This window comes from Rhizophagus irregularis, chromosome 27 (assembly GCF_026210795.1).
Source record: "Rhizophagus irregularis chromosome 27, complete sequence".
Classification (NCBI taxonomy): domain Eukaryota; kingdom Fungi; phylum Glomeromycota; class Glomeromycetes; order Glomerales; family Glomeraceae; genus Rhizophagus; species Rhizophagus irregularis.
Genome location: NC_089455.1, coordinates 1,235,390 through 1,377,982, shown reverse-complemented (window position 1 = coordinate 1,377,982; position 142,593 = coordinate 1,235,390). Strand labels below are relative to the sequence as shown.

The 142,593-nt window shown below is 29.9% G+C and overlaps 27 protein-coding genes across 28 annotated transcripts in view; 13 read left to right on the top strand and 14 right to left on the bottom strand.

Moving 5' to 3' along the window:
- OCT59_018210 (uncharacterized protein) overlaps positions 1-1,935 on the bottom strand; it is a gene marked incomplete at its 5' end in the record, with an annotated part of 4,884 nt that extends 2,949 nt beyond the window's left edge. The window contains 8 exons of the mRNA XM_025322766.2: positions 1-128; positions 194-507; positions 578-726; positions 817-913; positions 986-1,199; positions 1,266-1,347; positions 1,429-1,531; positions 1,831-1,935. The exon at positions 1-128 is cut by the window's left edge and continues 282 nt beyond it. Of these exons, the coding sequence (XP_025165492.1) occupies positions 1-128; positions 194-507; positions 578-726; positions 817-913; positions 986-1,199; positions 1,266-1,347; positions 1,429-1,531; positions 1,831-1,935 (1,192 nt within the window). The remainder of the gene's footprint in view (positions 129-193; positions 508-577; positions 727-816; positions 914-985; positions 1,200-1,265; positions 1,348-1,428; positions 1,532-1,830) is intronic.
- A 20,966-nt stretch (positions 1,936-22,901) lies between these two features.
- On the bottom strand, positions 22,902-24,196 carry OCT59_018209 (uncharacterized protein; the record flags this gene model as incomplete). The annotated part of the gene is made up of 3 exons (XM_066148608.1): positions 22,902-23,476; positions 23,553-23,778; positions 23,999-24,196. The coding sequence occupies 3 exons, from the start codon at positions 24,194-24,196 to the stop codon at positions 22,902-22,904; spliced, it is 999 nt and encodes a 332-aa protein (XP_066004520.1).
- A 110-nt stretch (positions 24,197-24,306) lies between these two features.
- Positions 24,307-25,193, bottom strand: OCT59_018208 (uncharacterized protein; the record flags this gene model as incomplete). Its single annotated transcript, XM_066148607.1, has 3 exons — positions 24,307-24,558; positions 24,631-24,905; positions 25,004-25,193. The coding sequence occupies 3 exons, from the start codon at positions 25,191-25,193 to the stop codon at positions 24,307-24,309; spliced, it is 717 nt and encodes a 238-aa protein (XP_066004519.1).
- An 812-nt stretch (positions 25,194-26,005) lies between these two features.
- Positions 26,006-26,632, top strand: OCT59_018207 (uncharacterized protein; the record flags this gene model as incomplete). Its single annotated transcript, XM_066148606.1, has 1 exon — positions 26,006-26,632. One exon carries the CDS (start codon positions 26,006-26,008, stop codon positions 26,630-26,632), a length of 627 nt encoding a protein of 208 aa, XP_066004518.1.
- A 1,029-nt stretch (positions 26,633-27,661) lies between these two features.
- On the top strand, positions 27,662-30,165 carry OCT59_018206 (uncharacterized protein; the record flags this gene model as incomplete). Its single annotated transcript, XM_066148604.1, has 2 exons — positions 27,662-27,674; positions 29,939-30,165. 2 exons carry the CDS (start codon positions 27,662-27,664, stop codon positions 30,163-30,165), a joined length of 240 nt encoding a protein of 79 aa, XP_066004517.1.
- Positions 30,166-30,526: 361 nt separating this feature from the next.
- Positions 30,527-32,508, bottom strand: OCT59_018205 (uncharacterized protein; the record flags this gene model as incomplete). Its single annotated transcript, XM_066148603.1, has 5 exons — positions 30,527-30,745; positions 30,827-31,099; positions 31,233-31,519; positions 31,598-31,732; positions 31,944-32,508. 5 exons carry the CDS (start codon positions 32,506-32,508, stop codon positions 30,527-30,529), a joined length of 1,479 nt encoding a protein of 492 aa, XP_066004516.1.
- Positions 32,509-51,242: 18,734 nt separating this feature from the next.
- Positions 51,243-53,955, bottom strand: OCT59_018204 (uncharacterized protein; the record flags this gene model as incomplete). Its single annotated transcript, XM_066148602.1, has 11 exons — positions 51,243-51,260; positions 51,352-51,425; positions 51,499-51,800; positions 51,888-52,204; positions 52,271-52,362; positions 52,440-52,595; positions 52,659-52,768; positions 52,838-53,333; positions 53,404-53,528; positions 53,600-53,657; positions 53,766-53,955. The coding sequence occupies 11 exons, from the start codon at positions 53,953-53,955 to the stop codon at positions 51,243-51,245; spliced, it is 1,938 nt and encodes a 645-aa protein (XP_066004515.1).
- Positions 53,956-54,182: 227 nt separating this feature from the next.
- On the top strand, positions 54,183-57,804 carry OCT59_018203 (uncharacterized protein; the record flags this gene model as incomplete). The annotated part of the gene is made up of 16 exons (XM_066148601.1): positions 54,183-54,202; positions 54,345-54,479; positions 54,547-54,695; positions 54,755-54,864; positions 54,927-54,980; positions 55,057-55,168; positions 55,234-55,323; positions 55,399-55,537; positions 55,602-55,674; positions 55,743-55,863; positions 55,953-56,091; positions 56,168-56,257; positions 56,339-56,442; positions 56,539-56,665; positions 56,737-56,815; positions 56,903-57,804. The coding sequence occupies 16 exons, from the start codon at positions 54,183-54,185 to the stop codon at positions 57,107-57,109; spliced, it is 1,749 nt and encodes a 582-aa protein (XP_066004514.1). The 3' UTR covers positions 57,110-57,804.
- A 3,968-nt stretch (positions 57,805-61,772) lies between these two features.
- On the top strand, positions 61,773-66,675 carry OCT59_018202 (uncharacterized protein; the record flags this gene model as incomplete). Its single annotated transcript, XM_025309519.2, has 17 exons — positions 61,773-62,034; positions 62,267-62,559; positions 62,649-63,138; positions 63,216-63,343; positions 63,421-63,559; positions 63,638-63,741; positions 63,821-64,021; positions 64,098-64,195; positions 64,264-64,369; positions 64,461-64,689; positions 64,789-64,938; positions 65,014-65,298; positions 65,402-65,596; positions 65,666-65,787; positions 65,852-65,945; positions 66,012-66,115; positions 66,207-66,675. The coding sequence occupies 17 exons, from the start codon at positions 61,773-61,775 to the stop codon at positions 66,447-66,449; spliced, it is 3,243 nt and encodes a 1,080-aa protein (XP_025170492.2). The 3' UTR covers positions 66,450-66,675.
- A 4,823-nt stretch (positions 66,676-71,498) lies between these two features.
- Positions 71,499-71,738, bottom strand: OCT59_018201 (uncharacterized protein; the record flags this gene model as incomplete). The annotated part of the gene is made up of 1 exon (XM_025309521.1): positions 71,499-71,738. The coding sequence occupies one exon, from the start codon at positions 71,736-71,738 to the stop codon at positions 71,499-71,501; it is 240 nt and encodes a 79-aa protein (XP_025170493.1).
- Positions 71,739-72,871: 1,133 nt separating this feature from the next.
- Positions 72,872-78,830, bottom strand: OCT59_018200 (uncharacterized protein). The gene is made up of 22 exons (XM_066148600.1): positions 77,992-78,830; positions 77,698-77,916; positions 77,377-77,634; positions 76,836-77,300; positions 76,602-76,769; positions 76,389-76,500; positions 76,199-76,305; positions 76,018-76,117; positions 75,676-75,950; positions 75,539-75,614; positions 75,442-75,478; positions 75,185-75,377; positions 74,941-75,093; positions 74,481-74,866; positions 74,355-74,416; positions 74,194-74,295; positions 74,084-74,109; positions 73,955-74,007; positions 73,442-73,887; positions 73,311-73,372; positions 73,167-73,242; positions 72,872-73,094 (listed from the first exon to the last, which is right to left on the bottom strand). The coding sequence occupies exons 1-22, from the start codon at positions 78,802-78,804 to the stop codon at positions 73,090-73,092; spliced, it is 4,194 nt and encodes a 1,397-aa protein (XP_066004513.1). The 5' UTR covers positions 78,805-78,830; the 3' UTR covers positions 72,872-73,089.
- Positions 78,831-79,000: 170 nt separating this feature from the next.
- On the top strand, positions 79,001-80,906 carry OCT59_018199 (uncharacterized protein). Its single transcript, XM_025320792.2, has 5 exons — positions 79,001-79,101; positions 79,164-79,273; positions 79,348-79,405; positions 79,524-79,637; positions 79,707-80,906. The coding sequence occupies exons 1-5, from the start codon at positions 79,045-79,047 to the stop codon at positions 80,649-80,651; spliced, it is 1,284 nt and encodes a 427-aa protein (XP_025170495.1). The 5' UTR covers positions 79,001-79,044; the 3' UTR covers positions 80,652-80,906.
- A 115-nt stretch (positions 80,907-81,021) lies between these two features.
- Positions 81,022-82,154, top strand: OCT59_018198 (uncharacterized protein). Its single transcript, XM_025320793.2, has 2 exons — positions 81,022-81,165; positions 81,249-82,154. The coding sequence occupies exons 1-2, from the start codon at positions 81,032-81,034 to the stop codon at positions 81,667-81,669; spliced, it is 555 nt and encodes a 184-aa protein (XP_025170496.1). The 5' UTR covers positions 81,022-81,031; the 3' UTR covers positions 81,670-82,154.
- OCT59_018197 (uncharacterized protein) lies at positions 81,682-82,732 on the bottom strand (the record flags this gene model as incomplete). Its single annotated transcript, XM_025327597.2, has 5 exons — positions 82,701-82,732; positions 82,429-82,636; positions 81,961-82,363; positions 81,821-81,898; positions 81,682-81,755 (listed from the first exon to the last, which is right to left on the bottom strand). The coding sequence occupies exons 1-5, from the start codon at positions 82,727-82,729 to the stop codon at positions 81,682-81,684; spliced, it is 792 nt and encodes a 263-aa protein (XP_025170497.2). The 5' UTR covers positions 82,730-82,732.
- A 142-nt stretch (positions 82,733-82,874) lies between these two features.
- Positions 82,875-83,810, top strand: OCT59_018196 (uncharacterized protein). The gene has a single exon (XM_025327598.2). It carries the CDS (start codon positions 82,887-82,889, stop codon positions 83,580-83,582), a length of 696 nt encoding a protein of 231 aa, XP_025170498.1. The 5' UTR covers positions 82,875-82,886; the 3' UTR covers positions 83,583-83,810.
- Positions 83,563-84,718, bottom strand: OCT59_018195. 2 transcript variants are annotated; one of them, XM_066148598.1, is made up of 3 exons: positions 84,191-84,712; positions 83,939-84,130; positions 83,566-83,861 (listed from the first exon to the last, which is right to left on the bottom strand). In XM_066148598.1, exons 1-3 carry the CDS (start codon positions 84,612-84,614, stop codon positions 83,818-83,820), a joined length of 660 nt encoding a protein of 219 aa, XP_066004511.1. In that variant the 5' UTR covers positions 84,615-84,712; the 3' UTR covers positions 83,566-83,817. The 2 variants fall into 2 exon arrangements, with proteins under 2 accessions (XP_066004512.1, XP_066004511.1); XM_066148599.1 differs by having other exon boundaries at positions 83,563-84,130; positions 84,191-84,718.
- Positions 84,719-93,927: 9,209 nt separating this feature from the next.
- On the top strand, positions 93,928-96,230 carry OCT59_018194 (uncharacterized protein; the record flags this gene model as incomplete). Its single annotated transcript, XM_066148597.1, has 3 exons — positions 93,928-94,278; positions 94,342-95,227; positions 95,299-96,230. The coding sequence occupies 3 exons, from the start codon at positions 93,928-93,930 to the stop codon at positions 96,228-96,230; spliced, it is 2,169 nt and encodes a 722-aa protein (XP_066004510.1).
- An 8,340-nt stretch (positions 96,231-104,570) lies between these two features.
- On the bottom strand, positions 104,571-105,848 carry OCT59_018193 (uncharacterized protein). Its single transcript, XM_025320795.2, has one exon. The coding sequence runs from the start codon at positions 105,761-105,763 to the stop codon at positions 104,885-104,887; it is 879 nt and encodes a 292-aa protein (XP_025170502.1). The 5' UTR covers positions 105,764-105,848; the 3' UTR covers positions 104,571-104,884.
- A 326-nt stretch (positions 105,849-106,174) lies between these two features.
- OCT59_018192 (uncharacterized protein) lies at positions 106,175-109,423 on the top strand (the record flags this gene model as incomplete). Its single annotated transcript, XM_066148596.1, has 16 exons — positions 106,175-106,316; positions 106,481-106,567; positions 106,639-106,710; positions 106,817-106,900; positions 106,980-107,096; positions 107,169-107,264; positions 107,344-107,354; positions 107,432-107,542; positions 107,610-107,714; positions 107,786-107,851; positions 107,939-107,977; positions 108,043-108,091; positions 108,161-108,353; positions 108,429-108,704; positions 108,781-109,075; positions 109,207-109,423. 15 exons carry the CDS (start codon positions 106,175-106,177, stop codon positions 108,992-108,994), a joined length of 1,662 nt encoding a protein of 553 aa, XP_066004509.1. The 3' UTR covers positions 108,995-109,075; positions 109,207-109,423.
- Positions 109,261-109,950, bottom strand: OCT59_018191 (uncharacterized protein). The gene is made up of 4 exons (XM_025323319.2): positions 109,878-109,950; positions 109,690-109,811; positions 109,520-109,621; positions 109,261-109,455 (listed from the first exon to the last, which is right to left on the bottom strand). Exons 1-4 carry the CDS (start codon positions 109,895-109,897, stop codon positions 109,442-109,444), a joined length of 258 nt encoding a protein of 85 aa, XP_025170504.2. The 5' UTR covers positions 109,898-109,950; the 3' UTR covers positions 109,261-109,441.
- Positions 109,951-110,034: 84 nt separating this feature from the next.
- On the top strand, positions 110,035-111,837 carry OCT59_018190 (uncharacterized protein). The gene has a single exon (XM_066148595.1). It carries the CDS (start codon positions 110,046-110,048, stop codon positions 111,651-111,653), a length of 1,608 nt encoding a protein of 535 aa, XP_066004508.1. The 5' UTR covers positions 110,035-110,045; the 3' UTR covers positions 111,654-111,837.
- Positions 111,838-112,145: 308 nt separating this feature from the next.
- On the top strand, positions 112,146-115,937 carry OCT59_018189 (uncharacterized protein; the record flags this gene model as incomplete). The annotated part of the gene is made up of 2 exons (XM_066148594.1): positions 112,146-113,408; positions 113,481-115,937. The coding sequence occupies 2 exons, from the start codon at positions 112,146-112,148 to the stop codon at positions 115,935-115,937; spliced, it is 3,720 nt and encodes a 1,239-aa protein (XP_066004507.1).
- A 1-nt stretch (position 115,938) lies between these two features.
- On the bottom strand, positions 115,939-116,739 carry OCT59_018188 (uncharacterized protein). Its single transcript, XM_025333659.2, has 2 exons — positions 116,509-116,739; positions 115,939-116,437 (listed from the first exon to the last, which is right to left on the bottom strand). Exons 1-2 carry the CDS (start codon positions 116,696-116,698, stop codon positions 116,085-116,087), a joined length of 543 nt encoding a protein of 180 aa, XP_025170508.1. The 5' UTR covers positions 116,699-116,739; the 3' UTR covers positions 115,939-116,084.
- A 39-nt stretch (positions 116,740-116,778) lies between these two features.
- On the top strand, positions 116,779-118,769 carry OCT59_018187 (uncharacterized protein). Its single transcript, XM_025320798.2, has 7 exons — positions 116,779-116,973; positions 117,043-117,113; positions 117,179-117,235; positions 117,299-118,165; positions 118,226-118,307; positions 118,381-118,488; positions 118,562-118,769. The coding sequence occupies exons 1-7, from the start codon at positions 116,857-116,859 to the stop codon at positions 118,721-118,723; spliced, it is 1,464 nt and encodes a 487-aa protein (XP_025170509.1). The 5' UTR covers positions 116,779-116,856; the 3' UTR covers positions 118,724-118,769.
- Positions 118,770-118,958: 189 nt separating this feature from the next.
- Positions 118,959-121,830, bottom strand: OCT59_018186 (uncharacterized protein; the record flags this gene model as incomplete). Its single annotated transcript, XM_025320799.2, has 4 exons — positions 118,959-119,524; positions 119,720-120,764; positions 120,877-121,018; positions 121,106-121,830. The coding sequence occupies 4 exons, from the start codon at positions 121,828-121,830 to the stop codon at positions 119,076-119,078; spliced, it is 2,361 nt and encodes a 786-aa protein (XP_025170510.2). The 3' UTR covers positions 118,959-119,075.
- A 225-nt stretch (positions 121,831-122,055) lies between these two features.
- OCT59_018185 (uncharacterized protein) lies at positions 122,056-124,546 on the top strand. Its single transcript, XM_066148592.1, has 4 exons — positions 122,056-122,823; positions 122,915-123,240; positions 123,310-123,875; positions 123,955-124,546. Exons 1-4 carry the CDS (start codon positions 122,129-122,131, stop codon positions 124,159-124,161), a joined length of 1,794 nt encoding a protein of 597 aa, XP_066004506.1. The 5' UTR covers positions 122,056-122,128; the 3' UTR covers positions 124,162-124,546.
- Positions 124,547-124,724: 178 nt separating this feature from the next.
- Positions 124,725-127,648, bottom strand: OCT59_018184 (uncharacterized protein). Its single transcript, XM_025320801.2, has 5 exons — positions 127,318-127,648; positions 125,732-127,144; positions 125,333-125,639; positions 125,143-125,258; positions 124,725-125,056 (listed from the first exon to the last, which is right to left on the bottom strand). The coding sequence occupies exons 1-5, from the start codon at positions 127,570-127,572 to the stop codon at positions 124,913-124,915; spliced, it is 2,235 nt and encodes a 744-aa protein (XP_025170513.1). The 5' UTR covers positions 127,573-127,648; the 3' UTR covers positions 124,725-124,912.
- Between the last annotated feature and the right edge of the window lie 14,945 nt (positions 127,649-142,593).

Here is a 142,593-nt window from a genome sequence, read left to right as displayed (position 1 = left end):
TTCTAACAAGACTTGCGTCGGTCTCAAGAATATTTGCCAATATATCTCCACCAGCCGCTTTAATGGTTGCATGGTTATTACTCAATGAAAAGTCGAAAACACGTAATGCTCCATTACGAACCAGTGCTCTATAATTGAATTGTGGTTATAATATGCGATACTAATTTAAGAGCTAACAAATACTTATACTTGCTTATGCAAATCTCTTCTATGTGGTAAATGTATGTTCTTTGCTATAATGCAAAGTTGTGACGTGAATAATACGACGTCACGTTTTCGTTCCGACGATTCCTCTTCGCGTTCTAAAATTTGGAAAAGTTCATCTAGGAACTTCTCATCTTGTGTAAAGTGCTTGCAGATTTCAACATGATTAATGAAAATTAACGATGCAAGCACCGAATTCGTGGGATCGTCCATCATTCTGGCAAATACAGCGTCCTTGAGGTATTGTAGGCGAAATGTTTCGTGAATTTTTGCCTTGATTGTCTTGTTAGATATCTTTACGATCTATTAGTTAAAAATTAAGTCAATATCAAAATTAATTTTTTAAAAATGGCTAAATCATAAACTATACTACTTCTTTGAACTTTGAATTTTTGGTCAAAAACTCCCGATGATTAGCCTTATGTTTTGGGAAGTCTGGGTCATATTCTAGACATCCTACAACATCAAGAATGACATCGTCACGAAGTACGTATCGGATGATATCATTATCTTGCAACATTACTAATAATTAAGAAAAAACAAGAATAAGATAAAATATGTATTGATGATATTATTGATATTATTCAAACAATAAATGTAAATACTACTTACTGAAACCTTTCATGATATTACATAATCTGTAAAGATCTTGCACCTGCTCAAGATCTTCACAAGTTTTAAGCAATGGCAGAAGCCTAGCTATGTACTCCTATGATAAATTATATAAGAAAAATCTTCGATTACGCCAAAAATAAACTCAAATAAAAGATTAAATATATACCTGCGAGACATGTGATGCAAGTTTTTCTCGTTCGTAAATTGAGCGGGTGGCCTTTTTGACTACTCGTTCAATCTCTGGTAAATTTGCTAGAGTTGGTTCCGGGAGTACAACAGCCATGCCTCGTGGCTCTCTCTCTGGAAGAGGGGAGGAAGCTCTTCGCTTTCCCTTCGCTTTTTCTGACGTCATATTGGATTGTATATCATTCACAAAGGTGCTAAAAATAATTTAGACAAGTATTGTTAAGAAAGAATTATTAAAATGAGATAACATTTATAATTACCATATCTCCGTGCAACCTTCCGCTTCCTGAAAGCTCAAGGCTAAATCTGAGCCATTCGGTTCAGTCCAGACAATCAATGTGTCTATTATATATTATATATTATTAAAGATCAATAAAAACTTACGAACAAAACAAGCCAAAAAAAAAAAATTCTTATTCATACCCTGTTGTTTTTGATAGTCTATATCTCGTAAAACACGAGATTCTAACAAAATAGATGATGAGTCTTCTTCCGATCGGACAATTATAAGAGCATCGTCCTTTGCCTATGTTATTAAAACGAAATTAACAAAGCTCTTATTTCACGTATAAATCCTCGTATAAGCTATATGAAGTTTATAATGTAATTTCTTCGATACAAAATTGATTAATATTTTTACGTTTATGCTTATTCAATGACATTTTATTAGGTTATTTGCTTTGATCAAGCAGGAGGAATGTCCCAACTCTTAAGATGAGCTCAAATAACAAAATCTTAAAAGCAGTAATGACAATTTATTTATATATTGCTTTTTGTTAACATTGGTAGTTGAAATCGTTCGTTGAAAGATAAAATAAAACTTACTCTGTTGCGCAAACATGAGCAAATCCCGGTCCCTTTGTCCACCCATTCGCTATCCTTGTTAAGTTGGTAAACCTTTACACGACGTGATTTAAATGCTGTTTCCATGTTGGTAGATAGTATAAGTTTTTGAAATGATATTGGTTATAGATAAGATTATAAGCGTAAAGTTTGCAACGCGTTGCTGATATTGAAAGGAAAAAAAAGTTATTTAAACGTTAGGAAAACTCAAAACGGTGAGAAGTTCCTTATAAGTAATATTTTACATGGGTTTCTTTTTTTTTTTCAAAAAATTACCTCTGGAGCGAAAATTCGAGAGTCAAGGAATGACATGAATTTGTACGTCTGTTTATTTCGAGTCAAAACTTTTCCCCGGTTTTATGCATTCGCTGTACCGATAAAAAATCCGCCCTTTTTTGATATAGGTTTCTTGTCAAAATTGCTATAATTGACGACATAATTAATACATTATAATAGTAGAAAGATATTTGCCATGCCATGCCGTAACGTTCTAACATTTTTTGCTCAAAATATACAATAACTTTATCAGATAAAATATTCAAATATACACTTTCCAGTTTATTATTGCCTATTTATTTATCAATCATGGAGCGTTTTGTAGTACTATATAAATCTGTTAACTATGTATTTTTCTAAAAAAATTTCTAATTCTTTTTTATATATAATCAATATTACTTTTAGTAAATATATTATAAAAATTTTAATAAATTTACCAATTTTTCAGTTATCTTTTAATTTATTTTTACCATTATTTAATTTATTTAAATAAAACTTAAAAAACAAATATACTGTATTAATATATTATTAAAATGCCTTTAATTCTAAAAAAATATATTATTAGAAAAAAAGTAAAATTATCTGTTATATATATGAATTTGAAATTAAAATAATTAATATAGTAGTAATTTAAATTATTCCAAAGTTAAATAATTAAAATACATTATATTTACATGTGTTCAAATCTCACAAAATTTGTAAAAAAGAAATTTTTAATATACAAATTTTTTTAACATATATATTTTTACCTGCTTTGCAAGTTTATTTAGAGTAATAAAAATAGATTTAAATATTATTTGGATTTATTTGACAATTTTTTTTTCAGATTTTTTTTATTAAATTATATGGAAATAATAATTTTACACAGGAATATTGCAATATATTATTAAATAAATGCAATGCAAACTTTATGTACCTATTATAAAATCTTTACTTATAAAATTAAAAAGAGTTTAGAATACTAATTACATATAATATCAATAATATAGAAGGTAAATTTTAAATCCTTAAATGATTACTATAAAATAAAGTATAGCTGGACCAACTTGTTTGGAAATTTTATTTTGTAATAGTTTGATAACTTTTTTTAAAAAAAATAAAAAAAAATAATTACTATATAAAAAAAAAAAGTAAGATTTAAATATTATATATAAAAGTGAAATTGAAATTTATTTTTTTTATTTAATACAGTTAATACAGTCAACTCCCTCTATAGTCACTTCCGTTATAGTCACATTTTACTATATAGTCACACCAGTTGAATGTTCAAAACACTTTATTATTAAAATCTATCCTATATAGTCGCAATCTATCTATAGTCACTATCACACCTATCCTCAAAAATCTTATATTAAAAAGAACCGTTTATAATCACAGTTATATAAAAAATATATTAAATAACTTGGCATCTAATAATCGTACAAAGATGTACCATAGCTTGTTAGAATCGTCTCACTGAAATGAATCGAATGGTGGTAGTTTTATCCTTTTACGATCACTGGCTGATGAGTTATTCAACAAAATGTTAAGCATTGGCATTATTATATTCCTTGATTTACATTTACTGCGCCATTTAACATTTTGCTAAATATCTCGGTACCTAGTGATTGTAAAAAGACGATTAATAGCTCGTTGGAATCGCCTCATCAAGACGAATCGAATGGTGGTAAGCTCATCTCTCTGTGATCAATATTGACGGAGTTATTACTTAAAAACCATTTAATATTTTTTAATTTCAGAAATTGATCTAGTGATTGGATTTCGATGTACTTTATACCATTAGATTCGTCACATCAAGACGAATCGAATGGTAGTAAGATCGTCTCTCTAGGATCAATATTGGCAGAGTTATTATACAAAAGCCATTAATGTTTTTTTAATTTTGGAAATTAATCTAGTGATTGGATTTCGATGTACAGTCAACTCCCTCTATAGTCACTCCCGTTATAGTCACATTCTACTATATAGTCACACCAGTTGAATGTTCAAAACACATTATTATTAAAATCTATCCTATATAGTCACAATCTATCTATAGTCACTATCACACCTATCCTCAAAAATCTTATATTAAAAAAAACCGTTTATAATCACAGTTATATAAAGAATATATTAAATAACTTGGCATCTAATGATCGTACAAAGATGTATCATAGCTTGTTAGAATCCTCTCACTGAGACAAATCGAATGGTGGTAGTTTTATTCTTTTCCGATCACTGGCTGACGAGTTATTCAACAAAATGTTAAATATCGGCATTATAATATTTCTTGATTTACGTTTACTGCGCCATTTAACATTTTGCTAGATTTCTCGGTACCTAGTGATTGTAAAAAGACGATTTATAGCTCGTTGGAATCGCCTCATCGAGACGAATCGAATGGTGGTAAGCTCATCTCTCTGTGATCAATATTAACGGAGTTATTACTTAAAAACCATTTAATATTTTTTAATTTCGGAAATTGATCTAGTGATTGGATTTCGATGTATCTTATACCATTAGATTCGTCTCATCAAGACGAATCGAATGGTAGTAAGATCGTCTTTCTAGGATCAATATTGGCAGAGGTATTAAACAAAAACCATTAATATTTTTTTAATTTCGGAAATTAATCTAGTGATTGGATTTCGACGTATTTTATACCATTAGAACCGTCTCATCAAGACGAATCGAATGGCGGTAAGATCATCTTTCTACGATTAATATTGACGAAGTTACGATACAATAAAGTTTTAAGTATAATTCTGGCTAAAATTATGTTAATTTTTGGCCGGAATTATGATATACAAATATAAGAAATTTTTTATATAGTCACATCTCTTTATAATCACCAAATACGAGGATCATCGCAACTCTTTCCTGAAATTTTGAAAATACTAATAAAATTTATTTTTTGAAATTTTCGTTCGAAAATTTCTAAGTGCTCGTTCACAATACTAATTTTTCCACAGTTGCTTTCCTCTTTACTGAGCTTTAAACTATGACTACACCTCCAGCTCCTTCTGTTATTAACCCGGATATTCCACCGCCACCGCGTCCTATTACTTCTACTCCCTCTGGAGACCGACCTTTGTCTCCCACGACTACCGCTGGCGCGCCTAACAAACGTTCACGCGTTGTCTCTAATGACGCCTACGAATGTTGATATAACTTCACCTTCTGCTTCGCTCCCAACCTTATTTCTACCGCTCCCTCAGGTCTTCCTATCAACAAAATCCAAGTGCTTACATCTCCTCAAAATACTACCACTCCTGTTGAAACTGTTGACGCTTCTATCCATGCTCCCTCTAACACCAGTGGTAAAGGCAAAGCTGTCGCCTTTGATGTCCCGAACGGCGACCATCTCCCGATGGTAATGCTGCCGCTATTAAATCTGCTCCTTCTCATTATTATGCTGCGGCATATTTACGCGACGCGCCCTGACGCGTTCACAACTAAATTCACCACCAATCGCTCCACGCGTGACGGCGTGGATTGTCACTCTCCCGCTATTCCTCTTATGGCGCCCGTGCACGCTGCGATGGATCAGGCGATAATAAAAAAATCCTTGTCTTCTTTAATGATCAACACGATTATACTGATTGTGTCAGTTCACCACGTGTTGATCTTCTCAATTTAGCCTTTATTCATTATTCCCCTGCAGATGCCAAACTCAATGACGAAGCGAAGTCTTTGTTGTATCGATATCCCACTTTTCCTTACCGAGACTCAAGTCCGTCAGGTCTTTTCCCGATATGGCACTGTAATCAAGTGCAAACTTACTCCTCGTAAGCATTACTACAACGGACATATCCAGTTTTCCTCCGCGGACGCAATTACCCAATTTCATGATATTTGGGCGATCATTTGCCTTGGTAATTCTTTACGCGTCTGCCCGGCATCTTATTCGAAATCCCAACGCGATAGCCGCAGAGAACATGTTGCTATCCTTGCCGGCATCCCCAAAAATATTAAAGAAGCTGATCTGATAGAAATTGCTACGCAAGTTAACGCTAAGGCTCTTAACGTTCCTTCGTCTATCAGCTCATACAAGCCTTAAACCCTATGCGTATTTCGAATTTCTCCTCGTTCGAATCTCTTGAAGCTGCCAAAGAAATGACTGTGGCTTTCCGCGGCAAAGGATTAACATGGCATCCTCCCAATGAAGCACAAACTTTATGCCATGTTTGTGGGCGTCCTGGATGTTCTCCCTCTGTATGCAATCCTCGTCCCGCACTGAAAGTGGACGATCGCCTCAACAAGCTTTATTCTCGTTTCAATGCTGGACCTAAACGTGGTCGTCGATTCGCGCCAATCACGCGACAATTCCAATTCCCGTTCAAGATCGCGTTCCAACTCTAGATCCGCAATAATAATTCCTCTTCATTCCGTTCGACAACAACGACAATATTAATAACACTTCGTCCCACCACTTCACGAAGTAATAACGAGAACCAAACAATAATAATAATAATTCCAAGGACAATGATAATTCTTCTGGTTCTGCCCAACCTCCACACAGACCTCATCCTATCAGTTCTATACACCCTACTTCTTCATCCGACAATCCTGCCCCTACGCTTCCTCAACATGTCATTGATGAATTAAAGGCGCAAATCGAAAGAGATCGCTACCACCCTCCACACTCTAGAGGAAACAGTCTCTTGGATGAATGACACTATTACGGCTCATGAATATAGACTATCTGAGCTGGAATCAATGATGAATTATGACGCCCCTGGCGACTCTGAATTGCATTCGCCTCAGGATAATCATGAAAATTATACTCATTCTTATAATAATGGATGGGATGATGCTCCAACCCGAGTCATGAATTCTGGATTCAATCTTCCTCCCAATACCTCTTCTTCTCTTATGGACGTTTCCCCTGATGCTTCCTTCTCAGCTCTGGATCCTAACTCTGTTCTATCAAGAAGACACGTCCCTTTACCTATCTCCCGACCTACTAATGTTGCCCCCGGTGCCTGACATACTTCGTTTGCAATCGGAAATTTTTAATGTCACCAATACACAAAAGAATCTTTCTGCCCAACTTGGTTCGATTATGGAAAAATTGGACACCTTCTCTCCCTCAAAACCCTCCCCTTCCAATGATTGAACACCAATCTATATCGGGTGTATTACAGGGATTTCACCCCCCTAATAGTGCGATACTTAATAATAATAGTTCTAATAAATTTTCTTCTCCTTCTTTTTCTTCTCCTCTTATTAATTTTGGACAAATCAATGTTAATGGTTTGTGTTCCCCCGTCCGAAAATTGCATTTGTTAAATTATTTTTTGCATTCTTCCTTTGGCGTTTTATCTTTAAACGATACTCGCCTTACTTCTTCTGGTGCTAAATTTATTAATCAAAATGAACATTCCTTATATAATTTTAAGTCCTATTGGGCTCCTTCCCCTTCTAATTCCCGACCACATGATGGTGTTGGTCTCTTACTTCGTCATCCTTTACATAAACATGTTCAGAAGATTGATCCCTGGAAAGGTCGTCTTTTAAAATTAGATCTTTTCTTTCATCAGACAAAAATTTCTATTATCTCTATTTATATTCCTCCTTATCATTCTATTCATTATAAAGAACGAGATGCTATTTTTGCACAACTTAATTTATGGCTTGATAAAGCCCGTTCTAATAACTATCGCGTAGTCATCCTTGGTGATTTTAATGCAGATGAAATTTCACATTCACATCTTCCTCAACATCATTTAAAAATTTTACGATCACTTTCTTCTCGATATTTCACGGATCATCAATCCCATATTTCATCAACTTCAGGTCCTAGTCCTACCTTTTATCACCAGAATGGTTCTTCAAGACTTGATTATATCTGGTCATCCCCTGGATTCCCCTGCTCCTGGTCTTTTTTCTCAAGTTGAAACTTGTCCTAAGCTGAATGATAATCAATTTACTGATCACCGTGCACTTATAACGGCCTTTGATTTTAGCTCATGTTTCGCTATTTTATCTAAAGTTCGATTAAAGCAGAAAAGCGAACAACGCACCATCTTTCTTTACAAAAATTTGAAAGATGACACTTGGGATAAATTTTCCAATGAAGTTAACTCACGTCTTGAGTTATATTTGACCACACACCACCCTTCAGTATCTTCACTTTCAGCTCTTTCATTGGACAAACTTTGGCACGCTCTTAAACGTTCTATTCTTGGTGGTGCCATTGATTCTTTACCATTCCAACATGTATCCAACACTCATCACCATAAATATCCTCCCGAGCTTACCATGCTTATTGCTATCAACAAATTCTTGGATAGATTATTGTTTAAATTCGCCACCACATCTAGGCCTGGTCGTCTTGCTCAAATTTTACAAATGATTAATTCTTTACCAACCCAATTAATCCTCCTTAAGTCTCTTTTAACAGATTATACTATACCTTCTTATAGTACAACACCGCTTCCAACTTTTGTCAAATTTTTACGTTCGCAAAAAGCTTTGGCTACAGATCTTTCCAACAATTTCATGCATCGTGTAGATTCCATTGAATATTATACTGCTCTTAGAGACGAACATTTCTCTACATCCCCGGGCTCTTTTATTTCTTCAGCCCTATCAGTAGAACATCGTTCTATTGTCCTTGATAGAGTTTTGGTTGTCATTGATTCCAAACCCACATTACTTACTGATCCTTCAGATATCAAACAAGCTGCTATTAAACACTTTCAATCGGTTGTCACTCCTCCTTTGGTCCAGTATTCTTCTACGGATTCATTTCCTCCACGATGGCAACGAGCTTATACTCCTCTTCCAGATATTGATTCGTCCTTATATAACTTGGTTATGTCTCCTATTCTGGCCGATGAATGGAAAACACTCTTAATTCATCCTTTAATAATAAAGCCTCTGGTCCTTCCAAGTCTCTTATGAGATGCTCAAACATTTAACTGGAGAAACTTTCAATTTGTCCTTGTATTAGCCAATGCTTGTCTCATTCAATGGAGATATTCCTGCCGATTGGCGTGAAGCGCTTGTTTATCCCATTCCAAAGCCTCATGAATTTGACGCCCAATTGAAGAATACGCGACCTATCACTCTATTGGAAACAGTACGAAAATGTGTGGTTAAGGTCGTTACAACTCGACTATCAAAAATCCTGGCTGACAATCAAGTGCTTTCCAAGGTGGTAATTTTGCTGGATTACCAGGCGGCTCCACCGACATTCCTATTAAGATGTTTGATGCTATTATTCATCAACGACGCTTTGATAAAAGCGATGACCAAGAACTATGGGTTGTTTCTCAGGACATTTCTAAGGCCTTTGACTCAATTGATTTGAATACGGCTTAGACTGGCTTTAATCCGTCTGCATATTCCGTCTTTATTGATCAAATTTATCATTAACCTTTTTACAAGGCGTAATAATAAAATTATTACACATTATGGTGATACTTCTGGATATAGAGTTAGAATTGGTATTGACCAAGGTGAAATCATCTCTTCACTATTATGGGTTATATACTTGGATCCATTACTTACCACACTTAATCGAGAACTTGTGATCCTTTATTTTGAAATCTTAAATGCATTATTGGATTATTTTCCAATTGAATATGAACAACATAATCTTCCTGTTTCGCATATTACATTTATGGATGACTCTACTTTGATTGCTTCATCTAAACAAGGAATTGAGGATCGCCTTTCCATTACTGCTGAATTTTACACCTTAAATAATACTCAAGCAAATTCAGCAAAATATATCCTTCTTTCTTCTGAACAATTTTCTCAAACTATTGTATTTGATCTATTTCCATCTTCTTTAAATACGATTCATACCCTTACTTTAAAAGCGTTAGCCTTATCTACATCTTTTCGGTTTTTAGGTGTTTGGTTTAATCTTTCGGCTTCTTCGTTTTGTTCGTAACCAAACTGTTTCCGTGGTCAAAGGCATGGCCAGCCTACTCAGTCCTAAAAAGCTTTTAGCGCAACATATAGCTTATCTTTATAATGTTGTCCTACTTCCGAGCTTGAATTTCGCCTACAAACCACATTATTTGCAGAATCCACCATTAATCGCATAGTTTCTCCAATGCTTTCTCTTATTCGTCAGAAGGCTGGTTTGGCCTCAGTCAACCCCTCTTTCCACACTCTTCACACTGTTGCCTTTTTCTATTCAACAAGCGTTTGGTCGATTTCTATCATCTCATGTAGCTTCATGGCAGAAAATTTTTTCTCACCCTTCATATAAGCTCTTTGCTAATTATATGATTACTTATCTCCAAGGTTTTTTGACTGTGATGTCTGCCCCTCTACTATTGACCTGGAACCATGGTCCCACACCTTTTCTTTGCGAACACATTCTTTATTTAATTCTTTATTGTTCTCTTCTCGTTTAAATATCACGTGGTCTTTACTGTTCCGACCTCCGAGGAAAGATTTACGTCCGGCGATTCCACTTCTACTATTTTACCAAAAGATTTATTTACTTCCATGAAAAATGTTCGGATAAATTTCTGCACTCAATTTCTTGCTCAATTGATTACACCGTGTGGCTCTCGACTTCTCTCATGGAAAGATTTACGCTTTCTTAAACGAGTATCAAACAAAGGATCTGTGCCTGCTTGGTTTAATTATTTGTTTAATCTTATTGTTATTACTAATTCACCTTCCTTTTTTATTTTACAACAATTTAGAATTCCTAGTTCTCATACCGTAGCTTCTATTTCTTTTATAGATATTAGTCGAAATTATTGGTTTAACCCTCAATGGGCTATTTCTTTTAATCGCAATACTAACTCTTTCCTCGTTGGCCGTGTGATTACTACCTACCTCCTTCCACGTAATGAAGCTTCTTATTTCACATTGGATTGCGTCGTCGGTTGATGATTTACTTTCTGAATTTACTGCATGCCAAGGCTGCTGCCTCTGCTATTCCGCGATCCTCTACCTCTAAGACTTTGATTAAACGATGTCCCTCTCCGAAGGATGTTTCTCTTATGTTCCGTTATCGAAGTTTGATCCGTTATCCTACGAAACCTTGTACTTATATACATGCGGATACTCGTTCAGTTTCACTTTCTGCCTCGTTAGGCTATGCCAAATCTCTTTTACTATTTCATCTTTTTGCTCCGGTTCGCTTACCTCCTACGAATGAACTAGTGCTTAGGATTTCTGATATCCTACTTCCTTCTTCGGTGTTTACCCTTTATATTGATGGTTCCTTCCTTTCTCCTCCTAGTCATCCGGTATCCTCGATGGCTTATGCATGGACTGCTATAGATCCTGATGGATTTATTTTGGAATCCCATTATAATATCATCTTTTCCATTTTTCCTTCTGCTTTACGTTCAGAAGTTTTTGCTTTATTGCACGGATTGGACTCCACCTCCGGAATTCAAAGATTACTGTTGCCACTGATTGTGCTCAATTACTTTCTTTATGGTCTTTATATGTGGATGCTCCTTTTATTCCCAGAATGCTTAAAGAATCCAACCACCTTTTGTGGTCCTCCATACGCACTATTATGTTGCAAAAGAATCTGGATGTTACCTCGATCAAGGTTCCTGCTCATGCTGACGACCTCTTGAATAATCGTGTGGATGCATTAGCCAAAGCCGCTCATACTGACTCACATCTTTCTTCTTGCCCACCATTGGATTTGATGGCTCCTTGCATTTTACAATTTAATTCCTTACCTGTGGATATGAATATCCGGAAATTTATTAGAAATATTTTTGACGCCAAAAGTCTTTTAACTCTTGCTGTCTTACCAAGATTTAATTCCTATTCTTCAACTTCTGATATTGACTGGGCATTGCACCAAATTTTGTCTCAATAACAATAAGCATTTTGTCTCTCATCGGAATGGCCGTTCTGAGTTTTGTGGTTTCCGTATCAAGTCTACTTTTAGACGTTGCCCAACGCTTACAACTCTTCAGAGACGAAAGCCTCATCTTTATAATCCAAGTTGGCTTTGTCCTCAATGTAATTCCTTTCCTGAGACTTTAGACCACTTGTGGACTTGTCCTTATATTTTACCGGAATTTAGCTCTTTACAAACTTTTAAAACATTACTATTGGCTCTTCGGACTACTTATCTTGATAATTTCCTTTCCGCGTCATCTTTAATCCCTTTACCGGACTCTTTTGCTGCTGAATTTATGGCTCTTAATTGTTGGGATTGTGACCCTCCTTCAATTTCCTGCCTGCGACTCACAAGAGGACTTATACCGAAATCTTTGACAGAATTTCTTGGAACTTATTTTTCTTCACCTACCATATGGTCTATCTTGGATACACCTTTGCACGACTTTCATTTTGACCTTTATGTTCAAATCTGGTTGTGCCGATCCATTTTTTTTCATCATTGGGAATTAGCTCAAGGCATTACAAAAAAAATGAAATCGTCAGCTCTTGGGCCTTCTTCTATTCTTCGACTTTCCTCTAACATTCCTCTTGACTCTCCGACACCTTCCTTGGCGACAGCTTCCTTGGATTCCTGGGTTTCTTGGGTTTCCTCTTCTATAATCCGTGGGGGATCTTGGATTTCGCATTTGGATTTTTGGCGCCGCTTAACAGTTCAGCCTCTACTTAGGATTTCTTTTTGGTAACTGATTGGATCTTAGGACATGCTGGATAGTTGACTCACACTGGCCTTCGGGTAAAGATGGGGTATGCGTTTCTGTAATAGTTTAGTTTTTCTTTACTTAATTTTATTTTGTTTAGATTTCTTTACTTGTATGAATCGTGAAGCTAGTTCTTTTTATTTTTTATGTTTATTTTCTATATTTGATATTTATAATATTGTTCGATCTGTTTATTGTACTTTTCGTTTAAATTTAATAATAAAAGATAAAGTCATAAGACTGTTTGCTCATAATCACCAAATACGAGAATCATCGCAACTCTTTCCTGAATTTTTGAAAATACTAATAAAATTTATTTTTGAAATTTTCGTTCGAAAATTTCTTAGTGCTCGTTCTAAATACTAATATTTTCCCAGTTGCTTTCCTCTTTACTGAGCTCTAAACTATGACTACACCTCCAGCTCCTTCTGTTATTAACCCGGATATTCTGCCGCCACCGCGTCCTGCTGTTTCTACTCCCTCTGGCTGACCGACCCTTGTCTCCTACCAATACCGCTGGCGCTCCTAATAAACGTACACGTACTGTCTCTGATGACGCGATGAATGTTGATATAACTTCGCCCTCAGCTCCTGCTTCCACCTTTACTTCTACCGTTCCTTCTGGTCTTCCTGTCAACAAAGTCCACGTGATTACTTCTCCTCAAAATACTACCACTTCTGTTGAAACTATTGACGCTTCTATCCATGCTCCCTCTAACACCAGTGGTAAAGGCAAAGCTGTCGTCTTTGATGTCCCAGAATGACGACCATCACCCGATGGTAATGCTGCTGCTATCAGATCTGCACCCTCTCGTTATCATGCTGCGGCCTATCTACGTGATGCGCCTGACGCGTTCAAAGCTAAATTCACCACCAATCGTTCTATGTGTGACGAGGTGGATTGTTCACTCTCCCGTTATTCCTCTTATGGTGCTCGCGCACGATGCGATGGATCAGGCGATAACAAGAAAATCCTTGTCTTCTTTAATAATCATGATGATTATACCGATTGTATCACCTCTCCACGTGCCGATCTCCTCGATTTGGCCTTCAGTCATTACTCCCCTGCAGACGCCAAGCTCAGTGACGAGATGAAGTCCTTATTCGTCACTGATATCCCACTTTTCCTAACTGAGACTCAAGTCCGTCAGGCATTTTCCCGATACGGTACTGTAATCAAGTGCAAACTTACTCATAGGAAACATTACTATAATGGACATATCCAGTTTTCCTCCGCGGATGCAGTTACCCAATTTAATGATATCTGGGCGATCATTTGCCTTGGTAATTCTTTACGTGTCTGCCCGGCATCTTTCTCGAAAACCCAACGCGACAGCCGTAGAGAACATGTCGCCATCCTTGCTGGCATCCCAAAGAATATTAAAGAAGCTGATCTGTTGGAAATTGCTACTCAAGTTAACGCTAAAGCCCTTAACGTTCCTCTATCTATCAGCTCCTACAAGTCTAAACCCTATGTATATTTGAACTTCTCCTCATTTGAATCTCTTGAAGCTGCAAAGAATGACCGCGGCTTTCCGCGGCAAAGGTTTAACTTGGCACCCTCCTAATGAAGCTCACACTTTATGTCATGTCTGTGGACGTTCGGGTTGCTCTCCTTCTGTATGTAGCCCTCGCCCCACACGAAAAGTGAACGATCGCCTTAACAAACTTTACTCTCGCTTCAATGCTGGCCCTAGACGTGGCCGTCAGGATTCACGACAATCACGTGACAATTCTAATTCCCGTTCTAGATCACGTTCCAATTCTCGATCTCGCAATAATAATTCCTCTTCATCCCGCTCTAATAACAGCAATAATAAGTCTAACACTTCTCGTCCCAATACTCCTCGAAGTAGTAACCGGACTAACAATAATAATATTAATCCCAGGAACAATGGAAATTTTTCCGGACTTACTCAACCTCGCTCCGCACAGACCTCATCCTATTATTTCTACAACACCTACTTCTTCATCTGACAATCCCTGCCCCTACGCTTCCTCAACATATTATTGATTAACTAAAGGCGCAGATTAAAGAGATCGAGGGTCGTTTGCCGAAACCTAGGGGTGTTTAGGCAAGATGGCGTTTCGCCGAAAAGCGAAATTCTGCCGAAACTATATTAAAGTTATATTAAAAAACTGGCGAAACTTTGGAGAAAGGCGAAACTGCCAAAACTTATTATAAATGCCGAAACTGCCGAAACTCTGCCAAAACTATAATAAATCTATAGTAAAATTTTGACGAAACTAATCGTAGGATTTTGAAGAGGTTTAGACAAGCAACCTTAAAGAGATCGCTAACACCCTCCATACTCTCGAGGAAACTGTCTCTTGGATGAATGATACTATCACGTCCCATGAATATAGGCTATTTGAGCTTGAATCAATGATGAATTATGATAACCCTGGGACTCCGATTTGTATCCGCCTCTTGATAATCAGCGAAAATCAAAATTATTCTTATGATAATGGTGGATGGGATGATGCTCCAACCCATGACACGAATTCTGGTTTCAATCTTCCTCCCCATACTTCCTCTTCTCTTATGGACGTTTCTCCTGATGCTTCCTTCTCAGCTTTGGATCCTAGCTCCATCCTATCAAAACGACATGTCCCCTTACCTATTTCCCGACCTACTAATATCACCCCCGACGCTAACACTTCCTGTTTGCAATCAGAAATTTTTAATGTTACTACTACACAAAAGAATCTTTCTGCCCAACTTGGTTCGATTATGGAAAAATTGGACTCCTTCTCTCCTTCAAAACCCTCCCCTTCTAATGATTGAACACCAACTTGTATCGGGTGTCTCACAGGGATTTCACCCCCCGATAGTGCGATACCTAATTTTAATAGTCCTAATAATCCCTCTTCTCCTCCCTTTTCTTCCCCTCTTATTAACTTTGGACAAATCAATGTTAATGGATTATGTTCCCCTGTACGACAATTGCATTTGTTAAATTATTTCCTTCATTCTTCTTTTGGCGTTTTATCTTTAAATGATACTCGTCTTACTTCTTCCAGTGCTAAATTTATTTATCAAAATGAACACTCCCAATATAATTTTAAATCTTATTGGGCTCCTTCCCCCTCTAATTCGTGACCACATGATGGTGTTGGTCTTTTACTTCGCCATCCTTTACACAAACATGTTCAGAAGATTGATCCCTGGAAAGGTCGTCTTTTAAAATTAGATCTTTTTTTTCATCAGACAAAAATTTCTATTATTTCTGTTTATATTCCTCCTTATCATTCTATTCATTATAAAGAACGTGATGCTATTCTTGTTCAACTTAATTTATGGCTTGATAAAGCCCGTTCCAATAACTATCACGTAGTTATCCTTGGTGATTTTAATGCTGATGAAATTTCACATTCACATCTTCCTCAACATCATTTGAAAATTTTACGATCGCTCTCTTCTCGATATTTTACGGATCACCAATCCCATATTTCCTCAATTTCAGGTCCTAGTCCTACCTTTTATCATCAAAATGGTTCTTCAAGACTTGATTATATCTGGTCATCCCCTGGATTTCCTGCTCCCGGTCTTTTCTCTCAAGTTGCAACTTGTCCTAAGCTGAATGATAATCAATTTACTGATCATCGTGTATTTATAACGGCCTTTGATTTTAGCTCATGTTTCGCTATTTTATCCAAAGCTCGATTAAAGCAGAAAAGCGAACAACGCACCATCTTTCTTTACAAAAATTTGAAAGATGACACTTGGGACAAATTTTCCAATGAAGTAAACTCACGTCTTGAGTTATACTTGACCACACACCACCCTTCAGTATCTTCACTTTCAGCTCTTTCATTGGACAAACTTTGGCACGCTCTTAAACGTTCTATTCTTGGTGGTGCCATTGATTCTCTACCATTCCAACATGTATCCAATACTCATCACCATAAATATCCTCCTAACTTACCATGCTTATTGCGTCAACAAATTCTTGGATAGATTATTGTTTAAATTGACCACATCTAGGCCTGGTCGTCCTGCTAAATTTTACAAATGATTAATTCTTTACCAACCCAATTAATCCTCCTTAAGTCTCTTTTAACAGATTATACTATACCTTCTTATAGTACAACACCGCTTCCTACTTTTGTCAAATTTTTACGTTCACAAAAAGCTTTGGTCTCAGCTTATCTTTCCACACAATTTCATCAGCATCGTGTAGATTCCATTGAATATTATACTGCTCTTAGAGATGAACATTTCTCTACATCCCCGGGCTCTTTTATTTCTTCAGCCCTATCAGTGGAACATCGTTCTATTGTCCTTGATAGAGTTTTGGTTGTTATTGACTCCAAACCCACATTACTTACTGATCCTTCAGATATCAAACAAGCTGCTATTAAACACTTCCAATCGGTTGTCACTCCTCCTTTGGTCCAGTATTCTTCTACGGATTCATTTCCTTCACGATGGCAACGAGCTTATACTCCTCTTCCAGATATTGATTCGTCCTTATATAACTCGGTTATGTCTCCTATTCTGGCCGATGAATGGAAAAACACTCTCAATTCTATGCCTAATAATAAAGCCTCTGGTCCTTCCAAGATCTCTTATGAGATGCTCAAACATTTAACTGGAGAAACTTTCAATTTGTCCCTTGTATTAGCCAATGCTTGTCTCATTCATGGAGATATCCCTGCCGATTGGCGTGAAGCGCTTGTTTATCCCATTCCAAAGCCTCATGAATTTGACGCCCAATTGAAGAATACGCGACCTATCACTCTATTGGAAACAGTACGAAAATGTGTGGTTAAGGTCGTTACAACTCGACTATCAAAAATCCTAGCCGACAATCAAGTGCTCCAAGGTGGTAATTTTGCCGGATTACCAGGCGGCTCCACCGACATTCCTATTAAGATGCTTGATGCTATTATTCATCAACGACGCTTTGATAAAAGCGATGACCAAGAGTTATGGATTGTTTCTCAGGACATTTCTAAGGCCTTTGACTCAATTGATTTGAACATGCTTAGACTGGCTTTAATCCGTCTACATATTCCGTCTTTATTGATCAAATTTATCATTAACCTTTTTACAAGGCGTAATAACAAAATTATTACACATCATGGTGATACTTCTGGATATAGAGTTAGAATTGGTATTGACTAAGGTGAAATCATCTCTCCACTATTATGGGTTATATACTTGGATCCATTACTTACTACACTTAATCGAGAAGCTTGTGATCCCTTTATTTTGAAATCTTCTGCATTATTGGATTATTCTCCAATTGAATATGAACAACATAATCTTCCTGTTTCACATATTACATTCATGGATGACTCTACTTTGATAGCTTCATCTAAACAAGGAATTGAAGATCGCCTTTCCATCACTGCTGAATTTTATACTTTAAATAATACTCAAGCAAATTCAGCAAAATATATTCTTCTTTCTTCTGAACAATTTTCTCAAATTATTGTATTTGATCTATTCCCATCTTCTTTAAATACGATTCATACCCTTACTTTAAAGGCGTTAGCCTTATCTACATCTTTTCGGTTTTTAGGTGTTTGGTTTAACCTTTCGGCTTCTTCTCGTTTCGTTCATAACCAAATTGTTTCCATGGTCAAAGACATGGCCGCTCTACTCAGTCCTAAAAAACTTTTAGCACTTATCTTTATAACGTTGTCCTACTTCCGAGGCTAGAATTTCGCCTACAAACCACATTATTTGCAGAATCCACCATTAATCGCATGGTTTCTTCAATGCTTTCTCTTATTCGTCAGAAGGCTGGTTTGGCCTCAGTCACTCCTCTTTCCACACTCTTCACACTGTTGCCTTTCTCTATTCAACAAGCGTTTGGTCGATTTCTATCATCTCATGTGGCTTCATGGCAGAAAATTTTTTCTCACCCTTCATATAAGCTCTTTGCTAATTATATGATTACTTATCTCCAAGGTTTTTTGGACTGTGATGTCTGCCCTTCTACTATTGACCTGGAACCATGGTCCCACACCTTTTCTTTGCGAACACATTCTTTATTTAATTCTTTATTGTTCTCTTCTCGTTTAAATATCACGTGGTCTTTACTGTTCCGACCTCTGAGGAAAGATTTACGTCCGGCGATTCCACTCCGGTCTATTTTACCAAAAGATTTATTTACTTCCATGAAAAATGTTCGGAAAAATTTCTGCACTCATTTTCTTGCTCAATTGATTACACCGTGTGGCTCTCGACTTCTCTCATAGAAAGATTTACGTTTTCTTAAACGAGTATCGAACAAAGGATCTGTGCCTGCTTGGTTTAATTATTTGTTCAATCTTATTGTTATTCCTAATTCACCTTCTTTTTTTATTTTACAACAATTTAGAATTCCTAGTTCTCATACCGTAGCTTCTATTTCTTTTATAGATATTAGTCGAAATTATTGGTTTAACCCTCAATGGGCTATTTCTTTTAATCGCAATACTAACTCTTTCCTCGTTGGCCGTGTGATTACTACCTATCCTGCTCCACGTAATGAAGCTCTTATTTCACATTGGATTGCGTCATCGGTTGATGATTTACTTTCTGAATTTACTGCATGCCAAGGTTGTGCCTCTGCTATTCCGCGATCTTCTACCTCTAAGACTTTGATTAAACGATGTCCCTCTGAAGGATATTTCTCCTATGTTCCGTTATCAAGTTTGATCCGTTATCGTACGAAACCTCGTACTTATATACATGCGGATACTCGTTCGGTTTCACTTTCTGCCTCGTTAGGCTATGCTAAATCTCTTTTACTATTTCATCTTTTTGCTCCGGTTCACCTACCTCCTACGAATGAACTAGTGCTTAGGATTTCTGATATTCAACTTCCTTCTTCGGTGTTTACCCTTTATATTGATGGTTCCTTCCTTTCTCCTCCTAGTCATCCGGCATCCTCGATGGCTTATGCATGGACTGCTATAGATCCTGATGGATTTATTTTGGAATCCCATTATAATATCATTACTTCCATTTTTCCTTCTGCTTTACGTTCAGAAGTTTTTGCTTTATTGCACGGATTGGACTCCCTTCCTCAGAATTCAAAGATTACTGTCGCCACTGATTGTGCTCAATTACTTTCTTTATGGTCTTTATATGTGGATGCTCCTTTTATTCCCAGAATGCTTAAAGAATCCAACCACCTTTTGTGGTCCTCCATACGCACTATTATGTTGCAAAAGAATCTGGATGTTACCTTCGATCAAGGTTCCTGCTCATGCTGACGACCCTTTGAACAATCATGTGGATGCATTAGCCAAAGCCGCTCATACTGACTCACATCTTTCTTCTTGTCCACCATCGGAATTGATGGCTCCTTGCATTTTACAATTTAATTCCTTACCTGTGGATATGAATATCCGGAAATTTATTAGAGATATTTTTGACGCCAAAAGTCTTTTAACTCTTGCTGTATTACCAAGATTTAATTCCTATTCTTCAACTTCTGATATTGATTGGGCTTGCACCAAATTTTGTCTCAATAACAATAAGCATTTTGTCTCTCATCGGAATGGCCGTTCCGAATTTTGTGGTTTCCGTATCAAGCTACTTTTAGATATGCTTCCAACGCTTACAACTCTTCAGAGATGAAAGCCTCATCTTTATAATCCAAGTTGGCTTTGTCCTCAATGTAATTCCTTTCCTGAGACTTTAGACCACTTGTGGACTTGTCCTTATATTTTACCGGAATTTAGCTCTTTACAAACTTTTAAAACATTACTATTGGCTCTTCGGACTACTTATCTTGATAATTTCCTTTCCGCGTCATCTTTAATCCCTTTACCGGACTCTTTTGCTGCTGAATTTATGGCTCTTAATTGTTGGGATTGTGACCCTCCTTCAATTTCCTGCCTGCGACTCACAAGAGGACTTATACCGATATCTTTGACAGAATTTCTTGGAATTTATTTTTCTTCACCTACCATATGGTCTATCTTAGATACACCTTTGCACGACTTTCATTTTGACCTTTATGTTCAAATCTGGTTGTGCCGATCCATTTTCTTTCATCATTGGGAATTAGCTCAAGGCATTACAAAAAAAATGAAATCGTCAGCTCTTGGGCCTTCTTCTATTCTTCGACCTTCCTCTAACATTCCTCTTGACTCTTCGACACCTTCCTTGGCGACAGCTTCCTTGGATTCCTGGGTTTCTTGGGTTTCCTCTTCTATAATCCGTGGGGATCTTGGATTTCGTATTTGGATTTTTGGCGCCGCTTAACAGTTCAGCCTCTACTTAGGATTTCTTTTTTGGTAACGGATTGGATCTTAGGACATGCTGGATAGTTGACTCACACTGGCCTTCGGGTAAAGATGGGGTATGCGTTTCTGTAATAGTTTAGTTTTTCTTTACTTAAATTTATTTTGTTTAGATTTCTTTACTTGTATGAATCGTGAAGCTTGTTCTTTTTATTTTTTATGTTTATTTTCTATATTTGATATTTGTAATATTGTTCGATCTATTTATTGTACTTTTCATTTAAATTTAATAATAAAAGATAAAGTCATAAGACTGTTTGCTCATAATCACCAAATACATATGGGTTGGTCACCCTATCTCAGTGGTTAGTCACTGAGACCCTCATTAAGCCTGAGTATGGTGAGGTCGCAGGTTCGATTCCCATGACTACAGAAATAAAAAGAATTTTACTGCGGACGCTACAACCAATAGCGTGAAGGTACAGGAATTAGTGTAGTTGGACTGCATCATGGTGAATTAGTGTGTACGGTTAGGCCGCACATTTCAACTAAGGGTCGTAATGTCCTTCTAACGTTCCCAAGAGGTCATTGGTGATGTTCGGATTCCCTGTCTTTGAGGTCACTGCATAGTATACCTTAGAGGTGGTGTCCTGTCCTGGTGGTCACTCTACGATACCACTGGGGGTACGGTTCACTGTGCTAGATGGTCCCATAGATGGTAAAATCATGGGTGCAATGTCTTAATGGTAGTTGACCTTCTAATAGGTCTTAGACCAACCGTGATGTTACCTGAACAGAACAGATAGCTTGGTGATTGGGTTCGATTCCCTTCTCTGATGGGCCCTAGTTGGTGATTCCTGGTGGTTGATACCCACCATAAGGGAGGATCCTGGGTAACACCTACAAGCTTACTGTCCATGTGGTCACTACAAAGTATACCACTTGGGGATTACAACTGTACTATCAGTGGTGGGTAATCGCGGGCTGTAGTGACCTTTGAGTGAGACCTAGTACCTAATATGGTGGTATGGAAGGGGTCTAGATATTTGAAGGTTATCTGACGAAAGTCCTCTGTGACAGTAGTAGTGGTGAGGGGTTTATAATAGTAGCCATTACAGTATCATGCAACGGATTAAAGGACGAGTAGGGTGGTGTTCTTCCGATCCAAAGGCCTTCGGGTCCCTGGGGTCACAGGTCGAACAGATGTCATTGTCGCAAAATTTGCCTGGAATTTTTCTGGCAAATTGAGAATTATCCCGGTGAATTGGGGTAAATTGTGTTACAATTTTGGGATAATGGAGGTCTTACAATTTGGCAAATTTTGTCAAAATGGCGGAATTCCTACAGAATTCCTAATTCAAATGTTGAGAAATTTTTCAGTAAATTATCATTAAATTGTGGGAAATTTTAGGCAAATTTTTAGTAATTTTATGCAAACGAAGTGTAAATTGTGGTGAATTTAGTCAAATTTTTAGTAAATTTATGCAAACGTAATGTAAATTGTGGTGAATTTTAGGCAAATTTTTAGTAATTTTATGCAAACGTAATGCAAATTGTGGTGAATTTAGTTAAATTTTTAGTAATTTTATGCAAACGTAATGCAAATTGTGGTGAATTTAGTTAAATTTTTAGTAATTTTATGTAAACGTAATGCAAATTGTGGTGAATTTAGTTAAATTTTTAGTAATGTTATGTAAACGAAGTGCAAATTGTGGTGAATTTAGTCAAATTTTTAGTAATGTTATGTAAACGTAATGCAAATTGTGGTGAATTTAGTCAAATTTTTAGTAATGTTATGTAAACGAAGTGCAAATTGTGGTGAATTTAGTCAAATTTTTAGTAATGTTATGTAAACGAAGTGCAAATTGTGGTGAATTTAGTCAAATTTTTAGTAATGTTATGTAAACGTAATGAAAATTGATGTGAATTTAGTCAAATTTTTAGTAATTTTATGCAAACGTAATGCAAATTGTGGTGAATTTAGTCAAATTTTTAGTAATTTTATGCAAACGAAGTGTAAATTGTGGTGAATTTAGGTAAATTTTTAGTAATGACGCCAAATTTACCAAATTTGAAATAAAAATTGTCAAAAATATTACATATATTTTGATATTTATTATATAATCCATTAATATCCCTACATATTCTTCCTACACCCTTACTGTTCTTTTTTCTTTTTCTTTTGAGGTTCTTCTTAGGAACATTATCATGAATATGTTCCTGTTCTTGGGACGATGGTTTGGATGATGATTTTTTATTTGTTTTTTTCGATTGATCACGTATGTTGTCAATAACTTCCTGCAATTCATCAAGTGCTTCGTTGTTTTTGTTTGTGGATTTTTTATTTTTTGAAATTCTTTTTGATGATCGTGTTTGTTGAGAAGTTTTCCGTGATGATGGGGGTTTTTGCAGTGGTAATGGTGGGGTTTTGGAGGATTGTTTAGATCGTTTGTTTGATCGTCGTCCCGATGTCTGTGATAATGACGTTTCCTCTTGCTCCAGCTCGTTTACCTCATCCTCACCCTCTTCTTCTTCATCAGATTCAGCATTTATATCTAATTTATTGACGTTGAGACCTTAAAAGAAAAATTTAAAAAATTTTCTAAAAATTCCGTTCCATAAAAAAAAAAGAGAACGGTAATACTCAATTACCATAACTTTGTTGACTTTGTTGACTTTGTTCCTCCTCTTCGCTCTCCGATTCCGACTCATCATCTGATTCTTCGTCAATAGATTTATGGACTGAGGGAGATTCTCGCTTTCCGTCTTTAAGTGTCCACCAAATTAAATTTGGTGGCGCTTTCTTATTTTTCCAAAATTCATCTTTAAGGATACGAGGACGTACTCTCTTATTTTCTGGAAAATATTTTTCCACGTACTTTCGTCAATTGAATGTAGAAGGTTCGTTAACTAAAAATAAACGTGTATTAGAAATAGATAAACTTCTGTTGTTTTTGAGGTTTGGCATTTTTCCAAAATTCGAAAGCATGCAAGGAAATTGATATGTCGAGATTTGGCGAAACCAGAAGCACCAATCACGTATTGATAAAGACATTTTAGTGTCACTGCGCATAAACAAAATGAATTGTCTGACTTACTTCATCAGATCTCCATGATAATTTGTAAACAAAAAGGTTTTTGCGGTCTGTGGATATATTTGGATCATTCTCCGGATCACTCTCTTCAGGAGAGTGGTATTCGTTCTTGTTTAATATTTCATTAATATCCTTGATCCCGCGTTTTTTAAAAGATTTTCGATAATCGGGGTGATTCTTCATGGCTAATGCGCCCTTCATCCTTCGTTCCCGTTTCTGAAATTAAAATAACTATTAGTAATTTTCAATATTACCTAAAAATTTGGAACTTGATTAACTTACTTCTGATAAACGGTTGATTATATGGCTCATTATTTTTTTTGTTTTATTTCTGCCTCGTTAAGCTGGCTTTCTTTCCATTTACGTCGGCCATTTTTATGCAAATCTGAGAACACATCCCGAACTATACTTAATGTTGCACGAATACCACATTGTTCAAGAAGTGATTGGATACGGGGGATCAGATCCTTTTCCAATTGTGGTGCAATCTCGCCGAACTTCTTCGTATAATCGATGGGAATTTCATCGATTTTTGCGCTACGAATTAGAATTTTAATTTCGTTCTATAAAATGAAAATTGATAAAATTAATGAGTTTAAACGTCACATAAATAATAAAAATATACCAAAACAAACTTTTATTTCTTTTCGATGCTTCTTATTATATTGTTTTTGTGCTGTCTCTTGCAACGAATGTAGATCTTTTTCAGGGATATATTCCTCATTGTCTTGTTTATCAAGTTCATCTTCATCATCGTCATCATCAACCTGAATATATTCTATTTGTCGATTTTGTCGTGAACGTTCTTGTGAGTTCAGAGAACGCTCCAGCATTCTCGTTATTTGCCCGAACATAGTGGACATTTGTTCTTGAATTGACGACATTCCCCGTTCAAGTCGTGAAATACGTTCTTAATGTACAAAAAAATAGTAATTTTTAAATTAAGTTTGCTATTTAATCAAAATTTCGAATGATCTGCCAAATTATCCGCCAAAACGTAAATTATACCTTCAGTATCCAGACTTGATGACCTATTTAATCGATTACGATTGTGTATTTGGTCGATGGATTCGGCTGAATTTAAGTGTGATAAAGAGCGAACTGTCCGAATGCCCTGTCCATCATGAGAAGCGTCGATGGATAAAGGAGAATGTAGTGTACGAGTACGACGCGTTAACAAACTTCTTTTTTTGGTCATTATCAGAAAAGAAATGAAGTAAAAGCTAGAAATGTGGAAGGAACGAACGTAAAATTGAAGAAACGTAAAGTAAAAAAAGAGTTGAGTAAAAAAAAAATTAGAAAGGAACAAAAATAAAATAATTTGAAAATTGTAAAGACAATTTTAATGTAAAGGAACAAAAATTGCAAAATCGACGTTTGTATTGTAAAAAAAAAAATCACTCTTTATATATTTATTCCAATTAAATGTTTTCTTCGCGTAATTGTTTGAAATAATTAAATAATTTTTGAATTGTTCTATTTTGGTCATCGCTGATTTTGGAAAATAGTTAAATAGTTAAATGATTTGAATTGTTCTATTTTGGTCATCGCTAATTTTGGAATTAGTTAGCCAATCGCTAAGTATATTAAGAATATAATTAAGAATAATTTGGAATTTAATATATAAATTTAGTCAAACAAGGTTACGAGGAGTATACTGAAAGTTAAATTTATTGTTATCGCTGATATATTTAAGTATATAATTAAGAATAATTTGGCTATAAAAAGTTAAACAAGGAGTATACTGAAAGTTAAATTTTATTGTAGATCTGTTAAAATGTAACATATTCACTTTCGATTATGTATTGATCTACAATTGATGTATTGATGTTCAAAAAAAATATACAATTGATGTATTGAAGCTCGAAAAAAAATAAAAATGTATATACAATTGATGTATTGATGTTCAAAAAAAATAAAAATGTATCGTCTGATTATTTATTACAGCGAAATGCTGGTATTTTGGTTAAATTCACATTTTGTAAAATTAAATCAAAATTTGAAAAAATGATGAATGTTAATGAAAGACGCGTTAAAACAAGAACTAAAGAAAAATGTTATTGTAATAAATGCAACGGAAAGTATGTTGATCCAAGAACCAAACAAAAACATTCAATGAGTCTAAGTCTTGATGATGCAACTACTTCAAATGACCCAATGAGTATTGGATCGTCATTCGTTAATGAAGAAATCTCTATCGACCCTCAAGAAAGCACATCATCATCAGAAAATTTGTCAACATTTTCTTCGAAAAGGAGAAAACGAAGCAGGTATAATACTTATTTGGAGCGTGACACTCAAATGCAAAATATAAATGACAGTGATGATAACAATGACAGTAACGAAGAAACTGATAATTATGGCGATAGCGATGATGGGGATGATAGCGATGATAACGATGATGGGGATGATGGGGATGATAACGATGATGGGGATGATAGCGATGATGGGGATGATAACGATGATGGGGATGATAGCGATAATGGGGATGATGGGGATGATGATGGCGAAGAAACCAACATTTTTAAAGATTACTCTCCACCGAATTATGATTTTCCAAACAATATTAATGAAAATCTGCAAAATATTGAAGATTGGATAATTATTTGCAGTAAATTTTATTCTGAATTGCGGTAAATTTGCAGTAAATTTATTTCGAATTGTAATTAATTTTTTTCTGAATTAAGACAAATTTATTTTGAATTATGGAAAATTCTAATACTAATAATTTGGAATATTAATTATATATATATATAGATTTTTGACGAAAAAAAGAAAGTTTTCTACCAAATTAATTCAGATTCGTTCATTGCGCGTCATCCATATGTAAATCAGAATCTGAATTATTATGATTGTCGCCGACCGTTGATTTTGATGGTTTTTCTTCTCCTTCCTTGTTATGGTCTTCATCATTTTCGGTGGTGTTGCCAGTTGCTGGTGTTGTCCCTCTACTAACTTCTTCTTCTTCTTCATCATATTCAGTGATTAAACCCTGATCGATATCAGTATCGAATATTAAATCTTGTTGTTATACGATATAAGACCATTCGGGAGCATTCGACGGATGTGGTCAGTCGTATTTTTGTACCTCGTCGTCGTATCCAGTATTTGAAATTCAATGTGCGGAGTGTACGCGCGCACAAATTTCCTAAAACTCCGCACATGATCAAAAGTTTTTGTGTGCGCGAAGCGCACACAAAAATTTTGTATGCACCTCCGCACATTTCTGCACATCCCGCACATTTTTGCACATTTCCGCATAATTCCGCACATCGTTGCTTATTTTCCGCACATTTCCGCACATCCCGCACAGTTTTGCACATTTCCGCACATTTCTGCACATCATTGCTTATTTTCCGCACATTTGCGCACATCTGCGCACATCGCGCACATACCATTTATTTTTATATTTTACATTACTTAAATATAATATGAAAAAAGTTTCTATATTTTTGTAAATGGGATTGGTAATTTTATTTAAAAATTTCATTAAAATTTATCCGTCCCTATAAAAAAAGAAAATTCGGAATTTGTCCTGAAAAGTATGGAAAATGTCCAGAAATTTTCCGTGCATCCGAAAAACATTCGAAAACGGTCATGTTTAGGAACATTTTCCGGACGCTCGATTCTGGACAAATTCTGGACAAATTCTGGAGTGTCAAGAAAATGTCTGGAATTTGTGCGTCCAGAAAGTGTTCCAAAACATGACTGTTTTCGAATGTTTTCTGGACGCACGGAAAATTTCCAGACATTTTCCATACTTTTCAGGACAAATTCCGAATTTTCTTTTTTTATAGGGCGTGTAAGGTTTTTTACCTATTAGATATGATTAACATATGAATTAAAATAAGGTTTACAAATAAAATTTATGTACGTGGGGATTTTAAAATAACGTATTTTGTGTGAATATTTTCTTTTCATTATTTACTAATAGAAAACTATTTTTTACCCGCAAATACTAAAGAAAAACAAACACATGATCAAGTTAATAACGCAAATAAAAGGAAAAATAAATCAAATCAAGATGATAATTTAGCAGGAAAAAAGCAAAAACCCGCTAGTGCTTCAAAGCCAAGTTGGCTATTAATGTATGAGTGGCTAGAATATCGAACAATTGAAGATACAACTTTTATGATTTGTGCTTGGTGTGAAAAAGCAAAATTTATTAACCAAATGGCTAAAGGAATCACAATTTACAAAAAAGATTTACTTGATCGTCACTTAAAAGTAAAGGATCATTCAATAGCAGAAAAAAATTAAAAAGAAAGTCAGAATAAGATTGCAGTTGGGTTTGCGAAGCAATATGATAAAGAAAAAGGTATTATTGTTCGCCAAATGCAGTGTGTATATTTTACTGCAAAAAACCATATCTCATTAGAAATATATCCAAAATTATGTGAATTAATAATGCCATCACAAAATTAAAATATTATTGCTCCAAAGGTGGTTGCTTTACCAAGACAGCTTGTTGATAATACAAACTCAACTCGTTCAAGTTATGGTACATATCAAAATCATAATTCAGGAAAAGAAATGGAAAAGTCAATAACAAGTATAATCAAACAAGAATTATATCAAGAAATCAATGATTCTCCGTTTTGGAGTATTATGATTGATGAAACTACTTCTATTTTTGATAAAAAGCATTTAGCTATGGTTTCTAAACATTTTTCACATAATGTTCCTGTATTGAGGTATATCGGGCTAATTGAACTTGAAGATTGCACCGCAGATAATATTCTAACTCAAATTTTGGAGTTTATTCAAAATAATGGACTTAATTTGGATAATTTAATCCATTTTGGCAGTGATGGTGCATCTACAATGGTTGGTAAGTTATTAGCAAATTTTTTAATATTAAACCTATCGTAAAAAAAAAAAATTTAATTAAATATAATATTTATTGATCAATTATAAATTATTTATAAAATAGGACGTAAAAATGGTGTAGCAGCAAAATTAAAGGAATTAAATCCATTTCTCACCTCAGTGCATTGCATATCTCATAGGCTTTATCTGGTTGGAAAGGATGCAGCGAATGAAGTTCAGTATTTTAAAAAATATGAAGCCACATGCAAGAAATTATATTCATATTTTAGCAGATCTTATAAGAGAATGTTAAACTTAAAAATGATCCAAGAATCAAATGATGATCCACAGTTAGCAATATTAAATATTATCAATACACGTTGGTTATCTTTATCTAATGTAGTCAAAAATTTATATTAAATTTTAGATTCAATAATTGATGCTTTAAATTTTGACAGTCTTCATGCTGGTGATCAAATAGATAGGGATCGAGCTAAAAAATTATTAGAATTGGTAGATTCTAAATTTAAAATCTCAACTATGTATATGGCGGATTTAACATACCTTCTTACTATTTTATGTAAAACATTTCAACGAGATATTATTTCTTTGTCAGAGGTTAAATCTTCATTGGATGCTACTATAGCAACGATAAAAACTCAATTCATCGGTTTTGATGATCAACCGCCTATATATGGAACAAATTTACAGCAATTTTTACAAAATAACCCATTTTATAATAATCATATACCAGATGATTTTGTTCATTTTGCAAAGGCCCTAGTTCATAGCTTACAAGCTCGTTTTCCATGTAATGATTTATATGATTCTATGAAAATTTTAGATCCAAAAGAATTACCATTACAAGAAAGCGCATTATCTTCATATGGAATAGAAGAACTTAAATTAATATGCGAATACTTTGGAAATCAAAAACATAAATCAAATGGTATACCAGTTCAGCCGTTAATTAATAGTTCAGAGTGTAAAAAGGAATGGCAGATGGTTAAACATATCATAAAATCGATTAGAAATTATGATATAATCGAGGGTGGCATCATATTTGGAGTACTCGTTCTCAATTTAAAAATCAATTTCCTAATGTTAATATTTTGGTTAATATTGTTCTATTAGTGCCACTTTTGAATGCGAATGTAGAAAGAGTGTTTTCTCAATATAAGTTGACGAAAACTAGATTATGTAATAGGTTAAATGTTAAGACATTAGATATGCATTTAACGATACTTTTAAATGCACCCGATAATATTGAAGAATTTAATTGGGATAAAGCATTTAATCAATGGAAAAATGAACATGTACGACGAGTAAACACTAATAATATTTTAATTTTTATATTATAATGTAAGAATAATAGTGTTTATTGGTGTTTTTATAAACTTATAATAAAAGTTTTTACAATTTCAAGTATTTTTTTTTTTTATAAAAAATTTTAAATTTTAAGTATTGTCCGTTGGAAAAATGAATTATACATAAAAAAACGCTTTCCGCACATCATTTAAAAATTGCGCACACAAAAATTTCAAATAATGTGCGCATTCCGCACATGATTTAAAATTTGAATTTCAGACACTGGTCGTATCTACGTTCGCGTATTAATTTCGACTTATTTGACGAGTGTACATCGAGTACATTTCGTAGCAAATTTTTAAGCTGAAGAAACAATAAAATATAAAAATTAAATCCAGCGATTCGTCTGAAAAATCAATATTCAGAAGTTCTAACCTCATCAGATCTCCACGAATAGTCGTAAATAGCGATTATTGACTTTGTTGGGTCTTCTTCGTCTGTCTCGCTTATTTCTGGAGAATGAAATAAGCGATTGGATAACATCTTTAGTAATCTACGCTTATCATATTTTGTTATCCGTTCATCGTCAAAACTATATAATCTCTTTGCCGCCTTCATTCGGCAGATTTTCTTCTAAAATACGTTATAATTTGAATAAAATTCAATACATAATCGGAATAAAATTTAGCATAATAATTATAAATCATTACTAACATCGTGTACTCGATTGTTTGAGTGCAACCGGTGTTTATTTTCATTGGCTTTTCCCCTATCCATTAATCTTTGATGAGAATGACGAGACTTGTGGAGACAACCCAACCATTTTGTAAGTTGCTTATTCGAAGCGGGAAAACACAGAGCAAGGGCTGAACGCAATTCAGGGACTAGCTTACGACGAATCTTGAGATTTTTCACGCTATTGAACGTTTCATTGTAATCTAGTTCTCGAGTTTCATCGATGGTTTTCAAAATAGACTTCATTTCAGCCTAAATATAACAATCAAATAATGATAACCAGTACTTAATTACTCAATACTGCAATTTTAAATAACTGAATCAGACAAATAAAATTAATATACCCTAGCTTCTTTTTCGTCGTACTCATCATTATTGTTAGAACCAGACCGTTCTTCCTCCGATTCTTTCTCGTATCACTCAGACTTTTTGTCTTAATTCTTTTTTGACGTTTTGCCGGCTGTTCGAGATCCGTCTGACTATGAATGGCTTTAGGCAGACGGATTCTCGAATACCTGTTTAAGCTTTCGCGTAAATCGTCATTCTCGTCTGCAAAGGCCTCGTTTATTCGAGTCAAAAAATGATTTTCGTCGAATAATCGGTTATTTTCGCGTTGAAGCTTTGCATTCTCTACTTGTACTTCTTCAATTTGTTTCTTTAATTTTAGATTTTCTAAATAAAGAATTTTATTAATAGTAATATTTTTTTACGAATAATTCTGAATTTATACGAATGAAGTCAAAATCGTACCTGCTTCTAAATCAGTATCGTCGTCATCGATCATCCTTTCATTACCTTGATCGTCTTTAACCACTAATACGAATTTTTGTGGAATTCGAATATTCCCATATCGTTTTTTCATTTCCGATAACATCTCTTGTTGATCTATAAAAATTATTAATTATCGTACATATCAATAAGCAATTTTCCAAAATTCAATTACCTTTAGGAATATTTGGCGGTTCAATTTCTATAACCTCATCGTCAGACTCTTCTTGAGTCGGCTTAATCGACTTTGCAGATTTGAAGATCGACTTGATGGGTGACGATTTGCTAGTCGACTTATTGGTTTAGTCAATCGTCTCATTCAGATTACTTTCTTCTTCTGTTCTTCCCCGTTGACAATTAGATCCTTCGCTCGGTATTTCTTCTTGAAACCTTTGCTGCTTTTGTTTGTTTGACTTGGTGGGTGACGATTTGCTAGTCGACTTATTGGTTTTGTCAATTGTCTCATTCGGATCATTTTCTTCTTCCGCTCTTTTCTGTTGACAATTAGATCCTTCGCTCAGTGTTTCTTCTTGAAACCTTTGCTGCTTTTGTTTGTTTGACTTGGTGGGTGACGAGTTGCTAGTCGACTTATTGGTTTTGTCACTCGTCTCATTCGGATTACTTTCTTCTTCCGTTCTTCCCCGTTGACGATTAGATCCTTCGTCAGGTGTTTCTTCTTGAAACCTTTGCTGCTTTTGTTTGTTTGACTTGGTGGGTGACGATTTGCTAGTCGACTTATTGGTCTTGTCACTCGTCTCATTCGGATTACTTTCTTCTTTCGTTCTTCCCCGTTGACGATTAGATCCTTCGTCAGGTGTTTCTTCTTGAAACCTCTGTTGCTTTTGTTTGTTATTTTTTTTATTGTTTTTTTTATTATTGCTATTATTTGACATTTTATATTCACTCAATATTCGTTTAAAAAATCGAAGCGGGTTCAATATCGTCATATCGTTCTATTTATAAATTTAAAAATCATCAATTAATTAATAAGAAAATCGTTAGCGTCCTATTGCGTTGATTTCTCGATTGAAAAATCAACTATAAATCATAATTAAAAAAGACAAATAAATTAAAATTACGAAAATTATTAGCATTCTACTGCGTTGATTTCTCGAGAAAAATCAACTATAAATCATAATTAGAAAAGGCAAATCAATTAATTAATAAGAAAATCGTTAGCGTTCTACTGCGTTGATTTCTCGATTGAAAAATCAACTATAAATCATAATTAAAAAAGACAAATCAATTAATTAATAAGAAAATCGTTAGCGTTCTACTGCGTTGATTTCTCGAGGAAAATCAACTATAAATCATAATTAAAAAATCAAATCAATTAATTAATAAGAAAATCGTTAGCGTCCTATTGCGTTGATTTCTCAAGGAAAATCAACTATAAATCATAATTAAAAAAGACAAATAAATTAAAATTATGAAAATCGTTAGCGTTCTACTGCGTTGATTTCTTGATTGAAAAATCAACTATAAATCATAATTAAAAAAGACAAATCAATTAATTAATAAGAAAATCGTTAGCGTTCTACTGCGTTGATTTCTCGAGGAAAATCAACTATAAATCATAATTAAAAGGACAAATAAATTAAAATTACGAAAATTGTTAGCGTTCTACTGCGTTAAAATTTGATATACTTTAATGCGGCAAGTTATACTTTGTCGAAATTTGCAGTAAAATCAAAAATATATTGTTATTATAGCAATACCACTTCGATTAATACAAAATTGTTACTTTTCAACTTTCGCTAAAATTTACAGTTTCTTTTGATAAGGTTTGTTTGGCATCCGAAAATGATAAAGGGATGATAAAGTGATTATCTTGTAAATAAAAGTTATTTTAAAATAAAATAAGCTTTTTATTTTAAAAATAAGCTTTTTATTGTAAAATAAGCTTAAATTATATTGCAATTTTTAAAAGTATATTAATTAGAAAATTCGCAAATTTATTATATTAAATTGCCAAATTTGCGAAAAAAAAATATTAAATCCTAAAAAATTATTGAAATAATCATAGAAGCCAGGATTACATTAATTATACATACAAATTATACAAATTTTGTGTTATTCCAAATTTTATAAAAATCGGCCTTTTAACAAATTTGGATTTTGCCAAACTTATTAAACTTATTCAAACACTAAACAAATGAGCAGAAAAAGGTCAGTCTCTAGTATACTTGAAGATCTTGATGATGAAGAATCACCTTCAAATCAGCCATCTTCTACTCGTAGAAATAGATCAATTTCTGGTATAATAAACGAAGAAATAGTATCTTCTGCTAGACCAACAAGTAATAAAAGAAAACTAGTAGTTTGTAATTGTCCTGATTGTGATGGCAACTTGGTGGATTCTCGCACAAAAGAAATTCACGATTCTAGACATCAAGAATACCAAGATTCGCAAGGTACAATTTCATCTCAAGTTCGTCAACTTGAAATAGGTGAAACATCAATATCCGCTTCAGCTGGACGAATGATTGACGAATCTATTAGAAAAGAATCGGAAGAATCAGATAACAGTAATCAAGATGATGTTGATGATGAACATCAAGATGTCAAATTTAACTTCTTACCTCGACAACGTGCAAGAAAGTATACAAATCGTCCGGAAATTTCAGAAGATCCAGAAGATTCATCATCATCCGAATATACTACAGAGGAAGATATCTACAGTGATACATTGTCTATATGCAGTGAATCAGATAATGATCCAATTTCTGGAATTTCTGGAATTTTTGAAGACTATTCACCACCTAGTTATGAACCATTTCAAAACCCATCATATTTAGAATCGAATTATGATCGATTTTTATGGATTTTACTTTGTATAATGAACTTTCGAACAAGATTCAATATCGCAGAGACAGCTACTGAGACTCTAATAAAATTTATGAAATTGGCCCTGTGCAAATTCAGTAGTGACGATTTTAATGATTTCCCAGATTCGCTTTACTTAACAAGAAAGAAGCTTGGATTAAACGACCAATTTCATAGTTTTGTACCTTGTCCGAAATGTCACAAATTGTATAAAAAAGAGGAAGTGGTAGATTTCAAACAAGAGGACAATCCTGCTATAATGAAATGTCAACACATAGAATTTCCCAATTCTTTAGTTCGCAGATCACATCTTTGCAATACGGCATTGTCTGAAAAAATTAGCGCATTGACAAATCAAACAATAATACGACCTAATTTAATGTATCCGTTTGCTGGAATCAATCAACAACTTGCCACTATGTTTTGTCGGCCTGGGTTTGAAAATTTTCTCCGACATTGGGCTAATCGGTCAAATTTTGATAATATTTTGACCGATATATATGATGGGCAAGTGTGGAAGAATTTTAAAGAATCGGACAATGAAGATTCGCCAAATTTTTTTAGAAGCGAAGTGGCCGATTCTCATCTTGGCTTGATGCTGAATCTTGATTAGTTTCAGCCATATAATAGTACCATTTATAGTATTGGTATCATATACGCTGCTATATGCAATTTGCCATGCGATATCCGATTTAGACGCGAAAATTTATTGACTCTCGGCATTTTACCTGGGCCAAAGGAGGTCAGCCTACATAAAGTGAACCACTATTTAGCACCAATAGTTAACGAATTGGAAACACTCTGGGCTGGATTAACACTAAATCGTACTTATGAATGCGAAAATGGAAAGAGAGTTCGTGGCGCTTTAATCTTAGTATCATATGACATTCCCGCTGCAAGAAAAATTTGCGGTCGTGTTTCTGCGCCTTAGTTTCATGTCACAGGTGTGAGAAAAAAGCAAATTATGAAAATGGGCAGCATAATTTTGCTGGAATGGATGATGTAGAGTATTCTGCTCGAGATTCGAATGAGCACTGGCAAAACGCATTAGGTTGGCGAAGATGCAACTCAGACGCTGCTAGAAAGCGCTTCGTCAAAGAAACTGGCGTTAGATAGTCCGAATTGTTGCGTCTATCATATTTTGACCCTATTAGATTTATTACAATCGATCCAATGCATTGCTTATTTCTGGGCATTGCGAAGTGGATAGTAAAACGAATTTGGATCAATGGGGTATTTTGGCACCAAATTCTTTGAACAAAATTCAGAAAAAGATGGACGAGTTTCAGATACCATCCGATTTAAGTTGAATTCCAGGAAAAATTCATAGTGGAGAGGGATTCACCAATTTTACGGCCGATCAGTGGCGAATATTCTTTACAATTTATTCAACTGTATCACTTTGGGAACATTTTTCAGATGTAGATAGAAGAATCCTGAATCATTTTGTCAGGGTTTGTTCGATTTTGGTAAATCGGATTCTAGAATCTAATTTGGTGGATGAAGCCCATAGAAGTCTTATCGAAATAGTCAAGCTTATTGAGAATCACCACGGCAGAGATAAGATCACACTAAATTTTCATCTTTCTCTGCATTTGCGTGATTGCTCATCTGATTATGGACCATTATATGCGTTCTGGTGTTTCTCTTTCGAACATATGAACAGTATTTTAGGTAAATATCCGTTAATGATTTTTTAACGATTTTAACGATTTCAATATTAGCTTATAATTTATTGATTTCGCACTTTTAGGTTCGTTACCAAACAGCAACAGGAAAATTGAGTCTGAACTTATGCGTCGATTAATGTTTGATAAACAAATCAAAAATATCATAAGTTCAGGTATCGAAGTAAAAGGTCTTGAATTGCTAAACAGTCAGCGTACTATCGGGTCCCTTTCAGTTACTGATGAATTTTCGTCAGATGAGATGTATCGATTTTGGCTGAATTCACAAAATATTAAAGATTCACAGATTTCTGGCAAAGAAGGCTTCCCAGGTGAATTTCTTAAGCCGGTATCTCATAATATACTACTTTCAAGTGAAATGTTAAATTTAATGGTCGAATATTACAATGCGACTTACGAATCATTTGGATTTCAGAGGCCTCTTGTAGAAGGTTTAGATAATGATATAATAATTAGGGTCAAAATTAACCAATTCAGAAGGTGTCGGATTAGTTCAGAAGTCTTTGGATCATCATTATCGTTAAGACATGTAAAAAGTTCGTACGTCTTAGCGAAATTTATTACGGATGATGAAGATGTCGACACCTATTCAGGTCAAATTCAGTATTATTTTACTCACGTAGTAGACTTTCCGAATGGTCCCGTCGAACATTTTCTAGCATACGTTCGTTGGTATAAACACGCAAATTCAACCAATATTCGATACTATTTTAGCAGTGATGAAATTTGTAATGTTGAGTTGTGGAATACCGAATTTTATCCAATAAGTCGTGATTGTATAATACCTGTGCATCATATTTTAGGTAGATTTGTACCAGTAAGTTACCAAATCTCAAACCGGCAAAATGCAAGAGAGTATTTAGCCGTAAATCCAATTAGTAGAAAATACCAATTATAAACTTATAAGTTTTAGACATAAATTTATAATAAATTGAGTAATTGACTATAAATTTGGTGTTGATTTTTTCCGAATTTCTGAATTTTAATGACAAATCATGTTTTTCAAAAGTTAATTTTGATGACTTTTTTTGTATCAATCAGCCGTCAATCAAATATAATAATTTTTTGCCAAATTTTTATTGAATTTTTATTGAATTATCAATTTTCCATAAATCGGAAGTACATATTTGAATATTGGGTAAATTTTAGGTTGATTTGTCATTTTGTCAGATTTTTTTTTTGATTTCAGAGCATCAATCGGCCGTCAATCAAATATAATGATTTTTTGCCAAATTTTTATTGAATTTTTATTGAATTATCGATTTTGTAAATCGGAAGTACGTATTTGAATATTGGGTAAATTTTAGGTTGATTTGTCGTTTTGTCAGATTTTTTTTTGATTTCAACCAGCATCAATCGGCCATCAATCAAATATAATGATTTTTTGCCAAATTTTTATTGAATTTTTATTGAATTATCGATTTTCCATAAATTGGAAGTACATATTTGAATATTGGGTAAATTTTAGGTTGATTTGTCATTTTGTCAGATTTTTTTTTTGATTTCAACAGCATCAATCGGCCGTCAATCAAATATAATGATTTTTTGCCAAATTTTTATTGAATTTTTATTGAATTTTTATTGAATTGTCAATTTTATAAATTGGAAGTACATATTTGAATATTGGGCAAATTTTAGGTTGATTTGCCATTTGTCTGATTTTTTTTTGATTTCAATAGGCATCAATCAGCCGTCAATCAAATATGATGATTTTTTTCTGGATTTTCATTAAATTGTCCGATTGGCATCAATCAGATGTGCCGATTTGTAATGTCAGTCGATTTTGGTCTGATTTTTAGCTGATTTTCCATATGTCCAATTTTTTTGATTTCGACCAGTGAAAGTGATGGGAGTGATGGGGAAAAAAAAGTGGTTATTACCGTTATTTTTGAATATTGATTAAAAAAATTTTTTTTATTTTTTATTAAATCTGAGTTACATAAATATGTAACACATATTTAATTTAGATTTGTGTAATGTTAATCTTACTAAAATATTAAATTTTTATAAAAATCTTAATTTAGACTAATTCCAAAAATTGGCACATATGATAAAACTTAAAACTGTCCACATCTTGTCGTTATCACTAGCTTGCTTATTCTGGACGATACGCCTCTCCAGACCATCTTGAGTTTAAAAACACCATAAAGAGAGGAAAAACGCGTAAGAAATAAAAGTGTAAAAAAATAAAAGAAACTTTCTAATATTAAAGTAAACTACCTCAGGTTTTTTTCTGTTAAGGCTTTGCTTGAAGTATATGAAATAAGAAAAAGGTTTATAAATTATAAGCGAAAAATAAAAAAAAATAAAAAAATATTATTATCGAAAAAATATGGTCCAGACGGTTAGCAGAAAGAGTTCCTCTATCTTTATAAAGTATATTTTATTTGATTTAAATTTTTTATATAATAAGTAATATTTTAATTTATCTGCATATAGTTTATCCAAAGACTTTTATGCTGAGGATGATATAGATCAAGGAGAGACAATATCACTTTAGGACCCTAGACATCACATATATAACTCACATATGAGTTTTAGCAAATTCAATCAAAATTAGGTTAAACTCATAATTTTAGATAGAGCAAATTAATTGAAAATTAATTAATAGTCATAATTATGAGTTTTAGCAAATTGTGTTGATTTTACAAAGTTATATTTTATATTTGAGCAAATTGGTACTTTTTTTTAAATTTAACTTATCCTTTTTTTTTAACTTTTATAGATAATATTTTTAAAAATATTAGTTTTGGGTCCGGGTTATATTTTGGCCAAAATTAAGTATAATTCCGGCCAAAATTAAGCATAATGCAGGCCAAAAACCGTCTAATTAGTTTCGCAACATTTTATTTTTTTAATAATTATTTATATTTAATTTATTATTTTTATTAATTATTATTTTATCTATAATCTACATATTTTTAATTATAAATTATAAAAATTGACAGTTTAATTTATATAGGACCCCAGACATTACAAGTCACTGGAAATGTCATATGCAGATCATTTTCATATTAAAATTATTTTGTGTAACATTGAGCAAATTATGTTATTTTATAGTTAAATGCTAAATTCCAATATACTATATTTATACAAGTTAAAAAATTAATAGATTATCATATGTTCTATCAATTTCTATCCTTATTTTCCGATCTTTAATAACAATTTTTTTTTTTATAATTCACAAAAAACTCCCCTTAAAAATGCACTTTTTTCAAGATTGAAGTTGAAGTATAAAAAAAATATGCAGTTTTAAAAGCAAAAATATATGTAATTTTATGAGTAGAAAAAGATTTTCTAAGCTTGTAATGGAGGTTATTTGGGTAGGTTTTACATAAAATACAAAAAATAGAAAAATTACATTATTTCTTAATATTATTAAACTTTTGGAGCGTAATTTCTCCATTTTGGTTCTAAGTAAATCGCCTTTGTAAATTAAGTGAATATTATTCAGAAAGATCAAAACTACCTAAATCTCAAATTTTGTAAGTTTATTAATAATACTGGCGTAACTACTTTAATTTTTATAATTAAACTAACTTTAAATTTCGTTCAGCAACTTCAGAGCGTAATTTCGGTACTTTGGACCTAAGTAAATCGACTTTGTAAATTAAGTGAAAAATCTTCGGTAAGGTCGAAAATACTTGTATTTTAATTTTCGTGAATTTTTAGTTAATACCCATGACGTAACTGTCATTATTCGTAACAGTACTAATTTTCGATCTTTAAATTTTTTTACACCTGATCAACAGCTTCAGAGCGTATTTTTGGCACTTTTGATCTAAGTAAATCGTCTTATTAAATTAAGTGAAAATTGTTCAGCATTGTCGAATCTACTCACATCTTAATTATCATGAATTTTTGATTGATGCTTATGGCGTAATTAGTGTTTATATTTTATACACCTGATCTGAAACATCAGAGCGTAATTTTGGCACTTTGGCTCTAAGTAAATTGACTTTATAAATTAAGTATAAAATGTTCAGCAATGTCAAAAATATTTGTATTTTAAATTTTATGAATTTTTGATTAATACTCATGGCGCAATTGTCATTGTTCATAATAGTACTAATTTTCAATCTTTTATTTTTTTATAAAAAATACATTAACTTTAAATAAAGATTCAAGTTGAATAATAAAGATTATGTGAATATTTTTTTAATAAAATTGTAGAAGTGGTCAATAAGTTTAAAATTTTTTTTTTTAATTAAACTGATTATATTGTATAAATATAATGTGATATATAATCTAAATTTTTTCATTTTACCTAAATTTAGGCTGGCATTATGAATCTGGCCAGAATTAACAAAATTTTGGCCAGAATTATGAATTATTGATTTGCAAATTTATCCCGATTTAATTAATTTTGGCCAATTTTAATTATATACATATATTGTATACTTAAAGAAGATATTATACCACAAAATTTTTTTTACCAACTTTAGTGAAAAAAATTTGCCTTCTTTTTTTGTGATATTTCCAGTAACTGTTACATATACAATTCAGAGAGTAACTTTTTAGCAAATTGGCCTAAATTTCAAAAAAAAAAAATCATGTTTTTTGCGATTATCTTAGTATCCAGTGATCCAATTTATGTGAACTTTTTTTATTTTGTAGCCCTCATCGAGCTTGACAAAATAAAAAAAATCTGCTTGAATCGGATCATTGGATGCTGAGATAATTGCAAAAAACTGAAAATAAAAAAGGTCTTTTTTGGCAAAAAGTCAGTTGTTATTAATTATTTATTTTTTTATTGATAATAAAAAAAAAAGATTGTTAATTGACAATTAAATTTACTAATCTACAAATAATTTTAATAAATTTTATTAAGCAAATATAAACCTATATTATTTAAAATTTCACTATAACTCATATTTTGAGTTTTAGCAAATTAGTATAGATTTAAAATGTGATAATTTGATTTTTAGTTTAACAAAGCTTGTACTTGAATTTTATTAATTTTTGCCGCAAGTAACTTTAAAAAATACAAGGTATTCAAGAAAAAACTACAGTCAACTCTCTTTATAGTCACACATTTGGGACAGTCCATATTTGGTGATTATAAAGAGATGTGACTATATAAAAAATTTCTTATATTTGTATATCATAATTCCGGCCAAAAATTAACATAATTTTAGTCAGAATTATACTTAAAACTTTATTGTATTGTAACTTCGCCAATATTAATCGTAGAGAGATGATCTTACCGCCATTCGATTCGTCTTGATGAGACGGTTCTAATGGTATAAAATACGTCGAAATCCAATCACTAGATTAATTTCCGAAATTAAAAAAATATTAATGTTTTTGTGTAATAACTCTTCCAATATTGATCCTAGAAAGACGATCTTACTACCATTCGATTCGTCTTGATGAGACGAATCTAATGGTATAAGATACATCGAAATCCAATCACTAGATCAATTTCCGAAATTAAAAAATATTAAATGGTTTTTAAGTAATAACTCCGCCAATATTGATCACAGAGAAATGATCTTACCACCATTCGATTCGTCTCGATGAGGCGATTCCAACGAGCTATAAATCGTCTTTTTACAATCACTAGGTACCTAGAAATCTAGCAAAATGTTAAATGGCGCAGTAAACGTAAATCAAGAAATATAATAATGCTGATGTTTAACATTTTGTTGAATAACTCGTCAGCCAGTGATCGGAAAAGGATAAAACTTTCCCATGACCACGGAAATAAAAAGAATTTTACTGCGGACGCTACAACCAATAGCGTGAAGGTACAGGGATTAGTGTAGTTGGACTGCATCATGGTGAATTAGTGTGTACGGTTAGGCCGCACATTTCAACTAAGGGTTATGGTGTCCTTCTAACGTTTCCTATGAGGCCATTAGCATGTGCGCAGTCCTGTCCTTGAGGTCACTACCATACCTTGGGGGGACTTCCTGTCCGGGTGGTCACTCCACGATACCACTTGGGGTCAGTAATGGCTAGATGGTCATCCTAGATGGTAAAGCTGAGGGTGCAATGTCTTAGTGGTAGTTAGACCTTCTGTTAGGTCTTAGACCAACCAAGGTGTTCGTGCACAGAACAGGTAGCATGGTTATGGGGTTCGATTCTCTACTCCTTGGGTCCTGGTTGGTGATCCCTGGTGGTTGATACCCACCAGCAAGGGGGTGATCCTGGACAGATGCCTGCTACTTCCTGTCTGAGTGGTCACTACAAAGTATACCACTTGGGGTAAACAACTGTACTATCGGTGCTAGGTAATCGCGGGCTGTAGTGGCCTTTGATGGTACTTAGTACCCTAAAATGGGTGGATGGAAGGGTACTAGATAGTTGATGTTACCTGTCGAAAGTCCTTCATGAAAGTAGATGCTCTCTAAAGGTCGTTAAATAAATTGAGTATCAGTATCATGCAATGGGTATAGGATGAGTAGGCGGCGTGTACCTAGCTTCAGATCAGCCTAAAATGGCCCAATAGAGGATGTCTTCTATAGTAGTGCTGTTACCTGAGGAATTAAGTACTCGGTATAATGGTTGCCCATTGAAGATGATAGGCACGCAGACCCGAGATTAGTCTCATAAGAGGCAATGGGTGGTCTGGCCGTAAACACTTGCAAAGGAAAAGGATAAAACTACCGCCATTCAATTCGTCTCAAATGGGCGTACGATTCCCCATTGCTGCCTATGATACATCTTTGTACGATTATTAGATGCCAAGTTATTTAATATATTCTTTATATAACTGTGATTATAAACGGTTCTTTTTAATATAAGATTTTTGAGGATAGGTATGATAGTGACTATAGATAGATTGTGACTATATAGGATAGATTTTAATAATAATGTGTTTTGAACATTCAACTGGTGTGACTATATAGTAGAATGTAACTATAACGGGAGTGACTATAGAGGGAGTTGACTGTATAACAAAGTGCAAAATTAACTAATACAAGAACAAATACCGTATATAGCGGACTACAGTACCCCGGGTATCTTGCAAAAATCAGGGGTTTGACCCTGTACCCCCGAGTACTAAACAAAGCCTAAAAATTCCGTTTTTTGCGAATATCTCATGATCTACCAGTCCAATTTGAACGATCTTTTTTTTATTTTAAAGAGCTCAATGAGAGCTATCAAACAAAAAAAGATGGCTCAAATCTGATCACTAGATCACGAGATAATTGTAAAATATCCCCTGGGTACTATACAATTCTATGAAATTTTTCAAGAGGTACTATGCATAGGGGGTACTATGGCCCGCGATATACAGTAATCTTCTGAGAACATACATAAAAAGAAATGCTAAGATTATAAATCCAACACCCTCTCTATATAAATTATTATGGCTACTCCTCCAAGTTATATCTTAAACAAGGTAAAGTCAACTATGCTATACACCCACCTGCCAAAAGTATCCGGGTACTTCTAAAAAATAAATATTAAATCACATTATCTCGACATCCAGTGATCAGAATTTAATGATTTGTGATTCATTGGATTCGTCTAATTGAGATGCATCTAACTGCAGTATTTTCAAGTCTGTAGGTTCAATAGATCAGAAGTTATCGATAAATGTCTAAAAACAGTAAAATGCAAATAACTTTTGATCCATCAATCCTAGAGACATAAAAATAATAGATACAATGTATCTTAACAAGACAAATCTAATGAGTCATATTTCATCTTACTAGGTTTAATAGGGAAGAAAACGTTATAAAATTTGTATTTGCTAAATTTTTAAAGATGAAAAATGAATTACTTCATAAAGTTAAATCACATTATTTCAATAACCAGTGATCAGAATTTAATTATTTATGATTCAATGAATTAATATTATCAAGATGCATCTAATTGCAATATTATTATGTCTCTAAATTTGATGGATCAGATGTTATTCTCAACAGTATTATGCAAATAATTCATTTTTTATCTTTAAAAATTTAGCAAATACAAATTTCATAACGTTTTCTTCCTTATTAAACCTAGTAAGATGAAATATGACTCATTAGATTTGTCTTGTTAAGGTACATTGTATCTATTATTTTCATGTCTCTAGGATTGATGGATCAAAAGTTATTTACATTTTACTGTTTTTAGACATTTATCAATAAAATCTGATCTATTGAACCTACAGACTTAAAAATACTGCGGTTAGATGCGTCTCAATTAGACGAATCCAATGAATCACAAATCATTAAATTCTGATCACTGGATGTCGAAATAATGTGATTTAATGGTTATTTTTTAGAAGTGCCTGGATACTTTTGGCAGGTAGGTGTACGTACCCAGCGAAGCATCCCGCTACATTTAAAGATCAAGTCACCCCATATGCCAAGTACCATTAGCACTATCAAAAAGGAACAAAATTCAATTTCCCCTATTTAACTACATACTATAGATAACAAACCTACTTCACAAAAGTCTCTGAGAATTTTTTAGTGTCGTGCAGTCTAGCTGATAAGGAACTTTTTAGTGTCGTGCAATCCTTGAAAGGACACCCACCTCATTGCGAACAATCCTTCAACCTAAGATCTACCTAGATAAGTCAATCCAATGATAGTCCAACATGTGACCACCTTGATCGGTATATTACAAAAACTGCAATATCCAACCTGTCACCCCCTTATCACCCAAGTGATCATCAATTTTGAAAATTAGTAACATCAAGCCATCATGATGATCAAATTTTCCAGTATCCCTCCACCCCAAAGAAAATAAGGTTACACTGAAAAAATGACCAAGAAAAACAAAAAGCAAAAAATAAAAATATAAACTTTAGGAAAACTTGAAGTGCAATAAGAAAAACTTGAGTAAAAAATACCAAATATACACCTCAACTCTGTCTCCTTATTTTAGAAAACTAACTCCCCCGTTAACAACATCAACTAGCAAGAAATATGTTGGTCAGGACTCAGGAGCTCCTTCCAAGAAATAACAGTCCGGCTTGCAAACCATTTGACCAGTTAGACTTTAAAGGCGTAGGAATCAAGACACACTACTTTTCAACTTTTCAGAAAGCCTAAGGGAACGTTTGTATGGAACTGCCATCTTACGTTATTATTGGTAACTCCAAGACTCATGATAACAGTCCTAACTCAATATAAGTCGTAAAGAGTTCAGGCGAAACTAAAGACTTCAGTAATAACTTCATATAATGTCGAAAAGTCCTTTTACTATCACTCAAGGCAAAAAATCCTCATATTTTTCATTCATGTCTTCTTGGAAAAAAATGTGCAGAGTTCAACAGGAGAGAAAGTATGATGATCCCTCTTTAATTTGATTTTTAGCAAATTAGATCTATTTTAGCAGAAGCAAAAAGTGCTAAATTCATGCAGATCAGTTATGAGTTATATATGTGATGTCCGGGATCCTGGTTAAATATATAAAAAGTTTTATTTTATGAAAACAATTTTTTTTGAAGTTACGTGATTTGCCCCCGTTTTAAATGACCTTCAAAAATGGAAATTCAGATAAATTTTGGCTGGAATTATAAATTTGGCCAAAATTATGGGGGTATGACATATAATATGTGATAAATAAGGTTTTTTACTGAAAAAATTCTAAGTCCCTAGAATAAATAGTAAAAATGGAAAACTAGAAGGGTGTGATATGGGTTACAAATTAAAGTCATGTGACTTGTATTTCGCATACAGTTAGTACTCCGAAAAAAATCTGATCTGATCAGATTTGATCTGAATCTGATCTGATCAGATTCAGATCAGATCAGATAAATTTAATCTGCAGTTCAGATTCAGATCAAAAAAAATTTGATCTGAACAAATCAGATTAGTTTCAGATCAAATCAGATCAGATCAGATCAGATTCAGATTAGGCTTATTTAAAATCTGAATCTGATCAGATTGTATCTGTCAGATTTGATTTTACTAATAATTTCAGCCGAATTCATAATGCCGGCTGGAATTAATTCATAATTTTCCAAAACGGATATGTCGATCATTTCCTTTTTTGGTGATAGCCGTTCCACAAAAATCGATTTTTATAGGAACCACTTTGGCATTTTGTGTAACCTTAATTCCTTTTTAGGAAAATCCATAATTCCTGCCGGAGTTAAGTGCATAATTCTGGCCGAATTACATATTTACAAATTATAGCTTTAGAATTTATAACATATTTATTCAGATTCAAATCAGATTCAAATCAAATCAGATCAGATTCAGATCAGATCAGATTTAATCAGTTTTGAATCAGATCAGATCAGATCAGATCAGATTTAATTAATTTCAGATCAGATTGAATCTTAGTAAAATCTGATCTGATCTGTTAGGAGCACTACACATACTAGTGTATTTTAAAAAATTTTCTTATTTTAAATATATTTTAAATATAAATACTTTATAGAATAAATACTAAGATAATTGCAAAAAAATAAAAAATAAAAAAAGTTAATTTTAGTAAAAAGTTAATTATAAATTTTACTATATATTAAATATTTAAAATTCTATTATAAGTATAATTATACAAGTAAAATACTTTTTATATAATTATATATAATAGTATAATTTAAATAAAATTTATAATATTAATTAAAATTACAATTATTTTATATAATAAAATTTTTCTTTTTTTTAATAGTATTTAAATAAATAAATTTTTTATAAAATTACACTATATTTATTTAGGCAATTTTTATTTGAACACAGGGTGTTTGAACCTGGGTCATATGATTATTGCTATTTTGATTAATAGTATAAACTTCAAAATTAGTAGATAAATGGATTTTTTCCTACTCTACAAGTTTATTTAAGACATCAAAGGTGCTTTTGAATGTCAGTTTTAACTTTACTTATGAATAATTAATTTTGCCAATCACTTTTAAAAAAATTTAGGAAATGATCAGCAACATATGTGCCGATTTTTGGAATTAGTCTAAATTAAGATTTTTATAAAAATTTAATATTTTAGTAAGATTAACATTACACAAATCTAAATTAAATATGTGTTACATATTTACGTAACTCAGATTTATTAAAAAATAAAAAAAATTTTTTTAATCAATATTCAAAAATAACGGTAATAACCACTTCTTTTTCCCCATCACTCCCATCACTTTTCCATCATTTTTCTATTCACTTTTATTAAATATGACAAAAAAGTTTATAAGCAAATATAGCAGTTATTTTTAAGTGGTAAGTAAAAGAAAAAACTTAATATTTTATATACATAGATAAGACATATTTTTTCATAATTTTTAGCATTAATTTATTGTTTTTTCTTTGTAAAAAATACATGCAAGTAAAAAATAATTATGATGTAAAATAGTTGTAAAATGAATAATAAGATATTCTTTTTTTTTCAAAATAACTAATTATATATTTGTTTTTTATCTTTTAAAATTATTTTATTAGATTTATTCTACTAAAATCCTTAAATGGCAAATAAAATCTTTTAAATAAAGTAAAAGAATTTGGGATTCTCTTATGAAAGCATTTTTTGGTAAGAAATAAAATTTTCAGATCGGACTTTATGCAGGTGACAAAATCGTGCATTATTATTCCTGGAGATATGCTAACGTCATCATTTTACATTCATTTGAAAGCTGAGAATTTGCTCTATCGTAAGAATCAAAGATCAGGAAAATTGGATCACTGGATGAGGCGTAATTAACGATCAAAGTCAAATCAAATTTAAAAATTAAAAATAAATATATTAGACGTAATTATTCACAATCCAGTGATTCAATTCATTCGATTTTAGGCTTATTAGATAGACCTCAATTTTCTCTTTCAAATGAATATAATTTCATTCGTGTAGCTTGCATTTACAGGTATTTAATAAATTTTTTTATATCAGATTTTATCAAACTTACAAAATTTTATATTAATAATATAATTGATGATTCCTAAACATCTACATATATTAAACGAATTATTTTAAATTTATTTTAAAGATAAAAGTTGGCATCTCACAGATTTCTCTCTTAATATCAAAACTAATAGCAGTACGAGTTCTTTTTAGTTAGATTGGTGGCATTTTTATATAAGTAAAATAAACAAAACTGCGTAAAATGCAAGAACTGCGCAAAATGCACAAACTGCGCGTTATAGACGCGTTTTATTTATGGATCATCATAGTTGCACAATATCATTTAACATGTGATTATAGTGATTATATAGGGGGGAAATTTTTACTGTGATTATATAAGGGGCGAATTTCTTATATCTACTATAATATCGGGCCTTATAACTGGTGTGATTATATTTTATAATATATCTGTGATTATAAAGAGGGTATTTTCTATTTAAAAAGGTTGGGACTAAATGATAGTATGACTAAAGTGGAGGAGTGATTATATAGAGGGTGACTATAGAAGGGAACGACTGTATATTATTTATAAAAAAATTATAATAATACTAATTTTTGAATTTTTCTTTACTATTTATTAATTTAATTTAGTATTCTATATAAATTGATTTATGATACAATATGATTCTAATTAACCTGAAAAATAAAACCATTTTTGAAAAAATTTGATTAATTATATAAAATGAGTTTACTATTTTTTATTAGTAGTAATCATTACCAATGCTATATGATTTTTTAATTTTGGTTAAAATTAAATAATTTTTGAAAACTTAAGTTAATGCATTTTTTCATTTTTGATAAAAATAAAATTGCCTTTTTGAATTGTATAATAGGACCCCGGATATCTCCAAAACAGGTCATAAGTCACACTTTCGGCAGATTGGCCCATTTTTCAGGGGCTTAAAAAATCGTTTTTTGTAAATATCTCAGCATCCAGTGGTCCAATTTTGATGAACTTTTTTTTAAATTGTAGAGCTAAATGAGGGCTACAAAATAAAAAAAAGTTCATTAAAATTGAATTACTGGATGCTGAGATATTTACAAAAAACGATTTTTTGAGTTTCAGCAAAAAGGGGTGTTTTTGGCCAAAAGTCCATTATGACCTTTATATTAGATATCCGGGGTCCTTGTATAATATTATTTAGAATTTTACATTCTAAAATATATAAAAACATTATTTACTTATAAGATAAATTATAGGAAATCTAAAATAAAATTTATAATTAAAAATTTTTTAAAAATTATAATTGTTATACAAATATGTATTATATCCCTATTTTATTCTTATTATATAATTTGTGGCATTATTTTATATTGTAATATTATTTACAATTGATTTTTCCATTTAATCTTCTTAACTGTCACAGGTCGAAAAGTGAAAAATCAGGCATCAATCAGACACCAATCGGTTACCAATCAGTCACCAATCAGCTACCTGATTGGTAACCGATTGGTGCCTGATTTTTCACTTTTCGACCTGTGTGTCTGTTTGCAACTTTTTATTTTTCATCAACAAGAGTTATAAAATAGAATGTATATAATATATTTAATAAGTTTATCTATTTTATTAATGTTATTGCTACTAATTTTTTCCATATTAAACATCTGAATTTTCTTTACTTTTTAACTTACATTAATAAGAAAAGATTTAGTTTAAAAAAGTATTAAATGCATTTAATATAAGTAGTAACTCTGTCAATATTGATCACAGAGAGATAAGCTTACCACCATTCGATTCATCTTGATGAGGTGATTCCAACGAGCTATTAATTGTCTTTTTATAATCATTAGGTACTGAGCAATTTAATAAAATGTTAAATAGCGCAGTAAATGTAAATGAAAAAATATTATAATGCTGATGTTTAACATTTTGTTGAATAACTTATCAGCCAGTGATTGTAAAAGAATAAAACTGCCACCATTTGATTCATCTTAATGAGACGATTCTAACAAGCTATGGTCCATCTTTGTGACTTTGTACGATTATTAGATGCCAAGTTATTTAATATATTTTTTATATAATTGTGATTATAAACAGTTCTTTTTAATATAAGATTTTTGAGGATAAGTGTAATAGTGACTATAGATAGATTGTGACTATATAGGATAGATTTAATAATAAAGTGTTTTGAACATTCAACTGGTGTGACTATATAGTAGAATGTGACTATACTAAAAGTAACTATAAAGGAAGTTGACTGTAATTATAAATGATGTGAATGAAAATATATTACCTGAATTTAAAATAGTATTATTAAGGGATCAAACCAGATTAAACTGGACTAATATAGGTCGATCTGGTCTAATTTACAAGTTTTTAAATTGTAGTTTTTTTCAACTTTAAAAGTTTCAAGTTTTTGTCCAATTTGACTTGAAAAAATTAAATTGCAGTCCAGTCTGACTTTAAGATTTTATAAAATAAAATTAGAGATATAATTAGATGATTGATGAATTTTAGCTGCAAAGTATCAGCAAAGATTTGTTAATTTGACACAAGAATTTGCACATTTCAGCAAAGATTTTAAGGAAAAAATTTAATAGAATTTATTTTCAATTTTATATTGAACATATACTGCAGCTTCTGATTGGTGTAAAATAGTTAATATCTAGTCACTCAAGTGGTACCTACCAGCCATTAAAAAGGAAAACGTCTTGAAAATTGGTATATCAAAAAAAATCTATATCTAGGAAAGGAATGAAAATATTGTAGAAGATCATCTAATTCTTTATATAAGCCTATAAGCTATAATTTTACATATTATCAAGGTTATTATTATACTTGAAAATCAAAAATTTTTAAAGAGTATTTTCACTTGACTTCGCAAATCTGGTTTGAATCTTTTGTTTTAAAAGATCGATCGTGTGAATCCTTTTTATTAGGTCGATAACATCAGTAATATCTATAAATTACATAATAAAATAGTTATCTTTATACATAGTTCACGTCGCAGTTTTACAGATAGTTCATTTATTCTTCCCTCGCATTTAAAATTCGATGATCTTTTTGTGATTAAATGCTCCAAAATATATAAAACATCATTTAAACTATCTAAAGCTTGTGTTGAAGTGAATAACGGCAAAGATATGGAAACTGAGTGACGTATTAATTAAAAAAAAAAGTTAAAGATAAAAATGAATATCTGGCAAATATCAATACAGTTTGTGTAAAAGGATATCTTCATGCAATTCTTTTAATAATTTTAATAGCATTTTAATCAAAGATCTGTCATTCTGCCCACATACCGCCATTATTTGTTTAGTGACACGTGAAAATTGATTTACGTTTACTAAGCATTTGTAAGATCGAAATATTTTTATCCAACTCGAACCATCTAAAGATCTATAATCTTTAGAAAAGTTATCTTCAGAATCCCTCTTTGAAATACAAAGATATTGTTCTAACAAAAATGGTAGCAAAGATACGCTCCATTCTTGATCCATAGAATTTGTAGTTGTAAAAATCAAATATGCCATAGAAGGAAGCAAATGATCAATATCTAATATAATAGTAAAATAAATGTAAAATTAGATAAAATATTCGAGTCACCTAAACATAAAATCGAACCACACCTTGATTCATAATTCTAGCTTTCTTGATATTCTTAATACATAGCGTTTCCCAAATCATTTCGTCATAAAATTTATAGAGATTAGAAGCATGAATTTCATCGATTTGACAGTACAATATGAATGCGCTGAATTCTAAATAATCCGAAACGAGGTCAAGTGGCAAACACGTCATAGAGAAAATTGTCTTAGTTTCCCCTACATGCAACAAGTTGATATAGGAGGAATTTGATTTTATCATTGATGAAAAAAGACCGAAAGTATTCTTAAAATATACAACTAAATGAACAGCATATAAATCTTGGCTAATTAAAATTAACAAGGGAATCAATAAAAATTTTCTAACAAAAATATATGAATATATGCATATACTATATAACAAAAATACTCACAAACTCTTATTTCGCACCGAAATTTCTATTAAAATATTTTCGGTATGATTGTATTTTCCAATACTTGTCTTGGCTTCGATAACCTCGATACAAGATTGTTTATCCTTATCCGTTTGGTTAGAATAAATCTTTTCGCTCAAATTCTTTGTAAGAATTCGTGCACCAGGTATAAGCGATATAAATCCTTCAGTATGCTTATTATGACGTAATACTGTTTTAGTAAGCTTTACTCGCTTCGAATAATATGAACCAATTAAACAGGAAAATGTCTGAAGAAGGGAATCACTGTGGTTTAAAAGGTTATATTTATGATTAATCTGTAAATTTGAATAAATATAAGTAAAAATATAACATAGATAATAAAAAATATAAATTTCATCTACCATTTCTTCATTTTTTCGTATCAGTGCTGTTCCATCATAAATTCTAGTTGATAAAGAATCGAGAAGAGAGCTCAAATGAGGAATATTGCCTTCTAAGAACAAATAACAAAAATATTAGAAATTTCACTATTCATTAAGCTATAAATATAATTTGAGTATAAAGTAGAACCTAGATTTGAAACGACGTTTTTTTCATTAATATTATTGATGAGAATCTCATTGAATGTAGTTAATCTGCCATTTAATCTGTAAGGTACTTGCATGATACGTTGATATCCACATTGATAGAAATCACCAAAAAGTAAAGTAATTTCATTTGGGAGTTCTATAATTTTTGAATTTGATTAAATTTAGTATAACAAAAGTTATTTCGATCAAAAACCGTTACCTCGCAATATTTTGCCATTTTGGGAATTCAAAATAATCAAACCGTTTTCCAAACGAATAATCAACACAGATTCTATATCTTCAATTCTTTTGTCTAGCTGAACTTCTTCCCTAAAAAATTAATCTGTGTCATAAAAAACCACCACGGATTTTGATAGAAAGACTTACATAAAATCTTACATCTTCAAAGGAATATATGCAACGTCAGTGCACCATATTGGTTTTACATTTCCAATTTCATCAGCATTTTTAATGCATATAATATTTCCTCGAGCAGTTCCTATCCATATAATTTCCTCATTGTTCCATAAGTTATTAGTTTTTAGCAAACAGGTGATATTCCTTGTATAATATTCAGGTATCATAGAAATAAAAAAAGGTATTGGAGAAGAATAATTTTCAAAGAAATTGCGCATTGTAACGCATGATTCATATATAGGTCGATATATTATGTTAACGAATATATAAGGTCCATCGACGTCATTAACAGCTTGTTGATGAGGCAGCCAAAATCCCTGAATATTATATGCCAATAAAGTTAATGTGCATAGCACATTTTTCTGCGACAATGGTCTCCATAATACAATATAAGTGTTTTTTTCTTCAAAAGTTTCTTCTGATACCGAAGCATTCTGATAAATAAACGCAATCATAGGTCCATCCATAATAACAACACCTATTCGGGCGTTAAAGATAATCTTTAATCAAAGGAAAATTGAACAAAGATGATGAATATCAAAACTTACCACAAAATGAAGCATCAAGAACTATATCTTTTAAATTGATATTCCATGTTTTCTCATAGTCTCCTAATTGCCATAAATTAAACTCAGATTTCGTTGAATCACATAAAAGTAAGTATGGAGCGAGGCTTTTATTAAAGAGACATAAAATTAAATCAAAGAATTTTGAATCATACAATCAAGAATCATGTATATTTACATTGCTAATTCAATATTGCTCGTCACATTAAAAGAAACTAATTGAGGATATCGAAATTCTAAATATAAATTTTTTTTCGTAAATAGGTAGTATATTTAAATCTTCGAAGCTTCTCTTATTTAACTTTAGATAAAACGAAATAAGAGTAATGACTAAAAAGTCATACTTTCAGGAAGTTGAATTTGCGAAACTCCTAACTTATTCACACTTCCAATCTTTTCAGTGGAATAATACTCTGCAATAACTGAAGTTGTTTCTTCTTCTACATATGCATAAATTAAAGTCTTTTGAAAGTAAACACATTGCTCTTTATCCAGATAAGAATTGAAATACTTGCTAAATGGAAAGTAGCTCATTATTAACGCTAAATTATCAAAGATTAGTTATGGCGTAATGCAGATTATTTACAGTGTATGTGGCAGATCGTATATGACACTAGCACTTTATGTAATTTTAATGGCGGCCAAAATTAATAAATAAGTTCCATTAAATAGCAAACTCAATATTAAAGCCTCTCATCGGTTTAAATTTTTTTTATATATTATATACTTATATGTGAAGATTTAACTTTTATTTTTTAGTTATGTCTGATCTACCAAATGGGTAAGCAATTTCCTAGGAAATTCTGTTTGTATCGTTAAGCACGTAAAATTTTAAAGTGATTAATGAATAGATTTAATATTTGGGTTAAAGTATTATTTTTACAAGTTCACCCTGTTAAAATACTAAATTTTTTTTTAATTAGTCCGAAACACCTTGGTGTTACTCCACCAATTGCTTTAAACTATCCAACTCAGAGAGAAATTGAGGTTACAGATTTATTAGTACAAGAGCTTACCGCACAAGGAACTTTTGAAAGTGAAGATGAAAGTCGTCGTCGGTAAGCTTTAGTTCAATATTATTCTTGACTTAACTAACAATAATAAACATATTTACATCCTTTTTAGAGAAGTTGTACTTGGAAAGCTTGACAAATTAGTTAAAGAATTTGTTTATCGAACAAGTAAAAAGAGACAGTTGCCTGACGCTGATGCAAGGGAAGCTGGCGGGAAAATATTTACTTTTGGTTCTTACAGATTGGGTGTTCACGGTGCAGGTATGTATATTATTAATTTTTTTTTTGTGGAAATTTTTACTTAATAAAATATTTTATAGGTGCGGATATTGATACGTTATGTGTAGTTCCAAGACATGTTGCTCGGGAAGACTTTTTTAGTGACATGCATGATTCACTTAATTCTCTGAATGAAGTTACGGAATTAACTGTAAGTATGCGTCTCATTTGACCAATTATTAATTATATTTATTGATCCACATCGCTTTTTAGAGTGTTACTGATGCATATGTACCAGTAATCAAGATGAAATTTCAAGATATTCCTGTGAGTAACTTTAAATGGTTCATTAAATGATTTAACTTTAATCGCCACTAAAATACATTTATTTCGTAATACACAGATAGATCTTGTTTTTGCAAAATTGAATGTTCCTAAAGTTCCTGATGATCTTGAGCTTAGAGAGAATTTGCTTTTAAAAAATTTGGATGAGACATGCATAAGAAGTCTTAACGGTGAATATTTTTTGTTGTATTAATGATATAATAGATCTCAAGTTAAATTATATTATTTGCAATAGGGTCGCGTGTGACGGATGAAATACTACGTCTGGTGCCCAGTATACCCGCTTTTAGAACGTCACTGCGGTGCATCAAACTGTGGGCACATAGTAAGGCGGCGCATTTCTATTTATTATTCTAATAAATGAATGTGTGTTCGTTATAAATTAAATTATATTTTATAGGACGTGCGATTTATTCAAACGTAATGGGCTTTTTTGGTGGGGTTGCTTGGGCAATGCTAGTAGCAAGAATTTGTCAATTATATCCGAATGCGATTGCAGGTGCAATCGTTTCCCGATTTTTCAGAATTATGTATCAATGGTGTGGATTATTTTATTTTATTTGAATTATTGTAATTATTCCGAACTCATATGATTATTATCAGGAATTGGCCACAACCGGTATTACTAAAACCGATCGAGGATGGTCCTCTTCAAGTTAGAGTTTGGAATCCGAAGGTATGTAAATAATTGCATGTGGTTATCATAATGTAACTAAACAATTAATTTACTGTTTATTTTCATAGATATATCACGGAGATAGATATCATCTCATGCCTATTATCACTCCTGCATATCCTTCGATGTGCGCAACACATAATGTGACTCAATCTACCAAAAAAATAATCGAAGAAGAATTCAAACGAGGTTTTGAATATTTGCAATCATACTTACTTTTGTCATTTATTATTTATTATGGATATATTTTTATAGACTCACTTTTATAATACTTATAGCGGCTGAAATAGCAGATAAAGTTATGATTGGAACTGGCAAATGGTCAGATCTCTTTTCTAAACATGATTTTTTTTCCAGATATCGACATTATCTTCAAATTATAACATCATCCGATTCCGCGACGAGACAATTGAAATGGTTTGCGTTATGATCAATTTCATTATACTTTGCTTTTTTTACTTCTAATGACTTCATTAACATTACAATTTATTAGGTCTGGAATGGTCGAATCGAGGATTCGTCATTTGATATCAAAACTGGAAGGCGTGGATAACTTATATTTAGCGCATCCATTTGTAAAGGGGTTTGATAAAGTTCATCATTGTGCAACAGAACAAGAAGCGAATGATGTTTCACATGGAATTTATAATTTAAAACCTATCAGTGAGAAAAGCGGTACGGATTCTTCGAAAAGTGGGAATGAAAATGGTAGCAACACAATTTATACCACAACTTTTTATATCGGATTGCTTGTTGAACCACGTGCAGGTTAATACAGTTTAAGATTTGTTTCCCGGGAATTAATTATTTATATAGTCAGATTTTAACAATTATCCAAAACATTTAAATTTAACCGATAATTAGTTGGATCAACTACAGCACATCGACAGCTAAATCTTTCATGGCCTATATCAGAATTTACTAAATTGGTTAAAAGTTGGGATAAATTTGACGAAAGATACATGAATATAACAGTGAAGAATGTAAAATGGTATGTGATACTATTATTAAGTCTCTTCAAATAATTTACAGATTATACAATTGGAATTTTTTAATTTCTAGTACTCAGCTACCTCAGGAAGTGTTCGAAGAAGGCGAACAAAGACCTACGAAGCTCAAGCGTACAAAACCCGGTGGGAAGGTGATAATAGAAAATTCATTTTTGTGATTTATTATTTCTTTACAGCTGAATTTATGATCGCTTGTTGATTATTACGGCTATTAATAGGCCAAATCAAACACGACAACAACAGAACAACCCATAAAGAAGCGAAAAACGGATAAAGTTACAGATAAAGTGGACACAGCGACAGATCAGCCTAATAAGAAGCGAAAAACGGACAAAGTTATAGATAAAGATGACATGACGACGACAGAACAGAAGCGAAAATCGGATAAAGTGGAAATTAATGGTTCCAATTTGGAGTCAAATTAAGTGCTGAATCTACCTATCAAGTCGACTATTGGAAAGTACTCCTTGGTACATTGCTTGGTAATAATAACGGTGAGGTTGTGGGGTGTCCTGTGAATACATTCAGAAAATCACAAATTTATATGTGGTGAACTATGTCCATTTGTTTTATACCCAAAAAAAAAGAATATTTAAAAACAAAAAAAAAAGGGAAACCATCAACGGGAAAAGAGAGATAAATTATGCAAAAATAATTAATCTTCAAATTCATAGACGCATTTTTAATTGCAAGACTAGATCTTCTCTTTAACTGCGTCGAATACGTTTGAAAATTTACGGCCAATGGTGAAATCCATTAGAGGTTAAAGGTAAGACATAGGTTATTTTAGAAGGGACGGTTTAAGTTTTTGTTCCATATTGCTACAGAACATTACCAGAATCATAAGTGGATATATGGAGAGTATATTTTTTATTTTATTTTATTTTATTTTCGTTATCCTGGATCTTATGTTTGAGATTATTTCTATTTCTCTTTATTACAGTAATATTATAGTTTCATAGGTTTCTTTTATTTTCTTTTAGTTTATTTCATTATTTTATACAATAACGATGCAGGCCGTGATTTAGTTATCTTACATGCGAGATAGATTTCATAATATTTTATAGAGATTATATATATTTTTTTTAAAAAAAAAGAAATAAATAAATAAAATAGATAAAAATAAAAAATATAGAAATTTAACAATGAATTTTACTGTATATAGTATACAGTCAGGCCATAATGCAGACCAAAATCTCAACTATGTGGCATTTCAATTTTAAAATATCATGTGATTTGAATACTTGCATATAACCATTAAAAAAGGTTTGAGCATATGATTATATGATTGAACTGTAAATTAAGTATAGCGCTCAAGCCCAAACATTTCAAACATTAAGCAACTCCATTAACTCTAAAAAGTAATTTTAGCTTAAACCAACTTTTCTAATTTTTATTAGAGTTTTCAGATTCTATAACAAAAATTTTAAATAAAATATTTTGGTCAATATTGTACTTAATATAGTAATGAAATATATATTAAAATATTCATTTCAATAAGATAAATCTAACAAATTTAAGATCATTAAAATCCAATTATTAATAGCAAAATTTAAAGCCAATATAATTTTATATATTTAAAATAAAATTCTAAAAAAAAAATATAAGTTATAAAACATTTTTAGTAAAAATTATCTTTTTTACTAAAATTAAAAAAATCATTTTTTGCAATTTTCTCAAGCATTTAGTAATTCAATTTTAATGAACTTTTTTTAATTTGTAAAGTTTAATAAAAACTATAAAATAAAAAAATTTCATTAAAATTAAATTACTAAATGCCAAAAAACTCTAATTTTAACTTAATAAAAATAAATAGGAGTATTTAAAAATAAGCTTTAAGTTTAAAATCTAATATTGTAATTTAAAGGTAAATAATATATTCATTCTATTACTATAGTACTGATTACATAATTAGAAAATTTAAAAAATATGAAACTGCATATTGATTTATACTATTAATATTAATCAATACTAAATTATATTATTTTATAAAAGTAATTATCAAACAATCAAAGTAATATAAAATAAAATAATATAATAAATACTGTTAATAAGTATTTCTTAAAAATAAGTATTTTTGGCCAGAATTATAAGAATCTTAGCTGGAATTAAATGTAAAAAAGAGGTGTTTATATATTGCAAAATATGGTAACTAATGTTAATTATTACACTATTTTTTTATATCATATAAAATAATTAATTTTATTAAAATTTTAATATAAAATAGTAAAAATACAATTAATAATTTAATTTTTATCTAATTATATCTATTTATTTATTCAATTAAAATTAATTATAATTATAATTCTTTTATTTTTATTATTTGTTATTATTTATAATATAAATATAGTTTTAGTTGATTCAACTTTAACAAATAATTTCTTTTTAGATGTATTTATAAAATAAATAAATAAATAATTAGTAACTGAACATTTTCTAAAATAGTAAAATAACTTATTCTTTTACTTTTCAAGTTATCTTTAAAGTCCATTTTTAAAAAATATAGAAATTAAAAATTTTTTAAAATTCTCCTTAATATTTATATTTTAGTAATCATCTTTAAAATTATTTTTTTTAAAAAAAATATAAAAAGAAATTTTAATAATATTGTTTAATATTTATATTTTTTATTAATATTTTTTAAGAAGTACTTTTTATAGTACTTATATTCTTATCTTTAAAATTATTTCCTAAAAAAAAACAAAAAAAGAATTAGTATTAATATTTTTCAAAGAAAATATTGAAAATAATAAGATATATATTTCTTTAAAACTTATTTTTTGTTGTTAAATTATATCTGTTAATTGTAAAAACTAGGAAATTCAAGATAAATTAAATAAATCCAAAGAATTAAAACAATTATATCAGTTAACTTTACAGCTAATATTTACATTTATAACTTCTAATAAAGAAAAGCCAAAATCAAAATTCACTTCTAAACCATTATCAAATAACTTTAAAAATAAAAAAAAATATTAGAAGTTGGATAATAATATTACTCTTAAATAAAAAATATTGATTTTATACATCTATCTATAATATGGATTTATATTTAGTTGCAAGATGAATTATCTTTTGAAAATGTGTTTTGCAGATGCTAATATTACTTTAGTATATTTCTCTGATAAAGTAAGAAATTGTTCTGAAAAAAGAATGTTTAATTTTAATATATACCATATATGTATATCCAGCAGGAAAAAGCTACTTGCCAATGTCTTGATTTTTTAATATAAGGTAATGCATCTAGTTATCTACCTGAAATTAAATTACCAATACAAGAAGAAATTCAATATTTTAAAGAAAAAATCTAGGTAAATGTTAGGGTACTACTGTACTACTGTCAGATATTACCTAATATCACCCTATGAAACTTAAAATATACTTAAAATAAGTATCAATTTTAATTTGCAATATACTTATAATATTCCTAAAATATGCCTAAAATACTCTTAAAATATATTTTTAATGTACTTGTTTTTTTGCCCAAGTACTTAAATTATATTTAAAATATGCTTAAACTAGAATTTAAATACAATATAAGTGTATTTTTTACATGTTTAAAATATTCTTAAAATGTGCTTAAAAATTCAATTTAAGTATATTTCAAGAATATAAAAAATACACTTATATTGTACTTAAATTTTAATTTAAGCATATTTTAAGAATATTTTAAATATGTAAAAAATACACTTATATTGTACTTAAATTTTTAGTTTAAGTATGTTTGAAGTATAATTTAAGTACTTAAGTACATTAAAAGTATATTTTAAGAGTATTTTAGGCACATTTTAGGTATATTATAAGTATATCACGAATTAAAATTGATACTTATTTTAAGTATATTTTAATAAAATTTTAAGTATATTTTAAGTATAAAGACTTTTCATAGGGTCACTTTAATATAAGAGCTTATTCTAAAATATATTATATATATAATTCCATAGTTACCCCTCTCCCCCTAAATAATATCTGATAGCACCCTAATACTTATTTAAATTGACAAATTTAATAAACATTATTACAGATAATAATGATAGTGAATCACTTTAATAATTGGCAATTCAATGAATCTAATACTGAAAATGTGGATGTTGAAGAATATATAGGATTAAAACAAAATAATGAAGAAGTAACAGAAGAATCTTTTCAAAGCTTTAATTTAAAAAGAATTTATACATACGTTCCACTATTAAGAACACTAACTCCTTAAATATTGCTTTCAAAATAATTCAAAATTTCAATAATTTATTAATTTTTGATATTAAAGAAAATTATAATGCATTTACTAAAGGAAAAGAAGCACTGAAAAAATTAATGCAAAATAATGAATGGAAAATTGTACAATAAAACCTTACATAACTAATACTATTACTAATAGGAGTTAGCTATTTACAAATATTGTAATTTAACGCGTTTTTTTTGCCAAATATACGCGGAAAAAAACATAAATATAATATTAAGACACTTTATAAAATTTTTAAATAAAAAATACATTGTAATATGTCCCTAGTTCACGAAACTTCACGCTTTTTAACGAAAAAACAATTTTTTTAACGTCGGTAGCACAACATTGTATGAGTCGATAAACAAATAATAAAAAAGCGTCGACTCAAGATTAAAATTGGTATTATTTATTTTTAGAAGCGGGGCGGGTCGGCGACTCGGCAGGATGACTGCTCCAACATTAATTGTATTATTATTTTATGAATTATTGATGAATTATTGATGGTATTATATTTTGTAAAAATTACTTTTCCATATTTTAATATAAATTCAAAGATTTATATAAAACTGTATGGATTATCAAATAGATTCGTAGTAAGAAAAATATGGTTTTCTTTTCTTACCATTTTTTTTAAAAAGAAAGGATGTTTTTGTAATTCTAATTATCTTAATTCCGGCGGAAATTACACAGATTTCCGGAGCTAAATGTATTTGTATTTGAAATTTCACTACGTGATAATGTCAAATGTCAAATAAAAATTTGCCAAATAATCTACAAACACATAACCTTTTTTGATTTACAATAAGCTAGAATAGAGAGTGCGTGAAAGCAATCTCTATACTTTTGTACGAATTATTCTAAATATGTACGCACAACCACCTCCACCAAACGCACAACAATCACAGCAACGTCCTGCTTCGAATTCTCCACAGCCACAACAGCCGCTCGCACCTCGACTTGCAACTTCAACGCAACAAAATTTTCCTGGCTGGAGACATGGTTCAAACGCACGTCCTCCACCGCATATGGTTCCCGGAGTTCCTCCAAACGCAAGACCTCCATTTGTCCCTGTACAGAGACCACCTCCAAATGCTGGTGCTCCTGGGTTTAGGCCGCCTGCATCAGGTATTACGTTCTAAAGTCAATTTTGCGTTTATAGTTTCGGTTTGATCAAATTTCTCAATATTGTGGGTTTTATTATACCGAACAAAACTATTCTTGATCAAATAAAGATGAGCGAACATACTTTGGTTATCTTTTTTGATCAATTTGTACTCGGCTATTTAATTTAATTGATTCGATCAAACGTATTTAAATTCTCAAAAAAAAAAAGCTCAAATTTTTGATTGTATTTTAGGGGCGAGACCCATAATACCTGGACAAGGTCAAATGTCAGCACCTTTATCTCAACCGATGCAGAATAATGCTTATTCTCCCGGCGTAACGGGAACGAGACCTAAAGTTACTTCTGCGCAAGTTACTTCTGGGTATAATCAGACAACAATTCCTCCTCCCCTACCAGGTATATCACAATATCCTGTACCTTCAATCGCAGCGCGTCCACAACAAGGATCAGATGTGGACGATACACTTGTGCCTCAGATGGCAAATATAGGGATTAATCAAAGTCAAGATACAAGCCAGTTCGATGTAATGTATTTTATCAGACCAAACCTTCTTAGTGTTTAGTATTTAACAACCTTTTCAATATTCACGCTGACAAATTTTTCAATGTGCAGCAAAATCCAAAGCCCGCTAATAAACAAAATCGCCCTAAGCGTGTTCACCATCTTGGTTCAGATCTCAATCCTTCGGCATATAATCCTTCATCTCCAAATCAAAATATATATCCTCAGCCACCAATTAATGAAATACAGCCTGCACAGCAACCAATGCAACAAATGTATTCTTCAATGGTTTCACAATCATCTCAATCCGGACAACACAATGTGCAACCTGTGTTAAATCAACCTCAATATATGCAAGCTCCTCCAATTCCTGGCCCTCAACCTCCTCAACCTCCTCAACCTGCTCAACCTCCTCAACCTCCCACCATGGCTCGTCCTACAGGACCTAATGCTCCTCGTTCTCGAATTGACCCTAATCAGATTCCTTCACCAGTTACTGTCCAAGAACAGGATCAAGAACTTTTTGATGAAAAACCTTATATGACTTGCTCTAAATCAAATATACCTCTTGCGAGCACTGACTTTAAAGCTATTGATGAAGGTAATTTCGACGATATAACATTTTTTATAATAAATAAAATAATATATATATATGTATATATATTTTTTTTTATTTAGGAAATTCAAATCCTCGATTCATGAGATTGACGCTATATTCCATACCGAATACAGAAGATCTTCTTCAAACATCTCACTTGCCTCTTGGTGTTATTTTACAACCTATGGCCAAATTGAGAAATGACGAGGTTGATCTTCTAATTAATGAACAATTCATAATTTTTGTCGATTATATGTCATAGTAACAAAGCATTCTCTGATATAGGCTCCTATCGAACTAGTTGATTTCCAGGAAAACGGGCCAGTTCGATGTCGTCGCTGTAAAGCTTACATAAATCCTTTTGCTATCTTTGTGGAAGGTGGTCAAAAATTTATATGTAACATGTGTTTATTTTCCAATGAAGGTAACAAAAGTCCAATAATATATTTGAACTATAAACATTAGGCATGTTAAATATTTATAAAATATGTATTTCTCATAGTTCCACCAGAATATTTCTGTCATCTAGACATGAATGGACGACGTGCTGATATAGACCAGAGACCAGAATTAAAATATGGGACAGTAGAATTTACCGCACCAGAAGTAATAATAATTTTAATAACAAGATGTAGTTGTTAAATTAGTATGGTAAATAAAATTTTTTCTTTTATTAAAAAAAAAGGAATATTGGGCTAGGCCTCCGACACCTTTATCACACGTTTTTGCCATTGATGTTTCTTGGAATGCTATTAAAAGTGGGATGCTTGCGAAGTGTGTAGAAACTATTAGAGACATATTATTTAATAGCCCAAATAGTATACCACCAGGAGGTAAAGTTGGTATTATTACTTTCGACAAAGACGTTCATTTTTATAATCTACAGGTATTTTATATTCCAGATTTTTTTAAAATTTATATTAATTATAAGTTAATTGTTACTTTTTTAATTGAATACGTAGTCTCAACTTGAACAAGCACAAATGCTTGTTGTTTCTGATATTAACGATGTATTTGTTCCGCTCAATTCTGGATTTTTGGTTGACCCAATTGAATCCAGGTAAGATATAGAAAAATAACAATATTAGTATATTTGCATATTAAATTTGTACATTTAAAATCTTCAAGAGCTGTTATAGAAGGTCTTTTGGAATCATTATCAATAATGTTTGCTGAGAATAAGGCCATAGAATCCGTATTAGGTGCCGTTGCTGAAGCAGCTCACATGGCTTTGGTATGGTCCACAGAACTAACAACAATAACATCTATTTTATTATTATAAATAATATATAACTAAGTAAAACATAACTATTACTGGTCACTAGAGTGCAACCGGTGGAAAATTAATAATTTTCCAAACTTCTCTTCCAACATTCGGACCCGGAGCTATTAAACACCGTGAGGATTCGAAATTATATAATACGGATAAGGAGAGATCTTTGTTTTGTCCTCAAGATAGTTATTATAAGAACCTGGCGATTAATTGCGTAGATGCTGGAATTTGTGTCGATTTGTTCCTTTTCCCCAATACTTACCTTGATATAGCAACTATTGGTAAGTTCGTTATAAATAAAGATGATTATTAAGATTTTGCTTGTTTCGTTATTCTTTAATTACTATATTTAAAAGCAATTATTAAACTCTAACTTTTAGGGCTACTGTCCTGTTTAACCGGTGGTGAAACGTATTATTATCCTAATTTTGATGTTCAAAGAGACGGTGGAAAATTTGCATATGAATTGCATCAAAACATCACAAGAGAATTTGGGTATAATTCGCTTATGAGAATTCGGTGTTCTAATGGTAATTTGTATATGATAAATTTAGATTCTTTTATTTGGAAGGATTATAGAATTTCACTTTTAAATTGACTTTTAGGCTTGAGAGTTGAAGAACATTTTGGTAATTTCAATATGCGTAATACGACCGATATTGAACTCGCAGGCATTGATAGCGATAAAGCATTTGGTGCTTTGCTTAAATATGATGGCAAACTTGATGAGAAAACAGATGCATATATTCAATGTGCGCTTTTATACACAACGGCGACTGGACAACGTAGGGTGCGAACACATAATTTGAGTGTCTCAGTTACGACACTACTTGGCAATGTATTTCGACATGCTGAAATGGATACTACAGTTAACTTGTTGGTTAAACAAGGTATGTTATTTGTATAAATGTTCGTGGTAAACTTACTATAGACAATTTTATTAATTTTATGAAACAATTTTATTTTTTATTTTAATCTTAATAATAATATTAGCTGTATCGAATACAATTACCAAGCCATTGCGTGATATTCGTGATCAAATAACAGATAGATGCGTAAAAATATTGTTATCATATCGAAGACACTGTGCTTCTTCAAGTTCTCCAGGGCAGCTCATTTTGCCAGAAGCATTCAAATTATTTCCTTTATATGCTTTAACAATGTTAAAATCTAAAGCACTTCGTGGTGGTATGACGTATAACATTTTCATCTTATTATTATAATTATTGTTATTTATTGTTAATTATTAAATTATAGGTGCTAACCTTACGAGTGATGCACGAGTACATTGTATGCGTCTTATTAAAAGCATAGGTGTCGCAGAAAGTATCGTATTTCTCTATCCTAGACTCATTCCGGTTCATAATCTTTCTGATCAGGTAAGATATTTTTAATGAATTAATTCCTTTTGACCAATCATCTTATACTTTTTTTGAGTTTCAGGTTGGATATCCTAATCAGTATGGCAAAGTTAAATTACCTCCACTAATACGAGTATCCTATGATAGGCTTGAAAGTGAAGGAGCATATTTACTAGGTTTGTGAAATATCGTTGAACAAAATGTTTGTTTATATTCGTTATTTAATAACTCGTTTTTATTAGAAAATGGACATATTTTGATTTTTTGGATCGGACGTCAAATATCATCTGAATTTATAAATAATGTTTTTGGAGTAGATTCAATTGAGAAAATTAACTCAAAACTTGTATGTATACCATCATGTTATTCAAACGAACAACATTATTATTAATTGATATAAATGAAAAAAATTTTTTATCATCTAAACCCCCTAACAGTCTTCTCTTCCTGAGCTTGAAAATCCTACTTCAATACGAATTCGATCCATCATATCATACCTTCAAACTCAAAGATCGAAATATTTACGATTGACAATTGCAAGAATGCAAATAGATGCTACCGAAATTGAGTTCCATAACTTATTAGTTGAGGATGAAAACAATGGAGCTATGTCATATGTTGATTACCTTTGTTATATTCACAAACAAATTCAAACCGAGGTTAATAATATGAGTGATTAGATAATACGGGTTGATATAGTTATAGATTACCTGATTTATTTTAATATTGACATTTTTTTGACGAGCATAATATTATCTTTTTACTGTATTATATTAGATATTTTGAGAATTAAAAAAAAATGTAGTTGTTGATTATTTATTATTTAAAAGAATTAATTATTTTCAAGCAAAATGGTATAATCTAATAAAAAATTAATAAAATAAATAAATTATTATTCAAAACTAATAATCCTAAAAATTAATTAATATTTTTTTTTTGTTTTTTCCGGATAGTATCAACTGGTATTGTCAGAATGTTATTTAGATAGGCTAATCCACTTTCATATGTGCCGTTAAGGCTTTGGATTTATGATATTAGTATGGTTTAATATTAATAATTCTGATGTAAAATTTCATTTATAGTATAATTTTCCAGTAAATTCAATAAATTATTAAGTTTAGGTACTTTTAAGTTGTTTCAACTTGATTTTTTGTTTAATATATTTTATTTCCTCCTTATTTCTTTTGTAAATCTAAATTTTAATAAATATATAATAACAGTATATACACTTAACTCTATAAATGCATTACACCATAAATGCACATCTTTTTTAAATGTTGATTCTGAGTTTGGGATTTAATGATTTATGCTAAATGCATACCTTTTATAATTACATTATATAATAATTTTGAAAGGTTTATTTATTTTTTTTAAATACACATACTGTATGTATAATATACAGTGTGTCAAAAAAAACTGGAAAATTATTCATATGATAAAAATGCATGTTATATGCTCAAAATAAACTAATTGAAAATAATTCTCTCTTAATCTTCTACCATATTACACTTTATTTTTGTTTATATTTATATATAAAACTAGTTGCAAACTCTTTATAATTATTATTATCTGGAATAAATATTATAAAAATTGTAATATTACATAAACAAATTGTAAAACACATATTGAACATTTGTTAAATAATATAAGAATCATGAAAACTTAACATTATTACTTCTGAATATGTTGTTTTATTTTTATTACCAAATACGCATTCATAAATGGTATTTATAATAGCAGAAGAATTAAATAAAACTTTATTATTAATTCCTTTCTCTTTACAAATAAAACCTGATATATTTGGATTTTTCAAGTTGCAAACTATTCTAATAATGAAGTATTTTTAATTGAATTTTAAAGCAACTTGAAAGTCAAGTCTTATTGAAAAAGCATACTAAGTATTAGAATCTTGAATTTGAAAGTCAGAATAATACTACTAATCTTGTAAAAAAGGCTATCATAATGAAGTTCTGGTATTAGGTTATCAATAGTAACAAGTTTTCTAAAAGTAAAGTATTCTTTTAACATTTTTAAAAATGAGGAATGTAAAATTCAAACGTATTTATTTTAATTATAAATCATAATTCTATAATCCCATAATAATTACATAAAATTTTTACTCATCGCATTAGTATTAGCAATTAATATATAAGTAGTTTTAATCTTACTGAACAACTTTCAATTAATTTAGAAAGTCAATTTTATTTGATTAAATTGATGTAATTATACTCTGAAATTATAAACAAAAAAAATAAAAAATTTAAAAATATATAAGTAATTTTAACCTTTTCAAATAACTTTCAATTAATTTAGAAAGTCAATTTCATTTAACCAAAGTGATAAAATTATACTTTAATTCTCTAAAGTTGTAACAAAAAAGTTAAAAATTTAAAAGTTATTACCATTATCATAAAAATATGCTTTTTTATATAAATATTATACTTAATCTCATGAAAATTAAAATACAAGTAGGTTTAATTTGCTTAGTGCTTTGAATAAATCAAATCGAATCAAATTATATGTAAACTTAATTCAAAAGATATCAAAATATACTCTTGGGTCTCAAGTTTACTATATAATTTATATGATGTAAAATAAACTTTGGTATTATATTTTAAATCATTGGTATAATCAAAAAATTACTATTATTAAAATAAAAAGCTTTATTTATGATGTTTATAATAACTAATAATCATAAAATTAATATGTATGAACTTTGAGCATAGAAAGTAATGCTTAAAGCAATTAGATGTAAAAATATTACTTCATTTAAGGGGATGTATCTGATATAAGTATTCTTTGCTAAAACTTGGGATTTACAATCAATATTAATTAGATATCATAACAATATCATTATAATATTATTGCAATATTTTGATAAAAAATTGATTTAATATCATTAAGAAAAGTTAATATTCAGAATTATTTTTTATGATGAGTATTTACTATCAGAAATCACCAATCAGATTCCGGAAATCAAACCTTATAACCATGCTACTTACTATAAAGACATTGCATTCTTAACTTTACCATTTGGAAAAATATCCTTCTAAAATATAAAAGTAATTTTAAGAATAGGAGAAGGATACCAAGACCTTTTGTTAAAATACACTCCCGCATCAAAAGTTTAGGAATTAGGACCACCCAGTAAATTTTTAAAAAATTAGTTTTTTTAATGAACCAACATATTTTTAAGCTATTATAATTACTTTAATGGATAAAGAACAATTATTTATTATTACTTAAAAATAATGAAAATAAATTATTGGTAATTTAGTATCAAACATATCACACAGTCACATGACTAATGTTTACATCACGTGATGTATTGAAAAAAAGAAAAAATTCGTATTGAATAAATTATAAAAAAAATTTTTTTTATTAAACCTCTTGTTATGTATAATAAAAAAAAAATAATTTCTGACCCATAACTTCACAAAACTATAAATTAAAATAATGATTAATTTACGAAATTTACTATATAAAAATATAATAAAAATATTTCTTAGTATCTTATGGAATATCCACAAGCTTTTAAGATTGCATCAATTTTACGAATCATGCTTTCTATAAGCTTTTGGTAAACTTCACTCAGAATTTTTAACCAATACTTTTGAAGAAGTGCCTCCAATTCTACTAAATTTTTAGGATTATTTTGCTTTGCTCATATGCGTCTCTCAGGCTCATTTCACAAATATTCAATAGGGTTAAGGTCAGGATTTTGACCTGGCCATAATAGCAAATTTATTTCACTTTCTTCTATAAAATTTCATGTCCTTGCACTAGTGTAAATTGGTGCATTGTCTTGCTGGAACAGATAGTTCCCATTTTCTTCTTCAAAACTTTCTAAAAATGGTATCACGTGATACCTAAGTATCTCTTCTATGTACCTTTGACTATTAATTCAACCATCAATCCTTACCAAGGGATCTAACCCAAACTAAAGATGTTAGCCGTAATTCAAAAAAATGTCGTAATACAAAATTTTTATATGCCGTAATTAATTAAGGCTATAAAAATCTTGAAAATTTCTAAGTTTACACGGGATGTTTGTACATGGGTTATATAAATATAATTTTTAATAGACTAATTTTTTGTTTTTTAATTTGAAATTGAATGCTACCGACATTATACTCTTTTACTTTTTATTCTTATTATATTACAGATAAATATATGTATTTTCACCTGCTCTACAAGTTTACTTAAGGCATTAAAAAAGGTTTTGAATGCCGTTTTTAATCTACTAATATGACCTGTGTTTAAACATCCCGTATACAAATAGAAATTGCCAAAAAGCTTATAGCTGTAATTCAATATTTTTTAAAAAATAATTAAGGCTAACATCTTTAATCTAAACCATAAAAAACATCCCCACATCATAACTTCACTTCCACCATGTTTCACTGTTGGAATGAGACAATTAATATCATATTTTTCTTCTGTAAGACGCTAAACCCGAATTTTTCCATTATTTTGAAATATGGTAAATTGAAATTCATCATTTTACACTACTTTTTTCCAATCATCTATAGTCTATAATAGAGCTTTGTACAGGTCGGATCAGGTCAGATTACCTGGTTAACCCAAACTGAAATTTTTTACCCGACCTAATCCACTTGACCCAAAAGTATTCAGGTCACTTTGGGTAACTCGGGTTACCTGAAGTTTTATTATTATACTAAATATTTCAAGTAAAAAAATGTTTTGTAACATTTTTTTTATTAATTATACAAAAAACGTCGGGTTTGAGGATCCCAGCATTTTACTTTTTGTTTTATATATAAAACTGCTGAAACTATTAGTTTCAGCATTTTTTTTCAATTTTACATGTAAAAATGCCAGAATCATTAATTCTAGCGTTTTTCTTTTTTGATTTTATATGTAAAAATGCCGAAACTGATAGTTTTGGCATTTTTTTATGTAAAAACGCTGGAATCATTAGTTCTGGCATTTTTCTTTTTGATTTTACATGTAAAAATGCCAAAATTGATAGTTTCAGCATTTTTTTTTAATTTTACATGTAAAAACGCTGGAATTATTAGTTTCGGCATTTTTCTTTTAAAACTGATAGTTCCAGCATTTTTTTTTGATTTTACATGTAAAAACGTTGGAATCATTAGTTCTGGCATTTTTTTTTGATTTTACATGTAAAAATGCCAAAACTATTAGTTTCAGCATTTTTTTGATTTTACATGTAAAAATGCCGGAATCATTAGTTCTGGTATTTTTCTTTTTGATTTTACATGTAAAAATGCCAAAACTAATAGTTTTAGCATTTTTTTTCAATTTTACATGTAAAAATGCCGGAATCATTAGTTCTGGTAATTTTCTTTTGATTTTATATACAAAAATGCCAGAACTATTAGTTTTAGCGTTTTTTAATTTATTTGATCCAAATATATGTTAAATCAACAGGTCAGATCAGGTACTAACTAATACTGATCTGACCCGTATTAGGTTATAAATTTGATGACCTGATCTGAATATTTTGGATCAACCTATCGGGTCACCCGATCTGTTGAGTTAAGTTGCGAAGCTCTAGTTCATAAACATATTTCACGAGCCTAATTTAATCGTATTTTTCGATTATGTTCACTAACACTAGGTTTTCTCAGTACTGTACAGCTATTATAATCCATGCCATATAATGTTCGTTGTATAGTACTTCTGCTGACATTATTTCCAGTAGATGCAGTAAAAATTTTCCTTAAATTTTCTTCAGGTTCACATCAGTTTTTGGTAATAATAGCCTTAAGATGACGTATATCCCTTACAGTCAGCTTCTTTAGACGACTACTTCGAGGAGCAACAGTAATAGCACCTGTTTTATGATATTTTATTATTATATTGTGGATAGTAGTTTTTCCATAGCCTGTTTTTTCTGAAATAGCTTTTTCAGTATCGCCAGCTTCATAATAACCGATAACCTTTTCACGTTCAAAATCTGTTAGTTCTTTTATTTTAACCATTATGTTTATTATTTTTTTTTAAACAAAAAAAAAGAGGCTAAAATTTTGTGTAATAAACATTACTAATCAACGTATATTATAAATAGTTTTCCTTTAAGTTATACATGTACGTAATTATTACTGTTTAGGTATTAATTATGCAGATCCTAAAGGTGGTCTTAAACTTTTAACGTGAGAGTGTATGTAGCTTAATTCACTATGGTGCAGTAATTGCAGTTTAACTTACTTTAATTTCTGTATCTTTGTTCATTTTATTTTTGTAATTAGTGAAATTGAACCTATGATCTCACTATAATTAGAATTCACAAACTAATAAATAAAAGCAAATAGTAATCAGCTATTAAATTATCTCTTTATGATTAATATTGGTAAAGTTATAATACAGTAAAGTTTTTAAGTATAATTTTAATCAAAATTATATTAATTTTTGAATATTATAATATATATATACAGTCAACTCTTTATAAATGCACCTTTCTTAGGACTGGATAAAAACATGCGATTACAAAGGGTGTGCATTTATAAAGAGTAAATAATTAGAGGTTATATATACTTGGGACTGAATCAAAGTGTGCATTTAAGAAGGGAATGCATTTATTAGTAGTGCATTTATAGAGAGTTGAATGTATATATAAAAAATTTTTTATATTGTCATATTTCTTTATAATTAATCAACTATTTCAAATATAATAAAATAATTTTAATAGATTGTATTTTATTTTTTTTATAATTATTGGATGGTTAAAAATTTATTTAAAAAAATTAGTAAGCAAATTTATTTATTATAAATGATATTAATGTAAGAAATAATGTATTTACCGCACCCTGCGTTACAAATTTATATATATTTGTATGTTTATCATTTGCCATTTTAAGGGGTGCGGTGTATAAACTAAAGATCGACATAAACAATTTACAAAAAAGAAAGGATGCGTTGTAACGCAAGGTGCGGTAAATAAATTCACTCTTAATGTAATTTAAAAAATAGTGCATTTTTTATCAAATATTGCATTTTTTTAGCAAATTTTATTACAATTAGATTTTTCTTAATAATATAAATTTTATTAAAATCCAATTAGTAAATTACTTAAAAACAGAAGTATATAAAATATAAAATTTTTAAAAATCTTTTTATATTGCAACTTTTTTTTTTATTATTTAATAATTTAATTTTTAATAAACTTTTTTTTTATTAAAAGTTACTATTAAATATAAATAATAAGAAAATTAAAAAAAAAACTAATGAAAATCTATTTAAATATTACCATCTTTTGCTATAAATTTATAATAGTTCCCATAAATCCTTCTTTTATTTTATTATTACTAATACTATAATTACTATTTTATAGAATTAATCTAATTTTTTAAAAAAAATTTAATAATAGTTATTTATAAGATTTAATAAATAAATTAAATAATTAAACTTACCATAATTAAGATTAGATCGCAACCATTTTTCTGTATCTTCAAGATCTTTATTAATACGCTTAGTATAATTTAAAACCTATTTATTTTTTAAAAAAATTAATTATAATTATATAAAATAAAAGTAAAATTAAAGGTTTTTATTACCTGATCTTTTTCTATCTTTCCAACAGCAAAATATTGTGATTTAGGATTTGCAAATACTAATGCTATTTATTAATTAATTTATTAATTAATTAATATTTAATTATTATTACATATAAAATAATTAATAATACCTGAGACACTAGCAGCAGGTAACATAGCCAAATTATCAGTTAATTCAATTCCAGTTTCTTCGTATATATTCATTAAATTCCACATAGTAACTTTTTCACGATGATCTGGTTGAGATGGATAAGCTGGAGCCGGTCTAATACCTTGATATTTAACATTTAATATATCTTCTAATGTTAAATTTTCATTTGATGAATATCCCCATAATTCTTTACGAATATCTTCATGTAAACATTCAGCAAAGCCTTCAGCAAAACGATCTGCTATTGCTTTTGTCATAATTACATTATAATCATCATGTTCATGTTCAAATTTCTTTACAAGTTCATCTGCACCAAATATACCAACTGCAAATAAACCTAAATAATCTGGTATTTTAGAAGATTTAGGTGCTATAAAATCAGAAAGACAAAAGTATGGTTCATCTGATTCTTTTTCCATTTGCTGTCTATAATTATATAAAATTATAAATAAAATAAAATAAATTATTAACTAATAATTTAAACTATAATTACCTAAGTCCAAAAAATGTAGATACAATTTTACTTCGTGATTCCTCATCATATATCTTTATATTAAATAAAAAATTAATTTAATTTAATAATTTTATACAATAAATAATAAAAATTAATTAATTTATATACCTGAATATCATCATCAATACTATTAGCTATTATTTAAAATAATAAATATATTTATAATAATAAATAATGATAAAATATAATGTGATAAAATAAAAAAAGAAAATATATACCAGGATAAATTCCAACAATACCCTTAGCAGTAAATAATTTTTCATCAATAATTTTTTTGATAAAAATTAATGCTTCTTCATATATTTTTTTAGCTTCCAAACCTAAAATTAGGTTTAATGTTAATACAATTAAGTGAAATATTTTTAAAGTAATAACTTACCAACATGTTCATCATTAAAAATTTTTGGAAATCCACGATTAGGATATCTTCCTCTTAATTGCCTAAATATTTTTAAATAGTTAAATAATATATTCATAATGAAAATATTATTATGACAAAACTTACCAAACTTGAAAAAAAGGATTCCAATCAATAAATTCTGAAATTCTTTTTAAATCATAATTTGTGAATACTCGTTTGCCAATAAATGATGGTTTAATAGGAAAAGGTTGTTTAGTCCAATCAATTTTAAACCCTTTTTCTCTTGCTATTTGTAAAGGTAAATATTTTTGGTTTTGTAAAGAAGCATAATGATCTTCTCTAATTTCTTGATATTCTTCGGCTATATCTTCCCAAAAATCTTCTTTTAGTTTTTTATCCAATAAGTTTGATACTACAACTACACTTTTTGAAGCATCCAAAACATGAATAGTAGGTTTGCTATATTGAGGAGAAATTTTCACTGCTGTATGTGCTTTAGAAGTTGTAGCTCCTCCAATTAATAATGGAATCTAATAAATTAATTAGTAAAATTAATATATAATGATAAAGTATGTGAGGTATATAATAGTTAAAAAAAAATTACATCTAAATTTTGTTTTTCCATTTCTTTCGCAACTGTTATCATTTCATCTAATGAAGGCGTTATCAACCCTGATAAACCAATAATATCAGCCTTTTCTTTTAAAGCTGTTGATATAATTTTTTCACAAGGTGTCATTACACCTAAATCAATAACCTATAAATATAACAATTAATAAAAATAATAAATAAAGATATTTAAATATAAATAAAATTCGTTTTTTTTAAATAAAATGAATAAATCATACTTTGTAATTATTACAACCAAGTACAACACCAACAATATTTTTACCGATATCATGAACGTCTCCTTTTACAGTAGCTATAACAACCACTCCTGCGTGTGTAGGACCTGAATCTTCACCACCAAGTTTTGCAAGATTTGCTAAACGTTCTTCTTCCATATAAGGAATTAAATGCGCTACTGCTTTTTTCATAACACTATAAAATAATAATTAGAAAATTAAATAATAAAAGAATTATATAATGGAATAAAATTACTAACCGTGCAGATTTTATAACTTGTGGTAAGAACATTTTACCTATGAAAATTTACACATTAGTGTATAAACTAATGAAATTTATATAATTTGACTACTCACCTTTTCCAAATAAATCACCAACAACACTCATACCATTCATTAAGGGACCTTCTATAACTTCTAAAGGTCTTGAATACTAACAATTGAGACTTACTTTAGCCATATTTTCATTTAATTTATACCAAATTATTACTTACACTTTGCCTAGCTTCTTCAGTGTCTTCAATAATATATTTTGTAATTCCCTTAACTAAAGCATAAGAAATTCTGGATTTTACATTTTCCTTTCTCCATTCTTCCTCATTTGCTTCTTTTTTAGTCTCTTTGCCATGCTTTTGTGCATAATTTAACATTTTTTCTGTAACATCAGAGTCACGATTCCATAATGCATTTTCACAAAGTTCAAGCAAATCTTTTGGAATATCATCATAAATGGTTAAGAAACCAGCATTTACAATTCCCATATCAAGGCCTATAAAAAGAGAGAAAATTTGAAACATAAACAAAAATAAAGAAATAAAAAAATATTAACCACATACCTGCCTGAATCGCATGATATAAGAATACACTGTGCATGGCTTCTCTAACTTTATCCATTCCACGAAATGAAAACGATAAATTAGATATACCACCACTAACCTAAGAAATAAAATTGTTTATTTGATAAGATAAATTTTCAGAAATATAATAGTCCACCAATTTTTTCATTGGTCATAATACCTTTGCACCTGGTAAAGTTCGTTTAATTTCTCTTGTTGCTTCAATAAATTCCACGCCGAAATTATTATGCTCTTCCATACCAGTACAAATAGTTAAAATATTTGGATCTGTTTCAGCATAAAAAAAGAAGTATTCATTGAGTCTGATAAAAAAAATATTTTTTTAATAAAGGAAATCTTAGTAGTTTTACCAAAAATAATATCATTAGGATTAAATCCAACTATTTCTGTTAAGGTTTCATATGATCTTTTACATATTTCAACTTTACGTTCTTTGACATCAGCTTGACCTGTTTCATCAAACTAAATTGTACGTTTGAATATATTCTAGTTAGTCATTATTTACAAATAATATAACTAAAAAAAATAAGTAAATAAATAAAATAAAAAATATATAAACTTACAGCCATAACGACTACAGCAGCACCAAATCTTCTAATAATCTTGGCCTTTTTAATGAAATCCTCAGGTCCTTCTTTTAAACTTATACTATTTACAATACATTTTCCTTGTGCACATTTCAATCCTGCTAAGACCACTTCAAAATTTGAAGAATCAACCATTATTGGGACCTAAATCAATTAACTTAAATATTAAAATACAAGGAATATTAAAGTTGAATGATCGTTTTTACATACTCTAGAAATATCTGGATCACTAGCGATTAAATTCAAAAATTTAGTCATAGCGGCTTTTCCATCTAACATGCCCTCATCCATATTAACATCAATGATTTGTGCTCCATTTTCAACTTGTGATCTTGCTATTGTTATTGCTTCTTCATATTCTCCTTTCAAAATATGACGAGCAAACTTTCTTGACCCAGCAACATTACAGCGTTCTCCTATATTTACAAAGTTTGTTTCTTTGCTAACTTTTAACACTTCTAACCCAGAAATAATCATACTCTCTAACTGTAAATTCGGTGGCGGAACTCTAGGTTTATATTGCGAACAAGCCTTAACAATAGCTTTTATATGATCTGGTGTTGTACCACAACATCCACCCAAAATATTAATTAAACCCTCTTTTGCAAATTCTGCAACTGCTTTTGACATCATCTCAGGTGTCTCGTCATAATCTCCAAACGTATTAGGCAGACCCTATGTACGTGAAATCGCCAGGAAAAATTAATAATAATATATTGAGATTTATTATGAAAATTTAACAATTACTTACAGCATTTGGATAACAAATTACAAATGAACTTGTAAATTTTGCGATATTTTGAACAAACGGTTTCATTTGCTCAGCACCCAAAGCACAATTTAATCCAATTGCAAGAGGATTTGAATGATTGATACTACTGACAAAAGCTTCTCCGGTTTGACCACTAAGGGTGCGTCCAGATTGGTCAACAATTGTACCAGATACAAAAATTGGAGTCCTTTTATAGCTTCCTTCTTCAAATAACAAGTCAATTGCATATAGTGCCGCCTTTTAAATTTAATTTTTAATTATTTATTCTTAAAAAAATCTAAAAAAGATTATAAGACTCACCTTTGCATTCAAAGTATCAAAAATAGTTTCTACTAATAAAATGTCGGCTCCACCGTCTAATAAACCCCTAGCTTGTTCCGAATATGCTTCAACCAACTCATCGAAAGTGACATTACGATAAGCAGGATTTTCTACAGATGGTGAAATGGAACATGTACGATTGGTTGGTCCGAGCGCACCACAGACAAATCTCGGTTTGCTTGGATCTCGAGCTGTAACCTGATTATTTATTAAAATATGTAAGTTGATGAATTTAAATAAATGACATCTTTTATCTTTTAGTTGAAGTCTTACTTCAATACATGCTTCCTTTGCTAGTCTAGCAGCTTCTTTATTTAATTCATAAGCATATTTCTCACAAGCATAATCCGCTTGACTAATAAATGTACTACAAAAAGTATTCGATTCAACGAAATCAGCCCCAGCCTCTAAATATGCAATATGTATATTCTTAATATGTTCGGGTTGTGTTAAAACCAAAATGTCATTATTCCCTTTTAAATCATGTGAATGGTCTTTAAATCTCTCTCCTCGAAAATCTTCTTCGGAGAGTTTTAGCGACTGAATGATAGTACCCATTCCACCATCAAGAAACATAATACGTTTAGTAAGCTGTTCTTTAAGATAAGTATTAAGGTCTACTCCATTTAAGGAGATGGAACGTTCATCATTTAATCCACTTGTAATAAAATTTTTGTTTAAAGGAGTAGTCGCGTCTTTATTATTAATGTCATCAATAGCATCCGGACCTATTTTTGGTTCGGCATCTGGGGATGCATTTGTATTTTTTTCTTTACTGATAAGATAAGCAGCATTTCCAATAATTTCATGATTCACAACATAGTCTATAGCTTTGCTTGAAACTTCTGTTGTTTTATTGACAATATCTTTAACAAGTTCAGTTGGGGATTTATTACTCATTAGCGTAAATGTAGTACTAATTAATGCCCAAAGTGCTTGAAAAGCTTGGTTTAATTCAATATAACAAAAATAAACTGTCTCAAATATAATTTCTTTTGCCTCAATAAAACTTTTGGGAAATGGACGATTGAGAAGTTGACTGTTATTATTTGACAGCCTATCGGGAAAATTGTTGCTGCTTGACATAATTTTAATTTATTTATATGCCAATTTAAGGAAAGAAAAAAAAACAATAATGCATAAAAGGTACTTTGTCACAATGTCTCAAAAAAATGATCAAATCATCCATTAACAAGTAAACACATTTTTTTGTTCTTTTGATCTGCATCATGCAGGAGATGCAGATCATACATATTATACCACTTGAGACCACACTGTCGTCGAAGTTTAATAAAATAAACCTCTACAAACTAATAATCTAAAAAAATGGCAGCAGAATACAAACAAGTATTATATGAGATACAAAGGCAAAATGGAAATAAAGTATGTTTTTAACTGAATTGACCTTTCTTTTTAATAATCAAATTTAAAACTTACATATTTAGAATTGTGTTGATTGTGGAGCACCTAATCCACAATGGGCATCGGTTTCTTTTGGAATATTTATTTGTTTAGAATGCTCTGGAGTTCATAGGTCTTTTGGTGTTCATGTTAGGTAAAGTTTAATAATGTATTATTTATGTAACTTTCTTTTGAGATGAGTTTAAGCTAATTTCTGTTGATAATAAGTTTTGTTCGCTCGATAACCATGGATAAATGGTATGATGATCAAATTAAAAAGATGAAAGTAAGTCATTAGGATACAATAATGCGTTATCAATATATATGATAAAAAGTAGCAATAACCGAATTCTAAAATTCTAAAAAAAAAATTTTAATTATTACTATTTTTGACTATAATATAGCTTGGAGGAAATACTGAATGGAGAGAATTTTGTGAGGCATCATCAGAATATTATCCTGAAATGTCTTTAAAAGATAAATATCATAGTAAATTTGCAACTGAATATCGTGAAAAGGTTTTTAAATTATTTTATATTTTTAAATGAAAAAAATCATCTCATTCTAATATCTTTTTTTTTTTTCAGTTGACAGCAAAATGTGAAGGGAGAAAATGGACACCATCTGCACAAAGTTCTGGGAAAATGCCAAGTCGGCCATCATCATCTAACAGTAATCGATCATCAAATCGGAATAGTGTCGGTGCTGCTAGTGTACGACCAACATCTTCATATCAATCTAATGGATCTAGCGGAGATTTAAGTAGCCTAAATAATAGTAACAGTTTTTCCTCTTCTGGTAATAAAACAAAAAATGAGGAATATTTTGCAAGTTTGGGAAGAGCAAATGAAACACGATCGGATAATTTGCCGCCAAATCAGGGAGGAAAATATACAGGGTTTGGTAATCCAGCATTTGCAAATGAAAATACATCATCCTCAAGTGCTTCAGTACCAGATTTAGATGAATTAATGAATGATCCTGTTAAAGCCTTCACAAAAGGATTAAATTTCCTTGGCCATCATGTCGCAGAAGGAGCAAAATTGGCAGCTCAAGGAGCTGAAACCTTAGGACAAACCGTTAATGAACGTGTGATTAAACCTACAACAGAAAAAGTAAGAGATCCTGAATTCACTTCACAGGTTGCAGGTTATGGAGCCTGGATTGGTAAAACCGTTAGTGAAACTGCCTCAAGAGGTATCTCCACTATATCGAGCATTTCTTCAAATCAATCCTCATTTTCAGCTAGGCAAAATTATTCTCCTATATCAGATAATTCTTCTTATAACGATCGTTCTTCTTATAATAATGATAATGATAATGGAGATAATGATTTTTTTGCAGATACTATTAATCATTATCAGCAAAGAAATTCTCCTTCTGGTAGTGGAAGAAATTCTCCTTTTAATAATAACAATAATACAAGAACTTCTTCGCCTAAAGTTTCTTCGTCTGGTTCTATCACAACTAGAAGAAGAAATGAAGTAATTAAGAAAGATAATGTTTGGGATGATGAATGGAATAGTTGGTAATCAATGTTTTAATAATAATATTAGGAATTATTCATTCGTTTCTTTATTTTTGAAAAAAGTTTTAAGGGATAAGCAGTATTTATTTGGTAAGGCAAGAGTTTAAATGGAATATTATCGTAGATGTTTTTATTTGTATTTGTATTAGATATATGGAATTTATTTTGAAGAAAAACAATGTTCTCATAGAATTTAGAATTTATAATTCATGTAAAGTTAGAGTTAATATAATATTATTATAATAATTTGCCATACAAATGTTTTTTATAATTGCTTTAATTGCTTCCCTACGAACCAATCACAATTAAGTTAATGCTTTCCACGTGATTTAAACGCTCCATAAAAAGCGAGCTCTTTTCCAGTCTTTCTAAACATGTTAGAAAATGTCAGAACAATTAATTAATTTATATACGCATAGAATTGCAACAACAGACAAACCATGTTTTATATGTAATAAATATACGAGTTCCGTTTTAAGAACTGATAATGGGTTAGATTGGTTTTATACTTGCGAGAGGTACTGAATATTTACGAAACTTAGGATTTCAAGAATAGTTATAAATACTTGAGAAATATTAATTTAATAATTATATTTTCTAGTCATTTAAGTGATAGAGGATTTGCTACACCTATTCCGGAACCGGAACCGGAACCCAAATTACCTGTTGTTCAATCAACAAGAGTAAGCATTTCGCAAAAGGACGATTCTTCAAAATCTAAATCTGATCCTGATATTAATCAAGAAAAAGATAAATCAAATGATTCTACAAAAGTAGAAAGTAAACAGCAAGAAGGAAAAGAAGATAATATAAAAGAACAAACGGAGGATAAACAGCAAGTTGCAACACCTAAATCACCAGAACAACCACAACCACCTAAATCAACTAAACCTAAACAATATAAATTACATAGCAATATTTTTTATTTAAGAGAAGATAAATTAAATAAAAAGCGTCAAAAAGAGGAAGCTCAAAAGATTTTAAGTAAATTGCCGAACGTGCCTAAAAATTCTTTACAATAATTTCAATTTAGATTAATTCATGCGTCTATTATATACTTCGAATTTATGTTGTTTCATTTCATAATCTGAATGAGATCCAAGATGTCCTAAATAAGAAAGTTGAAAATTAGAGAAAAATTGGAGAAAATTCAAAAAAAATTTCTTTTATTACCTTCGTTGAAACATGATTGACAATATAAATCTCCATCACAATCTCTACATTTTATAATCGCATCTTCATTACAAATACCTAATTGAAAAAAAAAAGTTAGCAAATTACTATAATTAAAAATTAATACGATTAATACTTACAGCACCAATTATTAAGATCATAGTCATCTAATCCAAATTCCGATAAATCAATTGGTTTAGGCGGAGGACCCAAACTACTAATACTAATATTATTTTTATTTGAAATATTTTCATTGGTAGCATGTATTTTAAATTCTTTGTATCTTTTTTCTAATTCAATAAAATCTTGTTCTTTCTTTTCTTTTAATTCATATAAATTATCTTTATATTTTGATTCTAAGTTTATTTCATCTTGTATTTCTTTAATTAAACGTGTTGCATCATCATTTTCATCAAAGTTTTTATTTGAGGGTGTAAATTCTTCACCTAGAAATTCCGTCATTACTTTATTTAATTTTTTTTGATCATCATAATTTATGAGGATCGGAGTATTTAAGGGTTCCGACATTGATAATTTTTCAACCTGATGTCAATTAAAGAGTTTAGAATAAAATTAAGGAATTTATTAATTTGATAAATTTAACTTGCCTCTTTTTCATCAAATCCCTTCTCTATTGGTAATTTATATTGAAAATCATTTGTATTTTTTAAATTTGACGTCGAAGGAAAAAATGAATCAATATGCGAAGAACTTTTTGTCAAATCTATTACCGAAGTGCTTGTTTTCGCTATATTTTTGTTGGAACTTGGTTTATGTCCGAATAGTTTTGCAAATCGCTCAACTAATTCTTCTTCACTTTAAAGCATTATGTTAGAAAATTTATCAAAATATATCATTAAAATAATAAAATAATATTTACGTTAAATTATCTTTGTTATCTCTGGGCATTTTAATAGAAAATAGCTCTCTCTGTTACAATTTTCCATTTTATAACTTGTATAACCTCCCATGAATATCATTTTAACCAATTATAAGTTTTTCCGAGTCGATCTTTTACATAGAAACCCGTGTTTCTCAGACACCGGAATTCTCTCCACTCAATAAAATGAGTTCACCAGAAATGAAAGAATTTCAAAAATTTCTTTATGAAGAAATTATAATTAAACAAATTTCACGTCACAATCCACCTCTAATATCACAAAAGTGTATTTCAACCTTATTACGAATATTAAATAATATTTTAGAAGAACCTTACAATGAAAAATTTCGTAAATTACCTGAAAAAAATAATCTGATTAACTCTAATGTTTTGCAAATCACCGGCGGTAGAGAATTTCTCGTTAAAATCGGGTTTAAATCAAAAGTTGTAGAGTTTGAAAAATTTTTTATTTTAGAATTAAAAAATACTTCTCCCGTTTGTAAAGATGGTAGTAAGAAAATCAGTGATGAATTATTTCTTAGACAAATAGAAAGATTGGAAATTGCTCAAGAATTACTTAAAGATTATTTGAAAAAGGTTACTGAGCATGCTGAAGCTGTAAGACGAATGCAAGAGAGAGAAAAAATAGCTGGAGAACTTCAAAAAGCTGCTGCTTTGGAAAATATCAAAGAAGATAAAGAACGCAGACAAAAGCAACAAGAACAACTTAAATTACGTAGACAACTTGAGAAAGAAACACAGAGACATGAGGAAAGGCTAAATATGAACGAAGAAAAAGCAGAGTCAGAGCAACAACAGCTGGAACAATCCCCTTTTTATCGTCCCTATCATCATTCTCATTTTGAAGAAAAGAAAAGCTAATTTATATTTATTTTGCGGTTATGACTAGTAAAAATTATTCATATTATGAAAAATAATACTGTTTTCTTTTTCATCTTACTCTTTATGTGCTATATATTATTCCTCTTTTTTATCCTTACTTGAGAATGTTATTTTTTTTATGTACATTCTAATAAAAATACACTTTGAGATATTTTGCTTATAAAAGTTAAAAGCAAGAAAATAAAAAATTCTATCCTTTTTATCATTAAGATAATCAAGTATCCTCCGTCATGATTTTAACAAATTCTTCTTCGTTTACTTTTAAGTAATAAAATTTGTAAAGGAAATATAAACTTTAAAACAATGTAGGTTCATTAATAAATAAAAAAGGATACTTTCTCCATCTTCATCTAAGTCGAATTCATCTATCATCGCTTGTAGTTCATCTTCATCTAAATTTTCTCCCAATTCCTTTGCAACTCGTTTCAGATTATGAAGCGATATTTTTCCAGTATTATCATCATCAAAAAGTTGAAAGGCTCTATGAATTTCTTCTATAGGTGATCTATTTACAACTCGTTCTGCCACTAAATTTCATTTAGATATAGTTTCTTATAAACCAAAAAAAAGTAAAGTCAAATACTTACTAACTTTAAAGAAATCCTCAAATGCTATTACACCTTCTTCATTTTTATCATGTTGTCGAAGAATTCTCAACAATTCAGGTTTTTTCTCGTCAAAGCCAAGAGCTTTCATGGCAAATTTCAAACCGTGAATATCTAAAGCATCATCTTTGTCGGTATCAAATAATTCAAAAGCTTCTTTAATTTCAACTTTTTGTTCTTCTGATAATTGAGGTAGTGGAGGCGGCGTTTTTGAAGTTATCGTCGTAGGTGCCGGAGGTGGAAGTTGTGGTGGTGTTGACGACGTATTACTACTAATAATATTAGTTGCGACAGTCGCGTTTGTTGCGTTATTATTACTATTACTATCGTTGCTACTAATTTTTTTCTTTTTCGTGCCAGAATTTGTTATATTACTAGTGTGAGGACTGTTATATTTTAAACTCATTTTATTTTGTTTAATGGAGAGATAATACGTATTCTATTACCTTCCGTTCACCATTATAGCAATTTCTCTTCAGTTTTACGGCGCAATAGAATCAGAGAATCTAACAAAAATTTTTTTTGATTGGTGGCTTAGCCGTTTCTCGACGACCACATGCTGCATCACATGATAATACATAAATATATGCAAAAAAAGTACTCCAGTAAAAATATCCGATATATCAAGACATCCAAAATTTTAAAATTATTATAAAAGAACTATCTGTTATACATTAAAATCAAAATATTCATTTAGTTTACTTTGCCTTTTTTCATTTATATTATTGAAAAAGATCCTTTTTTCAATTTAATTAAATTTTTCATTTCTAAATTACCAATCTCTAAATCTTTTTGTTGAATATATTTAATTACATTTTTCAATGCTATTTAATGCAACTATTGTAGAGATTTCATCTTGCTTCTCTTCCTCCTCAATTTCCCTTTCATTTGCTTCCTTTACAACATCAACAATTTCTTGTAATGATAATTCCTTTTCAGCAGATACTTTATTATCAATATTAATATAGTCATCACAGCTAAAGGATCTATGAATCCTAACTCTTCAATTAATGATTGTAATTCATGTCCAATATTATTTTCTCCATAATCAGAATTGTTTGAACCTTCAGAATCTTCCATATTATTATTGGAAAGGATTCCAGCTTTAGCCCAACTGTTAAGAATTGTTTTTTTAGATACTTTTTTTTAGGCATTAGCAATTAAATTGATTGAATCAAAAATATCAATTGGAGGTGGAATGGGGTCTCCCTCTTCATAAAAATTGTAAGCTTGAATATGATTTTAAGTATTTTTAACATAGCAATTTGTAATATTGTACTTTTAAATTACAAATAATACTTTGATCTAATGGTTAAAAAAATAATGTTATATTTGGTGGTAAAAAATGAATCTTAACATTTGAAAGACTATTGATATTCTTAAATTCATGACATCTAGTATTATTTATTAGTAAAAAAATATGCTGATTTTCTCTAAATATTTTGAAATTTAATCTTTCAAAATAATATTTAAATATACTTCTTTGCATCCAAGCTTTATTTAGAGTCCCAATAATACCAAATAGAGAGAGATTTTTTTTTCAATTCCTTTTAATGCATGTGGTATTTTTATTTACTATGGATAAAAACTAAAGGCAATCTTTCATCACCAGAAGCATTACAAGTTGCCAAAATACAACATCGTATGCTATTATTTTGGATAGTTTTAAATACCAAAAAAGAGCAGTTTTATTGCAGTTTCAGATATCTTTCAATTCATATACTTGAAGAATTTTTTGTAATTCAGCTCTCATTTGTAGAAGTTTATCAATAGGAACACTGCAGGATCCTGAAATATACATAAAAAGGTTAGATCTGAGTTTGTGTACAACCAGCCAAAAAATATGAAAATCTTTCCTTTTTTTAGATAATTCCTAGTAAAAAGATATTTCCTTTTTTGGTCACTCACCAAAATTATCATAATTTTAGTCCTGAAAGAATGCGTATAGCTATTAGTAAAAATTTTTTGGCTATCTCTGACTTTCTATATATATTTCAGGATCCTAGCACTGCTAGCTTTTCCTTTTTTTTTATATGTATGCAAATTATTTCTCTGTTTAAAGTTGCTTAACTATCCTGCAGATGCTAAAAAGTTAGTAATATCAAGTATTGGGGCATGTAAGAAATTACGTGATTTAGTGGGTAGTGGGGAGTCAGGTCCTGCAATCAGGTGTCACAATATACCTTTTATGGTAATAATATATCCTTTATAGTAAATAATATATAATTTGTTTATTAAAAAGTTTTTTTGCAATTATCTCACCATCTAAAAGACCAATTTTAATGAATTTTTTTTTGTTTTATAAAGTATAAAGAGAGCTACAAAATAAAAAAAAAGTTTATGCAAATTGAATTATTGGATAGTAAAATAATTGTATTCTAATATATATGTAATATAAAGTAATTTATTTATTAAGAAGTTTTTTTGCAAATTAACTTACTATCTAGCAGTTCAATTTTAATGAATTTTTTTTTTTTTGTAAAGCATAAAGAGGTTTACAAAACAAAAAAAAAGTTTATGCAAATTGGATTATTGGATAGTGAAATAATTGTATTATAATATATATATAATATATAGTAATTTATTTATTAATAAGCTTTTTTGCAATTATTTCACCATCTAGTAGTCCAATTTCAATGAATTTTTATTTTATTTTATAAAGTATAAATGGGGCTACAAAACAAAAAAAAAGTTTATGCAAATTGGATTATTATTAATTTATTATATTATAATATATATATATTAATATAATATATTATATATTATATGTATTTTTTTAGCTAATCAGAATTCAATCACATGGTGGGTAGAAGGGTTAGGTCTCTAATTGAGCATAATCACATGATTTCTAACACGCCCTTAAAGTTAGTACACTCTGCTACTTTTTGTTAGATAATAGGCTATTAATAATTAAATTTTTTGAAATTTATTGATTAATCCAAATGCTCATTATTTCTTTTAGTTATAAATAAACACTAAATTTTTCACGAAATTATTTGCATTTGGTAAATAAAAAGCCAATGTTCTGATCTTTTTAAATATTAGAAACTGTGCTAGTGGAAATTCCATATTGTACTATCAAGATTTTTTAACTATAATTGATTTAGAATAAAAGGTATTGCTAGATATCACCAGTGATGATCGTCATCACACCACTTAATTCTGGCTGAAAATTATAATTTTGGCCAGAGTTAAAAAACACATCATAATTTTTTTTCAAAAATTTCAATTTAAATAATAAATGTGTAAAACAAACCTGGGTAGATACTAATCACACTAAAATTTTGAAAATTTGACTAAAAAAAATCTTTTTAAAACAAAAAATTGTATTTTGCTTATAAAATAAAACTTTCCTATTTTTCTCAAAAACTATCTAAACAATAGCCTTTATAATCTAAGGCAAACTTATTCTACCCATAAATTTACATATAGTAATGATATTTATATTATAATTAGAATAATATCTCAGTCAAAAATTTTTGAAAATTCAAAAAATATTTTACATGTAGTGACAATCACCACTGGTGATATTTAGTAATACCCTAGAATAAAATCTAATTTATGAAATATTGAGATTTTACTAATAAAGTCCAATATATTAAGACTGTTTTAATATAGATGATTTGGTTCTAAAAGAAAAATCTAAAATAGTGCTAAATTTGGTTTATCAAAGATCTGATTTATCAAGATTACCTATGTATATAGTTTTTATCTATACAGTATTATATAACAAAGTAGTATTGCTACCCAAAACTTATTTAATGATAAAATTCAAAAATCTGAAACTTAAAAACTTTATTTTTAATGAAAAAATTGGTAAATCTGAAATTTTTCTAAATTATAATTAGTTTTAGAAAAGCATAAAAACAGTTTAGGCAATTAATTTTATTATAAAAAATAATTTTGGATTGAATTTTCACTAAACTAAAATTTTGAAAAAAATAGTTTTGGTAAGCGTTATTCTTATAACAAAACGACATATGGGCTGATTTGTCTACTTTTAATTAAAATATTGATTTTATTACATTTTTATTATACAAAATACTATATAATATACAGTAAATTGGGGGTGAGTATTAAAAAACTTTTATTTAATGTTATTATACTATAAGTTGGTAAATATTTCTTTTAAATTAATATAATTCTTAGCACTTACTATATATATTAAAAATTTGTATTTCAACTTTAAACGTAAATATTTTCAGATCTAATGATCCAATCAGCAAGCTCTTTTTCGCTCATATAAACCAGATCAAGGGCTTTCTGAAGAGCCTAAATTTATAAAAAACGGATCAGTGAATCCCAAGATATTTGCATTTAAGCATATTAAAAGTTTGTACCTCAACTTTAAACGTAAATATCTTTGGATCTAATGATTCAATCGGCAAGCTATTTTTTCGCCTATAAAGTCCAGAACAAGAGCTTTCCAACGAGCCTAAAATTATAGAAAACGTATCAGTGAATCTTGATATATTTGCGTCTAAAGATGGTAATACAAATTTCGACATAAAATAATTATTTTTATTGTTTGAAAATATCTATTATGATACCATCTTTTATATGATATTTTTATTATACTTTTATAAACATTTATAGCTACTAAGACTATATAAATTTTTATTTTACTTTATATTTTATTAAAATATACTTACTTTTTAATAATATATGTTAAAAATTCCATATATATGAAAAATGGGTTTTTATTAGTGAAATGGGTTTTTTCACACCTCTTTTACATTTAATAATTTAAGTTTCGCAAATGTAAATTTTTGTTCAACTTATTATTTAGTTAAGTGATCATCAATCAGATGATTTTTTGGTATTACAAAACAATTTTGAGTAATGAAAATTGTGCAAATCAATTCAATAACTCTTTTTAATGCAGAGTAGACAAATCAGCCCATATAGGGTTGATCACCCTATCTCAGTAGTTGGTTACTGAGACTCTCATTAAGCCTGAGTATGGTGAGGTCGCAGGTTCGATTCCCATGATCATGGAAATAAAAAGAATTTTACTGTGGATAGGGATGGTAAAGTCCCTAGATCCTGGACCTAAAGACTTGATCCTAAGACCGGGTCCACAGATCTTTAGGTCCGGATTTAGGACCGATGAAAATCAGGTTCCTAAAAAGTCCTATCCAATAGAATTTCAGTAATTATGAGATTTATAGTAATATGCCGATATGCTGATTATGCCGATATCTCATATCTTCAACACGTAACACGTAATAATGAGTAATTTTTTTAACAGTTCAGATGACACGTTTATTCCAAATATTGATGACATAGATGATATAGATAATGAAATAGAAGAGCCTGAGCCTTCACGTAAAACTGCTTCAGTATGGAACTATGTAAATTGTAAAGATCCATCTCACCCAGAAGTACCAGTATGTAAAACATGTAGTTATGTATTTTCTATTAAGTCAGAAAACTCTAGTATTAAACGACATCTTTTGAGTAAACATTGTATAGTAATCCAAAAAGTTCGAAAGCAAACTACCCTAAAATTTAAATGCAAGGATCCTTGGCCTGAGAAAGAAAAATTGGAGCGGGATGACGCTGTTGTTACTTGGGTAATTGCTGACCAACAGCCCTTCAGTGTTGTGGAGAAGAAAAATTTTATCAAAATAATGAATGTTTTCAATTTTCGTTATAAGGTTCCTGACCGCCACCAAATTAAAGAAAAGGTAGTCCAAGAGTTCAATAAATGACGTCTAAATATTCGTTATGATTTACTAAAAATACCTGGAAGAATCTCCTTTACTGCAGATATGTGGACATTAACATTAAGCAGTGAAGCGTATCTTGGTTTAACTATTCATTATGTTGATGAAAATTGGACTTTCCGGCGTTTTTTACTTGACATTATTCTGTTTAAAACTCGTCATACTGGAATTAACATGGCAACTGCAATTAATAATGTTCTTTGCGAGTTCAATTTAGCAGGTAAAGCACTAGCACTTACTACCGACAATGAGTCTGCAATGCTAGTATGCGGTCAAAAGTTATCAGAAGAATTTGAGAGTGCTTTAGATGGTTTTTCATTTAGTCATTACCACTGCTCAGCACATATTCTTAACCTCACAACTAAACAAGGGATGGAGATAATTGATGAAGAAATTCTTAATGTGCGTAAGTTGATGATAAAGATCAAGAATTCAGTTTTATTATGTAATGATTTACGCGAGTTATGTTCTATGAAGAAAATTGAATATCTTCGGCCTGAAGTAGATATAGAAACTAGGTGAAACTCCACCTACTATATGCTTTGTAAATTTCAAAGAATGGAAACGGCGTTAAAGATGCTTGTAATTAAACATGAAAACGTCTGAGATTTAATGCCATCTCTTATAGCATGGACAAAGATTAAGGTATGTTTGATATTATAATGATCAAAGATTTTCAGGATAACAGTAAGGATAGGAGCTCCCGAATCTTATTTAATGAAATATCATATGAATAGAAGAGGCGAGAGGTGATATTCTTCAAAGAAACGAAACTAAAAATCGAGAATATTATTATGTAAAATATTAAAAGATATTTCATGTAAATTAACAAATTTATATTTTAAAAATCAATAAATTAATTACATTTATTTCCGTAGTTATTTTAATAAAATCTACTATTATTTTGCAGGAAACAATAATCGTTTTAGAACCACTTAAAAGAGCCACCAAAAATCTTTCAGATGCTAAATATCCAACCATTGCTGACGTACGATTCTATTTTAATGAAATTCAGGACCATCTAAAATACTGTATGGAAAGTGATCAATATTTGTTAGCCGATTCGATAAATCAAAAAATTGAAGAATACTGGACGATTCTTGATGATGCAACTATGATTGCTACAATCTTGGATCTACGAAACAAAATTACCCTCTTTGAATTAGTGAATCAACAACGAAAGCAATTAATACCTTAAAAGAAAGGTTTTCTTTTTATTATAGCAAAGTTCCACGATCACGAACTTCCATACCTAAAGAAAACAATAATGTATCAGGAAGAGAATATTTCTACCAACTAAAGAAATGGCGTTTAGAGAAACTACTAAAACAGCACAAGCTTCAACCCCGCCTTCAAACAATCCCTGATTTCACAGAAATAGAACGATACCTAGCACGCTCAGAATGAATGTAAGATTACTGGGGCAAGTTTCATACTGTCGAATTTCCAGTACTCTCATTAATGGCAAGGGATTATTTGGCGATACAATCCACAAGTGTTGCATGCGAACAGGGTAAGTTTATTAATAATAGTTGTCAAATAAATAACACATATCCATTTGAAATAATCAATAATTAATTGTTTTAATTGATTAATTCATTAATTTTGTGTTTATTTTTTTTTTCTTATTTCAAAATTTAGCATTTTCTGTTGCTGGAAATACAATTACGAAAACTCAAAATCGACTGCAACCAGAAACTGTGAGGGCGTCATTATGTGCTAAGAATTGGATAGATAATAATATTGGAGAAAAAAATGTGGCTTAGCCGTTTATTTGGAATTTTTGTAACCGATCAACAGTTCTAAACTAATTAAGGTTTTAATATGTAATAATAAACGGTATAACTAAATTTTGCTTTTTGTATTACTAATTTACAGCATTATTTAAAATTTTTGTAAATATACGTCAAGTTTTTAATAATTAATATGTAGTTTTAAATCGTAGTAACACTAATAATAAAATTTTAAGTCGTTTGATAATAAATTAAATGAAACCAATTTTTATATATATGACAAAAATTTATAAATAATTTAGCCCAGGACCAGGTCCCTTGGGATCGAGGTCCGAGACCGGACTTAATAAAACTCAAGTCCTGGGACTCATTCCTTTAGGACCTGGTCTGCAGGTCCGTTCATATGCCTATAAAGACCCCAGGACCAAGACCGGACCAGGACCGACCTAACCATCCCTAACTGTGGACGCTACCACCAATAGCGGGAAGATACAGGGATTAGGTAGTTGGACTGCATCATGGTAAATTAGTGTGTACGGTTAGGCCGCATATTTCAACAAAAGGGGTTATGGTGTCCTCTAATTTGCATGAGGTCGTTGGGGATGTTCGGAGTCCGTCTGTAAGGTCGCTGCTTGCATACCTTGGGGTAATTTCCTATCCAGATGGTTACTGAAATGATACCGCTTGGGGTCTAATGTGGCTAAATAGTTATTATAGATGGTAAAATCCTGGGTGCAATAACTTTGTAGTAGTTTACTTTCTAATAGGTTTAGGCTAACTAGGATATTCCTGAACAGACAGGTGTACTAGATGAGGTATAAGGTTCAACTCCTTACTAGGCGGGTACCGGATGGCAGCTTGGGTGGTAGGGCACCAGGACCCCAGATAATTATAATTGAGGTCATATCTTACTATGTTTTAAACTTTATTTTCTTTTAACATGTAATTTTATTAAGTTAATATTATTTTTTACCTAGAAAAAAATGTTTAACTTGAAGAAAAGAATCTTTTGATATCAAAAATCTTGTAAATCTACTAATTAGAATTTGAGATAAGTATCATTACACAGGTAAAATTTGGCAAAAAAATATACGCTTTTTCACTATCGGTATACATAGAATATACAAAAAAATAAAAATTACTATTATTAAATATTACTTTTTAAGTAACAAAATTATAGATAATAGAAGGGCAATTATTATTACAAAGTTTTGTATTTATAGCTTTAAAAGTAAGTTCAGGATGACAAGGGTAAATTTTTAGCATAGAAGATATGACCTTAATTATAATTGTCTGGGATCCTAGGGCACCACTGGGAATAATCCCAAACAAGCGAGTCTGTACTATCTCATGTTCTCTCTCAGGTTGCTTGCCGAAACCTAGGGGTTTAGGCAAGATGGCGTTTTGCCGAAAAGCGAAATTCTGCTGAAACTATATTAAAGTTATATTAAAAAACTGGCAAAACTTTGGAGAAAGGCAAAACTGCCGAAACTTATTATAAATGCCAAAACTGCCGAAACTCTGCCGAAACTATAATAAATCTATAGTAAAATTTTGATGAAACTAATCGTAAAATTTTGAAGAGGTTTAGACAAGCAACCTTAGTTTAGAGGTAGGCTCTGAATCTGGTCAATCCGGTCATCCTAGGATCAATCCGTCTAATAGGCGGATTCGGATTGATCAGATGAATCCGTCAAATAGACCGGATGGATGACCGGATATCCGATCAATCCTATACGGGATCGACAAAAAAATTTCCTTTTTAGGAAATTTTATGTTACACGACCGGAAACTAAATTTAGAAAAACTGGTTTTTTGTGGAACGGGTATCGCCAAAAATGGAAATGATCGACATACCCGTGCGTCACGTGACAACAATTAAATACCTAATCATAAATTCCTGGGGCATATCCGCGGATCTATACCCTAACCCCAATTTTTTGGTATAACCCCAAATTAGTAGACCAATCATATAGTGCATGTAGCGACGGTCAATCAATTTGACACTACCGGCTAATAACCGAAAATTCCGCAACTATTTTTATTTTTTCGTTTAAAATATTTAATATTTATTTTTAATTTGATTAAATAATATTTTAAAAAAATAATCGTGTTGTACCTATTTTTGATATATTTAATTTTGACGATCTATTATACGTGTAACAAAATGTACATTTAAGATGATCGATCTATGGCAAAATGCACGTAAAAAATTTTTTTTAAAATATCGTTTATAGTTTACTTTTATTTTTTTACAATGGTAATAATTGAGAAAATTGGCAATTACCCAGAAGATGACACTATTATCTATAAACAGAGGAATGAAAAGGGAATAGTTAATCGGAGTTTTACCTATAAAATAATTACAGTAGGAAAATACCCAGATAAAAAGATTCTTCAAGTTACTCGTGCACCAAACTGTTATCCTATTCCTGATGATTACAAAATACAAACAAAGTGGGGACGCGGAAATGAAAACAAGGTAATTCAATGTATAATTACATATCAAGACAACAAACCTTTGTATTGTATACAATATGGTGAAAATTTTAGTGAGCAAGTTTTTTCTAAGTCGTCAGCTACCAATGCTGCTGATTTATTACATAAGGTAAAGTGGTTATAATTAAATTTGTATATTTAAATATTTCATTAATTTATAATTTTTCTATAGAAATTTACCGAAAGTAATGCCAAAACATCAGGAATTTTACTTTTTGGATTACAACTTAATAAATTAAAAGAATATCGAGAAACGAAATCAGTCAAACCACACACAAAGATTTTGAAGCCTGTTAATGAGATGACAACTTCTGGATTGACAAAACGAGCAACGAAGATATCATCTAAAGTGTCAGAACAATTTTCAGAAATTGCCAACAACTATTATCTTTCAGAAGATGTTCCGTTATTGAAATCAATAGAATTTAGCGTTAAAGATAAAAGATATGATATCTATTATGGAAAAGAAAATCAAGTTTTAAAACATAAAAAAGAAGTTGCAATTGTAAGAGCAATGGATAAAAGCAGAATTTCGCGTGATGGATATAGATATCTTACGGCAATTGAGCCAAATTTACCAAAAGAAAATGCAATATCTGAGCAAAAAGTCTTTATTAACAATTTAATGGAACAAAATGTTAAAATTAAAATTATTAATATTGAAGCAACAGCAGCAGTGAATCCTGATGAAGTACCACATATTATGGATGAAAATATTGTAGAAACAGTTATTAATTCAGTGGGTAAAGCAGGAGTTCGAAGTATTAAAGAAATTTTAATATTTCTAATACCAAGTTTAGTTAGAAAAAATATTTTAAATTCATCACAACCTATTATTTCAATTAGAATTTCAGGGGATGGAAGAAATGTTAGCCGAAAGGTTAAGCATGTTATGATTACATTTGCAATTCTTAACCATAAAAAAGTTCTTTTTTCCCCTGAATATCATTACACTCTTATTCTTTATCCTGGGTCTGAAGAATATAATACTTTGGATATAACTACGAGGTTATTAAGAGAAGAATTATGGCAGCTAAAAAATCAAGGACTAACTATTGGTAATGTACAGTACATTGGAAATTTGAATTATATTTTTCTTCTGATTGGAAGTTTTTAATTACCTGTTTAGGATTTAATTCTCCAACAAGTAACTATTTTTGTCCTTGGTGTTTAATTAAAAAGAATCAACATAGTGATTTAGATGCTAATTGGACAATCTCAAAAAATATGAATAATCTGAGAAATAATTATACCTTTTATTCAGGTCATCATAAAAAGCCATTGTTTGATATGATTGAAATAGAAAATTATTTAGTTGATGAATTACACGTTATGTTAAGAATTACCGATAGACTTTGGAGCTTAGTAATATATGAGGTAATTGAATCAGGATTTTTTGATATAGCACGTGAAGTTATTATTAAAGAAATGCAGCGTATTGGTGTTCGCTTTCAATTTTGGCAAGAAAGAGATTCCAACAAATGGTCATATACTTCGCTTATGGAACAAGAAAAACTTAAAGTATTACGTAATTTTAACTTAGAAACAATTCTAGAACCTACTCGAGCAAAGGTGATACGAAAATTATGGGATGATTTCAATGATCTTTATAGTGCTTTAAAAAATGAATATACTGATCCTATAGAATTTCAATCAGCTGCTAAAGCATGGCTTAATTATTTTCTTACTCCTTCAATTGGAAATCCTGAAGATTCTGATTTTATTAAAGGCCTTTATCGACCTGTTGATATCACTCCATATATGCATGTATTAGTATGGCACATATGGGAATTTATGGAAAAATATAATAAATGGGGTATTAAATCTTTTTCCTGTTCTCCAGTTGAAAAGAAGAATCATATGCAAGTATCATTTTTTTTTCGCAAAACTATGAAAGATGGAGGCAAGCTTGTTAATTCTAAGGCTGCAATAGTAGAAATTCTTGAAGAAGAAAACAGATCACTTTATGAATTATCTGATAATATTTCTTTTATTTGTGATAGACCTCAAAAAATTAGAATTATCAATAAAAAAATTAAACCTAATAGAGTTCAAATTTAAAATAAAATTTCACATTTTATTTTTCTAAACAAACCAATATTTAAATTTCCAAATGATCAATTTAGACTTCTAATTTGAGATATATAAAAATTCATAGTAATACGTCCAGCATAACAAAAATTATCATTAATTTCACGATCCTTTCTTTCCCTCCACTCAATAATAACTTCCCCTCTTTTGTAACAAGATTTTCTTTTTATATTTTTCTTGCCAAATGCTCTTTGATTAGCAAGTACAACTAAAGGATTAGTTTCGCTTGTTTTTACTCTATTGTGTTCAGAAGAAAAATTACGCGATCCATTTGATTGATCTAGTAAGACTATGTATGTTTTTTGTCCTTGGTCATAATGTTTTATTGACCGTTGTTCGTCATTAAAAATATAATTTAATTGTTTTTTTCCCCCAACTCCCTTGAAAAAAACATTTGTAAATACCTCTCTTGGAAACTTGAAAAGAATGAATAAATCCACGAAAAATTGAAAAAAACTGACTCTTTGTACAGGGAAAAGAAACCGTTTGACGCCCAGCCTTGGTATGATTTTTGCTTAATTTTTTATGAATATAATATACAAAAATTTCCTGAAATTCTTTAATAGTTTGTGACGGCAACATGTCAATATGTTCTGTAGGTCTATTATATTTACTGATAGTTTTGCGATGTAGTAACAAGCCACGTTCTGAATGAAATGAGCGAAGGCATACTTTACAAAGAAAATTTGGCAGAGAAGGTGGTTGGGTAGAAGAGGAAAGATCGCTAGAACTTGCTCCATTACGTGTTAACTAGAAATATAAAAAAATTTATTAATATTAACGTTAAATATACTCTACAGAACATTCTTATTATTATATTAACGCTAAATACACCGCTTACCCAAACTAAAATATTGTCTAATTAGCCAATTCCTTTTGTATTTATGAGTTTTGACTAAGAAAATTATAAAAAACATATTAATACGTGTAATACAAACAACAGACTCTAAAAACAAAATAAAGCGAAATTGCACTAAGTATAATTTAAAATACCTTAATGGACATTGCCTCATTAAAAAGTTGCATGGCTTGAAAAGCAATGGTATTAGACGCGGTTTTTACTATGTAAATTTTTTTAAGATACGGGCATTATTTTTGTTCTTATTTAGTTTATCGATCACTCGTTGTTTTACACCAAAAATCATATGAATAAATCCATTTTAAGGGACCGCAAATTTGGCCCAATTCTAAGGATCCACTATGAGATGATAAGCATGATCTCGGCCTAATCACAAACATAAGAAACCACTATATTGTGAGGCCTATTCAAGTAATTTTTTTTGTCGATCATTTTGACGATCATTAAATTGAAAGAAGTTTACTAAGTTTTGAATTATTTTAAATGATTTGCAACATTTAAATAGTATCAATAGGCTATAATACATTATTTTGAGTATTCGAGAAAGTTTCAGCTAAAAATTCACTCTGCATTATGCATTTTTTAAGTGATAGTGTTTTACTTTCTTTGAGCGTAAACATCTCTGTTGGCTGTAGTAAGTAGATCTTAGCTCCAAAAACAACTTTTTTGAAAATTTTAAATGTCGTATTTTAATGAAATAGAGCCGGTTTTTGAACAATAAAATAAAAAAAATAAAGTTTACATTGCTGTGAAATATTACAACGTGATTTTTACAACTAAATTTATATGTACTTTCAAAGAAATCCGGCTCTATTAGTATGTGTACGCTTGATTTTAATATCATAAACAGTTGCTAAAAATGGAGAGTTAAACATGCATATAAAGTTATGGGCAATTTAGTTTTACTAGTAATTTATTATATATTAATAAAAATCTATAGTAATGATCACTATAGTAATGCATTATATTTGTAAATTAACCGATAACCTGATTTTAAATAGAAAATTTTAAATCCAAAACTCTTTTTTTAAATTTTTTAAATGATTTAAATCCAAGATTCTAAAATATTAATAAATTATAAAATGATCGACAGATGATCGACAAGAAAAATCCTTAATAAGGATGTTTACTATAATAATTGCACTATATTTGTGATTAGACTAATATCGCACACCCTAATAAATTCCGGCTGAAATTAAATGATCGGCGAAAAATTTCCTTTTTAGGATTATTGTAAAACCCAAAATTTCATTTTTGCTGGGAAACAAAATTGCCTTTTTTTGGATTTGTGTAACATTACTCATACCCTAAAAGGATAATTCCATGCCGATTACTTAATTTTGGCCGGAATTATAATCAATCTGGTCAATCTGCGGATAATCCGATGATCCGATTTTTTTAATCCGGATTGATCCGTCACGTGATCATCCGGATGACGGATTGACCAGATTCATCCGTACGCACCTCTACCTAGCTTCCGTCTCGTGGTCGCTTACTATACCATTCGTATTCACAACTGTACCTTAAGCGCTAAGGAATCGTAGGCCTGTAGTGGCCTGAACCAGCCTTAGCTCAGTTCTTCAAGCGTAAATGTTAAGTACGGAAAGGTTTCTAAACGATTGCCATTACACCTGCACTCGAAAGTCCTTCATTACTAAAACACGTAGGTGGCATATAAATTCGAGCTTGTTTTACTCTAGTATAGATATAGGATAAATAGAGGGTTATAGCTAGCCAGTTAGTATTCCGTTGATGGATAGGAACTATCCTGAGGTCAAACTAAAATGGCAGTTATAGTGATAAAAAGGTTTGGCCTACTGGCTGACAGTTGGATGGTAGTCATTGGTTAACGTTAGTCTACCAATTGTATAAATAGGTTCTTAAATGTGAACCTTTACGCTTAAGTCAAAGACAGACAAATAAGCCCATATGCATCTTTATTTTATCACTTCAATTTTACTGATTATTTATCAATCATTCACAATTTTATTACTAGTGCTGTATTATTATTTATGAAAGTAAATATTGTATTATTTTTTTCATTAATCATATATAATGTAAAGAATATCTATGCAAAGTTTTAAACGTCTGCCATGTATATTCATTTTCTGCTATCAATTTTTAGTGTAATTATTAGAATTCAGAAATATATATAAAAGAGTCAAGTTTGAGTTTGCTTATTTATATAGTAGATAAATTACAATAATATTAAAAGTTATATTAAATAATATGGATACATCAAATATTGTTAAAACTTGAAAAATTTGTTGAGTAAAAGGTATTTCTCAAAAAGAAAATTTAGTAGTTCTTTTTAATAATGGATTACATATTTGTATAATCCAGTGTAAAAGATTTGTACCTCAAAAAAACGCCAATAAAAAATTTTTTTTATTAATAAACATTTTTTTTTTATATAAATTTCATCAGTATATATTCAGAAATATTATAATAACATTATTATACTAAATCATGCATTATCATCAGATTTACTATAATTATCAGGTTTTTTATCAATTAATTATTATATATCTTTGTTAGCCTTAAAATATATATTGGTATTTTAGATACTTTACTTTAAAATTTAATTATAAATTTTAAATTAATTTTATTTTTTTAAATGCATTTAAAAATGTATTTTAAATAGACAACAATTTTAAGTGTAAACTTAATTTTGTAATTTCATGTTTACAACTACTCAAATACCTTTAATTGGCTGGAGTTTGTAGTGATAAGTTATATAAAAAACTTTATAATCATATTGTTTTGCTATTTTAATACAAAAAAATGATAACTTTTTCTTGTGTATTTATACCAGCTACAATAGTTCTGGCTTTTATATTCATTAGAAAAGTTTCTTATTTTTCTGTGATTGAAGTTAAAATAGGCCATCCAAGATTTTGTGGCGATAAATGCGTTATTACTGCATTTATTTAAGTCTAACATAATACTTCCAATTGTATTCTTAGTACATTCAGTGTCATAGCAACTCACTTGCGTAATTTAAGTTTTAAATAACTTTCTTCTGTAAAATTAGTTTTAGAAGGATAATTATGCATGCTTAATATTATTAATTTTTTATTGTCAACTAGCAGTTCACCCCTTTGTTTTGAGGAAGAAGAAAGCACTGCTATCCACAGGTAAATGAAAGGTTTGGAAGGTTTGAAGAAAAAAATTTTCATTTTTCAACAATTTGTTATATATGTTGTGCGCAGATCGATTAACTGCTCCAGATTGAAAATTTCCTTGTATTTTCCTTTGTTAAGAGATTGTCACTGACGCACCTCATTTGAATCATTCAATAAAGTCTGTTATAAGTAAACTTTTTTTCTCATTAATTAACCCACTTTTTGTAACATAAACAAACTTGTGCGCCATAATGAGTTACATGTTTCCTGAAATTTTTATGTAAATCTGATTTATATTGAAGTTTATATTTGTGTTTTATCTGAAAAATCATTAAATTTTGAGTCATTTTTCAAATGAAAATATTTAATAAGTATGATTCCAATTAATCTGAAATTATAGGATTGTATGCTTAAAATAATGATAAATAAGTTTACTTAGTACTTAAAAATATATTAAAATTGGAAAATTTGATGTTTAATTATAGCTCATTTATATTAGCAATTGAGGTACGTCAGATGACAATCTCAATCTGAGGTGCGTGAGCTTCAATCTGAGGCAAGAATCGATCTGAGGCATAACATATATATCCTATAAAAATTTTATCTGTTATTTCTGTAAAATCTCAATGAAAATGAGCCTTTTATGGATTCATTCACAAAAAATGCAAATAATTCAATAAATTCCATGATATAAAGTTATTAATTCTGGAAATATAAGCTTTTTATGGAAAAATTATAAAATAAAAAAAAATAGATTGACTTTTTTTACAAGAATATTTTTTTTTTAAAAAAAATGTTGAATCATGTATCATTTTATTAGAATATATTTGGATTACATAATAATCACAACTATTCTGTAAATGATACTTCCAACTTCTGACTAGTCTGATCAAACATTAACTATTATATCACAAATAAATTAAGAATAAAATTAAATAGTAAAAGTAAATCAAAATAAAATACTATAAACTAAAAATTAAACCAAAATAAAATATTATAAACTAATATTAATTATCTGTTCAAGTAATGCCTTTTCTCTTTTCCCATAAAATAACTTGTTCACATCTTGGTTTCTATATTAATTCTTTAAATGCTAAAATAAACCGTATTAAAATATTGGCTATAAGTATTTGTGCCTCAGTAAGAGATATCTTAAAATCTTTTTGTAATTTTGTTGTTAAAAAAATTTTAACTTTCACTTTCACTTCCAATGCCAAGTATTAGAACTTTTGGAATTTTTCTGATCTTGCTGTAACAGAACTCCGCTTACTTCTAATAGAGATCACCCACAAGTAAACATGGGGCCTGAAACCTCTGAAAGGATTTCTGAAAGTTTCGGATTTTGGAATATACGAATTGAAACCTCATCCAAAACCCTAAACAAGTTCCGAAATCCTAAATAAATCCTGGAACCCGAAACTAATTTTAGTTATCTTGAAACTAATCCCGATATCCAGAAACTCGTTAATTGGATAATCACGTGGCAATTTAAATAATTAATAAATCGATATTCAATATATCATGTTTGATAACCATCTTTACTTTTTACATTCAAGCCTTTAGCTGTCTCACATTAATTCACCTAATATAGTTTTTCTTTTAATTTTATTAATTTTCATTCTTCTTTTAATATAAATATCACTTCCCTAGTATAGTTTCTACCCCTTACTATGTTATGGACTAGCAGGCCATACCTTCTCGTCTTAGGAATAACTGAAAAGGTGGGCGGCTTCTCAAGTGGGAGTTTCATACAATTATATATTTTGATTAGTATTCATATTTTATTATGTAATGTCTTAAATTTCTTGTATGACAGTCTATCTATAACATAAAAATAAAAAATAAAATAAAAATGTTTGGACTTAATTGAGAAGTCTTTTTAATAAAATGTCAGATAGTAATTCAATATTGTTATAATTTTAGTTATTTTAATAAAAATTAATTAAGTAAATTAATAGGTTTCGGTTATATTTCGGTATATAAAAGTTTTGGAAATTTTGGGTCAGTTTCAGGTTTCGAGTTTTGGGAAAAAAACACCCATCCTGAAACTAAGTTTTGGTATATACCGAAACCTAAAGGGTTTCAGAAGGTTTCGATTTCGGGCCCCATGTTTACCCATAAGCCTAAGGTAAAAATTACATAGAAAAGTCAAAAAAACTGGTTGAATTCATAAGGTAAAATTCTTTATAAATTAAAAAAAGTAAATGTAATTCTGTAGTAAGTTTTTTTTATGTAACTGTTAAGTATATGGTAAAATTAAACAGGATTTTAAAATGTAACTTGTAATTATAAGGTAAAATTTATGATTTTGTAAAATTTATTACTAGTATATACTATTTTTAGCACAAAGTTTATTACACAGACACGTAAAATTTATTATACTATTTTTAATTACAAGTTTATTAGTACAAGTTTATTACACAGATACGTAAAATTTTATTACACAAATATGTAAAATTTATTATATACTATTTTTAGTTATAAGTTTATTACACAGACACGTAAAATTTTATTACACAAACATGTAAAATTTATTATATTATTTTTAGCATAAGTTTATTACACGGATACGATAAAATTTTATTACACAAATACAGATACGTACAAATTTATTACACAAACACATAAAATTAAAAAAATAAAAGAATTTTTTATGGATATCCGTGTAATATAAAAAATTATAAAATAAAGTAAAGATCAGAAGGGTGGGTGATTGGGGGCGGTAGGTAGGATAAATTAGTTATTTTTTTTTATTTTTTTTTGTCAAATAATAATATATATATTTGTAATTATTGATCAATTTTGAACTTATTTTAAATAGTTGTAAGGAACTTTTTTACATTTTTTTAAAATAATTATATCTAAAAATTAGGCCAATTTTAAAAGAAATAAAAAGTACTAAATGTATAAAATAAATTATATTTTATATAATCTATAATTATAAATGTTACTGAACTTGTAAGGTAAAAATATATGTAATTTAAAAATGTAACTGGAAAGGTGGTAAAATTACTTAGTAGAAGGAAAATTAGGAGTAAGGTAAATTTACATATAAATCTTAAAAATTTTACGGTGAGCTCTATTAGAAGATAGCGGGTCTTGCTGTAACTTCTAATATATCTTGTAATACATTTCTAATAAAATCTTCACCTTAACATTTAATTTGCTTTTGTTTTAAACATATAATTATAGATTTTTCTGTTGTAATCTCCAAAATTTTTTGCCAAATCAATTTATATGCTTGGCATTCTAATAAGTGATTCCAATTTTCCTTCTTGTTACAGTTCATAATACATTTTATCTCCTTATAAAGCTTTGGCTTTCTTAATGCTAGAATGGATCCTAAAGGAAGGATTTTATGAAATAGTTTTGCTATAAAAGTCTACAAATAGTTAGTTTGCATACTAGTGCAGTGAAACCATTTGCAATAATGGAAAATAAGCCAAGTAATTTTTCAGTCTATCTGATTAATATTTGCATAATATAATTTCTGATTATTTTTTAGTAATGACCATTCAGTAGCTTCATATGTAGCTAATATTTTCAAAATAAATCACCTAATATTAACTTTAATAGGATTATCTATAAAAACAGAAAAATAGAATAGTATATTATCAATAAAATTTTTTTACAAGAATATCAAATCTGATAATTATAAATTGCATTTACCAGTTTGATGGTAATATCTAAAAAAATGAACTAAATATTGCTAATTGAAAAATTTATAGAATTTATTCAACTGTTTAAACCTTTTCAAATTTTATAATTAGTTTTACCAAAATTTTACTATAATTTTATTAAGTTTTAGCAGTTTTAGTATTTATAACTGTAAGTTTTATTAAGTCCAGAATTTCACATATAGTTTTAATAAAATTTTACTATTTAGTATTTTACCAACTTGCCAAAACTTTTTTATTTTTTCTGGCAACTTTAATAAAATGTATAGAAATATTAGTTTTTAAAAATAATTAGCATATTTTGCTGTAAGCACCCCTTTTGCACTTAATGCCGGCCGAGATCCTTATAATTCTGACCAAAATCGCCATAATTCCAAACCGCAAAATATGGTATCATTATTTTGTACTTTTTGCTTTATTTTCTTATTTGTAAATTTGCATCAGAATTTACGAGATTCCTTAATGTACAGTGGGATGTACGATATTAATGTACGAACTGGCCGGAGTTAACGTTAACGCTATCACGTGCAAGTGCATAACTCCTAAACTCGGGCCAGTTTGTACGTTAATATTGTACACCCCTACTGTACGTTAAGGACGCCCCAGAATTTACTGGTCATTTTGAACTATTATATTACATTTATTATTTCTACTAAATATTAATAATTTATGCTTTTTTTTTATTTAATCTTTATTTTATTTTATTTATTTTATAATAAGGTATTATTTTAATGAAAATTGTATTTATAGAATTTGCTCAAATAAAATAATATACCGAATAACCAATTATGCAAGTAACCTAGGACTTTGATTTTCGACTGTTTGATATTTATATATTATTTGTCACGCATCATTTGTCACCAGGTAATAGTAAATTAAGAACACGTGATTTTTACGAAAACATTTAAAGCTGAATTAAATCCGTTTATTCAATAAACTTTGGGAGAATGCAAAATAAACTCCTCAGTAATCTGCAGCCCAACCATTTTTGTTTAGGTAATCTTCAATTGCCTCTTTAAGTGCTAAATTAGGATACAAATCAGCTTCCCTACATTCGAGTCTTGACAACGGATCAAAATGTCCAATTTTTTTGAAATGTTCTTTCAAATGAGTTCTCTCATAAGTGATTCCCGATGGTGTAATAACCGGATCATACATAATATTGAAAGATATTTTATCCAGAAAATAATCAGGAACTTCTTTTGGACCACGATTTTCTTCTGATTGAGCAAAAACCTGTTCAATTTGAGAAAGCTTTTCATCATACGACTTATTAATTTGATCTAACTTATCTTGAATTTCCGTTGAATGTAAATTAACTAATTTGGAAATTGTAGAGCCAAATGAATTTTTACTTTGATTAACCTTTTGAAGTTGTTTCTCTCTTTCTGTATTAATTAATCCTTTGATATATTTCAAAAATTCTGATTCATTCTTTCGTAGTCGTTGTTCCTCAAGTTCCCATTTTCTTTTTTTCGCACTCAATAAAGCTTGAATTATTTCTCCAGAAAATGTCACTTTATCTTTAATAGCAAGATCATAAGCCGTCTGTAAATGTGAAATTGCTAAATCAAATTCTGCTTTTTCTGTTAAGGCTTGTCCTAACATATAATGTCCTTTAACCGAATTCGCATCAATACTAATAGCAGTCTTACAATCTGATATCACGTTATCATACTTTTTTAACCTCAAATAACATAATGCACGATTTGTATAGTAAACTACATTCCTCGGATTCAGATTTATAGCTTCTGAATATTCTCTCGTGGCACTGTCATAATCCTTTTTACTAAAATAAGTATTCCCTTTGACCTTATGAGATTCCGCTCGTTCTACCGACATTTTGAAAAAGTTCAGACAAAAAAAAAAAATTATTATTAATCTACAAAGTTTGTGCCGTAAATACCAAAGCGTTTTTTGATAGATTATAATTTAGAAAGAGTGGCAGTGAAAGTTGAAGTAACTTACACAACATGTGGAATATTTATTTATATTGTTTAAAGTAATGTGATTTTAAAGATCAAAACGTTATACAATGACTTACCTCGTGTTATCCTTATGTGTAGAATAAAAATAAATTAAGGGTCTCAAACACAAACTAAAAATCCGTATTTATAAGGATTGACCGAGAAACTTTCACTGTTTACGCCGTAGTTCTTGAGATTTTTTATAAATTTTAAATAGATTGTTTTTATTAAGCCTTATATTTTTTGTTTTGACGTTTGAAGTTAGAATCATTCATATCTCACAGCGATGCAAAAGCTCGCTCTACGCATCTTAGGTCGTTTTAGCCGAAAAACATTCATTCGTAGTGCTTGGAAAAATTTAAATAGTTTAAGCGAACACGATGAACTGACCGAGGCGTTAGATACGTTAATATCCATGTCCCATGAAGGTATTTATTGTCAATAGTTGAGCAATTACAAAACCTTGATAATTTTAAAGTTTATATATCTTAATATTATCATGAACAAATCATTCCTTACAATTTCTTTTATTTAATTATTGTCTGTAACTTGTTAATTTCACAACGGAAATATCAAACTATTTATATTATAGAGAATGAATTCATTGAACTCATTACTGTCATTGTGGATGTTCTTTCAGAAGCTCCAATGGCTTCGGCTTTTTTATGTCACATTATTGGTAAGAAATTAAAAGTCATTTTTTTTATCGAGATTTAATTAATTATTAAATATTTAATTGATGATATATAGATAGTGCAGCTTTACCTTCAAAAGAAACCTCTCATAAAATTACTACAAGGCTACTGCAAAAACTTAAGCCTGGTTAGTTGATAATCTTTGATCCATCAATATATTCAAATTTAATTCTATACGAGGATGTTCTAATGGTAATATTAAGTAGGGCTATTATTTTATCTTAAATCTTTAGGTGGCATATATCGAACGAAACCAAAAAAGCGTACACGTGTAAATGCAGCTATAATTTGGAGTGTTTTAGCTGAAAAATTAGCAGGTTAATATCAAATTAACTTCCTTATTAGAATTTTTTTTTTTTTTTGGAGAACGTAAATATTTACTTTCTAAATTTCTAGGCGAAATAAGTTTATCTTTATTTTCAGATAATGTATGTACTACGCTACTGGACTATCTCCAATATGATCGTGATGCTAGTGTGCGACTTTTCGCTTTAATTGCTCTTGAAAAATTTGGTATGACGGGACAAAATAAAGAAAAGATACTTAATTCGGGAAGGGATATTCATAAGATTTTGCAATGCATAGCCAAGGAATTGCATTCAGATGAAGGATCAAGTGAAGATGTTAATCGTCGCAGACAATTAAAATTCTGTGTAGAATGGGCCTTAAAGAATACTTTTGGTATGTTATTTTATCAAAAAAATTTTTAAGCTTTTGTAAATTAATTGTCAAACATAATAATTTTTTTTAACCTTTTAAGATTCAGGCAAGGTATGATGAGTTTCGATTCTAATTTAATAAAAAAAGGAGTATCATTTATATAGGTTTTATATTCTATAAACTATTAGGAAGACATGTATGACTCAGATGAAAGTCCTGTAAGTTCTAATAGTATAAATGTTATGTTGAACCCAGTGGATGCTACAGCTCACTGGAAAATATCACGAAATGGTTTAGAGGTAAATAATTTACCACTTATTTAGTCGTTTTAATTAATAAACTAATTATAGCATGCGAACCTTGCAGATAAGAAATGACAATTCCACATTCGAATCCATACGGGCGACAATGGGAGTATCTTCAGGAAAATGGTTTTACGAAGTAATATTATTGACTAATGGAATTATGCAGGTTTGTATAGGTACAATATTGTTAGTATTTTAAAGAAAAATAGTTAAAAAATATCCTTAAATTTTAATTAGATTGGATATGCGACTAAACGTTGTATGTTTGGACCTGAAGATGGTACAGGTGTTGGGGACGATCCGGTCAGTTCCGCTTTTTGGATTATTATGAATATTCCTTATAAACTTTGCTTGCTAATATTTGAAATAAATTTGAATTTGAATCAATAGTTTGGATTTGCATTTGACGGATGTAGAAATGTTTTATGGGTAAGTTTTCTCAATAATTATGTCATGAAAAAAATTCACCTTATTTATCATTCGTTCATTTTTAGGCAAACGGAGTATCTGTACCATACGGAGGAAGCGAGTCGTGGAAACCCGGTAATTATTCCCTGAATAATATATAATGTCAAGTAGTTTGTTATTAATTTTTATTATAAATAATTTTAGGTGATGTGGTTGGAGTTTATATGGATGTTAGCTCTGGTTGCGTTCGTTTCTATTTAAATGGAAAGGATTTGGGTGTAGTTTATCCACTCAATATCGCCCAATTTCGAAAGTTGGCAGAAAGTAGTTTACATCCAGCATTATCTTTTACTTCTTATCAACAAGCTATAGTCAATTTTGGAGCTGAAAAATTCCGGTAATATTGCTAAATAATTGAATAAGTATTAGCTGATGGAATATTAATTTAATTAGCCTTTGATATTTACTATAGATATCCACCGCCATCATCATCATTTACCTATCAAACCCTCAACAGCCAAGGGCAAATATCATCAGAACTCCGTAACTCAATACAAAAAAGAGTTTGGCGAGCATCACGTTATCGTTCGGTGTCTGTAAGTCCTTATTGGAAACAGCAGTTCGAGTCTACGGAAGAAGACTTTGACACTCAGTGTTCTATTTGTTTTGCGAAGCCACCTGCTGTTGTATTGGGACCATGTAACCATGATGGTTTTTGTTCTGATTGTTCAAAAATGATGCACTCGTGGTATGTATTATAATCCTTCAACTAAGATTAAAATATAGTGACTGATAAATTATTTATTATTTTTATATAAATAAAGTCCATTATGTAGAACTCCGATTTCACATCGGAAACCAATGAATAATAATATCACTAGTTTACCATCTACTCCTACCAAACTTTCTATTGCGTCAACGTCGGCATCATCTTCGCTTTCAGCACCTTCAACAGCAATTGTTTTACCACCGACTCCACCTCATTCGCGTCCTGCTTCATCCATTACTTCATGGGAGCCTCGTTGTCTGGAGCCATAAAATAAAGATAATTTTACCTTTAATTATATTTTTCTAAATGAAATATATATATATATAAAAAATTTTTTTGGTTTAAGCGATGTAAATAATTTGTGTATTGAATATTTTTTTTTCTCTATATTTTGGTTATTAATAGATATTAACATTCTTATTTTGCTTTCCCCTCATACTATGTATTTATTACTATTACAACCTTTATTCTCGACTTGCAGTTTTACAACAATCAAAGATCGAAAAAAAAACAAAATAAAAAAAATCAGTACGAGTTAATTATTCAGAAAAAAAGTAATTTATTAATTATTGGAAAGATTTATATTATAGCTTTTTTATCTATATTCTTTGTATATAATATCGTAGAAAAATTTTCATGGTAATTACAGTAATAAACTTTAATAGTTTCTTTGAAATGTTTTTCTAATGGTTTTAGAAAAAAAAAGTATGTGATATCTATCTAGCAGTAACTATAACAGAAAGAGTTAGATTAATTTCATTAAAGAAGAAAAAACAATTTAGTAAAGTTTATACCCCATGTCCTGCGATCCATTGGACATTGTCCACGACTTCCTTCCGTTTGGAGCCACCTTAATAAACAATGCATATGAAACACGTGTGTACACTCTCCCCAAACTATATTGTAAAATAGATCTATCAATATTAATGTTACTTTAAGAATAATACATTAAGAAATTACAAACTTAGCGAACAATCGTCTCCAGGAGTTTTACAGGTAGGACAACAACCGTCAAAGGGCACTCTACATATTCCACAAACTTCCTCGTTAGGTACATCCCACCTCCAAACTGCAACTCCATGCCAACTATAACAAAACAATATTTTAAATACGGTTTAATTCTGAAATATAATTTATTAATGTTTAACGCACCGTTTCACTTTAACTCTCATTTTTTTTTTCAAGGGTAAAGTTTGGATCTAAAAATCAGAATGTACCGTATTCCAGGGCCCCGCAAAAAATTCATTGGCTGAATATTGTGTAGCATGATTAGTACTTAATATTTTAGTAGATGAAAAACTAGAGAATGTTATTCTTAAGATGACGAAACGTTTCTCGAGTGCAGTTAACTCGAAGATTAAATCTAAACGTAAAATTTCTAGGAATGATCAAACTAAAAAGAAATCCCAATATGTATCAAGTGAAAATGAAAGGATTCCGAATGAACAAAATGGTCAATTTTCTTTTAATATAAGTAATTTAGTTGCTACTAATCAAGAAGAAATTAACAGTGGCTCTTTCCCTTCATATGAACCTCCTTCTGGCTGGAAAAAACTGGAATCAAATGATTTTTCAATGTTTGATTTTGAAAATGTTCATAAGGAAGAAAAGGAATTATGGTTATTTAAAATTCCTCCAACTGTCTCTAAAACGGATCTTCAAGGGCTGACGCTGAAACTTCCTATTGGATTATCTCGGGTTCCAACAAAAGTAGCGACAATACAAAAGGAATCTGAATTAATGGAGTATCATGTCTACGAAATGCCTAATGATAATGATATTTCTCAGGAAAATGAAATAGTTAAAGAATTTATCCAAGAATTGAGATCCCCACACGAAACGGTCTTTGGACAAATGAAAGAATTAGAAATATTTTTACCATGTAAAGAAGCGCAAGGTTTACTTCTTTCACACAAAAGACCTACTCGCTATTTTAATATATGCCGGCCTGCTAACTCACCTGATCCAAGTCCAAATGTTGATTCAATTTTAGCACACAAACTAGGGCCTATTCCTCACCCGTCAGAAACATTTATTCAAAGGTATACAGTCTCATTTCCTGATTACTCTCAAAGACACATGATCGAAGCAAGAGAAGCCAAAAAAAAATTTAGGAATAGAATGATGAATGACTGGAATTTTCCAAAGTGGGAACAACAAATAAAACATCATGAGAAAATAGTAGAAAGAACTTATAAGGAATATCAAAAAAAATGCAAAATAGTAGTAAACAAATCGAAAAAAAAGTTTACTAAAGAAGCCGAAGAAAAACAGAGTACAGAAAAAACAAAAGGAGAAAAAAGGAAATCTTCAAATAATAGTACAGAAGATGATTTTGATATTTCAACATCATCATCGAGTAGTGAAAATGAGGAGAAACCATACAAAAAAACAAGAATATTGGCTGATCTTAAACGTCAATTTAAACGCAAGAAAGTTGAAGAATCAGATATAGATTCAGAAATATTAGAAGAAGTTGCAGAAGAAGAAGCTGCTCTCGTAAAACTCGCTAAAAATCAGATATATAGAAGGAAACAAGCAGTTAAAGAAGCACAAGAGGCTGAAAAGAGAGCAGCAAAAACTTGGAGTCCTGCTCTAGTTAGTTACCCGATTTACAAGCCACCTGAAACTTGGTGGTATAAAACTTATAATAAAATTCTTAACGAAACAGAACAAACTAAACTTAGGCCGAAATTGACTAAAAGGAAATATACATTAGAAGAAAGACTAAAATATTATAAAAGAAATGGCCGTGAACCACCGTTGTATGTGGTACCGAAAACGAGAGGCAAAAGGATTGAAATAAATTACGATGGGATTGAAGAAAATTTCGGATTTCCTAAACCAAGGCAAAAAAAAGTATTGCCACCTCCACCGCCCGGGACGACAGGTCACCTTCGACCTTGTGTCAAAGTTGTCGATTCCTAACATTTATGATAATTCTACCAATAATCTTTTTATTTCCAAATTTAACATGTAATTTAGTTCGATTATTGTGCAAATCTTTTCTCTATATGGAAAAATCATGATAAATTTACGCCGGTCAAATGTTTTGTACATCCAATTTACAAGGACAAGGAGAAAAATAAAGACAAATTTTAATTTTTTTAATTTTTCTTTCTTTCTTTTCTTATAATAATCTGTATATAGTCCTTGTTGCTCAATTCTTTTTTTTTTTCGGACCATAATATTGTCGGCATTATTGCCGTGTAACTCTTGGATACCCAAGACGTTATCCCCATTTCTTGCTTTAAAGGAAGAAGTCATATCATGCTTGTTATTTAATAATTTCGCAATATATACAAACTAAAATTTTCTTATCCTACAGTTTAATTATTTAAAATTGTACTAACTTAGTTCGGTTCTAATATTCGTGATATCTTAAAGCTTTTTGACAAGGCAAATACTTTCTTTAAATCTATGGCTGATATTGAATATAACGTGCAAACCAGCGAATTACCACCTCCTGTTCCTCCAAAAGACGATTTTCGTCCAACGACACCTCCAAAAGATTTTCCGAGGATAACCTTTTTGGGTTCTGCAACAATAGGTCCTTCTACATCTCAAACTTTTGAACTTGAAGAATCATTTTCTGAACCTTCAAATACTTTTCCAGGTGCAAAACGAGTAAATAAAGTTTCGACAACAAATTTGGGCTCTGTGTTTGTTACCGCTTCAGATAATCAATCTTCGAATAATGAACCCCGTAAAAACTCTGTTCGTTCAGATTCAATGTTTACAAAGCTCTCCTGGTGGTTAAGCTGGGGAAGATCAAATTCTTCGACAAATTCGCATCCAATAACAACGCCTATCACAAACACTGGCGCTGGCGCTGATTCAACAAATAATACTACAAATTCAACATCTAATAATCAAAATTCTACCGCCTCAATATCAACAATGAGATCATCGTCACCATCATCACCATACGTAAATCAAGTATCAATCGATAATAATGATGAAAGCGCTCCAAAAGTAAAAAAATCAATTAGTATAGCAAGTCTATTTCGTAGATTTAGTTATAAGAGAAAAACGGAAAGAAAAGAAAATAGCAGTTCAACAGTAGTTGATGAAGCGACCCAACATGACTCCAATAACTTTTCGACTGCTCCAACTCCAAAATCATCGCGTCGAAAATATAGTTTTGGCTCACTTATTGAAAGACTTACAGGTCGACAATTTTCATTTACATCAGAACAACGCACATCATCTGAAAGCGATAACAAATTCACTGAACAAATATCGCAAACAAATTCTATTGAGAATAACATTGATACAGATCATAATAAAATTAAGAAAACTGATAATAAATTAAAACAAAAAGAACTAATTGTAGAAGGGCAAGATCTCACAGCTTCATCTAACACTTTATGTCCAGATGAATCTTCACTTTCAACACAACGATCAACACAATCAACTGCATCTGAAACTTTGGATTCACGTAGTAAAGATGATGATCTTAAAAATTTGGACTTTATTAATATGGATATTGATGTAGTTTCTCCTTTAAGGCATTCGATTGCCAAGTCATCAAATTCTTCGGAACGTGCTGATGATGACACGATTAAAGGTGTTTCCGGAACAATTCGTATCTTTGATAAATTTACAGCGAAAAAAGACAGTTCCCGAGCAAGTATTTTGAATAATCAAATGACGAATGGCGTTTCTTCACGTCATATCAGAGTAAATTCTAATAATATGAAAGAATCTTTTTTTGTAAATAATAATAATAATTCAACTAATATGATTTCACAGTTCTCTCCACTTAAGAATTCTTCTCCTTTAAGTTCGAATTCACATAAGCCATATAATACTGATAATAATATTAAAAAATCCGAAACGGAAAATAAGAACACAACGCCAAGAGAAGAAGTAATAATTGGCGATAAAACAAAGGTTGATAAATCACCTTTACGTTTGTTTAAGAAAAAATTTTATAAAACTCTTCGACCTTCCAACTCTAATTCTGATTTTGAAGATACTGATAAAAATATCAAAAAAGAAGAAGAAACCTTAAACACAGTTCCAATTATTTCTTCTCCGCTTATTGCAAACTTTTATGAATCTGGGTCAACAAATGACCTTCTTCAGGTGAATAATAACAACTTATATCCTGAGGAAGAATCAGAAGATAGTGATAGTGACAAGGATTTAGATGACATGACATTAGATGATGGAGTTGAAGGAGATGTTTCAGCCACTCAATCACAAGCGCCAGAATCCAGTCTATATACAGGATCTGAGAATGAAGTATCATTTCCGTTGTCTCGTATGTCATCATTTGCTAAATCTTTTAATTCAGAAGACCCATCAGCATTTAGTACGACATTTTCGGATTCACAACTTAATATAGATTGGCCCATGGAATCAGCATGGGATATTATTTTAAATAATGCACCAGCAACAACAAAAGATAGCAAAAGTCCAGCTAGATTCAGTAATAATCGTTTATCATATATTCCTAATCATTTCTTTGAAGGACTTCATAATTTAAAAGAATTGTATCTTGATAGAAATTCACTTCGAGATTTACCCGAAGAACTTTTGAAATTGACGAAATTAGAAATATTAGATTTAAGTAACAATTGTATATCAGAATTTCATCCAAGATTAAAATTTAGAAGGATAAGAAATTTAAGAAGGCTTAATTTGGACAATAATGTATTATCAGATATAACTAGCATAACAAAATTAAAGACTCTTAGAGAATTAAGAGCAAATAACAATTTATTAGGAAGTATAACACCGGACATTTCAAAATTGACTAAATTAAGGCTTTTATATTTGGACAATAATCAATTAACAAGCCTTCCAGATTCAATCGGACGGTTAAAATCTTTATGTGTATTAAGATTAAACAATAATAATATTGAAAGTTTACCGGATGCGATTTGTTCATTGCATCAGTTACAAGTTTTGGAATTAAGAGCAAATTTGTTAAGTTCGTTACCAGAAAATATAAAAGAATTGGAGAATTTAGCTAAATTGGACATTTCCAATAACAAACTTACATTACTTCCTAATGAATTGGTAAAATGTAATAGGTTAACACATTTAAATGCTCATAACAATTTACTTGAATCAATTCCAGCTAAATTTGGACAACTCTCGAGATTATTAACATTAAATTTATGTGAAAATCGATTAATTAATTTACCGGCCGACATTGGAAAATTAACATCATTAACAGAATTAGATTTATCACACAATGAATTTATTGTTTTACCTGAAGATTTAGGAAAATTAACAAAACTAACGGAAATTAAACTTAATAATAATCCATCATTATTAGCAATACCTGACTCATTCCAAAAACTTGTCCTTGTAAGAAAAATTCATTTGCAACATTGTAGTCTCAGTCAAATTCCATTTGAAATGGGACTTGTTTATAATCAACTATCTTATGTTAATTTGTCTTATAATCATTTTGATACTATGCCAAATCTTCAAGGGATGGATCATGTAATAAGTTTTAATATTTCAAACAATCGTATTAATGATATAACTGAACAAATTGATCAATTGGAGATGTTGCGTGAGTTATATGTTGTTAATAATAAATTAACTCATATTCCAAAAACGATTGGACGTCTCAAAGAACTTGAAATTATGGATGTCTCTGAGAATGTATTAGTGGATTTGCCGTTATCAATCGGAGATTGCATTAATTTGCGTGAATTAAGATTAAGAGGAAATTCAATAGAAACATTACCAATTACATTAGGAAAATTAACCAATTTAAATGTATTTTATGTTGGACAATGGCCATTAAACGGATTTAATGTAACTCAAGATGATAATAGGAATCAAAATGTTAAAATTAGTTCTAAGATTCCTCAGCAAGTTGAAAGAAATCTTTTATGGAGGATGCATGATTCGATACTTAAAAGATTACGAGATATTGACAATAATGACGGAGCTTCAGAATTTTTACAAAGTCCTCCTAATGAATCAAATAATTCGCAGCAAGATGTCACCAGTCATCCCCCATCTCCTTCGCCAAGTCCTCCTTTATCGAGGGATGATGCTATATTGAAAATGACTGTGCTAAAAGGAGTTTATGATCAATTTATGAGAGACATGCGCAATATTGATTATGACAAAGAATCAAGCGGCGATGATATGACTGAATTTCCTAGTGAGATTGGAAAGAAGAAAAAATTTGCTAAATTAAACATAAACAAAATTCTCAAGAAAGGCGACAAACAATAAATATTATTAATATATATATCAATACTTTAGAGTTTAAATTTTATTATATATTATTTTTTTTTTAAAGCTGGGAGAATCATGAATTCTTTGTAATATAGTTTTAATTATTCACAATTAATATTAAAAAAACTGAATTTGTAACTAAAATTACAATTTCCTGCTCAAAACATACGCGTCAGGTGGTGATATTTTCTTATAGTATCCTTCCACCGTGGCAACAATTTCAAAATCATACTTTTTATAAAAGGCCAAAGCTTCTTCATTTGATGTTTGCACATGAAGATAAATTTCGACGAATTTTGGGTGTTGTGTAGTTAATGTGGCATGTTGTAAAATATGCGTTAACAATTTTGTACCTATTCCAAGGTTACGATAAGGAGCCAAAACACCCAATGTCATAATATATAGCTTTGCTTGATCGGATGTTGTACCTTGATTTGTTTCCTTTATTTGTTCTTTACGACAACAAACGGCTCCAATACAACAATCATTGAAATAAGCTACAAATTGATAAGAACTTAATTTATGAATATTAAATAATATAATCGATTGCTTTGTCGTTATTAATTACCGAATTTAGCGAATTCGCCAACTTCCAATACATCTTTATAAAATTTTTCGCTATAATGAACAGGAAAAAGGACAGTATTTAATTTTTTTAATTGACCCAAGTTGTTAGGTGTAATTTCTCCGAGAGCTATACGATGAGTAGTATTTCGTTTAGGTGTTTTGCTATTCTTTATTGCAGTTGAAGTTACCATGCTTAATTAACGCTTTACACTTGAATAATTTGTTGCAGTACATTTTTGTATTTAATTTTGATCTGCAATCAAGTTATCAGGTGTTCTTTTTTTGATGGATAAAAAAAAAATTTTTTTCAGTTTATTTTTACTCCTAGAAAATAAAAAAACGCGTCTAAATGTCGTCAAATTCTGATGCCAATATCCCAACAGAGCTTTACTCTTTAGTTCTTCAATTTTTAAAAGATGCAGGTCTATCACAAACAGCTAAAATTTTTAAAAAAGAAATAAATAAGGTATAATATAAAATTTTTGTTTAATTTGAAAGCTATAATTTATTTATATTTATATTTTTTTTTATATAGTCAATAAAAGTTGTAAACCAAAAACTTGGCTTAATCGAGGTTTACAAGTCTTACAATTCTCTTTTAGCTGGGTAATTCACGTTTGTCAATATTGCTATTAAAATTCCTTTACTAAAATTTATTGGTTTATCGTTAGTAAAACCATTGAAAAAGTAGAATCTGATGATTCTTCATCGATTTCTGAGAATAGCTCGTAAGTATATCAACTTAATTTATATGGCTTATAATTTCAATGTAAATAATTATCTTTCTATAGTAATCATGAAGAGAACGAGAGTATCAATGAATCATCATCCTCATCTGAAGATGATGATCAAAGTTCAGAGGATGAAGTTTTAATAAAAGAAACTAATTCCAAAAATGAATCTGATAAAGTGGATGAACCTTCTGGTGAGGAATTAAAAAATGATGATGAAATGAAAGATAGTTCAAGTTCTTCAAGCGAAGATGATGACGATTCTTCTGATTCTTCCTCAATTGAAGAGGAAAATAATGGTAATGTTTTAAGTTCTGGTAAAGAATCGGACAGTTCAGATTCTAGTAGTTCAGATTCATCTTCTGAACAAAGTGAAAACGAAGAACAAAGTGTTGGGGCGTCAAATGTAAATGAAGATTCAGATCTTTCCAACGAGTCATCCAGCGAATGTTCATCAAGTAATAGTTTAAGTGAAGATGATGAAGAAAATAGTAAAATGAAAATTCGTTCCGATAACGAATTAGTTTCATCTAGTAGCGAAGAAAGTGATAAGGAACAAGAAAAAGGTTCTAACGTAGCTGATACTCGAGATAACAATAAAACCAACAGTAACAACAGCAACAGTAGTGATAATGAATCAGAGGAAAGTGATAATGAATCTGAAGATGAAAGTAAACCAGGAAATACACAAAACAATATAAATAATATTAAAGAACATAGTGGAGAAAACAAAGATAGATTATTTCATAGTAATGGTAAAATAGCCAGTACTGAAATAGACAAGTCGGAATCAAGTAATTCATCACATAAAATAAATGTTCCTTTAACTAACGGAAATAAATTAAAACATAAACTTGATTCAAATAATGACACTTTGGATGGTAAAGATTATACACGACCTCCTAAAAAACTAAATTCGAATGTGAGGTAATTAAAAAAAAGGAAACAAAAAATATTTTTAAACTAATCCTCTTTTTAAAATAATAGTACTAAATATGTTACGACTAGTGTACATTTTAAACCATTATCAGTGTATAAAAATCAGAAAAAAAATGGTAAATCGAATAAAGTAAGTAATATATTTCAATATTAGTTTTATTAGTTAAGTTTATATTAATCAATTTTTCAATACCGCTAAGCAGACGGAAAACGAAAGTAATAGTAATGGAAATATATATAACCGCAGAATAAATCCGAAAGAAGTGGAATTTCTTGATGAACGATTAAAAGACAACAGCTTTCTGGCTAAAGTATTGTTTGTTAATATTTGTATTTCATGTCCTTAAATTGTTGTTAAAATTTTTATTTATTAATGACATTTAGGACGGTGCTATTGACTCTTATGGTTATAAGGCTCATAATGATTTATTTGCTACCCGAGGTAAAGATTTTCGTGCGCAAAAAACTAAAAAGAAAAGAGGATCTTATCGTGGAGGAAAGATTGATTTTGAGTCTCACTCTATAAAGTTTGCTGTGGATGATTAAAAATTTGTTTTAATATTAATAAATAATACAATTGATTTTCAATCATAAAATTTCAAATATTTATTCGATCTTGAAATACAACAAACATTTAAGCCTTTATATAGAAACTGAGGAAATTAAACTTACTTTTGTATGCCGAGTATACTAAAACATTTCTTTCCTGACAGTTTTCCTCCTTGTTCTTGCGAACGGCCCATTTATATAATCGTTATCAAGCTTTAATATTATAAATATTATACAAGAGTTTCAAGAATAAATTTTATAGCCAATATTTAAAATGAGAAACAGTAAAAATACATCTAACTATTGAAAGATTTATTTAAAGTATTACTAACGCTAAATAAAATTGAAATTATTGATAATAAACTGGATAATAATAATAAACACCATCATTTTCCTGTACACCAGTTGAAGATTGAGACACAAATGAAGAAGATTTAACGGAATTATCATTCGTATCTTTTAATTCTGTGGTTGTTTGAGTCGGATAATAATAATAATACATATTAGGATCGTAATAATAAACCATTCCATTGCTCTCAGTAACATAAGGATTACTTTCAGCAACATAAGAAGCAGGAGGGATAGATGTTAGCGGCGGTAAATTATTTTCAGATAGATTATTTCTTAATCCCTGAGGTAAATTATCCATATAATATGCAATTGGTGTTTCTGGTTTTTGTGGAAAGAAATTATTTGACGTATTTGACGTATTTGACGTATTTGACGAGTCCTCGTTGGAAATGGAAATTTCATCAGAAAGAGCAAGTGCTCTCGGTTGGAAAGGCGGTGCAAAGACAGCTATTACAAACATTTTTTATATATACATATGCATATACATACACACATACTCTATTAATAATGAACTTTTTTTTCAAATGTACAATATACATTATTTTTATTCTAGCTAAACTAATCTTTAAGAATTAGAATCGCTTCGTCTTAATGACGAAAGAAAACATTATTTTATTATAATAATTTATTAAAAACACAAACCTGAAGGTGGAATTTCGCTTGTTCGAGAATTATTTGATATTCCGCTCGCTGGTGAGTCGTTTGTTTGGGTTGGTTGAGTTATCGAGAAAGAAGCTGCTCTTCTAGTTGAATACCTTTTAGATGCCTGGTTAGTTTGAACTTTATCTTTGTCCATCAATGTTGAAGGCAAGGATACAATTGTATCAGATTGATTATTATTAATAGATAACTCATTAAAACTTGATGTAACATTGTTTATTGATTGTGAAATAGGAGTTACGTTATCTTCGATTGCTTTTTTACTTTGAGAATCTAAAATAATTTCCACTCCAGATTCTTCTTCCAATTTTTCGTAGACGTTCTCTTTTTCTTTAATTGGAGATCCCGAATCCGTTCCTTCCTTTGTAAATGAACTTGACGTAATATTTACATGGGATGTAATATCTGTTGATTCTTGTGCTGGTTCCGCTTTTTCAATTTTGTACTCTGCAACTATATTTATATTCTCTTCAATTTTATTTTCACGACTTTCTTGTTGTCCATTATTATGTATAATATGAGAGTCTTTATTGTCCACACTATCATTATTCGAACGTTGTTCTTTAGAATTTTTGTCCTGACTTAAATTATGTTTTCCATCCACCTCACTAACGTCAGCTTGGTTAGAATTAAATGAATGATCTCGGTTTAAACCTGAACGCATATAGTGTCTGCTACTATAACCTCTTCCGCGAAACCCATTCCCGCCTTTCGGCGGAAACGAATTATCTTTTCCTGTGTAAGATTTATTATCATTGAATCGGGATGTTGAACTAACGTTTCCATCGTTTCCATTATATGAATTTTCTGATCTACTTCCACGTACACTTGATTTATGATGTTTAAAATTACTAGAACTACCATTTCCTCTCCTATGATTAGTATCATACTTTGATAAGAACATCCCTCTTGATCTAGATTGTTCTTCAAATGAATTCCTTCTCTTTATAATTGAATTTGAAGGACGCGAATGATTAAACTTTGGAGTTGTAATATTATTATGAAAATGCGATCGACGTCGAGGAGCCTTTTCAGTAAAAATTGAATAATGATAAATAATGTAATAAGGTAAACTATTGTGACTATTGTGAAGGAAAAAAAACAATATAATCTGTTAGTATAAGATATTTATCAAATACCGGAGGAACAAATTCACGGCGATGTTGAATTCTATGTTGAAATTCCTTTCTACGTCTTTCTTCGTCTTCGATCTTCATCAATTCTTCAAATCCGTCATGATCCCATCGATCTCTTGGAGAATTTCCCCATACATTTTTATCTCTACAAATAAGCAATTAAAGAAAACAAAAATTTGATACTCAACCTCTAACAATTTCTTTTAGATTGGCAAATAACATATTTAAATACCTAGAAGCGAATGGTGATTTACGATAATGTGAATCAAAGTCATCTCTAAGCTCATCCTTAATGAACCTATCATCATGTCCCCAGAATTCACCGAGATGAGGCACAAATGCGGGATCTTCTGCTAACTTTTTACGATATTCTTGTCTTGCTAATACTTTTTTTTGCCAACCTGACATTTCGGGAACGTTGACAGAATTCTTAGAATCATCCCGCTTTTCATCTCGTACCTCAATCTCGTTTCCCGAATGACTTTGTAATTCATCTCCGTCTGTTGAACTAATACCATCTTCGCCAGAATCTTTAATAGCAATAGTGGAATTATTTTCTTCCTGTTTGATTTCTAATTGATCTTCAGCCTTCAATTTGTGCTCGGTAGATTTTGGCTGTTCAACTCCTTTTGAAATGTCTTCAATCGAAGCTGTACTTGTATCCTCGACTAAAGAGCTAGTGTCTTTATGAGTAGAGTTTGACTCTTTTTCTTTTGTAAGACTTAACTCTTCTCTCGTAATAGTTGCCTCCTCTTTGACAACACTAGTTTCTTCCTGTATTTCTTCTTCACCTTCACCTTCACTGTGAGTCGCTTCACTTTCTACATCAGAGTCTTCACTCGCTTCTGAATCAGAGATATCGCTAAATTCAAGTACTCCGCGAGTAGCATCAAACTCCTCTTCGTCTTCACTATGAACATCAACAGGAACTTCACGTCTCCTTAAACGTTTAAGCATTTCAGATCAGAACGTGAAAATAGGTATGAAATTATTTAGAAAAAAAGTATTCAGCGATTGACAATAAAAAAAGACCGTTTTAGAAAGATAGGTTTTTAAAAATTGTTTCTTTTCCGGAGTTTGCTGTTTTCTTTTGTCCTTCAGCATATACCATAAAAATATTGATTATGAACCAAATGTACGGCTTATTGGGTACATAGAGATGAGATGCAATTTTGAAATCATGTGAATTCATATTCAATTCCGAGATTTGATTTTTCGGATTTTGATCAGACCGTAAAAATATTCCATTTCTGAAATGAGTTCGGATAAAAACCAAAGCGGTTTTATAAAAAAAGCTGAGAGACGCGCAAAACTTGAAAAATTGGTTGCCGCCGCAAATAACAAGGCAGAACTCAAAGCTCAAGTCAAGTCTTGCGATAAAAGTAACACGAAAAAAACAGAAAAGAAGAGAAAAAGGAATGAAAAGGAGGAATTTTTCTCTACTAGCTCTTCTAATAGTTCACTTAATATAATAAAACAAGATACAGAAAAAAATGGTTATAGTAAGAAAAAAAAGAAGAATGATGCAGTAACCAATGATATGGATGACTCTTCTAAGAAGGATAAAGGCAAAGAAATGGAATTGAATGGGAAAGAGAAGAAAAAGAATAAGAAACATAAAATACGCCGTACTATAAAATTTTCTGAAAAGGGAAAGGCTTCTACATATGATGATGATTCCGTCTTCGAACCGAAAATACCGAAAATGAAAAACACTTCAACTGGAAATTCTTCGACGGACTCGGCTGTTGTGGATGAATTCAATAAAAAAAATGAAATCCAAATTACTGGCGACTTAGTATGTAATCCAATCATGTCATTTACACAATTAAATATAGACGAAAGTATTAAAGGTATTTTGAACAAATTCGAAAGACCAACTCCTATCCAAGCAAGTTGTTGGCCAATTTGTTTAAGCGGCAGGGATGTAATTGGTATTGCCGAAACTGGGTCAGTATATGTAAAGTAAAGAAAAAAAAGAAAAAAAAAGAAATTAAAATTTAATAATTGATCAGATTTCTGTAATGTTTTGTATGACTAGTTCTGGAAAGACACTAGCGTATACCGTGCCGGCTTTGAAGCATGTCAAAAGCTTGTCTTATATTCCACCGAACAATAAACCATTGATTCTCGTGGTTGCACCAACACGAGAACTAGCAATACAAATACAAGAACAATGTAAAGAATTTGATCCAGTGTGTGGTATTAAAAGTGTTTGTATTTATGGAGGAGTATCTAAGGTGGATCAATATAAAGCGCTACGTAAAAGTTTTCATATTGTGGTGGCTACCCCTGGTCGCTTACTTGATCTTATTAATGAAGGCATTTGTGATATTAGTAATGTGTCTTATCTTGTATTAGACGAAGGTAAATTTTTAACAAATTACTTATTTATATGCTGATTTTTTGACCTTTTTGCTTTTTATTTGTATCTAGCGGATCGTATGCTTGACAAAGGGTTTGAAAATGATATTCGACAGATTGTTGCCAAAACCAATAAAAATCGTCAAACTGCCATGTTTTCTGCAACATGGCCTGAATCAGTGCGTAAATTGGCTAATGATTTCTTGAACAATCCAATGAAAGTTGTAATTGGTTCTCCTGACTTATCTGCAAATAATAATGTTACTCAGATAGTTGAAGTAATTGATAATCCTATGGACAAAGATCGTTGTTTATTAAATCTTCTTAAACAATATCATACCAAAAAAAATAGAATTTTGGTATTTGTTCTTTTCAAGAAAGAAGCTCCACGTGTTGAAAACTTGTTAGCAAATCATGGCTATGAAGTTCAATCAATTCATGGAGATAAAAGTCAATTCCAGCGCATGGAAGTGTTAAAGGCTTTCAAGGATGGATTTTATCCTCTTTTGATAGCTACTGATGTTGCTGCTAGAGGTATAGATATTCCTAATGTAGAGTATGTGATTAATTATACTTTTCCATTAACTATAGAAGATTATGTTCATCGTATTGGTAGAACTGGGCGTGCTGGTAACAAGGTAAAGGAATAAGATTATTTAATTTTCATGATTTTAATGTTATTTTGCATAACTAAAGAAAATATAAAATATTTTACAGGGTATTTCTCATACTCTTTTTACTTCACATGATAAAGCACATTCTGGAGAACTTATTAATGTTCTTCGTCAGTCTAATCAAAAAATACCGGAATCTTTATTAAAGTTTGGTGGCGGTGTTAAGAAGAAGGAACATAAGGCATATGGCTCTTTCTTCAAAGAAGTTGATCTTAGTTTAAAACCTACAAAAATTAAATTTGAAGATTAGGATTCTTTATGATAGAGTAATTATTACAAATAACTTATTTACTAATAAAATTTGAAATATATTATCTTAAAAATGTTTACTTTGTTAATTACAATTATATAAAATAAATTGATGTAGTAATACTCTATTTTATTAATTATTTAATATTACAGTTAGTGAAAGTAATTAACAAATCACTAAAAAAACTAATTTACAATAGACATTCCTAAATATTAGAAGAAGCAAGGTTAATATAGGTAAACTTTAAATACTTTAAATAGTAATATATTAACAATTACTATTGTAGAAACTGTAATTTTACTTTTTAATCTTAAAAATCTTCTGATTAGAAAATTTAGTGATATGATAGATCCGATAATTAAAATGTAGACTGATTCAAATTTATTACTATAATACTTTTGGGTAAAATATAAAATATCTAACAAATGTTTATAATAGGGGAATTTTTTAGGTAAAAATCAAATATGTGGAAATTTATAATTATGCAAAATATTTAAACGTTATCTACAACTAGCGTCACATTTACAAATAAATCCACTAATCTGATTTTTTTTTTTTTTGTTGACTTAAAACGAAAATTTACAGATTTATAAAAATATAACAAAGAAAGAAACTAAATTATTTGCATAAAAGTAAATATCACAAATCTTTTGTGCATATATAAATTTTTCTACACAAAAGATTCACCCTGCACCGTTTTTTAAAAAATTTCACCTACTTTTCGGTGTATTATACCGAGACGAGCAGATTATTAGCGACCGCGGGGAGCTTTACCATTGTTACGGCGCACTCGGCGTTCTTCTGTGTATACGGTTTCACTACCGACATCAACTGTGTGCGCTTCAAGCGCGCGTCGATACGATTCGGCGTTGTTATATTCGACGAACGCACAAGACTATCAAAAAAAAAAAAATTATTATTAACATTTTTAATTTCATTTATTATAGTAATAAAAAAAAATAGTATTAATATAAGTCTTACCTTGGTATGCACAACGTCAAGATGTTTAACATGGCCAAAGGTTGAGAAGGCTGCCTTGAGCAATTCATAAGTCATTGAGGAAGTGACTCCTTTTACGTATATTGAGAGGCTTGTGTCTATTCATAAAAAATAATTAGAAATAAACTCGGACAAGAAATGAAGTATGCTGTTATGTTATAAAAAGTCTCACCACTATTACGACGATTATTGTTTTTTTGCCCTTCCGAACGCCGATCACGGTTGTCTCGTATCTGTTGGGATTGAGCCTGTGAGATTGGCTTTGGAACAGAAGCAACTACTCCTTTTGTTTCAGACAATGCATTACTACTCCATTTTTCTTGTTCATTAGCAGCCAAACTTGCCCAAGTTTTTTTTGTAGGTAATTGTGCTTGTGGTGTATTGCTGTAAGATAATTTTCCGTCGCGTATTTCAGGACCATTTGTGCCAGTTGTAATGTCATCTTTCGGAACATTTTGCATACTTTTCTTTTTGTCAGCCTGTGTTGTAATATTTATCTGTTTAGTATATTAATCGGGTATCCTTTATTATTTACAATAGACGATTGAGGAAAATGAGAATAAACGCTTACAATAGAAGGTGATTCTGGTCGAGATATTGATTTTGTTCCTTGACCATTTGAGTGAGATCCTATCAAAATATTTGCTGTTTGTCCATTATCCTCAAATGATAATTTTTGTCTGCTCGATGATAAGTGTATATCGTTATCTGTTGGAGGCTGATCATTTGTCTGCGCTCGTGATGCATTAAATGTTTGCGATTGGATAATAGTGTTAGGAACTGAATTTGTGCTCGTCGAAACTTGAAAATTAGAATTTGTTGCCAATGTCGGAGGTTGGTTATTTATATGTGGTTGTGGTGTTGTGTTAGCTGCTTGAGCAGGTATCTGCTTGGGAATATTTGCAGGCTGTTTCTGCATAACTGGTGATGACGTAAGAGATGCGATATTACGTTGTGTCGATAGAGCTTGACCAGCCCCTTGTGACATCTCAACTTGCGGCGGTTGTTCAGAAACTTGCTTTGAATTAATCACGGGTTGTCCAGGTTGTCCATTCTTATCTACTTCAATTGAAGGCGATGTTGATATGACAGAAGAAGCTACAACATTAAATTCTGTCGACGTCAAAGCTTGCCTATTATTTCCCTGTAATGATTGCGATGCCTTTAACAGTGATTGCTTTTCGATATTCTCTGAAATAGTAATTGGTTCTTTCTTAATAACATTAGCAGGTGATTGTTGTATATTGGCTGCGACAACAGGCGATGATTGAGGTCTGTTTGAAAAAGTTTGAATTGATTGCATGGAAGGAGATTGACCTCCTTCCTGAGACGCGCTACCTACTAAAGTTGTAGCAGGCTCTTGCTTGTTCACATCAACTGCTCTTTCATTATAGTTCGGCATGGTAGGTAATGGAGGCCCGTTTTGAACTGAATATTGCATATTTGTATGAAGTATGACAGATGCCGAGTCAATCGGTGATCGGGTATGGACCCTATCATTATCAACAAAATGATCGACAACTTCACCATTAGCAGAAACTGTCTGTAAAGGAGCTTCGTTTTCTTTTGAAGATGGGACCGCTATATGTGTGTCCATGGTTCTTGAAGCAACCTGAGCGGATTCCGTATTTTGAGCTGAACTAGATGAGATTGCTGATTCGACTCGAGCGTTTATTGGTTCTTCAACTAATGTTCCAGTGGGCGAGGCAGATGCTCCAGCTTCCTCTTCCCCGTTGTATATTTCAATATCGTCATCTGACAGGAATCGGATGATATCATTCAACACATAATAGCCATTTGTCACGTTTGGTTGTACGTCGAGAAAAAAAGTTTGAGCAAATCTTCTCGCAACTTCGTTACGATTGCTTATTTCGCCCAATACTTGAATTAATATTCCACCGTTAATAGATGCTTGACTATCAACGTTAGTGATCAGAACTCGACAGTTTTCCAAGTTTAAGCCTTGAAATTTTTCTTTAATTTCCTATTAAATTTTCAAAGAAGAAATTAAAAATATGCATTAGTACAAACACAATAAAGCCATTCTGAACAAAAATAATAAACCATAAATAAAAAGAAAAAATTATAAATAAACCGATCTCATTTATGAAGATCTAGTAAAGTTTGTATGAAAGTATAAATATAAACAATACTCACTTTCTCTCCCTGAGAAGGAGTCACGGTCTCACCTTCCGTACCGTGGATGAGGGTTGATTTTTGCCCGTAAAAGCAGTGAAGGCGACTCGGGTCTTTGTTCAGAAAAGTATAGTATTCGTGAACGAAACACCAGCCCACCTCCGAGGCAGGCATTTTTTGCCCAGTAGGTAAGCCATTACTGCCAGCTTGTGTAGCTGGTGTGTTCGTTGTAGTATTATTGGTATTTGAGATTGTTGTAGACGTCGAAGCGGCCATACTTTGCTGTGAAGGTTGAGTTACTATTAAGAAAACTTTTAGAATTAAACGGGCTCTTGAAGACGGGAAAAACCACAAGAAAAAAAGAGGTCGATTTGTGGCTTTTTTATATTGAAGTTTGGGGATAAACTCTAGCTCCCTCAAAATATTGATTCTGATTGGTTAAAGAGTGTTAAATTTCAGATCATATATAAACCGACAAAGATTTTTGAATTTCGAAACAATGACAATTTTCCAATTTTGGAGTTTACAAATGTGAACAATAGCACCTTAAAAAAGAATAATCAATTACTAGTAAATGCCAAATTACCTTTAATATTTAGGAGCAAAACTGAAAAAATTAGATAAATACACTTCTGATTGGCCAGTTTTTATTTAAATATATAGCAAGATATAAAATAAATTATTAAGTAAAATATTAGGTAATTCGGTATCTAATATATAACTTATAACTGATCTATTGATCTATACTAAAATTAATACTTTTTACTTTTTATGATCAGATTTAAAATAGCTATAATCTAAAAAAAAATCAGCCAAATAAACTATTAGATAACAAAAAACTAATTTTTAAATTCTTAAATTCAATTAAATTTGCTCTTTTTTTATTAGTAAAGTTAAATTATAACTTGTTTTAAATATATAATATAATCTAATATATTAAAAAATTAGAAAAAAAAGTTTTTTGAATTATTTAATATTTAATAATTGAAAAATAATGCATTATAATAGTATTAATTCATTGAATAAATAAATTATTTTATTATTTAATCTAATAAAATTATGTAGATTTTTATAAACTGATATTTTATTAAGTATAGTATTAATATAAGTAATAATATATAACAGATAATTGATATAATAAAATGAAATAAAAAAATATGATGTAAATGAATATTTTATAAAAAAAGTTTAAATAAAGTTTATAAAGTAAATTAAAAATAGTATAAAAATGAAATTTATAGAAAATCAAATAAAATTTATTTATGATATTATTAATTAGGCAGTTTCTAATTATACACATAATGTACGAACACAGGTCATATAAATCTTATTTTACGTGATATTAAATGTATAAACTAATTTTTTTTAATATCTTTATTGTAATACCAATAAAATAATATACACACATTTATAATACTATAAATGCATTGACAATAAATGTATAATAAATGCATCTAAATAACATTTGAATACAATCTTTCCCCTTTACAATCATCTCATATATAGTCATACCCTTCCTTTAGTCATATTTTGTATTAGTACCAGTGTTTATTTTTCAACTGTATGGTATATGCGCAGCGCATATGATCAGAATTTTGCATATACCTTTTTTAGAAAGGATGTGTGGCATGTGCACAAAAAATTTTAAAATATACTTATGTGATTGAATATATATGTATTACAGTATCTAGTATTATAATAGTATAACTATACCATTTTACTGCACAGTAAGACTCAATAAATTGTACGCCATCTGCACAATAACTTTTTATCAAAAAATTAACATTGATTAGTACCAATTTTTGATATATAAAAACATTTTCTTTACAATCACGCATATAATAAAAATATAATCACATCAATTATTAGTCCCAATATTATAATAAATATAATAAATTTGCCTTTTATATAATTACATAAAAATTTTCTTCTTATATAATCACAGTCAAGCATGTGATTTGACATTATTTCATGTGATTTGATTATCTATAAAATATACGCGCAGTATGTGTAATACACTGTACACATAATTTATGCAGTTTGTGCAGTTTTTTACTTATTATGTCACTTATCCATTAAAAAAACCAAAAAGTACTCAAACTGCTATTAGTATTGAAGCCAAAAAAGAAATTTGTGAATATATAGTAGCAAATCCAAATGTAAATCAAAATGACATTGCCACATTTTTTAATACAAAATATCAAAATTTTAGTATTAATAGAACAACTATTAATAAAATATGAAAAGAGCGTGAAAAGTGGCTATCGGTTTTATCTACTTCACAAACTCCATATATCTTTTACCATTATTCTGTTCAATTTCCAGAACTTGATAAAGTTATGCAAATTTGAACTTTAAAAGCAACAGCTGTTAGATTACCTTTAACTGATATAATATTATAGTAAAAAGGAAAAGAATTTGCTAAAATGTTAAATATAGAAGATCAGTTAAAGTGTATTAATGGTTAAATTTATAGGTTTAAAATGTGAAATGGTCTTCAAAAAGTCAATTTTTCAGGAAAAACTAATAGTGTATTACTTGAAACTCTTCCAGAAGAACGTTTATGTTTACATACTCTTTTGGCTAAACATAATAAGAAAGATATTTACAATACAGATAAAACAGGACTATTTTTTCAGATAGAACCAAATTATACTCTTGATTCAGGTAAAATTTCTGGACAAAAACAGGTGGAAATTTGTATTAATTTGTTTTGTTTTTACACTTTATTTATTTTTATTATTAAATTTAAATTTAAAATATTTATAATTATAATTTAGGATAAAAGCCACCTTTCAGTTCTTTTATATAACAATTCTACAGGTTTTCACAAATTTTCACCACTTGTAATAATTGAAAAAGCAAATAATTTTCACCGCTTTAAAAATATTAATAAGGCATCTCTTCCTGTAACTTATTGTGCTAATTCCAAAATATAGATGAAATCAGATATTTTTGTTGAATGGCTTCACTGTCTTAATAACTGGTTTCGTGTAATGAGTCAAAAAATTTTACTCCTAATTGATAATGCAGAATCTCACTTTAATCCAAAAACATTTGATAAAAACAGTTCTAATTTAAGTAGGTAACTGAGCATAATGAAGAAAATGTTGCAGAGTCTTTCCATTCAGCTCAAAGTAAAACAAAATCTAAAAAAAAAGTGACAAAAAAAAAGTCTAATATTAAACTCACTAATATTAAACTTATTTATCTTCCTCTAAACATAACTGCTCATCTTTAGTAAATGGATACCAGAATTATCTACAGCTTTAAATTCAAGTATAAGCAAGAATTTTGTAAGCATCTAATTCAACAATTTGATAATGGAATGGATTGAAAAAGATAAATTTAATTATTTATGAAACTTATTTAATCATTAATTAATTTTTAATAATATCAATTTTTATTAGAAATAAATTAAATATTAAGGAAGCCATTAACTATATAGATATAGCTAAAGCGTGAAAAAACATTACTTCAATAACCATCCAAAATTGTTAGAAAAAGACAGTTATACTTCTGGCTTCTGATTTTTTTGTGGATGATAGTAATATGCAAGATTTTGAAATAGATGAATCAGATAAATTAGATAGAATTAATATTGATTGTTTGCCAGAAGTTGATGAATTATACATAAAACTAAAATTGGTTAATTTTAACCTCTGAAATGGTTAAAATGGTTAAAATGATTTTGACTTGAGTCCCTTCAAAAGTCAAAATGGTCAAAATTACGTCATAGTCATATGATTTTATAGTAAATAATAATATTAAAATTCAAAGTTAATGAACTTCACATCCAGTAATTTGATTTTTATGATATTTATACAGTTGAATTCAGCTTATCAAAAGGATTCCAATGATATGTATTTCGTATCTGTAGTATTAATATTGATGGAGTTATTCATGTTTAAAATTTTATATTAAATTATAATTATAAAAATCATATAACTATGATGTAATTTTAACCATTTTGAGTTTAATTTCAACTTTTAACTTTCCTAAGTCAAAATATTTATACTTTTGGACTTTAATTTCAACTTTATATATAAATGTGAATACTAAATTCCCAAAGATAAATTTCAAATTTTTAAAACTTTAATAAAAAACATTAATTTTTAATTCGTGATCTGTATAACAAGTAGTGAAAATCACTATTCAAATTCAGAGAAAATAAAAAAATGTGTTTTTTGCGATTATTTTGTGACCCAGTAATCCAATTTCGTTGAACAATTTTTTATCGTGTAGCTCTTCACGCCCTCTGCAAAATAAAAAAAAATCATTAAAATTGGACTAATAAATCGTGAGATAATTACAAAACTGATTTTTTCAAAGAATATCATAAGGAATCTAGCAGGACCCCGAATAATACTGATATAACTCACAAACGGGTTTGCGTAGAGTTTATATGAAATTACTTTTTAAACCATAAATTGAGTTTGCGTAAATCAGTCAATTTTAGGATAACTCACATATCACGTTTGCGTAAAGTTTATAAATATACACAGGCAATCTCGATAAATCGGATCCTTAATAAACCGGATTTGGCACTATTTCAGATTTTTCTTCTGGAACCAAATCATCTATATTAAAACAGTCTTGATATATCAGACTTTATTAGTAAAATCTTGATATTTTGTAAATCGGATTTTATTCTAGATCAACTATAGTTAAAAAATCTTGATATGACGTATTAATTTTTTTGGAGTCCAAAATAATTATGTCAATTATTTATTAATTAGGCAAACAATTTTTCTCACTGTTTTTTTTTCAAAATATACTTTAGCATGAGAGAAAACAAAGATACGAATAATAAAAAAAAGAAATCTTTAATATTAGCTCAAAAGAAAGAACTCTGCGAAAAACAAAGAGATCAAAAACTTAATGGTGTTCAATTAGCAGCACAATATGGAATTTCCACTAACACAGTTTCCGATATTTTAAAAAGATCAGAACATTGGCTTTCCATTGATGCCACTTTACCAAATGCAAATAATTTTTGTGAAAAATCTAGTGTTTATCTACAACTAGAAGAAGTAATGAGCATTTGGGTTGATCAACAAATTTCAAGAAATTTAACTATAAATGGGCCTATTATCCAACAAAAAGCAGTAGAGTATGCTAACTTACTTGATATCACCAACTTTTCAGCATCTGCAGGATAGTTTAAGCAACTTTAAACGAGAGAAATAATTTGCATACGTAGAAAAAAAGGCTAGCCCGACGTGCTCCTATTGATGAACTTTTACAAATGAGAGCTGAATTACGAGAAATTCTTCAAGCATATGAACTAAAAGATATCTGGAACTGTGATGAAACTGCTCTTTTTTGGCGTTTAGAATCATTCAAAACAATAGCACATGATCCTGTTAAGATTGCTTGCCGAAACTAGGGGGTTTTGGCAGAACAGGACCCCGGATATCTCCAAAACAGGTCATAAGTCACACTTTTGGCAGATTGGCCCATTTTTCAGGGCTCAAAAAATCGTTTTTTGTAAATATCTCGGCATCCAGCGGTCCAATTTTGATGCCGAGATATTTACAAAAAACGATTTTTTCGAGTTTCAGCAAAAGGGGCTGTTTTTTGGCAAAAGTCCATTATGACCTTTATATTAGATATCCGGGTCCCTCAGGAGAACTCCACAGATGCGAAACTGCCAAAACTAGTTTCGCAAAATCACCTGAAATGCCAAAATTGCCAAAACTGTTTCGGTGTTTTGGTGTAGTATATCATATGACATATTATAGTTTCGGCAATCTATTGATATAATCTGGCTGATCAATCTATTTTTTTTATCGGCCTTAATATTTCTTTTTAAAAAAATATTTTTTTTTTATATTCTTTTCGGTTTTCTAAACCAAAATTTTTTTTTATTTCTTTTTTTCAGTTTTCTAAACCGAAATTTTTTTAAAAAAATTTTTTTTATATTTCTTTTTGGGTTTTCTAACCCGAAATTTTTTAAAAAACTTTTTTTTTATATTTCTTTTCAGTTTTCCAAACCGAAATTTTATTTTTTTTTGGTTTTATTCTTTAGGTTACCAGACTCCTTGGACGAACTGGACTTTGGAATAATGTAAGTTGGAAAAGAAGGGTGGGATTTTTTTTATATTAAAAAAACGTTGCTAACGTTTCTTTCTCTATTTTTTTTAGGTTACTGGACTCCTTGGACGAACCCGGACTTTGGAGTGTAAATTGAAAAAAAGGGGTGGGATTTTTTTTATATTAAAGAAACGTTGCTAACGTTTCTTTCTCTATTTTTTTTAGGTTTTTGGATTCCTTGGATGAACCCAGACTTCAGAGTGTAAGTTGGAAAAGAGGGTGGGATTTTTTTTTATATTAAAGAAACGTTGCTAATGTTTCTTTTTCTATTTTTTTTAGGTTACTGGACTCCTTGGACGAACCTGGACTTTAGAATGTAAGTTGAAAAAGAGGGGGAATTTTTTTAATATTAAAGAAATGTTACTAATCACTAATGTTTCTTTCTCTATTTTTTTTTAGGTTTTCAGACTCCTTGGACAAACCTGGACTTTAGAATGTAAGTTGGAAAAGTGGGGGAATTTTTTTAATATTAAAGAAACGTTATTAATGTTTCTTTATCTATTTTTCTAGATTACAAAACTCAGAGGTAGTATGGGTGGGGAGTTTACTTCAAAGTAATATAATCTCTTTATTATTTTAATAAAATAAAAAATGTTAAATAAAACAATAAATTTACAATAAATTTTTTAATTACATATAAATTTATTGGACAATTTGAAATTAAAAAAAAAAATGTTTAAAAAGATTAGAATAGCGAAACTATAGCGAAACTCATATAAAATATTAATACTTGTTATGCCGAAACCATGGATAAACTTATTATAGAGGTTTTGCAAATTTTGACAGTTTCGCAAGTTTCGGCAGTTTCGCAGTTTCACAGTTTTGCCACTATATAAGGGGTTTCACCTTTCGGCATTAAGCCAAATAGGTTTTGGCAGGCAACCTTAGATCCTGTACTTGGTAAAAAACGTTCTAAAGAATGTGTTAGTATTTTGGCAACTTGTAATGCTTCTGGTGATGAAAGATTGCCTTTAGTTTTTATTCATAAATATGAAACACCACGTGCATTAAAGGGAATTGAAAAAAGATCTCTCCCTGTTTGGTATTATTGGAACTCTAAAGCTTGGATGCAAAAAAGTATTTTCAAACATTATCTTGAAAGATTAAATTCCAAAATACTTAGAGAAAATCGGCATATTATTTTACTAATAGATAATGCTAGATGTCATGAATCTGAGAACATCAATAGTCTTTCAAATGTTAAGGTTCATTTTTTACCATTAAATACAACATCATTTTTTCAACCATTAGATCAAGGCATTATTTATAGTTTAAAAGCACAATATCGCAAATTGCTATGTTAAAATCGTATTCAAGCTTATGATTTTTATGAAGAGGGAGACCCCATTCCACCCCAATTGATATTTTTGATTCAATTAATTTAATTGCTGATGCCTGGAAAAAAGTATTTAAAAAAACAATTCTTAACAGTTGGGCTAAAGCTGGAATCCTTCCCAATAATAATATGGAAGATTCTGAATGTTCAGACAATTCTGATTATGAAGAAGATAATATTGGACATGAATTACAATCATTAATTGATGAGTTAGGATTCATAGATCCTTTAGCTGTGAATGACTATATTAATATTGATAATAGAGCATCTGCTGAAGAGGAATTATCATTACAAGAAATTGTTGATGTTGTAAAGGGAACAAATGAAAGGGAAATTGAAGAGAAAGAGGAGCAAGATGAAATCTCTACAATAGTTGCGTTAAATAGCATTGAAAATGTAATTAAATATATTCAACAAAAAGATTTAGAAATTGGTAATTTAGAAATGAAAAATTTAATTAAATTGAAAAAAAGGATCTTTTTTGATAATATAAATGAAAAAAGGCAAAGTAAACTAAATGAATATTTTGATTTTAATGTATGACAGATAGTTCTTTTATAATAATAAAATTATATTCATTTTTGAATAAAATTTTGAAAATTTTGAATGAAAAATCACGTGATTTCTTGGTATTTTGGATTTTTCATATATTTTTATATAAATTCAGTTTGGCGAGATTTTTTTGATACAGTATATCAGATGTCTTGATTATATCAGATATTTTTACTGGAACCAACTGATCCAATTTATCGAGATTGCCTGTGTATTGCATTATGTGTTGATCAATTGTATAATATTGATAGTAGTAAATAAAAATTAAGTTGCGCAACACCATTAAGGATGGGTCCGTAATATATTTCTGAAATTTGCAATATTACGGATTTTGGTAATTAATTGTATATAGTAACAAAAAGCAATGCATTTCGCATTATTTTAATATTTTTTAATAAAAAAAAAAGTGCGAAATGCACTACTTTAACAAAAAATGGTGAATTTCGCACCATTTTATTAACATTTTAATAGAAAAAAGTGCGAAACGCACAATTTTAATAAATAATTGGTGAGTTTCGCACCATTTAATTAATATTTTAATATAAAAAAGTGCAAAACGTACCATTTTATTAATATTTTAATAGAAAAAGTGTGAAACGCACCATTTTATTAATATTTTAATAGAAAAAGTGCGAAACGCACCATTTTATTAATAATTTAATAGAAAAAGTGCGAAACACACCATTTTATTAATATTTTAATATAAAAAAGTGCGAAATGCACCATTTTATTAATATTTTAATATAAAAAAGTGCGAAACACACCATTTGACAAATAAATGGAGAGTTTCGCACCATTTTATTAATATTTTATTATAAAAAAGTGCGAAACGCACCATTTTAACAAATAAATGGAGAGTTTCGCATTATTTTATTAATATTTTAATAGAAAAAAGTGCGAAACACACTATTTTAATATAAAATGGTAAGTTTTGCATGATTTTATTAATATTTTAATAGAAAAAATGTGAAACGAATTATATTAGTAACAAAAATTTTTTTGAACTAAGATTTGGATTTGCGTAGCGTTACTATGAAAAAAAAGTTGCGTAGAGTTAATAGTAAATGCATGCTGATCATTTGTAAGTTATATTAGTATTATTCGGGTCCTAATCTAGCCATGTTCTGAAAAAAAACATTTTTGTATTATCTTATGATCTATTAGTCCAATTTTGACGATCTTTTTTTTATTTTGTAGAGGGCGTGGAGAACTACATGACAAAAAAATGTTCATCAAAATTGAATTACTGGATCGCGAGAAAATCGCAAAAAACCAATTTTTTTATTTTCTCCAAATTTGAATAGTGACTTTTCTTACTTGTTATACGGATCACGAATTAATGTTTTTTATTTTTTATATAGAAATATTAATTCGGTGTAAGCATTAAATTAGGACCTACTTACTTATAAGATAGGTCACTCCCAGATCTAAAGTAAAAATCATATATAAAATTCTTTGCAGATTCTACTATAAAAGAAAAATTTTATGTTATATTATTATGATTTTTTTCCTTTTTAACTAATTAACCAATTGAATTTAAGAAAAAAGTAAGGTAAAAACTTATTAGTAAAAGGCTAATTTTCTACAATGACCTTTATTATAAATAAGCAGAATTCTATTGAATCTCAAAGGCAAATTTTGAAAAAAATAAAACTTTTTTAAAAAATGTTTTTTAATATTAAAAATGTTTTTTTTTATTTATTTAGAAAATTGGTTCCAACTAAAGATTCAAACAGTTCAGTTCAGTTCCATTTTTCAGTTCTTTTCTGATTAATTAGATCTGGTTTGTGCAATAACTCGCCATCCAGTAATTGTAGAAAGCTAATCAATAGTTCATTAAAATCATTTTATCAAGACTTTAAATAATACTAAAATCATCTTTCTAGCATTAATAGATAACAAATTAGTTTTTGAAAAATTGGTAAAATTAACTTATCAATTATTAATACTAGAAAGATGATTTTGGTATCATTTGAACTGTCTTGATAAAATAATTTCAACAAACTATTGATTAGCTTTTTACAATTATTGGATAAAAAATGGATTCTAACTAATTAGAAAAGAACTGAAAAATGGAACTGAACTGAATCATTTAGAGCTTTAGCTCTAACATCATTATGAAGTTTAACCAAATGGAGTCTTGTATTTACCAAATAACAGTATTTAATAAGTATTAAAAATTTGCATTTATTAAGTAATAAAAAAATAATGATTTCTATTTATACATTATATATGTGAATATGGTTCACATGATTATAATAAAAATAAAAGTAGGGAACATATTAAAGGCATAAAAAAACAAGATTTAAGGAAAAGGCCATTAGCACATCAACGTATTGCATACAAATGGATTCTAACTATACAAACAGAGGAAGGCATGTTTGATTTGAAAAAAAGGAAAATTTTGAAACATAATGAACAATGGTCAATAATGGTCAATAGCATTAGAAAAAACAAAACAATATATTAACCAATTTATTAGAAAAGGAAACAGAGTACTTTGGAAGGTATATAATAATACAAAAATATACAAATATAATATAACCTTTTTTTTTTTTTTATTATCTAGGGGTAGTAAAAGCATTTACTTAATAAGCCTTATGAAATAGTGATCCTATATAATTCAATAGCTACTATTGAAGGATATAGGTGAATTTCATAAGGTAATGGTAGGGCACAGGAGCAATCTTATAGATAGAGAACTGGTTTGGAGTTTTAATAAATTAGTTATATAACAGATGTTTTTATATTCTTATATATAATTAATAAACTCACAAATTGCACTACCTTGGTTAAAAAAAAAATAAAAATAAAAGTTTTAATTTAAACTAATGAATTTCTTATATTATTTTTTAATAAATTTTAATAAGTATTTATGAACTCCATTGAATTTTAATGAAATATAACCAAATAAAGCTATCAAATATTCTTATAGTTGAATTTATTTAGTTTAAGCAGTTGTACTCAACATGTACCATACAATATTCTATATCATTTATAACTTTAATATTTATTGAAGCTAATTTGGTTTTTTTTATAACCAACAAATCTAATGCTTCTAATAATCCAATGATCCTAAATCTAATGACTTACTGCTTGATCCTAATAACATGATTGAAATACCTAATAATTTGACAACTAATGATTCTATAAACAAAAACTCCTAATAATAGTATGATTCTAACAACCAATAACTCTAATTCCTAATGCTCTTAATAATCTAATAGACCTAATAACCTTAAAGAAATAATGAAACAAATTAAATGAAATTAATAAATATGCATATAGGTTAATTTGTCTACCTTTAATTAAAATATTAATTTTAATTATACAAAATACTATATAATATACAGTAAATTGGAAATGAGTATTAAAAAATTTTTATTTAATGTTATTATACTATAATTTGGTAAATATTTCTTTTAAATTAATATAATTCTTAGCACTTACTATATATGTTAAAAATTTGTATCTTAACTTAAAACGTAAACATATCGGCGGATTTGTTTATCTGGGATTAATAAGTTTAAAGTAGGCAATTTCCAGAATAAATCGTACTCAAAATTATGCTGTAGCACAGAAAACCAGCTGATGATTTATCATCTGACTAATAATCAGTTAAAATAAAAAAATTTTTATATCTCGAAACTAAAATAACCAGACAAAACATAGTCGCTTAAAACCCATTTCTCCTATGAAAAATCCATTTCTCACTCTTCGTTTAGATAGTTAGCTGTCAGTTTAACATTTAAGTTTTTTTTTAAATACATATTAATAAAAAAGAAAGAAATTAACATAACTTAAATAAATAACTCTTTAAATTTATGTTTATTATACCTAAGGTTGCTTGTCTAAACCTCTTCAAAATCCTACGATTAATTTCGTCAAAATTTTACTATGGATTTATTATAGTTTCGGCAGAGTTTCGGCAGTTTCGGCATTTATAATAAGTTTCGGCAGTTTCGCCTTTCTCCAAAGTTTCGCCAGTTTTTTAATATAACTTTAATATAGTTTCGGCAGAATTTCGCTTTTCGGCGAAACGCCATCTTGCCTAAACCCCTAGGTTTCGGCAAGCAACCTTAATTATACCCGGCATGTGCATTTGTTCTCTCTACATGATATTATGAAGATATGCTTCGAATTTTAGAACAAATGCAATTGGAAGTATATTATCAAAAAACTTGATCTCCAGATAAATGAGTTTAAGAGAAAACAATAACTTAGAAATACAAGGAACAAAATAGTTCAGAGCAACATTTATCTATACTAGCATTCCATTGCCATTCTCGCTTGATTTAATTAGACAACGTGAATTTACAGAAAGATGGTTAACAATGAATGGATTAACAGTATGAAGGTTCAATCTAATGCCATCATACATTATCATAAATACTTGTCACTAATGAAAGAATCAAAAAATGCTTTACTTATTCCAACCCTTGATATCAACCTGGCTTTAGTGTAGGTATAAGTGGTAAGATCGTATGGGAATGTTCATTTCTTTTGGTTTTTTTTTTATTAAGCATAATTTTTTTTTCTCCCTTAAAAATGCTAGGACATTTCGATAAGTTTTAAATAATAGTGTTCATTCACTTAGTTAGTTTCTTATTAACCAACGTTATATTGAAATTTAAGTAAAGTGTATGGTGTGAACTTCTTATTTTTTAGTAATTTTATTCACAATATAATAATATATGTATACGCAATACTACTACTTATACTTTGTAGAGTGAAGTAGATGAGTAGTTCAGCATGGCTGCAGAGAGAAATCAGAGAATGCAAGAAGCCATTCAAGAATTCAAGACAGGAACGGCAAAGATAGGAAATAATTAATCAAATAGTACTAGGAAAAGAGTAACCGTTACGAAGTCCGGCGATTTTCACGTTGGAGGTAAGTGATTAAGATGAAAAGGCAGAATCATTATTACATGGGAGTGAGACAGTTATTATGCGGCATTGGGAATAATTTCATAGATTTTTCATATGGTATTGTTAAAAATAACCAGCAGATTATTAATTATTTCGATTTTTTATTTGATTGTTAAACGCATCAGTTCGAATATTCATGCACTAATTCGAGGCAGCGATCAGGGAGTTAGAATGAACGACGCTAAGAAAATACTAGGAATATTTAAATAATTTCATTTCTTAATAATAAATACTTTGAAAAACATTGAATAATAAGTGAGATTTTTAGGTGGTTTGATTCTATTTATTAAGTAAATTTTTATTTCATCTAAATTTAAAGCCGAATCCTAAAAAAAGAACAAAACTTATTTAATAAACAATTCAGTAAAAAAAAAATTAGGATCCAGTCAAAAAAAACGTTTCTTAAAAAAAATAAAAAATTTGTTTCGAAGTTTTGAATTTACTTCGAAACTTATTCAAGGAACTGACCCAAAAGCCGAAAACATGCTTATAAAATAAACAAAAGAAGAAACGGTTAGTTTCTTCAAAACAAAATTAATAAACGTTTCGAAACAAACCATTACGAAACTTACCGATCTTATCATCTCAGCGATACTTGCAAAAAAAATAAAAAAGAAAAAAGTTTCAAAACAGAGCAAGATGCTTTGAAACTTACCAATTCATTCTATCCGATCTACAGCAAGGCATGAAATCCAACAAGAAACAAACGTCCGATACCTACAAAAAAGAGAAATTTTTTTAAAAAAAAATTTTTTTTTAAAATAAATTTCGTCTCGAGCAAAACTTACCAAATCCAGAGTTCCAAAGCCAAAGGACTGCTTCAGCTTTCTTTCCATCAGCTTCCTCTTTTGCTTTTTTTTCCGCTTCAGGAATCCTAAATCAGAATTTGACTGGGTTCCTACAAGATAGAAATAAAAAAGCGTTGATGTAAGTTTTTAAAGAAGTTTTCGAAAGATTACAAAAACTTACTATGATTCTGTTCTTCAAAGTCGGAACCGGCCGTCTAAAAAAAAGAAACAAAAATGAACTGTAAGATATTAAAGTAAAAAAGAACCCACGATTTCCAACAAATCCACTTTAAATAAGAAAAATCAACCGTTTCGTTTAAAGAAATAATTTCAAGAATAAAAAACACCCACCGATGTTTAAAGACTCGAAAATAAGCTCTAAAAAAACCAAATTCCAAGTTTTAAAAACATGTTGATACCATTCTTGATTTGGTTTCCAATAAAGGAATATCCAAAAAGAGAAACTCCCTCTCCATGCCGAAATTCACGTTCAAGGAGACGATTAGGAGAATTAAAAACAACGTACTGTTCATTTTTTTTCCTTTTGTAAACGAATTTTCTAATACCCGTTATCCTTCATAACATATAGGCGTAACACAAGGGTGTCTTTGTTCTTTGAATTCTAAAACACTTGGTCCATCTTGCACGAAATGAGGTTGACACACACGATAGTTCTATAAAATAACATAAGTAATTCGTTCATCATTGGCCTTTTCTTCGAGATAGGAATTCGGTAGGAGAGGTTTTACAAGCTAATGTTTCCTTTTTTTTCACTTTTTTAGACGGTTTGTTCTTCGCCAAATCTTCAGGGTCCTTGTAAATACGTTTGTTATAAAAATCAATAAGTTTTTTTCCGTCCAGGACTTCAAAGAACCGATCAGTTAAAAAAATAAGAAAAAAAAATGAAACGTATATAAGTTTGTTAAAGAAACAATTAAAAAATAAAAATTGAAAGAACGAAACGCAAATTTCATTAAAAAATAAATTATTTCTAAAAGTTTGTTCGTTTATATTTTTAATTTACTGGCTCATTTTTGCTATAATTCTACGAACAAAACCCATTTAGTTAATAAATAACTTCAAATAGGTGAGCATTAACAAATTTAGAATTCTAGAGTTTTAGGGCAATACCTTGCTAAAACCACCCGAAATTACACACGCCAACAAGTCTCTAACGTAACTTTAGTTAGCACTAACCTAACGTTTCGTTGGAAAGGGAGAAGGCGAAGGAAAGGGAAAGGAAAAGGGAAAAGACGAAGGAAGAATAAAGGAAGGAGAACTGAAGAAAAGAAAGAATGAAGTTTAAAAAAGCATGGAGATGATCTACGTGACACAAAGTTTCAATTTAAACACTATTCGGCGTCGAATATAGGCTGAATTATATCAAATTACTTTTTGTCTAGTGCGCGATGAAAATACGAAGAATGACTATGTCTAACCCACAAAATACGTCGGTTGGATTTTTCAGTTTGTTTTGATTTGTGCAATGCTAATTATTCCAAATTTTATTAGCCCCAGCTGTTCATTTCTGGTCGGCTGATTTTTTGGTCAACTTTGTACTACTCAAAATTTACGAATGTAATTTGTTTGTAGTTA

Bases quoted from the DNA above. Each gene is read 5' to 3' on its own strand.
- OCT59_018200 (XM_066148600.1), bottom strand. From the start codon at position 78,804: ATGTCAAGCAGCAACAATTTTCCCGATAGGCTGTCAAATAATAACAGT. The intron at 75,951-76,017 runs GTATGTGGTTAA...CTCTTTTTATAG, and splicing joins ATATCATGCGATTCAGGCAG to GCCTTGATATGGGAATTGTA. The intron at 74,110-74,193 runs GTATATATTTTC...TTTAAATAATAG, and splicing joins TATTGTTGGAATTTATCCTG to CTAATAGTATTGATGATGAT.
- OCT59_018199 (XM_025320792.2), top strand. From the start codon at position 79,045: ATGGCAGCAGAATACAAACAAGTATTATATGAGATACAAAGGCAAAAT. The intron at 79,274-79,347 runs GTAAAGTTTAAT...GTTGATAATAAG, and splicing joins TCTTTTGGTGTTCATGTTAG to TTTTGTTCGCTCGATAACCA. The intron at 79,638-79,706 runs GTTTTTAAATTA...TTTTTTTTTCAG, and splicing joins CAACTGAATATCGTGAAAAG to TTGACAGCAAAATGTGAAGG.
- OCT59_018198 (XM_025320793.2), top strand. From the start codon at position 81,032: ATGTCAGAACAATTAATTAATTTATATACGCATAGAATTGCAACAACA. The intron at 81,166-81,248 runs GTACTGAATATT...TATATTTTCTAG, and splicing joins TGGTTTTATACTTGCGAGAG to TCATTTAAGTGATAGAGGAT.
- OCT59_018196 (XM_025327598.2), top strand. From the start codon at position 82,887: ATGAGTTCACCAGAAATGAAAGAATTTCAAAAATTTCTTTATGAAGAA.
- OCT59_018195 (XM_066148599.1), bottom strand. From the start codon at position 84,614: ATGAGTTTAAAATATAACAGTCCTCACACTAGTAATATAACAAATTCT. The intron at 84,131-84,190 runs GTAAGTATTTGA...AATGAAATTTAG, and splicing joins TGAGGATTTCTTTAAAGTTA to TGGCAGAACGAGTTGTAAAT.
- OCT59_018193 (XM_025320795.2), bottom strand. From the start codon at position 105,763: ATGTCGGTAGAACGAGCGGAATCTCATAAGGTCAAAGGGAATACTTAT.
- OCT59_018191 (XM_025323319.2), bottom strand. From the start codon at position 109,897: ATGAGAGTTAAAGTGAAACG. The intron at 109,812-109,877 runs GTGCGTTAAACA...GTTTTGTTATAG, and splicing joins ATGAGAGTTAAAGTGAAACG to TTGGCATGGAGTTGCAGTTT. The intron at 109,622-109,689 runs GTTTGTAATTTC...TTTACAATATAG, and splicing joins TGGAGACGATTGTTCGCTAA to TTTGGGGAGAGTGTACACAC.
- OCT59_018190 (XM_066148595.1), top strand. From the start codon at position 110,046: ATGACGAAACGTTTCTCGAGTGCAGTTAACTCGAAGATTAAATCTAAA.
- OCT59_018188 (XM_025333659.2), bottom strand. From the start codon at position 116,698: ATGGTAACTTCAACTGCAATAAAGAATAGCAAAACACCTAAACGAAAT. The intron at 116,438-116,508 runs GTAATTAATAAC...ATCAATTTGTAG, and splicing joins TGGCGAATTCGCTAAATTCG to CTTATTTCAATGATTGTTGT.
- OCT59_018187 (XM_025320798.2), top strand. From the start codon at position 116,857: ATGTCGTCAAATTCTGATGCCAATATCCCAACAGAGCTTTACTCTTTA. The intron at 117,236-117,298 runs GTAAGTATATCA...ATCTTTCTATAG, and splicing joins TCGATTTCTGAGAATAGCTC to TAATCATGAAGAGAACGAGA. The intron at 118,166-118,225 runs GTAATTAAAAAA...TTAAAATAATAG, and splicing joins AAACTAAATTCGAATGTGAG to TACTAAATATGTTACGACTA.
- OCT59_018185 (XM_066148592.1), top strand. From the start codon at position 122,129: ATGAGTTCGGATAAAAACCAAAGCGGTTTTATAAAAAAAGCTGAGAGA. The intron at 123,241-123,309 runs GTAAATTTTTAA...ATTTGTATCTAG, and splicing joins TTATCTTGTATTAGACGAAG to CGGATCGTATGCTTGACAAA. The intron at 123,876-123,954 runs GTAAAGGAATAA...AATATTTTACAG, and splicing joins CTGGGCGTGCTGGTAACAAG to GGTATTTCTCATACTCTTTT.
- OCT59_018184 (XM_025320801.2), bottom strand. From the start codon at position 127,572: ATGGCCGCTTCGACGTCTACAACAATCTCAAATACCAATAATACTACA. The intron at 127,145-127,317 runs GTGAGTATTGTT...AAAATTTAATAG, and splicing joins CTCCTTCTCAGGGAGAGAAA to GAAATTAAAGAAAAATTTCA. The intron at 125,259-125,332 runs GTGAGACTTTTT...TTTTATGAATAG, and splicing joins CAATAATCGTCGTAATAGTG to ACACAAGCCTCTCAATATAC.